The 143,331-nt window shown below is 48.9% G+C and overlaps 2 protein-coding genes across 3 annotated transcripts; one reads left to right on the forward strand and one right to left on the reverse strand.

Annotated features, from left to right (window-relative positions):
- The first annotated feature begins 6,878 nt into the window (after positions 1-6,878).
- Positions 6,879-18,735, forward strand: MAP1LC3B (microtubule associated protein 1 light chain 3 beta). Its single transcript, XM_070612459.1, has 4 exons — positions 6,879-7,186; positions 13,268-13,323; positions 16,259-16,365; positions 16,944-18,735. The coding sequence occupies exons 1-4, from the start codon at positions 7,147-7,149 to the stop codon at positions 17,116-17,118; spliced, it is 378 nt and encodes a 125-aa protein (XP_070468560.1). The 5' UTR covers positions 6,879-7,146; the 3' UTR covers positions 17,119-18,735.
- A 1,290-nt stretch (positions 18,736-20,025) lies between these two features.
- On the reverse strand, positions 20,026-86,264 carry ZCCHC14 (zinc finger CCHC-type containing 14). 2 transcript variants are annotated; one of them, XM_070612456.1, is made up of 13 exons: positions 85,645-86,263; positions 62,092-62,215; positions 51,375-51,448; positions 35,068-35,139; positions 32,123-32,232; positions 31,216-31,310; positions 31,079-31,133; positions 29,802-30,081; positions 28,202-28,293; positions 27,727-27,854; positions 26,609-26,749; positions 25,064-26,524; positions 20,026-23,895 (listed from the first exon to the last, which is right to left on the reverse strand). In XM_070612456.1, the coding sequence occupies exons 1-13, from the start codon at positions 86,200-86,202 to the stop codon at positions 23,840-23,842; spliced, it is 3,246 nt and encodes a 1,081-aa protein (XP_070468557.1). In that variant the 5' UTR covers positions 86,203-86,263; the 3' UTR covers positions 20,026-23,839. The 2 variants fall into 2 exon arrangements, with proteins under 2 accessions (XP_070468557.1, XP_070468559.1); XM_070612458.1 differs by lacking the exon at positions 35,068-35,139 and having other exon boundaries at positions 85,645-86,264.
- Positions 86,265-143,331: the final 57,067 nt, after the last annotated feature.

The following is a 143,331-nucleotide window of genomic DNA, read 5'->3' on the forward strand; positions in this document are numbered from 1 at the left end:
ACCCCCTGGACTCCCCAGGACTCCTCCAAGGACGTTCCCCCTTCAGGACGCCCCCTTGAGGACGGCCCAGAGGACCCTCGCCCCCGGAGAAGCTCGCCTTTTAGGACTCCCCCCAGAGAACCCATCCGTAGGAGGCCCCCCTGACGATGGCCCTAAGGCCCCAAGGCCGGCCCCGAGGACCTCCCCAGAGGACACCCCCAGGACCCTCTCTGAGAACTTCCCCCAGAGGACCTGAGGACGCGCCCCACAATGGCTCCAAGAACCACGCCCCGGAAAACCCCCTTCTGAGGAGGGCCCTCCAGGTCCCCCTCTGGGAACTCCCCGCGGAGGACCCCACTGAGGACACCCCCGGAGAGGGCCCGCTGCGCAGAAGGCGCGATTGGGCGGCCAGCGTAGAGATGCAAACTTCTGCCGCACTCCGTCCGGACTACTTAAGCCAGATGGAACCCAGAATTGTGCCTCTCAGCCCTTTCTTTTATCTAAAAGCTGACATTCAATCGTGTCTACCCTTATTGCAATGCGAAGGGGAAATCACGCCAGCTGTGGCATCCTGTGTCATCTGTGGTGATCGTGTGCCCTAATTACCATGTTTACTGTGCTCCGGGGCACGTGTGCTGTCGGAGGCAGGCCCAGAGCCTCGTGACAGCGGCTTCACCTTAACAGCTCCTGATAACAAGAAATTTGTTATTGCCGTCCTTGTTTCCAGAGAGGAGGGCCAGGGGTGTGCATACGGTTACAGGGGTCTGTCTATAACTGGGTGGGCCCAGCTCTGTCCTGGTCAACACTTCCTTGAATGCCTGAAGTGCTGGAGGAATTGCCCAGAGTCTAAATGGAAGCCACCCCAGTGCTTATGGTGGTGTGTGGGGTCTGATCAAACAGGAAATTAGCGACCCTGCCAGTACCCTGGGCCCAGCCTCCACAAATTCCTGGCTGTTCACTCCCAGCGGCATAAGGAGGTCTCGAAGGAGAAAAGAGGACTGCGGACCCTGCCTGGTCCACAGAATCCCATAAACAGGAAAGCACATCTTCAGACGGCAACGACAATGCCTTAGTTCAAACCTTGCCTCTCTCAGGTCCACACAATTGACAAACATCCCCTCACTGACCCCCCTGCGTCTAGACGGCTTTTCAATCCGTCCTCCAAGCTGCGGTCAGGACGCTTCCTTCAAATAGCAACACGTCAACTGAAGCCGAGTCATCGCATCACTCACCTATTTAAAATATTTAATTGCCCTATTGACTCCCTATCCCATCACATAAAGTGCCTCCCAGTCTGGTCCAAAACTCCCAGTCTGGCCGGTCTCCTGTCCCCACACACGTCCCTCAATTTGAGCCATCCACTTCCTCAGCGGAAGTGCCTTGTCACGTCTCTGCTGCTTTGCTCTGCCAGGAAGACTCCAGGCTGTGCCATTAAACACCCAATCCCCTTCCTCCTTGTCCTCAAATGGCACCTCCTTCTAGGAAGCAGGGTCCCTTTATCACAGCACCATCATATGGTTTTATTACAAACACGTGCTTCCTTTTGTACTGACAAGAGATTTTCACATATTTAGGTATATGGGGTGACTATTTGAGTTCAAAACTGATTCGGCTTCAACTAAAAGGGCTGACTTATGGCCTATCACACATACATTGTATATCAGCTTTAACCATTAAAGAATGCATTTACTTCTCTTAAGATAAAACGCATACTTCCCCTCCTACGCCCTATTGGTAAGGCCCTATCGGTAATACCCTGTTGGTAACACCAGCCCATATTAGTCCCTTTCCCGACCTTAGGGTCATGTTGACCTGATAATTTGCAAATGAATATGGCTGAAACTTTGATGAACATGTATTCTCGGTGAGTTTAATGTATATTCTTTGCTCTAAAAGGTATAAGACTGTACTGAAAACCAAGCTTCTCCAAAAGGCTTTCTTCCTTTCTGGAAAAGGCCCTCCTGGGTTGTAATCCTCACTCTGGCTCAAGTACAACTCACCTCATCTCTCTTATCTATAGAATGGTTATTGGTTATTTTGCATGACGGTACCAACCTTACTAGAGATGTTCCCTGTCTCGAGATAGATATGCTAACACACATTAGGAATCAGTGAATGTTTACTCAATAAATGTTTGCTGAAAGAAAAAACAGAACAAATGAACTAGCTAAAAGGCTAAAAATCAAGGAACAAGAAGCAGATTTTGAGATTACTGGTGGATTACCACCATGATGATCCAAGCTAGCAAGTATCTCAGCTAACAAAAATACATCAACTAAGGTAATAAATATTACGGAATGCCTCACTAGCCTCTGTGCTATGCTCTGCGTGGATCCATAGATTCCAAAGCATGATCCTTGCCACTGTTATAGTTTGATCAGTTTATTATTTTTTTAATCTATCTACTCTCTACTAGGCCCTATTAATAAAATACAATTTTCTCCTAGAGGAGTTGAGAGTATATGAAAATGTACAAACTAATTTGGTTAAATTTCCATTTTCAGAAGAATGGTTAAACTATGTTCGTAATTTGAATCATGCAACTATAAAAGAAAAATCTATATCTATGTATTCTGGACAGCAGTAATACAGAAGGCTGTGTACAATAACCCACAAAGATGCTGAGGGATTGAATTAGTGCTGGCCACAGAACAGAAAGAAAAGATGGCTGTGAGAGCTTCGGTAATCCATATTGGTGGAAAGGAAGCAGCGGGAAAAGACTCGGTGTGTAGCAGAGAACTATTCCACATGGAACCCTGGGAGCTTCGTGTGTCCTTGAGTACTTTTACAATCCCTTATACAGAACTGTAGCCTTTACAAAGAATGATACCAACCTCTTAACCTCAAGTGAGTGTGCCCATGCACAGTAAGCCAATTGCTGAGACATTGGTTCTTGGAGATGGAGAAAGGCTTATTCAAATTGGGCAAAACGATAATGCAGGAGGATAGGTTCTCTCAAATCCACCTTAACAAGAGAAGAAAGCAGAGGGTTTTATAGAGCTAAGGGGCTTGGTAGGAGGAGTTTTGGGGAAACAAATGGGAAATCTATTTCTTTCACTCCAGATAAGCCCCAGGGCAATCTGACTTCTAGGCATCAACCGCAGCTGGGGGCTAGTTATCTGATGATCTTAACTTCCTTGAAGGCATTCTTTTTCTTCTGTAAAACAAGCTCATAAATCCTTGTGACCCTTGAGTCACCCCTCAGGTTAAACAAGAAAACAGCAAATTGACAAGATTAACTTCTTTTCATCCATGTCTGTTAAGAACAAGGTCAAGGAACAAGGTCAAAAGGTAATCGTGTTCTTATTGAATATTTACAGTAACCCGCAGGTACCGGCTTCAAGAACCCTAAGGAGGACGCATTCATGCTAAAATGAGGAAAAACTAGATAGAAGAGATCATTTGTCTGAACGCTGTGAGACTACAGTAATGGACTTCTTGTTAGTGAGAACTGATAACACGTAAGGAAACAAACAGAATACAGGGCAGGGCATTTTTCAATTGGTTGCCTCAAAAGTCAGGAAAGGAGTATTTCCTGGACTTAAGCAAACCATGTTAACTTGACTCATGCTGGTTCTCAGAAGCCAGATGTGAAAAATGGCATCTTACCCACTGCTCAGAAGAAACAGTCAAGGTGAACGGAAAGAAGAGAAAATATTCAAAGGCTAACCGAGAAGTTCACGGTTTAAAATGAGCCTCATCCCTTAACAGCCCCATGTATGATAGAATTCGAAAAACAACCATCCTTTAAAACTTGTTTAGAATTAAAAAATAAGAAAACAAAAAACCTGTGGAACGCCAGCCAGTTCCATCAGCTGTTACGCTCATGTAAGAAACCACAATAGGTAATATGAGTGATTCCTGGTGGCTTTCCTGCCTGCACCAGTTTGCTGATTTCTAAAGTTGTACACCAGAGGCAGATCCTCTCTTGGCCACAGACAATACCTCGCAGGAGCCTAAAGACTGCAATCTACTGAGAGTCAGCTTCAAAATCCGCCTGCTTGCATCCTTTCTGAGAATAGCTCCTGCACCCTTCTTGAGCAATACTTGTTTGTTTACTTGTTCCAAAGAGCAAAGAGATGACACCTGACTGATTGGACTACTGGCCAATAGTCGCCCAGACAACCTCGAGGGTGGAATCTCTCTGCCAATCAGAAAGAGTTGAGGTGGGACCTGCCAGGCTGGTCTGAGGAGCTGAACTAATTCTCGGTGTGACCTGCCCTCCATGTTGAGTGTGGCAAAAACAACCCTAATGTGTTGTGTCCTGCTGGTTAATGTTTCATGCCTCCTTTCACAGACCCTTAGCGACAGCTAGACAGCATGATTTACAGGCACGTTACATCCTAATGCGGGGACGTCATATTCAATTTTTAGCGGTTACATTATTTCCCCCACGACTATGGTCATTTCATGTTATGAAAAAAGGAATGAGGTGAGAAGTATTTAAAACGGACACTGCTTGGCTTTCTAGAATGATTATTTCATAGTTTAAAAGCACCATGAGATAAATGAAACGTGTTCTTTTCTACTTTATATGGATTATTCCAAGGAAGAGTAATATTTATGTTATTCATTTAAAAATAAACACTATACTTACATTAACTCGCTTAAAATAATTCATGAATAATATTAATTTACCACTCAATGCTGTTCACTGCATCAAACTTCTATTAAACTGCGATCTGGGGGCACATGAAATGTTTCACATACACTCAAGCACAGTTGTTTACAAGTTACATGAAGTTGCTTCTTATATTTGTATACGAATATAAATTAATGTTTGACATACAATTTATAGATTATTTATTTGAATATGCTACTCTTACGTGGAGATTATGTTTATGAGACACCTTTCGCGCCAACTGCTTTGGATGATTTTCTGAGAAACACGTAGGGATATGTGGCTTTAGATTCAAGTAGGAATTAAGGTTAGGGGCAGAACTGTAACAGCCACGGCAAACTGGATTTCAGGACTCGAAAATCACAGAGCAATCCTGTCCCATCTCAGGGGACACAAAGCGCTTCAGGCTACTCCCTAGGCAGTGAACCCAAGGCCCGGGGCAACTTGCTGGAGCTTTACAGATGCCTGAGGGACTGGGAGACCTTGAAACTCTCCTTCCCCTCCCCCCACCTCCATATGCCAGATATCGATTTTTTCCCTTCTCCAGCACTGGGAACAGTTGTCCAGCAAGAGAACGAAAAGTCCATTTCTTACAAAGTTGCAATTAAGCCAAGAAAGCACTCACCAGTCAATACTCAATAACATAAAAATCCAGAAAAGAAAGCAACACACAGTCCACACTCTCTTTTAACACTTCACAACTGATCATTTTGTGTTTGGCAGAAGGGAGGTGTATAATAAACACTTACTGGATTTATTTTTCAATCTTCACAGAATTAGTACAAAACAACCAATATAATACATTTGGAGCTTAAAACCTTCCGTGGGAACTTTGGAAACCAGACACTGTTTAAGTGCTCCCCTTTACTATTTACTATCAGATTTTTGCGGCAAAGAACTGTGACAGAAAGAGGAAAAAAACTCTGAGACAAAGTGACACATGCACAAACACACTGTTCTTTTGTAAATAGTAGCAGAATAAAGAGCTACAATTAACATCATTGTTCTGGCAGTGGGGAATAATTATGCAAGGATCTATGACATACTGGCCTCTCTATAAAGACAGACGTCCCAGCTGTATTAAACTCACTTTGAGAAATATGTTAGTATGTTTCGTATGTTTGTATAATAATGTATTTTATTAGCACAATCCAATTACTTTATCAAACAAGCACATAAGAAAGGCTTTTACAAACTCAAAAGGAAAAAAAGCCTGGAAGTATGGGGATCGTTCAAAGTATTAGCTATTAAAGAGCAAAAGCAGCCAAAGACTCCAGTGCTGTTCATACAGATCAATGTTCCCCAGACGTTGAGGCGAGCGACAACTGAACTGGGATCTAGGCGCTGCACGGTGATCTGTACTCTACAGGCCACTTTCACTTGCTCCTTACAAAACACTTGGAGTTCTCAAATATCATTGCCCTTTTACAAATGAGTCTGAGACTCAGAAAAATGGTTACTTAGCCAAGGTTGCTCATCCGGTTAGTGGTTGAAAGACTGAGGGGTATGGATACAAATAAGATTCAGTACTTGAGAGACTGGAAAATCCTCCTTAAATGAAAACAGCAGACTAGTGACGTCGGGCAGGCAACGGGTAATGGCTGACTTTACAACACATAAATCATCATGTCCTAATGGCCGTCCAGAAGTCACCTGCGGCTGCGCATCACAAGAGTCTGCCCAATGTGAAGGCCATAAGATACCAACAATGATTCTTAGACCTTCTCCAAGGTTAGATTTTATTAAACATAAGCTGAAACAACGCAGGTGAGGTTCTTTTCTTTATTCGGACAACATGAGAAATAGTGGACAGCTTCTTAAAAGGAAAATAACCCGAAAAGTACACGGACATGTGCTTGATCTGGAAAGCCCATGAAAAGAGATGAACAGCGAACACCTAAGAAACAACCAGCCGCCCCTAACTAGGGACCCTCACGGGACGGGAGCACAAGACTACTCTATTTTCGGGTAGAGACACATCGGCCATCAGCACCTAGCGCGGGACACCTAAGCGAGGCTAAGTCCAGGCGGCTAGGCCACGCGGGACGGCGCCACGTGGGCCCGCGTCCCCGTCCGCCACGGAGGGACTGGAGGCCGGGACCCAGGGGCGCGCCTGGGCTTCCCCGCCCCCCGCCCGGAGTTGAGCCGGGAGGCGTATCCACGCGTGCCTGGGGCGTGCGGGCAGCGCGAGGCTCCCCAGTCCCGGGACTCTCGCCTCGGGCGGGGGGCGCCCAACAGACTGTCCAGACACGGGCTGTCACCTGTGTCGTCCGACCCCAGCCCGCGCGCATGCGCAGAGCGCGCCCCGCGCCGCGCAAGCGTCCGACCCCGCCCCCCACGCTACGCGCATCCCGCTTCCGCCACGCCCGCCATGGCGGCGACCACGGCCTGCCTTGGCCCCGCCTCCCGGGACGCCGCGCCGGTCACCTGACGCAGCTGCGGGCTGAGGAGACACAAGGGAAGTCGCTGTCGCCACAGTCGGAGCTGCCGCCGCCTGGAGCAGCCGGGACCCCCAGCCTCGCCGCCCCCGCCCAGCCTCTCGCGCCATGCCGTCGGAGAAGACCTTCAAGCAGCGCCGCACCTTCGGTGGGTGCCGGGCGGGCCGGGGGCCGACGAGGGCCAGGAGGGCTGCCGCGGCGGGGGCCGCGGGGCCGGAGAGCTGAGGGGCCCCGGGAGGCCCGGGCCGAGGGGTCTGGGCTGCTGAGGCGGCGGGGGTCGGGGGCCCTGGAGGACTGAGGGGCTGAAGGCGGTGGAGGCTGACGGGGGCCGGCCCGGGAGCGGAGGGGCCGAGGCGGCGGGAGGGCCGCGGGCTGGCGGAGGGCCGGGCCGGCAGGGCCGCGGGGCCGGGCCGGGCCTGGGGCGTTCACCGTGGTCCCGCGGGGCGCGGGCGCGGAGGTGCTGAATCACCTTGGGGCCGGGCGGGGGCTTGCGGGGAGCTCGGCCCCCAGCCCGGACCGCCGTCGGTGTCCCCGAGCGCGGCGGGGCCTGGCGGCGGCGGCGACCCCAGGTGTAGGCGCTCGGCGCCGCCGGGGCCATCCCGCTGCCCGCCGCGAGCCGGGTCTCCGCCGGGCCGGCCTGGAGCCGCCCGGGCCCGTGGCGTCGGTGGGGACGGAGAGAAGCTCCGCTCCGCTCCTGGCGGCCGAGCAGCTCCGCTCGCGGCGGCCCGGGCCCCGCGGACGCCGCCGTCTGAGCGTTCCCGGCGCGTCCGTGCGGGAGAGAGGCCCGTTTGCTCAGGGCTGAAGCTCGAGCTGCTGTCTCTTTGGTTAGAGGATTCTTAGGGTATTGTGGGGAAACCTCTGAAGGAGAGCAGGTGGTGAGAGCAGGAAAAGCGACGTGAATCTGTCCTGGCGGATTAGCAGGCGGTGCCCTGGACCCTGCGGGCGAAGGGGCGTGGGGCCCCTTTCCCCGGTGATGCGTCCTGTGCACGCCGGATGTGGGGGGTCCCCCCTTAGCCTGCCTCCCCCGCCCCTTCTTCTTAAAGATCTCTTAGACTCGTTTTGCAGGGAAGCGTCAGGTATCCCTTCCTGCCTTTGCGCGCTCCTGATGGTGGTGATCGTGAGTGTCGGCGCCGACCGTTTTCACAGGTTCGGGCCGCGTAAATGAGGGGAGTCACTTCTTCGGAGAGAACCTCCCTCTAGAACCCAAGGCAGCCCCCGCTCGCGCGGGCAGCGCTCTCGCTCCGAGTGCGGGAGCCGAGGCCGATTGAACACCGAGCGAGGTCCTGCTGGCGCCTTCCGCCAGGGCGGCGAGGGTCCCGGTGGGTCTTAGCGCTCGCCCTGAACAACCCATCCTTTTGTAGCTGGAGGAACTGGGTGGGGCCCGGAGAGGTGGCGGCCGCGGTCCGCCTAGTGGCGGGGTCTGGACTTGCGCCTCTAACCTTCCGACGGGGATGCTTGTCCTCCAGCGGCTGGCTGTCGCTGCCAGCAGGTGAAGTGGCCCGACGCGGAGCCAAGAGCGCCGTGTGCGTGTCCTCGCAGATGTTTCCAAACAGCTCGTGAACTCCACGCGCTGTATTTGAGCAAAGTTTGGATTCCGCCTCCTCGAATGTAACAGTTTCGCATCATTTTCCTCCGGGGTGGCCCCGGTTTGTGCAGTGACAGATCCGTTTCCCACACACTGTTCACCGGCAGATTAGGTCTTAAGCTTCCCCATAATAAGGAAAGGGGCTGCGTGTCTCAGGAAGCTTATGTGTTGGCCTAGAATTACAGCCCGGGCTCGTCTGATAGTAGACTGCAGAGTGACATTTATGCCAGAACACGTGGAGCACGCCGTGAGCTTAAGCTGTGTCCCTGACTGATGGGTCGGGTCTTAGGTTTATGATTTATAGACAGATTGAGGAAAATATGTATTCTGCTTCCATCTCACTCAGTGAGGTAAAACCTGAAAAATGTGTGTAAGTAAAGTTTTATTTTAAATGCCCTAGGGAATCTAAAAGCAACTGTGCAAATAATATGTTGGTAAAATAAGACACCTTAGACTCCTATCCTCTATTTTTATCTGTTTGTAAGGCTTGTAAGGATTCTTAGAGACAGGAGGAAAAGGAATCTGGGGAAGTGTGTCTTGACAGGCATTTGGAACAGTATTTATTTCCACTTTACAGCTTTCGTTTGTTTGTTAGCCATCTTCTGTGTGCAAGCCTGAGCCCTGGGGAAGACAGAGACGACTAGAACTGGGCCCTGCCTGCCAGGGGCCCTCTGTTGAGGCAGGCAGATGACAGACAGGTCATCACAGCGTGCTGGGAATAACCGAGTACAAGAATCGCTCGCATGTGCCTTTGCTCTAAGTTGTTTGCAATGCTTTTGTTAAATATGCTGTTAGCCTCTGAAAGAGGGAGGGATCAGCATATGCCAAATTTACTGAGTGACTGCTGGCTCACTGCATTTCCACTGCAGCTGGCTGAGACACTAGAGACATTCCTGTGGGACTTTGGTGCTACTCTTTTCACGTTAAGGAAGTCACTTGTCCTCATACCTGAGTCTTCTCACCTTTAATAAAAATAATCACCTTTGTCTTCCTTGGGGGGCCATATTTTGGGAATAAATCAAGACAAAGAAAACTTTCGACGCTATCGTTTGACTTTGAAGCCTCACATTTAGAGCCTGTTTTGTTTTTTCCATCTCCATTTACCAAAATAAACCTGTTTCCTTGTGTTAAAAAAGTGTCTTCCCCTTCTGTCTGAATGTTTCCACTTACCTTTTATTTTTATTTATTTATTTTTTGGGGTGAGGAAGGTTGTTGCTGAGCTAACATGTGTGCCAGCCTTCCTCTCCTTTTTGTAGATGGGATGCCACCACAGCGTGGCTCGATGAGTGCTGCGGAGGTCCACACCTGGGGACTGAACTAAGGAACCCTGAGCTGTGGAAGCAGAGCGCACAAACTTAACTGCTACACCACTGGGCCAGCCCCCACTTACTTTTTAGATTTATTAGGATAAGCTTTTAAGTGTGAAATACATTCCAGGGTCTATTAAAGAGTTATTCATTTGCTAGAGTGGATTAATTAAATTATGGTTTCCCCTAACCTCTGAAATAATCTACCCTGACAAAATGAAGCCTTCTGTTGTGCAGAGGGTTGACAGCTAAGTCTAGACGGTAGAGCACCTTTTCTGCAGTAGGACAGACATAGGGACAGGTCCTAGAGCATCAGGGAGTTCAGCTGTGTGTCCTACAATTTAACTCAATTCTAACACTGTCTACCTGGTGATAACCTCAGATCCTACAGGTTAAGTGCTCAGTCTCACAAGACTGCCTCTCCTCCACCACTTAAAATGCTAATTGTGGGGCTGGCAGGGTGGCATAGAGGTTAAGTACAAGCCCTCTGCTTCACCAACCCAGGTTTCTCGGGTTTGGATCCCAGGTGTGGGACTACACACCACTCATCAAGCCATGCTGTGGCGACGTCCCACATACAAAATAAAGGGGGATTGGCACAGGTGTCAGCTCAGGGCTGCTCTTCCTCACCAAAAAAATAAATAAAATGCTAATTGCAAGTGCAGGTTGTAACCTGTGCTTCTGACAACTGGCTGTAAATCAGGTTCATATGAGCCCCTCATGTTTGATTAAATTGCCAGTGACTCACAGAACTCAGGAATACCTTTTACTTACTAGATTACTGGATTATTATAAAGGCTATTAAAGGATATGAATGAAGAGAGACGTAGGGTGAGGTCCACAAGAGTCCTGAGCGTGCGTGTTTCTGTCCCCATGGAGTTTGGTGTGTACCACTCACCCAGCACCTGGAAACTCTCTGAACCCGCTCTTTTTGGGTGTTTATGGAGACTTCATTACTCAGGTGAGACTGATCAAATCATTGGCCCTTGGTGATTAATTCCATCTCCAGCCTGTCTCCCCTTCCTGGTAGTCGAGGGATAGGACTGAAAGTTACAACCTTCTAATCTTGGTTCGTTCCCCTGGCAACCAGCCCCCATCATTTTCAGCTTTCTGAAAGTCATCACATTAACCTAAACTTTGGTGTGGTTGAACGGGGCTTGTGTCTTTATTGACATCTTCATCACTGTTTTTTGTTTGTTTGTTTTGGGGGGAGATTAGCCCTGAGCTAACATCCGCCACCAACCTGTCTCTTTTTTGCTGAGGAAGACTGGCCCTGAGCTAACATCTGGCCCCGTCTTCCTCTATTTTATATGTGGGACGGCTGCCACAGCATGGCTCGATAAGCGGTGTGTAGGTCTGTGCCTGGGATCCAGACTGGTGAACCCCAGACCCCTGAAGCAGAGCACCACTGCACCACTGGGCTGACCTCTTCATCACTTCTGTCACTTAGGAAATTCCAAGGGTTTGGGGAGCTCTGTGCTGTACCAAATGTATATTTCTTGTTATAAATCACAGTATCACAGATGAGGACCACTAGGTTGAGTTTACTGTTAACAATAGCTAAATTCATTCTTATCCTCATGCATTGAATAGGAATATGCACTGGTGGGAGTCCATGAGCTTCAGCCTTCTTTGTCTAAAGCAAATATGTTTAGTAATTTATCTTAGAAGCTGATTTAGATGTTGGATGGGGGGGCGGCCCCGTGGCCGAGTGGTTAGGTTTGCGCGCTCCGCTGCAGGCGGCCCAATGTTTCATTGGTTGGAATCCTGGGCGCGGACATGGCACTGCTCATCAAACCACGCTGAGGCGGCGTCCCACATGCCACAACTGGAAGGACCCACAACGAAGAATATACAACTATGTACTGGGGGGCTTTGGGGAGAAAAAGGAAAAAAATAAAATCTTAAAAAAAAAATTTTTTTTTAATTAAAAAAAAGAAATGTTGGATGGAAAAATGGAAATAGAACCTATGTATTCATATTTGAACGTGGGAATTATTTCAGTAGTTTTTATGGAGAATGATGCTAAAATGTTTTTAAAAATACAAAATTGGCAATGATGTTGGAATAAATTCACATTTATATAGGTCATAGCATCTTTTTCTGGAGCTACCATTATAAGTATTTTCTCAGGAAATTCATGACATTGATCATTTATTTGCAGACACCATAAGAATGAATTCTACTTTAGTAAATCAAGATGATTTTGTTAATTTTCTGTTGGAAGGTTTTGATTAATGCCATCTTAATCATATGTTCACATACTGCTTTAGATATGACATATCTCTTCAATTCTGTTGTCACCTAGTGAGAACTGGACTTGGCTTGGTTTGTTTCCTGTGTTACCCAGAGAGCCTAGTACAACTGTTGAAAGCTAAATAAGTGATTATATTAAGGAGGAAAATATAGAGATATTTTCACAAAAGGATTCAACAGATTTTGTGCTTTAAACTTTTATTTCTTTTGGGCACTGAGCGTAACTATTTAAAACTCAAATAGGGCACTCTGTTTTTTCCATATTCCTTTCTCTTGCCAGTTTGTTTTCTTTTAAGCACTATATCATTAAAAAGCTGGAAGTTAGGGGCTAGCCCGGTAGTGTTGTGGTTAAGTTCTCATGCTCTGCTTCGGTGGCCCCGGGATTTGTCAGTTTGGATCCCAGGTGTGGACCTACTCACTGCTCGTCAAGCCATGCTGTCGTGGTGTTCCACATATAAAATAGAGGAAGATGGGCACAAATGTTAGCTCCGGGCCAGTCTTCCTCAGCACAAAGAAGAAGATTGGCGGCAGATGTTAGCTCAGGGCTAATCTTCCTCAAAAAATAAATAAGTTCGAAAGGAAGCCAAATTATCAAACGTGATTTTTAAAAAAAGCTGGAAGTAGTAAGAGAAAATTGCATTGAAGAACCTATGGTTTATAATGGATTTCTATATCAACTTAAACTGGAAAATTCACAACACACAGGTGGTAAGAGTCCTTGGAGGAAAGATTGGTAATGCCATGCAGTTAATCTGCTGATTATCTCTCACTAGGAACCTGGGGTTCCAAACCCTTGAGAAGGAGGAATTCTGTGCTCCTGGTCTTATGTCATACCACCTGGTAGAGCCATGTAATTTCATGTTGGTTTCCATGTAAGTTGCCTTTAGCCTCACATACCAGCCTTTGCCAGATATGAAGTGTTGCTAGTGCTGTTTCTTTCAGTTCCAGGCAGGATATCTTTACTGCTTTGCTCTGCCACAGCTAAGAATAGGTGAATTCAGATATGCAAGTGACCAGTAAAAATGCAGGAAAGCAGCTGCATTTTGGCTCTCAATAATGCCTGTCTCTTCTTTTGTTGCAGAACAAAGAGTAGAAGATGTCCGACTTATCCGAGAGCAGCATCCTACCAAAATCCCGGTAGGTCGTCCCAGGCACCTATGTTTCAGTCGTTAACACTCTGCAGAAGAGAGCACTGCTTAGGGAGCAAGCTCAGTGCAGTGCTGCCATGTGCAACTACCTCACACGTTTCTCCAGGACTCCTCAGACACGCAACCCCTGGGTGCCAATTTTGTGCCATAGAATTGAGATAGCTTAATCTACACGTTTTGTTTTGTTTTTTTTTAATCTAATCATGTTTTGTTTCCTCCCAAGTCTGAATTTGCTGCCTTAACGTTACACACTTAACAAATCAAATGTATTTATTTGCCGGGGGAAGGGATAGAGGTGTTAACACTCTTAACGTTTTATCAGTGGAAGGAAGTATCCACCATCTTCTAAAGGAAGCAAAGACTGCTGCTGTGGGAAGACTGTAGCTCTCAGGATTTCAAAGAGACTGCAGCTCCAAGCTGCCCAGCTTTGGATGCCTCAGAGAAGTCTCTTATAACTGGCTTCTTCGCAAGAGCTGGAGGAAAGAGGCTGCTCTTTTTGGTTGTGTGTCGGGGCCTTGGCTGCTTGTTGTGCCTGCAGCGTGCTGTGCCCCAGAGCCTTTGGCGGTGGACCATAAGCAGGGTCCCGCAGAGGCTCTAGGTCTAGAGAGAGATGGCCAAAAGGAACTTTGGGTCTCAGACAGAGGCTGAACCCAGGCCCTAGGTTCAAGGTTACTAAGTGATCTTAGGCTAGTTAATAACATTCTGAGAGGAGCTGCCGGATTCTCCTGTGCAAAGTGGAAAGAGAGTCCCATTCCTTGTTGTTGTGGGAAAGATACACGTAATCCTGGGGACATGGTTTTCACCTCCTACTAATTCTACAGACCACTTAGAAACCCCACTGCTAAATTCCGTAGAAGCTTTCATGTTTTGCTGTCTGACTGGTCATCTCGTACCAAAGTGTGGGGTGAGATGGTGAAAGATGCCATGGGTTGGGCTGTAAGGTGCACAGAAAAGAGAATGAGGTGGGTCTGCTCAGCAGTTGCACAGCTGCAGGATTCTCCAGTAAAACACCTTCTCTGTTTTCCTTAAACTGGTTGGAAATTTCACAATCTCCTTGTCAATGTAAGGCCTGGGGGTGAGCCTTCTGGGGAATTTCCTTAACTTTAAGGTTTTTCTTCACCTTTGAGTACCTACTATGTTTACTAGCAGGTGGTAGCCAGTGGAAAATAACCAGCTCAGCAGTCTGCCAGGGTTTATTCCACAGCCTCTTTTTGAAATGTGATTATCTGTGTACCTTCACAGTAATCCTTTCTGCTGGTAGTTTCAGGCATTTTGCAGAAATCACATATTCATACCTCCATGTCTGTGCTTGTGACACTCTGACAGATTTGAGCAGCAGACCCACAGGCACTCGTTGAGAGTAAGATGGACGGCTGGACAGAGAAAGCACAGGCGGCTTGCGGGCCCCCAGTCTCCACTCCCCAAGGGCGGCCTTTTCCTCTAAGTTCCTGTCCAGAACTATTACCTCAGTGAAACATTTGAGAAGGCACTTTTCTGATCTAGCTAAATTCCTTATCCTGTTACTTATATATCTTCTCTCCTACATGAGAAGAGTAAAGGGAAAATAAAAAGTAAATAAAAAGAAAAAGAAAACTGAGAAATAAACCAGTCATTTATAGGGGAGTGTGTTTTTATGGCAATCACCACCACATAGTGAGTCAGGAGCAGCTAGAACAGCGCCCGTCCAGGCAGACCGGACTCGGCAATGAGAGCGGAAGTGGCCCATGGTCGTCTTATCCAGCATTTCCCAGGCTCCTGTGTGTTCCTTTATTGGAAGCATTCTAAAGTCTTGAATTTTTCTTCTCATTCTCTGACGACTTCTGCCTCCTCTGGAGCCAGCAATCCAAGATTTCTGTATGGCCTCTGATTTCTGCTACCACTTAAACCAAGGCACGTGTACCCACTGACACTCCTTGTGGATATCATGTTCTGAACACACCCTGTAGATAAAGCCCTCGATCTTACCAAGGAAGGTAATAACAGCTTTACAGGGCCTTACACAGAACCTCAGGTAGGTCCCATATAGTGGAACAATGGACAGACGGCATTTTCCCTCTTCTAAAGAAACATTACCTAAAGATGTTCCATTCCTGTCTCTCAGCTTCTCACTGTTGTGACAGGGTAGAGTGTTGCTGTACTTAGAGAGGGATGTCTGCAGTTCTCAGTAAACAGATGATAATGAGGCTCAGGGGCCAGCCCCATGTCCTAGTGGTTAAGTTTGCATGCTCTGCTGCAGTGGCCCAGGGTTTGCGAATTTGGATGCTCAGTGCAGACGTACACGTGGTGGCATCCCACATACAAAATAGAGGAGGAATCGCTCAGATATTAGCTCAGGGCCAATCTTACTCACCAAAAACAAAAAAAGGGACTCCTGCCATGTCACAGGAAGTAGTGGTATTGAATTGACATAGATAGATTAAAATCTTTACATGTTAAGCTGGTACCAGCCTCTCTGTTCTCATAAGGCTTGGGGTCTTTTCTGGCTGGGTAGTATATTGTCATGGTTCCAAATAACAAAAGAATATATAGCAAAGTTTCTGTCCCCATCCTGCAGCCACCCTGCTCACTTCCCTGGAGACAGCCACTTCTTCCGTAGCATGTTCTGTCAGGGATAGAGTCTAAGCTAATAAGTGATCGCTCTTGACAGGAGATCTGTGAGGAAACTAACAAATGTGCTATTTTATTTTATTTTTATTTATTTATTTTTAAATATTTTATTTTTTCCTTTTTCTCCCCAAAGCCCCCCAGTACACAGTTGTATATGCTTCATTGTGGGTCCTTCTAGTTGTGCCATGTGGGACGCTGCCACAAATGTGCTATTTTAAACCCCGTTTTGGCATGTGCGAGTTACAACACAGGAAGTATTTCATCTGCTTTCATTGTTAATGGCTATTTTTAAATCCCTTCTCCGGCTGCTTTTCTAGGTGATAATAGAACGATACAAGGGGGAGAAGCAGCTTCCTGTCCTGGATAAAACCAAGTTCCTTGTGCCTGACCATGTCAACATGAGTGAGCTCATCAAGATAATTAGGTATTTAATCACCTTTCTTGTTTTTTATTTCTTTGGGTAACTTCTATTCTTTATCAGACTTACAGGTAAATCTTTAGTTCTGATTAAAATCTATACAAGCTTAATAAAATTGTGTTTCATTTCTGAGTTTTTATATTTCTTACCTTTTGGATCTCATGTCCCTTCTGATTCTTTCATCATAACATCTAGTATAGCTGTTGTCTCTTAATCAGAAAAGTTACAAGTTTTGTGTAGCAAAATTAGTAACAGAGAATGTCGACTTGGTGCAATGGTAATAAATTGCACGAGCTTAGATCTTAGTTTGTAAATTGTATTTTGAACAGTTTTTCTCACGTTAGATACTAATGGCTGTTCAGACAGTAGAGTTTAACAGTGACCTGGGAATGTAGTAAGAACCATGTGTCAGGGATTATCACTAACACTGAGCGTGAGTATCCATAGAAGATGCCCTGTGCTTTATGAGAAGAAATAGTAGAGATAATCTTTATGCTTTTATATTGATTGGGTGGGGGTATCTTTACACACGCTCCCCAGTTATTGATGTATCAATATTTCTTCACATTGTTTTCTTTCAATAGAAGGCGCTTACAGCTCAACGCTAATCAAGCCTTCTTCCTGTTAGTGAATGGACACAGCATGGTGAGCGTGTCCACACCGATTTCTGAAGTGTATGAAAGTGAGAAGGATGAAGATGGATTCCTGTATATGGTATATGCCTCTCAGGAGACATTTGGGATGAAATTGTCAGTGTAAGACTAGAAAAATGCGTCTGTTCTAGAATTTTTTAAACCCTTACCAAGGAAAAACAAAGGGATGTTACCAACTGAGATCGATCCGTTCATCTAATCACAGATCATCAAAACAGTAGTGTTCCTGCCTAGGAGTTTTAGGAAGTTGTTTTTTTGTACTTAAAGCAGAAAAACTGAGCTGCAAATGAGCACATTCAGCTTTGGAAAACTATTATTTAACCTAGGCTGTCTTGTTTTCAAATTTAGAAGTTTAAAAATAAAATACTTTGCATTCTGAGTTGCCAATAAAATAGACCTTCAAGTTACTTTAATGCTCTTTCTCCAATAGGAATTTGCAATTTGAGCATTCAGAGACATGAGTCTCCTCTCCAGGTTCACAGAGCCTGCCGACTTTTATGCAAGGGTTTCTGCTCAACTAGAGCAATCTTCCCAGGAGGATCTGCGAGCATAAGCTGTCGAGCGTGGCCCCCAAAACGCATTTGCCGTAAGTGGCAAAAAGCAGGGCAAATGGGGGTGTCTGAGAAAACTCTGCACTGCTGTCTGAGGTTCCTGATTCCTGATAAGTCTCCCCCACGTCGACGCGCTTGCAGTGGGAGTTTTTTGATTTGTTCCCTAGATAGTTACACACAGAAAAGCACCGCTGCTCACTAGGAGCCTTGAATAATTTATCATTTTGATTTAGTTTCTCAAAAAGCCCAGAGAAAAAGAGCGACCTTTCTTCTGTTTTGGATGTTCTTTAAGAGCTCATAGCAGAGCCTGCTTGGGTAAATGAGCAAGCGGCTGGATCAGTTTCCTTCTTGAGGACAGTGCTGGGAGCGGTGGGATACTGAAAGGAAAAGCATTACCATTCAGATGCGCTTTCTCCACCCTGTGGCTTAAAGCTGTAGATGATCCATGTTTTATGTTAAGTGTGTGATGAAAATATGTTATTAAAGTTACAGCATTTTTAAGAGTATTTCAGTTATCACTGTTAGGTTGACCCACCATCAGAATTCCCCACCAAGTGCATGTCAATGGTGAAGAAAACACAGCAAGAGGAGACGCGCGCTCTTCCAGATGTCAGCGGCAAGAGTTAAACATTTTCCAAGTCCAAGTAGAATACATGACCAGTGCTTCCTCCTGCCTGCATGGGGTTCATATTTCGTGTGTCTGTGGGAGTCTCACAGACCACTTAGACTACGTGTCGCAGGTCACGATTTACCCTTGTGTATTTAGATGTGTGGAACATGTATCTGTTAGTGGAAGTTATCTTCGGGAACGGAGGGAAAAGCAATATTACTGCGTCTGGGCCCTCAGCCCCCAACCTCCCGTCCGCTGCTCTTCCAGCTGCATGCCGCTGCCCACATGGCTAACTTTGAATATGTATATTTTTACATTATGTAAATCCTTAATCAGCCTGTCTTGTTTAGACTGTATATGCCATTATATCGGACATTCTTGTAACTACTGTGTGATCAATAAGATTCCTGTAAGAAATTCTGCTTTTTAAAAAACAAAAATACCATGCTGAGAGGGGGACTTACATCCCACATTAGTGGGTGATCACTCTATTTATAGGATCTTTAAAACAAGTACATTTTTAACAAACTAAGGTGAATAAAGGCACAACTAAAAACTGTCATCAAAGCTCGCTTTTCTGGGTCTGTGTGGAGACTGTCTGCTGTCTGTACTGTGCAGAGCTTAGTGGGGCCTGTCCTTCCTGACAGCGCGGAGGCTGGTTGCACTGTGCTTGGGGAGGAGCTGGTGGAGGGACACCCGACTCAGGTCTCTGCCTTGTCACGGGCACCTTCCTCACCTGGTCAGGGTCCTGCCACCTGGTCTTGTCTGTACGAAACTAAAACCCTCTGAGAACTTACAGATAATACAAAGTATGAGGATGGATGCGGGACCTAGTTGTTTTGTGGGAATAAACACTTGAAAAGCTACCACTGTAAGTGAACAACAAAGTCAAACAAGTATTGAGAGTGTGTGTGTGGTCAAGAAGGCATGTGGTTTACGGTCCCTCAGTACCGACCTGGCAGCCGCATCGGGTAAAGACGTAGTGCCCAGCGTTACTCATCGGAACATGCTGGAGCCAACTCAGATTGAAGTAGGCACGGAAACGTTAGTGAAGAAAACGGCACGAGCTGAGGGAAAGGCTCTGCTTCCCCGAGTTCGCTGCTCAGCACATGCGCACGTGTCCCCATCTTCAGAGGCCTGGCCTGTGTGGTTCCAAGACAACCCTGAGGCCCTGGAGGTGACCCAACAGCAAGGCTTTCCCTGCCAGAGGGGCCAGCTGTGTCGCCTGCTGTCATTTACCTGGCAGGAGCCCTAACCGTGCCTGGAAGTCTGCGTGTGCGTATGCGCACGCGTTTTTCCTCTGTAACCACAGGCCTGAGAAGACCAAGAGGCTTTGGGGATCTCTGTTGGGGAAAAGGTGCCAGAATCCTCCCTCTGGTGCCTGGCCCTGCTCACGAGAACACCACAGTCCTGGTGGGCACATGCTCGTTAGACTGCCACCATCCCAAATCCAGAGCGAGGTCATCGCTTCAGATGCCAGGGCGCATTCACCACGCTGGGAAACGTTCATCTAAGACCAGGTCTGTCCCATTTGTAAAGCTGGGAAGAGGGCAGAAAGGACAGACGCCCTAGTTTGGAGAGCAAGAAGTGCAATTTATTTGAAAAGATGTGTGCTTCATATTCTATGAGACCAACACCTAATAAAATGAAACAGCTTTTTTTTTAAATTTTTATTTTAAGTACATTAAATTTACTCATAAAAACATTCTAAAAATGTACAATTTTTCTTTTTAACAAAGTATAATAAAACATAAAAACCCCAAAAACAGAATACTTGACATTTACAATTCAAAATCAAATTAGCAGAATATTAAATATTTACAAAACTATATCTTTTAAAAATATTTATAAAGTTACATGCAATTTTGTAGAATTGACATAAAAGAATGGCTCAAAAATGGGAGAATTTTCCTTCATTCCTAAAAAGAAAATATGTCCAATAGAAGCTGTGAAGATTCTTGAGTACACGAGGTCTTCAGTTTCTGTACCAAAGCCTTGTCTTTGTGCATGTAAGAACTGAGCATGTGAGGGGCTGGTACGACATCCGGGACCCACGACCCGTGCTCCCCTCCCTCCATTAACAGTGTAGTAACGTTGACCTTTGGCCTCAACCAGCACAGTAGGAGTTTTGTAAGTGTTGATTAAAGATACTTTCTGAACCTCGGGACTTTTCAATCACTGAGCCTCTTCAGAACCCCATGGCTTTACATGTCCCCTGACTCATTCTTGGCGAGTCACCTGCACTTTGGAAAGGACGGCCCACCCGCTCAGGTGCCACAGGCCCCTCCTCTGGGCTCGGCGGCCCAGCCGAGCCAGGGACACGGTTTCCCTTACGACCTTTAAGACTCTTCAACATGTAACACCATCAGTTAATCAGTGTATGAAACTAGCAAGGCATCCGATAACCCACCATGGAAGCAGGAAGAGTGACAACGTGACAGGGAGTGCAGAGGGTGCAACCCAATGCCCGCTCAGCAAGTGCTTACTAGCAACACTGGAGTGCGTGAGCCTCGGTCGGCCTGTGCCCAGACGGGAAACCAGCTGTGTGACGTCAGGCTAAGTTACTACCACTGCTCCCGCGCCTCCACACACCGTGTGTAGTGTAAACTAACTACGTCGACTTCTTGCGATAAAGGACCTAAATTCTAAATAGTGAATTAAAATACTGAACCTACTAACTACTATATTAACAAGCGACTCCTGTAACCTTTTGGAGATTATAGATGATGCTGGTTTTTTTTTTTTAATACTCAATCACATACCTGCTTTCAAGAAAATAATTTTGTCTTTATTCTAAGTGCTAGCTCCCATTTCCTCAGTGCTTTTTAGCAATTGAGAGTTTTAATGTTTCACAATTCCCAATTTTCAGTATTGCCATGAAATAAAAATTAGAAAATAAGGTAGAAAATTGAGTGTTTTGCTTAAAAAATAAAAGAAGATTAAATAGCTGTTTTATCCCAACATTGTATTCTGCTTCGATCTGTACACTCTACTGTCCCCATTCTTGGAGATTAAAAATGGGGTTAGAAGCTTTAATATATGACAGACTGCACAAAGCAAGTGGCTGATGCCACACCCACCTGGTTGCCACATCATTTGGAAACTGAGTCCACGATTTCAGGAAAATGACTAGCTTTTGAAAGGGTCGTCTGATGTGTTTCCAGCTGCTGAGGACGTCCTCTGAGGAAATGCAAATGCTCTTTAGGCTTACTGACTTCGGTTACTTTTGGAGAGAAATTCACCAGAGACAACACTGCTAGCAAATATCACCAAGTCCAAGGACAGGATTCACTTGGGACAAGATGTCACAGATCAGCAGCCGGATGCTTTGTGTGCCGTGTTTCCCATTGACCTTTTACAATTCTCAGCCTGGAATGGCCTCGCTGGAGGCGTTGCACTGCACGCACACTTTCAGACAACTGGGAATTTTTCTAAGACCTTTGTTGACTGGAACACAGCCACAATGTTTGAACTTACGTACCTCAACTTGAACGTCATACATCAAATCAAGGTTTTTGTTCTAATTTTTTGTTGTATTTAGTGCTAACCTCTAGTATTTATCAAAATAGTTATAAGGGTAACAACAGACACTTTCATTCCGCAATACTGACCACTAAAACAAAAAAACCTAAACAGGATTTTTTTTTGTTATGAGACAGTTTTCAACAATTTCACTGTTGAAACAGGATTTATTTAAAATATTTCTTTGTTTAAAAAACCAAAAAATTTAAAAGTTTGGCTTTCAGCACATACCCAGGCCACTGTGACGGCCCTCAGAAATATTAAAATGGTAAACATCAATGCACACTCCAAGTCTTCCCTTAACATATATGACGAGTTCCAGTCTAGTACTCTTTAAGGCAAAGTTGTGTCAGTTCTCATTGTTTTGACATTTTGTAGTGTTTATAATTTAAGAGATCAATATAACATTCCCCAAAACAGCCGCTGTAAGCATCACCATTGCTTCAAACTGTACGTAATACTGTGTACCAGGGAGAGAGAGCACAGAGGTCTGTCAATTCTGCATTGCATAGAAAGAAAACTCGACTAAAATAAAACTCTAAGAAATTCTACTAAAAGCCTTTCATAAAAAAAGGTAACAACTTTCTGCTTTAGTTTCTGTGCAGCCAGGAACCTGATGGCACAGCGTGAAGCCTCACGTGGCGCCGCCTCCAACTCGAGGGCAGTCTTGATTCACACCAATTTTGCGTGAGGCTGATTGTCCCATTTTAAGAATGGTCTGAATGTTGTGATTTTCTTTTTTTAAATAAACAATCAACTGGAAAAATCCCTGGGCAAGGCCTTACCAATCAATAATTTAATATTGAAGGCTTTAGCATTTAAATTAATATTATTATTTGAGCAGAAAATTCCCTTTAGCCTTGAAGGTCTAAGGCCCTAAATTTCAGACCCAAACGCTCTCTCTGCGGGGGCGGCGCCGGGAGCCGCGTGGTGGTGGAACTAGCCTTCTGCAGATCTGTAGCTCTGTACTGTTGGCGTGGTCTCTTTCAGAGTCTTACCACTTTCTATGGTAGCTTTCCAGGTAATTTTTAATGGAACTAACTATTAATACACAGCCTAATGCAAAAGAAGTTGACAGGAGAAAATTTCAAATCTTTTGCTCACAAATTCTAGGACCGTCTTATTGTTGAAACGTCTGTCTCAAGTGCGGATCCGTCAGCAGGGAGCCTTGGGTCCTTGGGAAGTCCGTGTGAGAGAAAAGAACTCGCGAACTGTGCTAAGGACGTGCAGCACCCGTGAGCCCAGGCACAAAGGCCGTGCTGCCACGTGACTCTGCCAGGTTCCTTCGTGGCGGAAGATGACAGGATGCAAAGCTACTGAAGGGCTGGGAAGGAGGGGATTCTGAAAGCTCTGACAACTCGGGATTCTCTGGGACTTGGACCCTTAGAAATTAAGTTGTTGCGAGTAACTATTTCTATTTAATGATGTAGTTTAAATTTATTTGCAGAAAAAAATTAAAAACCTGAAACTGCTACAAGTGTTTTAAGGAGGGAAAGAAATACTGAAATCTCTGTTGTGTACTAAGTCACGTAGCCTGCTGGTGCCGACGCTCTGAAAACGGCCTCTCTGAGTGTCCTGCACCGGCTGGCCTCAGGAGTTTGTCTCCCAGAGTTGCAGGGACTGACATCGGTTTACATTCTTCGGTAGTGCAATCCTTAAAAAGCCCAGAGATTAGTGCCTACCCACTTCAGGAACGGAACAAAACAAAACACAAAACAAGGGCGACATTTTCCCTCACCCAGGGGTGTCGAGAGTCCGCCTGATGGCGCTCCACCCGGAGAACTCCCACCTTCGGCTCTCGAGTCCACTCTCGTAGCTGCCCTGGAACTGCGTGTGAGCCTAGAAGGACTGACCCCGGCAACGCTCTTCGGGGGACGGGAGCTCTGCACTGCGACCAAGGGTGGAGGTGGCCAATGTCCCCCACCGCGGAGAGACCCTAGGCGAGTCCTGACATCAAGCTCCGGTCTAGGATTTTGGCAATAAAACAGTTGCACTCCTACACTAGGTTCTCTATCCAGCCTAGTAAAGTAAAGCACCTTTGGATTAAAAATATTAAGCTCAACAGCAACTAGACTTCTCGGTTTTGTATTTAATTTTCCTTATGTCTCCATGGCTTAATAGTGTTCTGTTGCCAGAGAAAAATATCAATCTGTGGAGTCCAGACTTTCTGCTGGAGGGGCATATTTCAACCTAAAAGTACCTAGAGAAAGGGGAAAAAAAAGATCAAATTGGAATCACTGTGCAAGTACCACAAATAACCGAGCTGTCCAGAGTCACTGCTCAAGACCCGGGGGCTGGAAATCTAGACCACCCGTTCTAACCATTCCCAACTCCCCGCTCCCACTCCCCGAACTCGACGCTATGTTCCAAGTTTACCAAGTCAGACAAGGGGTGAAAGGGCTGAAGAGTTACTCTTTTCCTGGGGCTCAGATGGCACACAGCTGGTGGGCCGTCCAACATGCACCCTTCCCTGGGACAAGGGCAGGGAGGCCTGACTGTCACCACAGGCTCTGGGCTCACTGCTTCCGGAGATGCAGCACTGTCTCTATCAACAGGGACGGCCAGAGGCCACAGTCACCCTCACCTGCCACCAAACCTACTGAGTCCGAGTTGTTTGTCTTTAAAGCTCTCCGGGTGGCTAAGATGCACAGACAGGTCTAGAGCAACCCTCAGAAGTCTACAGAGATCACATGACTCTCCAAGGTTGCCCAGTGACTAGTCACCGAGCTGGGGCCAATGCTCCCAATCCCATCTAATCTTCTTCCCAAACAAACAGCAAGAGCAAACCTGTTGTGATAAGCACATCAGACACATAGTGAACTTGACAAAGGACACAAAGAGTGAGTGCAAGTAAGAAAGGGGGGAGGAGGAAGATGGGAGCACAGTGAGTGAGGACATCACGCACCCACATGGCCAACAGCCTTGGGCACCCTGGAGGGGGAGAGCACAAGCGAGGACAGTGAGTGCCACCTGTGGCCTCTGAACTCACGCACCACGCCCATGCTTTCAGTTAAACGCTGGGGTGGCATCAAATCACCCACACTGCTCCCCTGTCCCGTGGCAAGAGTTAACAGACCACAGAGCCATCGGGCCAGCCCCTCTCCACAGCCAGCCAGTCACGCTCTAGAACAAGGAATAGACGATCTTAGAACCAAGTAACCCTTGTGGGGGCTTTACAGCCTATGAAGAATTTCACACTTTTTCCAAGAGCATTCAAAAACTTATTCTTTGCTTTAAAAAGAACGTTTACTCAGATTTTCATGAGAAGTAAACCGTGGTCTGCACCTCTCCGTGGGGGCAGCGCCGCACGGCTAGCCAGCGCAGCCCAGGCCGCCCCCGGGGCCCAGCCGGCCGCCGCCTGCCTTTACCTTGCCGATTGAAGTCCATGGACGGCTGCTTGCAGTCCTGAGCGCGGTGACCGGTGGCCCCACAGTTGTAACAGGAGAGATTCCCACTCTTTTTGTGACTGGAACCGTTGCTACTGCCCACCAAGCCCTGGGCCTGGTACACACCCGCCGCCCCGGCCATGAAGTTCTGCATGGGCGGGACGGCGAACGTGGACTGGCCGCCCAGCACGGGCTCGGGCGGCACGCTGCCGCTGTAGGGCGAGTGCACAACTGGGAAGGCGCCGCTGCCGTACTGCTGGGCGCCCACGTAGCCGCTGCCGCACACGGGGCTGAAGGGCAGGAAGGGGAAGGGGAAGACGGACGGCCCCGAGAACGGGTGCTGGAAATAGTTGGCGTAGCTGACGGTCAGGCCGCTCGAGCCGCAGCTCCCGCTGCAGCCGCATGACGTGCACACGACGCAGCCGGGCGGCGGGCCGGGCGCGGGCTGCTGGGGCGCCGGCTGCTGCTGATGGTGGTGGTGGTGGTGGTGGTTCTGAGCGGAGGCAGGAATGTTGCCAGGGGAGCCGCCGCCGCCGCTGCTGCTGTAGAAACTGCTTTCAGGGACCGAGGAGAGCGCAGGGCTGGAGCTGGGGGCCGGGCAGCTGGGCACAGTGGCCATGTTCGCAAAGGAGGTGGAAGGGTGGCTACTGGAGGAGGCAGTGTTGCTGTTTGCACAGAAGCTGCCCTGCAGGGGGCCCACGGGCACACTGCTCATCGCAGAGAAGGCAGCTTTGGTGTTGGCTGTGTACAGAGCAGTCCGGGGGTTTATTATTGCAGGGGGCACACTTATTTGCACGTTATTAGAACAGGAAGTTTGCCCAGAAATGGCAGAATCCGCAGGGACAGATGACGACACCAGAAGTTTGATGGGTGGCCGTGCCACGTGGAAGACGGTGCTCGATGTCCCCGCAGCTGCCGTGCTCGTCTCTACCACCAGGGCCGGCTGTGGGGCCGGCTTCATCACCCTGTCCAGCGCGGATGCGTGGACGACTTTGGCGCGGGGACCAAAGGAGACGGTGGGTGACACAGAGCTGCTCTCGGCAAGTCCAGAGAGGACCTGCATGGGCTGCGGGGCGGCGGCCGCAGGTAGCACGTCCATCATGGCGCTGCCAAAGCTCTTGTCCACTTTGATGCCGCTTCTTGGTCCGGAGACTTTACTCCTTTCTTCCAGAGACAGCAGCGAGTGCATAGAGGACGAGAGGAGCTTCATGTCCGCGCCGCCCCTTTCCGATTTGTGCACAGAATTCAGCATTCGGATGGGTGCGATGTGCGAGGCTGCGGTCATCATCTGCGGAGGCAAGGGGTGGTGGCCTGCCGGGTTGGAGCCTGCCTCGTTCTGCACAGGGAGAACCTGGGCCGTGGGTCTGGCGGAACTTGAAGTGAAATGATTGAGGAGCATCACGGGCTTCTCCTTGTCGGAGCCCTCCAAGTGGATCTCCACACCTAGGGATGGAAACACAGTGGTCACCATGGCTTCACAGGCTGGGGCAGCGGCAGCACAGCGCACGCCACGCCGGGCGTCCTTACGTCTGTCGTTCTCCTCAGCGCTGTCTGAGCTCTCCTCCCGGGCCTGCACCCCCATCGGGCTTGGGGAGGAGCTGGAGCACTCCGAGGAGCTGCCTTCCCGGGCCGGCTGGTGAGAGGGCTGCTCCACTTCCACCCGCAGCGCTGCAGAGAAGGGACAGGTGACAGTCTGAAGGTGGCGCCCAAGCCGACGCACCGCAGGGTGCCGACAGGAGTCGTGCCAGCTAGTGTCTCCTGCGTCCCCCTCACCTAGCTTCGTGCACATCTACCGCACCGGTTTCTTTATTTACATCAAGCCCAAGGAGGCAGGCACTATTATTTCCACATTCAGTCAGGGCTCGGAGACTCTAAGCAGCTCTAAAATGCCCAAGGTTCCACAGCTAGTGACGTAGCAGACGCCCCCACAATGCTCAGCCAGACGCTCTGAGGCCTCTCTAACTCAAACACCGGAGGAGAGGAGAAAGGCGCTCCCGAACCACCGCAGTGCTACACAAGTAATCACCCCCAAACACCGAGGCGCCCCGTTTTACGAGGCCGAGGGGCAGACGACCTTTTTAATCAAATAACCACTTAAAAGCCACACTGGCATTATTCTCTCCCTGGTTTCCTGTGACTCATGATACTTCTGCTGTATAAAGAAAACAACAGAGGAGCTGTTCCAGGTGTCCTCAGCCTTTCTCTGAGCAGAGGGGGAAGGCAGGGAGAGGGAGAGGATGGGAGCTGAACAATCAGATCACGGAGACTTCAGGGCCCCGAGAGCAGGAGGGCTGGCAGTCAGCATGACGGAGAAGTCAAGGTGGACCTGCCGGGCCACGACCTGACCACGACCTCTCTGCCCTGATCTTGGGGAAGAGAGAGATGCTCATCTGTTTTGTGGACTCCTTACTCTTTCCCCAAAGTAGTTTCTAGATCTAATTCTTTTGCCCAAACTACTTCAGGTGAGTCAGCAGTCTCCCGCTTCTAAGCCAAATGTCCCTGCCATTTTCCTATGGAGAGATAATAAAAGCTAAAATACGGAGAAGTAACTGTCAATACTGAAGAATGTAAATGGCAAAGGGCGCGATCTGCGGTCTAATTACCGCCATGAGCTACTCCTCAAGACGGAGCCAGCCCTCACCCACCTGCAGCGTGGCTGCCTCTCACAGCCTGCACGGGCCCCACGTGGCTGGTGGGGGGGACGCGGGCCACTCCACTGCTGGTGACCGGGGCTGGGGCTGAGGGGTTCAGGCACCGTTTCTCTGACTTCTCCCTGTGCAGTAAGAAAGCAGGCGAACAAGTAAGCGTTCCGTTCTTCTGCTGAAGAGCCTTGTAACGGCTGACGGAACCCTGCTTAAGCGCACGGATTCCACCCGAGGGCGATTCCCATCAAAATACCCTCCAGGGTGGAAAAGAACCCCCGACTTGTCAGATGCACTATAAAGGGCCCTTCCTAGCAACCAAAGCCACTTGTGTAGAATTTTAAAAGCATTAATTAAGGTTTGGCAAGCAGCCAGAAGTAACCCAATCACTGAGATTTAACGAAACTCCAAGTCCTAGCATGTGTCCAGCATGTTAGAAACTATAACGACACACGTTTCACAGCTATTTCACACTTACTTCTCCAGCTCCAGTTGAGTCTTCAGTTTTTTCTTTGCTCCCATGGTGAGGGATTCAAATTTATTTAGGTCTTCTTCAGTAAGGCTCAGAAACTTCCATAGGAGAAACAAATTACAAAGTTGTCGAGAATTAATTAGAATTCTGAAAACGAACCTGGAGTTTAATTTAATAAACATTCCACCCCTAGGATATGTCAACAGATAACTAGATAATAAAAGCCTTGAGAACACTAAAACATTTACTTGCTAAATGATTTCGCGGCCATAGTTCAAAATGTGAGACGTTCATTTTGCATCTGAGGGTCCCAGGCTGTGGGTGGGCCTGAGCCTTCGGCCCTGGTGCCTCAGTCACAGCTTGAAGACGGGCCACCTGGAAGGTCCATGCCACTCGTGCAGGTGACTCAAGAAAATGTCTCCCAGTTTCCACTGCTAGAGAGGCGATGTGTGGGAGTGTCCCCGGGCCCCCTCCCATCAAGCCATTTTTCCTCCCAAAGACACCACGACAGTCCTCTGCCGACTTTCCTTTCTCAATAGCTCCATCTCTCTAGGGGCAAGAGCAGCTCTGTCAGGTAGCAAGTGATCCAGGAAAGCAGACGCCGTCCGAGCTGAAAGGCTACCCGCACCCTAGCCCGCCTCACATTAGCCGGCAAACCACAGCCTGGTTCTTACGACGGTCCACACGTGACTGCTGACCTCAGCCATTTCACCTCAGACAGGAGAGTAAAACCTTCCAAACCGATCATGACCAAGGTTAGTCAAATCTGTTGTTTTTAAGATTTATGAATCCTAAACTGAGAGTATTACAAATATACTTAAAATTTGTTTTTTATTATGTAGTAAAAGCTTGATTTCTAGGTTCAATTGCAGATTTTCGGATAAATGAAATTTTTACACAGATAAACGTCATCAAGTCATTTTATCCAGCAGGGGGAGCTCAGAGTTCTAAGGTCTAATTTAGTTTTATCAGTGACACGAGACTTAAGACATTTCAGAACTTTTTTAACAATGAAAAAATGCTCCTCATCAAAACTGTCTATTATAAAAAATAATTTCTAGGTAGAACTGCTCGAATGACATCAAATTCATCTATTCCTTTAGCCATATGACCTTTCATCAAGCCAGATCGTCAGAGAGCCGCCTACTTGGACCAAAGTATTTAGGCCGCTTGTAAAGCCAGCCTTCCTGAACTGAGTGCCAGGAGGCGCACAGGCTGCACTGACGGACATTTAAGAAACAGGGGCCTGGGCACCAGAGGTCACTGTCACTACCTAGTGCAGGGCTGCTGGAGACATAATGTCCTTCACGCTGCAGAGAGGATTTAATTTGCAGAGACCCCACACTATCTAAAAAAGCTGTTTACACGCAATCCTGTCCCAGTTCTCCTGCAGCTGCAGGAAGCCTTCCACGTCAATGCCACTGCCCGCCTCCAGCATTCGTGCAGGGCTCAGGGCATGCCGCAGGAGGCCTTCAATCCCAGGCACTGGGGCTCCCACGTCACATCTAGTTCAGAAACCCAGCTCCGTTCCTCTAGGAGCGAGGTTAGGAGACAGGTTCCTCAGAAAACAAGCCAATTCTTTACACCGGCTCAGGAAGCAACATACCTTCTCCATGGTGAGCTGTTTAAAGACAGGGTAGTACTTGTGCAAACGCAGCTTCCTAAGCCAATCTAAAATTCCATTCTGCTCCTGGGTCTGAGGGGTCTGCAGACTGGAAGGCATTAAGATGGCAGGCGAGGTGTCCATCTGGGTCCGGTAGGCCAGTGCCGAGCCTGTGCCCCCAGTGTGGGAGCAGTGGGGCAAGGCGGCCGCGCTGGCCGCGTGCTGCATGTGATGCTGGGCGCTGCTCTGAGAGGACGGGATGCCAGCCACTCCGCACACAGGCCTGTGGGGACAGACAGCAGACGGGGTTTTCAAAAGACCACAGCCTCTGCAGAAGACCACTGCTGCAGCTCTGCCAGGGCTGGCCTCTACCCCTGCACTGCGGCCAAGGCCACGCCCACTGCCAATCAGAGCCTCTTCTGCCACTGCCCCCCCCGAAGTTAATGTGGACGTGTGCACGGATGTGCCTGGATCTCTTGGTGCTGGAGAGTGTGCGTATCTATCTGTGTGCACATATATATGTGTGTACACATATGTGTGTGTACATGTGTGTGTATCGCCACCAGAACTGTGGCTGAGCTGCCTACTTTCCTTGTTACTTCTATCACAGGATGATACTGCTAATCATAAATTAAAACTGACTCCCAAATCTGTAATATTCAAATTAATCTTTTTTGAAAAGTAAATCCTTGAAGGCTGGAAGGAGCAAAAAAGCATTCTACCTTCTGTCCTTGCCCCCTCCTCCCTAAACTGCAAAACCACATCAGACGTCTACTACGTGCTGACGCGTACCAGAGGGTGCAGAAGAAAGCCCACACTTTCGAAGACCTCATCATCTGACTTGTGTGGGTGTGTACACTCTGTGAGGTCAGCCCTTTTCATGTCTGCTGTCAGTCCAGACAGGTGGCCTGTTTGTCACCTGAGCACCACCATACAATCTCTGCAGGTCCTCACGGTGACAGAGGACCTCAAGAGCAGCAACTCTGGCCCCTTGTGGTGGGAGCTTGTAAAAAGAAAGATTCTCAGAAATTCCAGTGCCCTGGAATGTGCGAGGCCCAGAAACTGGCATTTGCAATAAGGAGATTTAATTGGGTATTTCAATTCCAGTGGCTCAGAGAACCACTTTTCTTTTTTGGAGACACCATAAATTGGATTATCTCTAATTCCTCTCCAGACTGAGATCGAGAATGACTTATCTCTAGAAACAATTATTTACACAATCAAGAGGAGCCTGTGTACATGCCGATTTGAAATGCGCTGCTCACAGGGTAACGTCTCACCTTCCAGACACTCCCATGACGGTACCAACTTTAGAAAGGGCAGGGTTGCCAGGACCTGTAAGTTACAATAAATATCATAAAATTTACAGACAAAAAAAATGTTTTGATTCTTACTTAATCACATTTTACAAACTCACTTGGACTTTGAAGCTGTTGGGTGGGAGATGAAGTGCTGAAAAATTTCTTAACATGGTCATTTTTTAATACGTGAGAAGGTAATGAAGCCAAATACCTAAAAATTAAACAAAGTGGTTTTATCAGCATCAAAATGGTATTACCAAACACTAATTGGTAGAGAAATTTTAATTTTCAATTAAGAGAAATAGATATTAGAGAAAAAAGTAAACAGAAGGACCTTGAGCTGTGTTCTTTCTGCTCTGATTCCATCTAATTCTTGTTATGATCCAGTGTCCCCATGTCCCTTCCCCTTGTTGACACCACATGAATCAAGACTTTCCGGGCCCATCATACAGGCAGTGAGCTGCAATATGAATGCAGTCAGCACCCTCACAATCACCCAGGACTGGCAGCCACTGTGCTGCAACGAGGTCTCAGGTGCCAAGACGGCCGTCCGCTCACAGTCCCAGAGCCCAGGCAGCAGGCCTGCCTCCTGCACCCTACAGACCAGTGTGACAGGACATGGCCAAGGGCGCAGAGACAGTGGCGGAGGAGACTTGCCCTTAGGCCCTAGTTTCATCCTGGAACAGGCTCAGCTTCCAACTACATGACAGAAACAGTAATCAGATTTTATTTCATAAGACTGCCAAAAACGGTGGCATATGCTTTGAAATTCCTTTACTCAGATTCTCAAAATCAAACCTAGGTTATTAAGATTCACCAGATCCTTCGTCAGGAGGAGAAGCCCTAGAAGCAAAGTAGAGGCCCGAACCATCCAGAGCAGCGTGGGAACTCAAGAGCTCCTTGGATGACCAGGCAGCTCACGTCCGGCCCCGCCCGGCCCTGCCCACACTGCAGACGGCCACCAGTCACTGCAGGGCCACCAGTGGGGCTGCCCCCAGGCCCTTGCGGGGTAAAGAACATTACCTCAGGTCCGCTTCCAGATCCATGTGGTTTCGCTCTACGTAAAACGAATCTGGGCCAGCTAAGCAAGGAATGAATTTCTCCAAATTTTCTTCTGGGTACAGCTGAGATAACTAAAAGAGAAGAAGAGGCACCGGGAGCATGTCAAATTCACTCTACATAACCATTCACCATTTAAGAAAATGCTAGGCAGGCACTAGATGGTGACATCTGCTGGTCTGATACAATATACCGTCCTCTTAGCTACGTGGGGTTCTGCATCCACTCAGGATGTAGAAAGTCACAAAAGAACATCGCGCCCCCACCATAACATCAAGAAAAGGCTTGATAATCCACACAATTGTACCTTTTCTTGAGTCCAGCAGAGAGCTGAGTTGCAAGGCCACCATATGAACTGAATTTCAAGAGGGACCTGCCCCTCTGAGGAGAGACAGGACACATGAACTGTCTCAGCTGTGGCAGAGTGCGAGGAACAGGTGGCCGCCATACAAGCAGGTAGAAGAGATGGGCTAAGACGGACAACACCCCACACGCTGGGTGTGGGCCAGACATCAGTCACCCAGGAGCCCCAGACTCAAAGGGAGTGTGCCTCATTCTCCAGCTCTCTTCCACAGGCAGGAGACTGGAGAGAGCCTCCACAGGCGGCACACATGTGGGTCACTGCCCTTAGGGGCAGGCAGGACACCCTGTGCCTTTCCCTGGAGCCTTCTCTCAATCCAAGGCAACAAACCCTTTAAGCTGCTGGGAAAGGGACAAGATTGCTCCTGCTCCCAGAGCCCAAGCACAGACTGCAAGTGTCTGGGATGAGGCAGAAGCAATACTTTCCAGCCTCTGGGCGGGGTAGGAAGTCCTCCTGGTAGCAGGCCACAGACAAAGCTGCCCTGCTTCTAGGGGAGGCAAAAGCAAAACCCCTCTGGCCCTGGAGAAGGGGCAAGAAGCCATTCTGGGCTGAGGATCCTGCTGCTGGGGAAGGGAGGGGCAGGGATGCTGAGAAAGCCCCTCCCAAAGGCCCTGTGCCTGAGACTGAGGCTGGACCAGGAGGGCAGAGGACCCCCCCCCCCATCCCCACTACAAGTCTATCCACAGGCAACAAGTAACAGCAGTCTACCCCGGGGGGTGAGGGGTCAACAGAGTAGGGAGACCCCTCCATGCCAGAGGCACACAAGGACTGCTGAAAGCTGCGAGTGAAGCAAGACCACTGAGAAGAACCTTCTGACACTCCAGGCCCCACTCGAGGCTCTAGCTCCCAGCAGCCCTCCACGGGAGGCATCTGAAGCCTGTGCAAAGGTAACCCCGGCAACAGCAAACCCAAACCCTGCGCAACTCCTGACCACATCAACTCAAGGACCCCCTTGTGGTCCGACAGGAGGAGCAGCATGCCCAGTTCCAGGCACACATCCTGTTCCCTCAGTCTCTCTATTTCCTAAACATGATGTCTAATATTCAATCAAAATTGCAAGACATACAAAAAAAGTAGAGGGAATAAAAAACTGTTGTGAAGATAATCAACAGAACCAGACTCAGAAATAACTCAGATGTTGGAACTCTCAGAAAAGGACTTTAAAATAACCCAGACTAACATACTAAAGGACTTGGTTAAAAAAAGGGGGGGGGGGGGACAACATGCATAAACAAATGGGAAATTCCAGAAGAGAGATGGAAATTTTTTTAAAAGACATGTTAAATGGAAAAGCTAAGAAAAACAAAAAACCATGGTACCAGAGAAGAAGAATTCAGCAAATTCAACAGGCTCATCAGCAGCCCAAGCAGAGCTGAGGAGAAACATCAGGAAACGTGAAAACAGAAATTATCCAAACTGAAACGCAGAGTGAAGGAGCAAGAAAACAAAATGAGCATCCAAGAGCTGTGGACAATGCCACAGGTCCAAGGACACATACCTGACGCCCCAGGAGGAGAGAGAGTCAGTTGGGGCAGAAGAAGTATTTGAAGAGAAAATGGACAAGAATTTTCCAAAATTAATGAAAGACAGCAAACCAGATATCCAGGAAGGTCAGAGAACCCAAAGCCAGGTTAGTATCAGCCACTGTAAACACGCAGAGAAAAGACCAACACAAGGTCAGAGTTCCCGCCAGCAACAGTGGAGTCCAGAGAAACTGCTTCCTTACAAAACGCGAGGCCAGGCACAAAGGAGAGGGAATTGACTGTGAGTGTTGCAGGGGATGCTGTGCATCCCACACAGCATGGCACAGTGGTGCTCTTCAACGCCTGAGGGGCCAAGGACAGACACAATCAAACTCCTGCCCAAGCCTCGGAACAGGACCGTCACCCGGAGTTCTTCCTACAGGATCACGTCCTCGATTTTATAATGAAAAAGGGAGACACTTCAGACATGCTGTTCCATAAACAGAGGGGAGGATCAGGAGGCAGCGCTTTGCTTGGACAGTGGGTCACTGCCGTGGCCCAGGCCAGTGGACTTAAGCATGGATTAAACATGCTGGCATGTACATATGTATGGATGGACAGGTGTATATGTAGGTAAAGAGGTATTTACTTAGTGCAACCTTTTGTTCAAATGATATTTGTTGAATCAATTTAAGAATGAACCAGAAAATCTAATACGTAAAACAGATAAAGGTGGAACTGGTGAAGTTTCCGCCCACTGCGCCTCCTGTGTGCCCCTCTCCCTCAGCCTCTGGAACCAAACCAAACCAAATGCCCTCAGCCATCTGGGCAGCTGGATCTTTCTGCCTCATCTCCTTCTCAACAACCGGAAGCAGCACAGACCGTGGCGTGGAGGACCGTGTGTTTGTGGCCACACGCCCCGCGAGGAGCAGCCCTTGGGGCTCGCTGCAGAAAGGCACGAGTTCCTGGCACCGCGCTCACTCTGCCAACTGAAGGTAGCGAGCCACTGAAGTCACTCTGCAGTGTCACCAACCACTGGGGAAGGAGGTCCTTTTGATTTTTGTAAGAGCCCTTAATCACCTTACCTTTGAAATAAATTCAGTCACTTCAGAGGAAGATTTGGTTACTGATGTTATTGAAGAATCAGACCACAAGACCTTAAAAACAAATAAACAAACAAACCTTAAAAACAGACACCACCACATACTTAATTCACAACACACTTGTCCAGGTGTTCTTCGCTGGAACAACGAGCCCTAGTGTACTGTGCACCTTGTGAATGGAGCATTTACACATCCCTTGACCTGTTAGAGAAAGAACATTCACATAACTCAAGTCTATTAAAGCTTAACTTTCTGATTTGTGCAATTATTCCAATATCACTAAATTACTCCAGCATGGAGTCTAAGGCTTGCTCCTCAAAGTTCTAGAAAGCCACTGACAATTATGACTGCTTGTGTCTGGCAGTGTACACCCTCCTCGAGTGGACCTCCTCCTCGGGGGTCATCCACGTGACTGTGGAGGCAGAATCTAGAAGTTACGAGAAGTCAGCCCCTTCACCCAAACAGGAAGTGCTCCTTATGTGCTGGGTGCTGTGAATACACTGTCAAAATGAGACAAGGTCCCTGGCCTCAGGAAGCTGACAGAACTGGGGGTGGCACAGGAGGAGCCCCCTGCCACAGGGCCAGGGCCGTCAGCACCAGAACAGCAGAGAAAGTCTTTATGGGAGCAAGCAGGAAGAAGCCGGGGACAACACCGGAAAGGGCTTCTGGAGAAGTTCTATGAGGCCTGCAGGCCAAGACCTGACCACACACCTGTTCTTCCCTGCCTGCACGCACGGAAGTGGATAGTTTTATTTCATTCCTTCCACCCTGTCAGTCTCCTGGGACGGACCGTCTGCTCTCTGGGGGCGCCGTTCTTCCTCACAACGTTTGCTGTCTAAGGTGCCGGGCGAACATGAGGGGAGGAAGGGACACGCTCATGCATATCAGACGGCTCTTCTGCACTGAGACAAGCCAGAGCAGAATCGGGAAGGCGGGTGAGCGGTCCGCTAAAGGAGGGACACGGGCAGAGGGGACAGTTTGAGAGGAGGGGGAGGCAGGGGCCAGAGCAAGAAGGGTTAAATCACCAAACAGGCACTCCCCCTAAAACCCAGAAGACATGGCTGGAGGGTTTCCAGTCAGAGAATAAAACGACCCAACGTATTTTATTACCAAAAAGAAAGCATTGCATTTATACCGATTTTGAGCAAATAGAGCTTGGAAATATCAAAACTCCTGCTCCCCACCCACCCTATCTTCTGGGAAATGGCCCACTGGGCCTGGAAGGGCTGGCCGTCTCTGTCGAAATTCACACAAGTCCCTTCCTGTTTCAGGAGTCGTCACAGCACATAACAATTAGTGAGGTGTTGGTTTCACCATAGACCCATAAATACAAGCTTACGAGGAAAAGGACCCCTCTGCTTTCTGAATTCCCACCGCCTACCAGAAAGCACTGACAAGGCAAGCATTGGCACTCTCTGAATGAACGTGCCTGGCCATCCAAAATCTACCAACACAAAATGAAAATACCAAAACTGTCTTTCTGTTTGAAGTAATCAAATCTTTTAACGCTGAAAAGAAGTTTCGGGAGGAGCAAGCTGCTACCCACATAAAACAGGAGTAACACCTAGGATTCAAGGTGGAAACTTCCCAGTCATTGCATGCTTGACCCAAAGCACTGTTGACATCTTGCATCTTTCAAAGTAAACATGCACGGGAAATTTCTGTTTTCCAATTCCTACACCATGATAAAAACCTGCCTCTCGTCTGAATCCTTTCTCTCTGTGCTTCCACATGCACGTCGCGTGCGTGCATCCTAACCCGACTGAGATGAAACCCAAGGCCCAGGCGGTGGTGCAGCATAGTCAGACCACCTTATGCTGAAGGGGACAGTCTGCTTCCCCAGCGAGCACATCCTGTAAACAGGCGCCACTCCTCCAGGCCGTCTGCTCCCAATACAATTCTCTCTCACTTCCAGAGGGAGACATCAGTTCAACCTGCGCCGACAGAAGGCTGGCTGACAGGCCACACAGCCGCCCCAGGCTCTGCACGTGACGTGGGTCTGTCTCACGCTCACGCTCCGTCTTGCCTGCCCACCTGGCCCCTGCACCAGAGGAGGGGACAGGCCCCAGGAGGGGCGTGGACACCAGAGAACAGCCCACATCATGCCACATGCTAGAGAGACACGGATCCTGTCAAATCTAAGACAGCATCAATTTGGTAAGCTATCCTGTTATTTTACATACCACCAAGAAAAAACGTTGCCAATCAAACTACACAGAGTATTTCCTATCACTTATACTTACTCAAGAGCTACTTAGCCTTATGGAGACAGATTTTAACATATCTTAAGCAAACACGAAAAGCAAAACATAACAAAACAGATATATACTTAGGATTTCTTCACACTCAGAGTCTAATCCCTCTGACTCGCTTTTCAACTCAGTTCTCAACACTTGGTCTGTCCACACAGCATCATCCTCTGGAGCATGTGGAGCAGGCTTTTCTTCACTCTGCACAGGATCAGCCCAGCCAGAGGCCCCTGCTCACTGCTCCTGCCACAGCCCCCAGGGAGCAGGCAGCCAGGGCTGCCAGATCTCTCACTGGACCTCTGAGGAGCGCTGAAGACAAAGGAGTCAGAGAACAAAGCACAGACCATGCATGAAGAAGAAAACTGTTTTACCAACTGAAAAACTATCACTAATATTCCAGTGAACTAACAGAGGAAAGCAGGGCCAAGAAGAGGATGCTACGAAAAAAGAATTGTCAGTGAACAAGAGTTCTTTGAAATTAAAAATAGGACAGCAGAAGGGAAAAACCCAACTGAAGAGATGGAAGATGAGGTAATCTTCCATAAAGTAGATCAAAAAAACCAAAGGGAAAGAATACAGACGAAGAAAATAAAACAAAGGACCAGTCTTGAGGTCCAACATGCAGACAGCAGAGTTCCAAAACAAGAAAACAGAGAAAAACAGAGCAGAGAAAATCAAAAGGATGATTCAAGGAAAGGTCCCCAAATTAATGGATCTGAGTCTTCTCTTCAGACTCAAAGGGTAAACTGCGTCTCAGCACGATGGCTGAAAACAGGCCCACACGCAAGTATGTCTCTGAGAATGTGCAAACATTTGGGGCACTAAGAGAATATCCTACAAACTTCTACAGATCATAAAACCGGTAACAGCACAGGATCAGAATCAAAACAGATCCATGCCTCTCAAAAGCAACACTGCAAGACGGTGCACAGCAGTGCTTTCAAATCCCTAAGGAACAACGACGCCTAATCTAGGGTTGGAGGCTCAGTCACACGTCAGGGGAGACAGCTAAAGACAGTTCAAGACATGGAAAGGCTCAAAAATTGTCCTTCCCAAGTACCCTTTCTAAGAAGCTACTAGAGCAATCACTAAAAACCAGGACTAAACCAAGACAAAAGATGACACCACTTGAGAACAGGGGATCACAGCCAGGAGGGAGGAGGAAACCCCCAGGTGAGGATGAAAGGGGACCCCACGGTGAGACCTGGGTACTGGGCTGAAGACCACCAAGTCCAGGTTGGAGGAGAGCCACAGCTCCAAAGATGAAAGGGATGGGACGCCGGACGGATCTGAACTCAACGAGGGGAGTGTTAGACACCCAGGGAAAACTTGAGGGGGAAGGCGTTCTCTAAGTACTTGTCCCGAAGCAAAAAGCAAACAAACAAAAAGAGATGATCAACTCCAGGGAGAACGAAACCCTGGGAAGGAGAAGCAGTGAGCATATTCCATGCGGCCCCAGGGCCGCAGCCCCACAGGCCATGCTCATGGGCACACAGCCCCCAAGGGGCACATGGAAGGATGGGTGCCCTGCTCCTCTTGGCCAGCGTGCAGAATTATACATTATCCCTTCCAGCGCTGCACACAGAGAGCTGATGAAAACAAAACCAAATCAAAATAGCAGAAAAGACTCATCCTTTGCTAATAGCGATAAAATATCAAGCAGTTAAGACTGTTTGGAGATGAAAAAATAAACTTTTAAAGAAAAGATGTATCATTAAAATAAATGGAATGTCTGGGTTCTTAAGGCAGAGTGACTTAAAAAGAATGCTTTTTCACGTGTGAGGAAGATTGGCCCTGAGCTAACATCTGTGCTAATCTTCCTCTCCACCACAGCGTGCCTTCACAAGTGGTGCTAGGTCTGTGCCTGGGATCCGAACCTGTGAACCCTGGGCGGCTGAAGCAGAGTGTGCGAACTTAGCCACTGTGCCATCAGGCAGGCCCCAAGAAGGCTTTTTTATTAGTATTATTCTAAAATTATTTTTAAGTCAATAAAACTCTACAGTCTAACAGGTGTTTCAAGGGCTTGGGTTACCTTTTGATGTTTTTGTCCTCCCTGTCCTTCATGTCCTTGATGTACAATAAGTAAGTTATTAATAACTTTAATTAGCAAGTAATACTTTGTTATTCCAGTTTCTCAACAGCAAATCTGGAAAAGCTGGTGAAGTCTGGACACCTCACATGTACAAAGTTACACACTACTTTTATACTTAAAAAGATTCTGGGGCCAGCCCAGCGGGGCAGCAGTTAAGTTCACACATTCTGCTTCTCGGCGGCCCGGGGTTCGCCGGTTCGGATCCTGGGTGTGGACATGGCACCGCTTGGCACACCGTGCTGTGGTAGGCGTCCCACATATAAAGTAGAGGAAGATGGGCATGGATGTTGGCTCAGGGCCAGTCTTCCTCAGCCAAAAGAGGAGGATTGCCCTTAGTTAGCTCAGGGCTAATCTTCCTAAAAAAAAAAGATTCTGTCATTCACTTCCTGTATACTGATTTGATCTCCTTAATAACTAATAACTAGCAATCACAACTTCAGCAAAAACAAAACCAACTCCACAGAAAAGAACAGCAGACTCAACTCCTATTCGCAGGACACTTGTATACTCTGACGTCACCTTACTCCGGTTACTTACGTCTTCCTATAAAAGAGTAACCTTTCATTTGTATCCTGGAAAACAATGATACATAAAAAATTCAAACTAGAGATGCACAAGGCTGAGAAAGCTGGTGGGGCGGAGTCATGCTTTCTCCCTGAAGAAGTGAAGGCTTTCAGAAAGAAAAGGCTCCTTGAAGTCTCCTGGTCCTGTGCCGGCAGACGTCGCCCCTTAGCCAGGTGCGGCGGAGGCTCCTAAGAAAGGCTTCACTGTTCCGCTCATAGTGTAACGGCTACTTACGCCAGGTACAAAGGACAACTTACTAAAGGACAACTGATTTAACCTGCATCAGTTAGGAGCCTGTGGACAGCAGGAAAGGTTTAATCCTCAGGTAATTAAAAAAAGAAGTTTTATTGAGTTTCAACTGACAATGAGCTGCACATATTTAAAGGGTCAATTTGGTAAGTTTTGCCACATGTACACACCCACGAAACCACCACGCCAATCAATATAATCAACACATCCATCACCCCCAAAAGTCTCCTCCTGGCCCCCTCCCCAGGGAGCCATTGATCTGCTTTCTGTCACCGCAGATGAGTGTGCATTTTCTACAATTTCACGGAAGTGGACTCATACAGGACACTCTTTTTTGGCCGGGGGAGGGCGCTGGTTTCTCACACAGCATGGTTATGTGTGTTTCCTCTACACTGCTGAGTCCTCTGAGTGTGTGCACTGCACGAATGTGACACCACTCTCCCGCGGACGGAGACCCGGGCTGTTACAAACACGGCTGGGAGGGACGTTCACGCACAGATCTCTGTAGGAGAGTGTGCTTTCGTCTCCTTGGGGTAAATACCTAGGAGCAGAACTGATGGGGTGTATTTTAGAGACATGTTTAATTTTTTAAAAAAACCGCCAACCTGCTTTCCAAGGCAGCTGTACCATTTTACAGCCCCAGCCCCACGCAGCAGCGCAGGAGAGGCCCAGTTCGGCCACATCCCTGCCAACAGCTGGCATGGCCAGTCTTTACTTTCAGCCGTTCGAAGAGGCATGCAGTATTATGTCAGTGTGATCTTAACTGGTATGTTCCTGCTGATTAACGATGCTGACCATCTGTTCACACGCGCTTTCGCCACCATACTCTTCCCTGGTGAAGCGTCTGTTCAAATCTTTGGCTCATTTTTTATTGGGGTATTTTCTTATTATTGAGTTCTGAGAGTTCTTTATATATTCTGAATACAAATCCTTTATCAAATATGTAATTTACAAATATTTCCTCCTAGTATGTGCCCTGTCTTACCATTTTTTTTTTTTAGTTTTATTGAGGTCGTATGGGGTTATAACTGTGAAATTTCAGGTGTACCTTTTTATATTTCAGTTTCTGTATAGACTGCATGGCGCTCACCACCAACAGTCTAGTTTTTATCTGTCACCACACATATGTGCTCCTTTACCCCTTTCGCCGAACCCCTCAACCCCCTTCCCCTCTGGTAGCTACTAATCTGTTTTTGTTATCCATGTGCTTGTTTATCTTCCACATATGAGTGAAGTCATATATTCTTTGTCTTTCTCTGTCTGGCTTATTTCACTTAATATAATACCTTCAAGGTCCATCCACGTTGTTGTAAATAGGACGATTTTGTCTTTTCTATAGCTGAGTAGTATTCCATTGTGTGTGTATACATATATACACCACATCTTCTTTATCCATTCACCAGTGCATGGGCACTTGGGTTGCTTCCAAGTCTTGGCTATTGTGAATAATGCTGCAGTGAACATAGGGGTGCATAAGTTTCTTTGAATTGTTGATTTCATGTTCTTTGCATAAGGGTCATATGTATTTCTATTTTTAACTTTTTGAGAAATCTCATACTGTTTTCCACAGTGGCTGCACCAGTTTGCATTCCCACCAGCAGTGGATGAGGGTTCCCTTTTCTCTACATCCTGTCCAACATACGTGTTATTTCTTCTCTTGTTAATTATAGCCACTGTGATGGGTGTGAGGTGATATCTCATTGTAGTTTTGATTTCCAATTCCCTAATAATTAGTGATGTTGAACATCTTCTCATGGACATCTGTATATCAAATGCCTGTTCGTACCCTCTGCCCATTTGTTTTTCTTTTTCTTTTCTGTGTGTGAGGAAGATCGTCCCTGAGCTAACATCTGTATTGTGTAGGTGGGGCGCTGCCACAGCATGGCCTGGTGAGCGGTGAGGAGGTCTGCAGCAGGGTCTGGACCTGCAGACCATGTGCTGCCGGAGCCGAGCTCGAGAAGCTAACCACTGTGCCACCAGGCTGGCCCTCCTCTGCCCCTTTTCTCATCAGGCTGTTTGTTTTCTGTTGTTGAGTTGTATGAATTCTTTATATATTTTGGAGATTAACCCCTTGTTGGGTATATGATTTGAAAATACTTTTTCCCAGTTGGTGGGTTGTCTGTTTATTTTGTTCCTGGTCTCCTTTGCCTTGCAGGAGCTCCTTAGTCTGATGAAGTCCTGTTTGTTTATTTTTTTTTTGTTTCCCTTGCCTAAGTAGATGTGGTATTTGAAAAGATCCTTCTAAGACTGATGTCAAAGAGTGTACTGCCCATATTTTCTTCTAGGAGTTTTATGGTTTCATGTCTTACTTTCAAGTCTTTGATCCATTTTGAGCTAATTTTTTTGTATGGTGTAAGATAATGGTTTAATTTCATTCTTTTGCATATGGCTGTCCAATTTTCCCAACAACATTTATTGAAGAGACTTTCCTTTCTCCATTGTGTTTTCTTGGCTCCTTATTGAAGATTAGCTGTCCACAGTTGTGTGGTTTTATTTCAGAGCTCTCAGTTCTGTTCCATTGATCTGTGTGTGTGTTTTTGTGCCAGTACCATGCTGTTTTGATTACTATAGCTTTGTAACACAGCTTGAAGTTAGGAATTCTTTTTTTTTAATTGGCACCTGAGCTAACATCTGTTGCCAATCTTTTTTTTTCTCTTCTTCTCCCCAAAGCCCCGCGGTACATAGTTGTATATTCTGCTTGCAGGTCTTTCTAGCTGTGCTATGTGGGAAGCCACCTCAGCACGGCCTGATGAACAGGTCATCACCCTGTTCATCACCTGATGAATAGGTCCACACCCAGGATCCAAACTGGCAAAACTCTGGGCTGCCAAAGTGGAGCACGCAAACTTAACCACTCAGCCACAGGGCCGGCCCCTGAGGTTAAGAATTCTGATGCCTCCAGCTTCGTTCTTTCTTCTCAGGATTGCTTTAGCTATTTGGGGACTTTTGTTGTTCCATGTAAATTTTGGGGTTTTGTTCTATTTCTGCGAAGAATGTCATTGGGATTCTGATTGAGATTGCATTGAATCTGTAGATTGCTTTAGGTAGTAGGGACATTTTAACTATGTTTATTCTTCCAAGACATACACATGGAATATCTTCCTGGTTCTTTACATCTTCTTCAATTTCTTTCAATAATGTCTTACGGTTTTCAGTGCATAGGTCTTTCACCTCCTTGGTTAAATTTATTCCTAGATATTTTATTCTTTTTGTTGTGATTGTAAATGGGATCATTTCCTTAACTTCTCTTCTGCTAGCTCGTTATTAGTGTATAGAAATACGACTGTTTTTTCTAAGTTGATTTTGCAACTCTGCTGTAGTTGTTGATTATTTCTAATAGCTTTCTGGTGGATTCTTTATGATTTTCTATATAAAGAATAATGTTGTCCACAAACAGTGACAGTTTGATCTCTTCCTTTCTAATCTGAATACTTTTTATTTCTTTTTCTTGCCTAATTGCTCTGGCCCAAACCTCCAGTACCATGCTGAATAGAAGTGGTGCGAGTGGGCACCCTTGTCTTGTTCCTGTTCACAGAGGGATGGCTTTCAGTTTTTCACTGTTGAGTATGATGTTGGTGTGGGTTTGTCATATATGGCCTTTATTATGTTGAGGTTACTTTCCTTCTATACTCATTTTATTCAGAGTTTTTATCATAAGAGGATGCTGGATCTTGTCAGATGCTTCCTCTGTGTCTACTGAGATGATCATGTGGTTTTTATTCTTCATTTTGTTAATGTGGTGTATCACACTGATCAATTTGCGGATGTTGAACCATCACTATGTCCCTGGTATAAATGCCACTTGATCATAGTGTGTGATCCTTTTAATGTATTGCTGTATTCAATTTGCCAATATTTTGTTGAGGATTTTTGCATCTATGTTCATCAGCGATATTGGCCTGTAATTTTCCTTCTTTGTGTTGTCCTTGTCTGGCTTTGGATCTGGGTGATGTTGGCCTCATAGAATGAGTTAGGAAGTGCTCCATTTTCTTCAATTTTTTAGAATAGTTTGAGAATGATCAGTATTAAATCTTTGAATGTTTGGTAGAATTCTCCAGAGAAGCTGTCTGGTCCTGGACTTTTATTTTTTGGGAGGTTTTTGAGGACTATTTCAATCTCTTTACTTCTGATTGGTCTATTCAGATTCTCTATTTCTTCTTGATTCAGTTTTGGGAGGCTGTATGAGTCTAAGAATTTATCTATTTCTTCTAGGTTGTCCAATTTGTTGGCATATAGTTTTTCATAGTATTCTCTTATAATTCTTCTATTTCTGCGGTATACGTTGTAATTTCTCCTGTTTCATTTCTAATTTCATTTATTTGAGCCTTCTTTCTTTTTTTCTTGGTGAGTCTGGATAAGAGTCTGTCAATTTTATTTTTCTTCTCAAAGAACAAGCTCTTAGTTTCATTGATTCCTTCTGTTGTTTTTTCAGTCTCTATTTCATTTATTTCTGCTCTGATTTTCATTTACCTCCTCCTGCCGACTTTGAGCTTCATGTGTTCTTTCTCTAGCTCTCTTAGGTGTAGTTTAAGCTTACTTATTTGAGATTTTTCTTCTTGGTTGAGATGGGCCTGTATTGCTATAAACTTCTCCCTTACTATTGCTTTTGCTGCATGCCAGTTGGTATGATGTGTTTTCATTTTCATTTGTCTCCAGGCATTTTTTAATTTCTCCTTTGATTTATTCATTGATCCAATGGTTGTTCAGTAGCATGTTGCCCACACATATTTGTGACTTTCCTAGCCTTTTTCTTGTAGTCAGTTTCTAATTTCATAGCACTGTGCTCAGACAAGATGCTTGATATGATTTTAATCTTCTTAAATTTATCGAGGCTTGCTTTGTTTCCCAACGTATGGTCTATCTTTGAGAATGCTCCATGTGCACTTGAAAAGAAAGCGTATTCTGCCGTTTTTGGATGAAGTGTTCTATATATACATATTAAGTCCATCTGGTCTAATAGTTCATTTAGGGACACTGTTTACTTGTTGACTTTCTGTCTGGATGAACTGTCCATTAATGTAAGTGGGGTGTTGAGGTCCCCTACTGTTAGTGCGTTGCTGTTAATTTCTCCCTTTAGGTCTGTTAATAGTTGCTTTATATCCTTTGGTGCTCCTATGTTAGGTGCCTATACAGTCATAAGTGTTACATCCTCTTGGTGGAATGTCCTTTTTATCATTATATACTGCCCTTTGTCTCTCACTGTCTTTTTTATCTTGACGTCTGCTTGTCTAAGTATGGCAACACCTGCTTTCTTTGTTTGCCTTTTGCTTGGAGTATCGTCTTCCATCCCTTCACCCTGATCCTGTTTGTCTTTAGAACTGGGATGTGTTTCCTGGAAGCAGCATCTTGTTGGGTCTTGTTTTTTAATCCATCCAGCCACTCTGTGTCTTTTGATTGGAGAATTCAATCCATTGTTACATTCAGAGTGATGATTGATATATGAGGGCTTAGTCATGCCATTTTATCTCTTGTTTTCTGGTTGTTCTATATTTCCAATGTTTCTTTTTTTTTTTTTTTTTTTAATCTAAATGAGGAAGATTAGCCCTGAGCTAACATCTGCTGCCAATCCTCTTTTTTGCTGAGGAAGACTGGGCCTGAGCTAACATCCATGCCCATCTTCCTCTACTTTGTATGTGGGATGCCTGCCACAGCATGGCTTGGCAAGCGGTGTGTAGGTCCACACCCAGGATCCAAAGGAGTGAACCCCAGGCCACCGGAGTGGAACATGCAAACTTAACTGCTGTGCCACCAGGCTGGCCCTCCATTGTTTCTTTTCCCTTGTATTTCTGACTGCCATTTCAGTTTGATAGTTTTCTGTGATGGTTTTCTCAGTTTTTTCTTTATTTATGAATTGTGGCTCTGCTCTGACTTGTTTAGTGGTTACCATGAGGTTTGTATAAAAGATCTCATAAATGAGATAGTCCATTTTCTGACAGCATCTTATCTCCATTGGCCTAAGCAGGTTCCATCCCTTTCCTCTTCCCCTTCTGATTTATTGTTGTGACAAACTGTTATTTTCTGTGTTGTGAGTTTGTGACTAAACTGAAGTGTTTATAGTTATTTTTGATGTATTCCTTCCCTTTGTCTTTTATAATTGTTTACTGAATTATTCTGACATAGAGCTGAAATTTTCTGATTCTGCCTGTCTATTTATTCTCCCTGCTCAAGGTTTTGTAAAGCTTTGCTTTTTTGCTACAGGTAGAAGGGCTTCCTTCATCATCTCTTGTCAGGCAGTTCTAGTGGCAATGAACTCCCTCAGCTTTTGTTTATCTGGGAAAGCGTTTATTTCTCCATCATATCTGAAGGATAGTTTCACTGGATAGAGTACTCTTGGCTGAAAGTTTCTGTCTTTCAGTATTTTGAATATATCATTCCACCTTCTCCTAGCCTGCAAGGTTTCTGCTGAGAAATCTGCTGCAAGCCTGATGGGGGTTCCCCTGTAGGTTATTATCTTCTGCCTTGCTGCCTTTAATATCTGTCATTGACTTTTGGCAGTTTTAATGGTATACGCCTTGGAGAAGGTCTTTTTGCATTGATGTAATTAGGGGTTCTACTGGCTCATGTACTTGTCAGTCCAGTTCCTTCCCCAGGTTTGGGAAGGTCTCAGCTATTATTTGTTTGAACCAGCTCTCTGCTCCTTTCTCCCTTTCTTCTCCCTCTGGAATACCTATACTCCTTATGTTGCTTTTCCTAAGTTGGATATTTATTGAAGAATTTCTTCATTTTTAAAAACATCTTAGTTCTCTCTCCTCCTCCACCTGAAGCATTTCATATATTTCTATCCTCTAAATCACTAATTCTGTCCTTGAAGATGTCAGCTCTATTTTTCATGGATTCTAGATTATTTTTTATCTCATTAATTGTGTTCTTCATATCCAGAATTTGTTTGCTTTTTTTTAAGAGTTTCAATCTCTTTGGTGAACTGTTCCTTCTGCTCATTAATTTTATTCCTGACCTCATCAAACTGTCTTTTTGAGTTTTCTTGTAACTCGAGTTTCTGACACTACTTTGAATCTCTGTCCCTTAGATTGTAAATTTCTGTGGCTTCAGGACTGGTTTCTGGAGACTTGTCACTTTCCTTCTGCTCTGAAGTGTTAACGCAGTTCTTCATGGCGTTGGATGCAGCGATCTTCTGCAGCACGTCTGTGGTAGTATCAGACCCCACCTGCCACCGCTGGGGGGGAGCAGGAGCTGTGTGTTCTGATCCAGCCCGCCTGCTGGAAGCTGGGTGGGTGGGCTACTCTGCATTCACCTGGGCTGGCTGCAACCACTGTGCTGGTTGCACTCACCTCAGAATGGCCGCTGTGCTGGGAAGGCCGGTTGCGCACCACAGGCAGGACCCCTGTGCTTGGCAGGGGACAGGCTGAGCTGCTGTATGCTAAGAAGGAGGGGCACCTAAGCAGGGGATGAGCTGCCACTGGTGGGTCCCGTGGGCTGCTGTGCTCTACAGGCAGGGGCTCCTTCTGAGCAGGCAGGTTATCTTCTCAACCAAGCTGTAGTAGGGGATACGGGCACTCACTTGGTGGCTGAGCCACCACTTGGTGTAGAGTGTTCCCATGGGCAGGGCTGCCACAGCACGTTGGGCGCTCCCGGGGGCCAAGCTGCAACTTTGAATGTATTCAGGCAGACCAGGCTGTCCCTGCCTCCTCTTACAGTCGCACACGGCTGCTGTGTGAGGATCTGTAAACTGGCTTGCTGCCAGGGGTAGGGGTAGGGGAGAGGGTGCACTTACTTAGATCCACTGTCTCCCAGGGATCCAGTCCACCTGCCTTCAGATGTATAGTTGCTTGGATCTCTCGGCAGTCCTGTCGTGCTGGGAAGGGAGTCCTCTGCTGGTTAATGAATGTCCATTTTGTTGTAATTTAAAGGGGAGAGACTGAGGGAACAACTCACTCCACCATGATGCTGACATCACTCTCTCCCTGTTTGATCATTTTCTTAACAGTGCCTTTTGAAGAGCAAGATTGAAATTCTGATGAAGTGTAATTTATTTTGTCTTTAATAAATGTTTTCAGTATTGTATCTAAGAAATTTTTGCCTAGTTTAAGTCACAAAGTTTCCTCCTATGCTTTCTCCTAGAAGTTTTATAGTTTTACATTTTACATTTATGTCTATGATCAACTTTTAAGTTAATTTCTATAGAAGAGGTGAGGTTTGGTCAAGATTCATTTTTCTGCATATAGACGTCTGTTCCAGAACCATTTGTTGAAAAGACCATCCGTTCTTCATTGAACTGCTTTTGTACCTTTGTCAAAAATCAACTGACCGTTGACATGTGAGTCTAATTCTGGATTCTGTTCCATGCCACTGACGGGTGCCTCTACCCTTTCAGCAATGCCAGAGTCTGTGTTCCTGTCGTTTCATAGTAAGTCTTGTTACGAGGTAGTGTGAGTCTTCCAACTTTTTTCTTCTTTTCAAAATTGTTTGACTACTCTATAGGTCTTTCTGTATACATTTTAGAATCAACCTGTTGATTTTTAAAAGAGAAAAATCCTACTGGGACTTATTTTTGAGGAGGGAGCCATTTAAGATGATGAAAAGTTCCTAAGTTTAAAGACCTTTAGATGTGAAGTCATCCTCTCCTCATGCTGCCCGTCAGCTCTCCCTCTTTACAGAACTGGAGTATGTGAGACAGCGAGCCAGAGTGAGTGAGATGAAACGCCGGAAGCTACGTAACCAGAAGGTGGTGTCACTTGTCTTCCGTGATAGCAGTCTCGATTCTGAGCACATGAGTAACACAGATCAGTATCCTCCAAGCACACACTTACACAGACGGAGAAGAGGACAGCTCGCCAGCCCACAACAAGCACACACTTACACAGACGGAGAAGAGGACAGCTCGCCAGCCCACAACAAGCACACACTTACACAGACGGAGAAGAGGATGGCTCGCCAGCCCACAACAAGCACACGGTTTACGCCACACAAATCAACAGTGTGTGTTGTAAATAATAAGACTGACGTTTAAAATTGCTGATTGTATCATTCCTTTGCGCCTTGACTTAGCATCCAATGTACTTTGGGTGTAAACTCTTAGGGCCTATCAAGTCGGTAACCCAAAAGAAAAACTAGTTGGACTGCTGGGTAGTGAAGGATTATCACTTTCCTAAATAAAATACTTACATCAGTTCTCATAGCAGGAAAAGTAAGCTTTTCAGATAGCTGAAGCTTCTTCTCTAAGTACTAGCACACTTCAGCTTAACCATGTGGGGCAGCAACATCTCAAACTCAACCCCTAACCCGCGGGGACAGCTGTCAGTGCCGACCTCAAGCTGCAGCCCCTAGTGGAGTGCAGCGACCTCAGAGATGTGGCCAGCCTGCAGGCCGACAGCTCCAGGCTGCTGCTGGAGTTGTCCAGCTTGCTTTCGGAGGACTCAGGGCACCATGTCCCTGTCCCCGTCAGCCTGCTGCCTCTCCCGTCCTGATCACAACTCCCTCCTCCAGGGAGAGGCCGTGAGAGGCCAGGTGTCTGTTCTGCCAAAGCTCATTTCTTTAGAGAGAAGCTGCAGACAGCCATGTTGCATACAGTTGCCACATCTCACGCAACACAAGCCCGATTCCCTCGCCACAAGGAACGGGACTTAAGACCGGGGCTGAATCAAAGCCCAGTGTGATCAGACAGGCTGTGAGAGGGGCCAACCACCCTAGAATGGCTCGACGCTCAGCTGTTTCCCAACAGGCAGTCCCCATGGAGGCGGAAAACGACCACCATCTGCCCCTCAGGGCAGACCTGACAGCTGGGCACGCACGTGCGGGCAGAGTGGTGGAGAGGACACAACAGGCCTGCCGTTCCAGGGACTTGCTGGGCTCTCCAACCCCTACTAGGCCTTGAAGATGGTGGGATTCCCAGATCCTCTGGCTGCTGAGACTTGGGTGCTGGTCACAAGCTTAACAACCTCCAAAACCTAATGTAAGTCTTTCTCATACATCTTGAAAAAACCCATCCATAGCGTAATAGTTGATTCTCACGACGCAGCACCTCCCGTATCAAAGGAAGATGTTATCCTTTTGGTAGTCAAAGTATTCTGATGCAGCTACATGCTTTGAAAAGTTAATAAACCTGCACATACTATACACACTAGATAATAACCAGAAGCTTTTATTCCTGAGAACTTTCCTTATCAATCAGTATTCAACAATGCATGTGGTCAAGGGAGAATCTCACACAACATGACAGGCAAGTAACAGAACCTTGGGGACACAGCCAGCCAAAACACATTCCCAGCCTCTTTTGCAGCTAAGTGGAACCAGGAAACTAAGTTCTGGTCAATAAAACATAAGCGGAAATGTTTAGTGGCTGCTTTCAGGAATGTTCCTTAAAAGAAAGATAAAAGTAACCTTTTCCCCTCCTCTTCATCCTGTGTCTTGCTGGGTGGAATAAAATGTGAGGACTGGAGCCCTAGCTACCATTTTGGACCATGACCACCTCCTAGGGATGTCAAAGCAGTCAACTGGAGAGAGCCTGGACTTCTAAGTATTTTATGGAGCACAGATGCCATACCAGCCCCATCCCTGTATACTCTGAAATTGTTGTTTAAGCCACTGTTACAGTAGGTATATCTCAATTTTCACGATTCTCTACTTTAGCCAACTTTGGTGACCAACTAGGAGCGGCTGAGCATGTCAACCTAGGGGACGTTCACCATACAGACCAAGGCGCTTTTGTCATCTAGCGGGTACAGAGGAAAGCTCGTGTCTGCAGGCACCCATTACACCCAGATCCTACGCTGCGTCCTGTGGATCGGCTATCTCATTTAATTCTATTTAACCCATCCTCCTTTACTGGATGAAGGTTTGGGGCACTGAGAAGTTCCGCATTGTCCTTGGTCACACGGTTGACAGGGCTGGAACTGGACTGTTAACCGCAGGCTGTCCCAGAGCCCAGGACCCTCCCCGTCCTGGAGGCTGCTGAGGTGAGGGGTGAGCAGTCCCACAGGAGGAAGCCCAGCTGGCCCCGAGCTGGAGACGGCCCACCCCCGAGGCCTGGTCCCAGCTTTCCAGCTCTCAGAGCACTGGCACAGGGCTTTGCAAAAATGCCCACATTTTATTCAGAGAAATAAAAGTATCTATTCATGGTAAATGTTTCCTTCCTATCCCTCAGGGGAGAAAAGGGGAAAAAAACTTTAGCATCTTACCTCAAAGGAACATTCAACATTTCTTTCATTTTTTTTGTGTGATAATCCCTTCAGGTCTATCTTTTCAACACTCACTGTAAAGTAAAAAAAAAAAATTACAAAAATGAAATAAAACCTTGAGGTACACATGATTAGTCAGCATCTGACGTTTCAGCAATTTTCAAAACAAGGCCTTCAGTGCCCAGCGCCGCTCGGTCTCCTCTGCGGTGTGCTTGCCCGGAATGGGAACTGAAGGGGAAGGCAAGAAGCCACGAAGCTCCAGAACGGAGGTGAAGTTAAAAGTAAAACAGAAAAATGGGCACAGAGTAAAAAGAAATCACAGAAAAGAGAACAGTGCTGGAAAAGAGAACACAAGTGTATCCGAATGCCTAAGAGTGGAGACAATGACAACACACTGGCTATGCTGTGCTCCGGCTTCCGCACAGCTACACCCAGCGCCTGCACTGGGACTGTCGGACACCCGGGCCCAGTCTCGCATCTGGATCTCCTTCTCAACAGGCGCGGTTTTGTCTTTCTGTGACAGGGCCAGGCTGGGGGTGACCCGGGCGGCAGTCACAGAACAAACTATGAAATTCCTAACGCTGCCTCGAAAGACCACGACTAGGACCGTCAGAGACGGCAGCCGCACAGACGGACAAAGACATAACGGACACCTGTCACCAGAGAGCTCTCCAGCCCTCTCTCTGCATACCTCCCTTTGCACATACATGGGCACATCTTTTTTTCTCTTCAAAAATAAAATGATACAATTAAGTTTTTAAGTGCTTAAACTTAAGTTCTAAGATACACATTAGGTATGTAAGATGCAAATATTTGAGCACAAATATTTGTTGAAGATAAAATCATCACTTCTCAAAGGAAGGAAGAGGGTGAAAGGGGTGACTGGACACGTGTGTGGTGATGGATGGTAATTAGTCTTTGGGTGGTGAACATGACGTAATCTACACAGAAATTGAAATATAATGATGTATGCCTGAAATTGAGCAAAAAACCCACCAACCAACAGCAACAGCCACTTATCAAACATGACGTAGTGTCCCAAATCTCAAACCACAGTAAGGTATGTATGTCCTATTTCTGATTCAAACACAAATGTTCCTCAAGTACTAATATAACCGATTGTTCAAGCTTATATATTTTTGCAGGCATGAACAATCAAATGATCCATCTTTTACAGGTAACTAGGAAAGACCATAACAAATGAGGAAGGCTTCAGTATGTGAACATTATGTACACCTCCCTCTATTATTTTTCACTATTTCTAGAGGTCATGTGGCAGTGTACTATGGGATTTCCACAGATCTTTAAAACCTAACTGTCTTACAAAACACTCAACATAACTTATCAAAACTATGATGTTACACTTCTCACAGACACCCAATCTCCCGGTCTGCTACACCAATGTTTTCCAAAGTTTTCTCCAAAGAACACCAGTACTGCAAGATGTCCAGGGCCATCCTCAAAAAGTTTCATGGTCAAAAAATTTACAGGAAAAATCTGAGAAACTCCTTCTTATAAACTGTCCATGCACATGAGCATATTAAAGGCTCTGAGAAGTCCTGCAATGTTATTAGCAACAATTTCATAATTTTTTTAGCCACAGAGCTCTTTCTTCCCCTAACGTGTATGCACACCCCAGACAACAATGAACTGCTCCGTCAGCATGCTCTGGGGAAGGTACTAACACTGTGCCACCCAATACTGTAGCCTCGAACCACATATGACCCTTTACATTTGTATTAATTACGACTGAACAAAACTGAGAAGCTAATTCCTCAGTTGCACTAACCTCATTCTAAGTGCTCAAAGGCCACATGTGGCTAGTGGCTACCACACTATACAGCACAGACACAGAACATTCAGTCATCACCAAGGGTTCTACTGTTCTAAGCCAGGGGCTACCAACCTACAGGCTGCCCTCTGCCTGTCTGTGTAAATGGTTTTACTGGCAGACGGCCACGCCATTTGTTTACATATCATCATGGCTGCTTCCCACCCACAACAGCAGAGCTGAGCAGCTGCGCCAGACACTGCTTGCCTCCCAAAGCCAGAGAGATTCCCTCTCTGGATCTTTGCAGAAACATTTGAGGAGCCCTGCTCTAAACCAACAATCGTTCATTCACCAACGTGTCTCATCAAGTTCCTGCTGGGGACCAGGCCACGTTCTTGGGCCGGGGATCTTGGGGGAACAGGAAGGATGGGTCTTCGCCCCCACTGAGATTATGGTGTGTCGGGGAAAGGCCCTTTACCCGCTAAGGGAGCCTCTCATGAGCCCCTCGAATCTGGTAAAGATGCACCAGGGTCAAGGGGCATCTTGGGAGATACAAGAGCCCACTCGGCTTAGGGTATTTTAAGCTTAAAATAACACCTCACAGGAAGGAATTAATCTAAAAAAATGTTTGCTTCCTTCCTGGCAAAACAAAGCAGAACACTACATTTAGAGGCTGCAAACCTCCCTATTTTCACTCGGAAACTACTCACTATTCCCGTCTGACTTCCTCAGTCAGATTGTCAGCAAATAAACAGTGTCTATGTTTTCCCAACTAGTATTTCTTAAAACTTACCCACGATAACGTCACTCTAATCCAGATCTTCTACTTCTGCATTTTCCCTGGCCACAGAACACTAACGTGGACCTAAATGTTCCAGGACTGAATAATATTATGATTTACGAAAAAAAGCAAAAAGAAAAACACCCAATCTGGACTGACAGTGGGAAGTGACTCATATCTGGACAGGAAAATGTGAAAAGCAGATGAAGTTACTCGACTGTTTTCAAATAGAAGAGGCATTTTGAACTGACATGTTGTGGGACCTCTTCAAACTCGTCAGACGGACCAGCATGGTGCTTTGTGTCAGCTCCTGAGACGGTGCTGTCACCAATCTGCAGGCAGCTCGGCACCAAGGACGCAGTGTGGCAGTTCCGCTGCTTCACTCAGTGGAGCTCTCTCCACGCAACCCGCCCCGCAAACACCCATGGTCACATGGGGCTCTGAAGGTAGGCACAGGCACGAGGGCACCAGTGGAGTGACTGTCTGTAGCAGATGTGGGTAGCGACAGGGACCAATGTGGGGCCAGGGCTATGAGATGTTAATCAGGCTTAGAAGATGCTTAAGCATGCTCTCAATTTTACAGCTGTTACAGACCATGATTATAAAAACAAGGACAGAAAAAACCACGATATTAACTGAAAAATTATACATTCTAAGTGTAACATGATTACAGTTGTTTAAAATGTAAAAGAAAAACAGGCTAAAAGTAAATTATCAAAAATGATAGGGGCGATTGTGTTTGGCGGTGGAATTATGGGCAGTCTCTCCCCCAAACTTCCGTAATGTGGTTTCGTAATTTTACAGTGTATCCCTACACACATACAGATACCCAATCACCATTCACTCCAAGTCTACTGGAGGACAAAGCGACCCCCCCTCCCCCTCTCACTTCCCTGCTCAGTCCTGCAAACTGTCATCTGTTACCCAGGAAGGCCCACTACTTTCTGAAGGGTACAAGGGAGCATGTGTGAATCTGAGGGGCTAGACACAGTCCAACCCCCGAAGGGCGAGAGCAGTGCAAAGGTGACTGCGAAGAAAGGGCTGGCATCAACGGCAAAGGCTCTCAGCCTGACGGCCTGGCTCCCATGTGGCCTGAGCACGAGCCAGCCACCCCGGGAAAGTGCTCTCCAAGGCCACCTGGGAAGGAAGGAGCTGCGACCTGGGGAGAAACCTGCAGTCTGAGGGGACTGCGTAGGCACGTCTGTGTAGGACAGACGGGGCTGGGACAAAGGAACACAGGCCAGACCAGTCTGCTCTCTCATGTCGAGATGAGAAAGAAAAGGGTGATGTGCTTTTTCCTTTTAACTTTCGCTTGTTTAAACTTTTCTTTTCTCATTCAAGATGCACACTAGGAATTCTCCTCAAATCTTACAAGTTAGATCACACAGGCTTCAATAAAATGTATAACTGCATTAAACTGTCATTTTTATAACTGGATCAATACCTAATTTTAAGAAACAACACACTAACGTCAGTGAAGACAGAGGGAGGGAGCTCTGCCGAGGAGAAACAGTATGAAGGCGGTCTCACAGCCCGGGGCAGGGGGCAGGACGGGCAGCTCTGCGGGTGGGGCTGGCCCACAGTCACAGATGGCTCAGGACAGGACCAACTTAGAGGCCACACAGCCCGCGGGCGCCAAGCCAGGACCAGGAGCACATTCTCTTGATTTCAGTTCCAAGAATGAGTCATTCTTTTGAAACATTTCCCCCTTCTACCCTAAAATCTTTGGGGAAATAATAGGTGGTTGGTAGTTTTCTGCCAAATACATCTTTTACTTCATTTTGATGTATCTTTGTTAGATAGTTTAATTTTATATGCTCAATAACAAAAAACCACTTCAAAAAGTGCCAAAATTATGCCAAAAGGAAACTACAGTGAAGAGAATGTTATTTATGACTGGGAGAAAAGATGAAAAAAAGATTATTTTCTAACACAAACACCTCCTTCTTCTAAGTTCTAGACATTTAACTCATGTCTTTGTATTTGAAATAAAGAAACTGAACCAGAATAACATTTAAGATGCTTCCTGCCTTAAAATTTTATTACTGAAATCGAGTTTCATTTAAAAATTGAAAACTGTATTCTTAAAAGTTTCAGCTAAATAATAATGTTCTTAAAATATCAACTTCCTTTCTCACTTGCACTCAGCTGTCGGTGCTAACAGGGATAACCGTCAGCAGCACGGTTTCTTCAGCTGTCACTGAAACGTGAACACCCACTACCCTGATTAAACTGACCCTCCTTCCCACATCTTTTTAGGATAGACCACAGGATAGTTAAGAACGCTATCATTTACTTTTCTTTGATTTTTCATCATCTAGCTACCTTGCATTAATTTGATTTGTTAGTTCTCCAAAAACAGAAACAATAGTGCACGATCTAGAAAACATAAGGCTGATATAAGATGTTTCTAAAGTAGTAAAAATAGGAAATGAACACATACATATTCCATGTGAATGGTTAGTGATATGGCACTTGAATTTAGGGGCCTGAGGAATTTCACTTATTTATGTACTTAAGGCAAAGATTGTTTTTTTTTTTTTTTTAAAGATTTTATTTTTTCGGAAAAAATTAAATCTTTAAAAAAAAAAAAAAAAAAAAAGATTTTATTTTTTCCTTTTTCTCCCCAAAACCCCCTGGTACATAGTTGTATATTCTTCGTTGTGGGTCCTTCTAGTTGTGGCATGTGGGACGCTGCCTCAGCGTGGTTTGATGAGCAGTGCCATGTCCACGCCCAGGATTCAAACCAACGAAACACTGGGCCGCCTGCAGCGGAGAGCGCGAACTTAACCACTCGGCCACAGGGCCAGCCCCAAGGCAAAGATTTTATTCAGCATTAGTATGTACCAGGCACAGTACTAGCCAGAAGTGATATAAAAACTACAAAGTTCAAAGTAGTCATGTTTGAGCGAGACTTCAAAGGGAAGGGCCTATCTGGGCAGAAGAACACGATGATCAAGGCCTGGGAAGATGACAGCACATGGTGAGTGAGGAAGTTCTGTCGCGGCTGGAGCAATGAACTCGAAGAGAGGAGGGACAGGAGCCCAGAGCAGAGAGCACACAAGGGCACAGAACAGGCCGGCCCAGAAACCCCACACGGGCACATCTAGAAACTCAGCCCCTACTCAGGTCACAGCAAACCCATAGGCCCCGCAGGCAGACGGCTCAGCATGAAACGTGTCCGTTCCAGCTCAGTGACCCTGGGCAGTTATTTAATCCCTGAACAAGAAAAAGAACGGCTCCCACTTGACAGGACAGTGGATTAACTAGGTGGACACACAATGAGGGTGGCACCTGGCAGTGGTCGGGGCTGTTGGATACCAGCTGAGGCCGTTCGTGCTGCTGACCAGCATCCTAAGTAGGGTACTGTGATCCACCACGCTGGACGGTCCCTGCCTAGAGGACAGACCAGACAGGAGAACCCAGAGGTGGCAGAGAAGAGGGAGGCATGAACCAGGATGATGGCCGTGGTGAAAAGAAGAAACCATGACAGCCTGACAGGGCGAGACCTGCTAGGGCTGAGGGCTGAGACCCTCTCATGGGACAGGGAGCTGTCATGGACTTCCAGGTTTGCACTAAGTGCCTGAATGTTGGTATCAATCATGAATATTGGAAACCCACTTTAGGGGTGGCAAAGAAAAGTACTGACTGAGGTATCAGTGGGCCGCCTAGTGGAAATATTCAATAACCAGCAGCTGCCCAGGGATCTGGGGTCCAGGAGGAAGGTCTCGGCTGCACTTGCAAATCTGAGAGCCATCACCAGATCCAGGATGCCTATGGCACGGGCTCAGAGAAGACTTCTCGGGATGTCAGGCGGGGGACCAGAAAAGAGCCTAGAGAGCAGTAACGCTGACGGGCAGACAGAAGACGGACTCTCAAAGGAAACAGAGGCAGACAGGAAGGCAAGAGGAAACCAGGCAAGCGTGTTACCAGGACACCAATGCAGCACGCCACACCAATGCTGCTATGGGTGTGACGGTCCACAGTTCACAAACCAAGGGAGGACAGAGCTTGGGGTGGGGTGACCACAAATGCCAAGCGAAGATAATAGGAGCCCATGTGCCACCCAAGGAGTCACTCGTGCCCTTCAGTGGAAGCAGTTTCAGAGAGAAGGGGTGCTGAAGCCAGGGCGCAGGGGCTAAGGGTCACAGAGAACCGCCTCCTCTTCCTAGTGCTGGGCTGTGGGCGGGTACATATGTCCACGTGGTTGTACAGCAACTAGAGCATAAAGGGCACATGGGGGAGAACTACACCAGTGGTGCCCTGGGACATGTTTAACAACTGGCTGCCGGGGTAGCCCCTAATTTGTAGCATTAACTGACTTCCAAGATGTAAATACTTCTACCACAGCTGATTTCGAGCTATCAGTGTGACATTCCTGAACTTTAACAACTGCTCTCATGGGCCAGCATGAGCTGGATTCAGCACACCACTGACCAACGTAGTTGCAGGTTTCTTATATTTTACATGAAGAGGTTCAATATCAACTCGAAGTAAAGCCTGAAAAGTTAACGATGTACACTGTAATCGAGGCAGCCTTCCTCAACAGGGGTCCACAGGGAGAATTAAGCCCTACGGTGCTCAAGAAGCCAGCGTGGATCAATCAGCTCCTCTCCTATGTCTCTACTCACACTTTCTTCAGGAGAAGTGAGAAAACGGTCACTTGAATATCTGTGTTCTGCGGTTCAAACGAGAATCCCTAGGTGAGGAAGGCTGCAAGCAACCAGTTTCTAACAAGCACTAACAATGCATGAAAGTACAGTAGAAAAGCCAAACCCAGTAAAAAATGCAATGCCTTGACGGGTGGAGAGACGGGCAGATAAGGGAAGAAGCGAGTGAAGTGGAATGCAACGTGGGCTCTAGGTGGCATAATCACCGTGAAATTCTTTCAACTTCACTGTATCTTTGAAAGTCTTCATAATAAAATGTTGAGTAAAGAGCCAATACAGAAATTACAATTATCAAGGCTTCTCAATTCCAAATGCAAATTAGAATCCCCAGTGCAACCCAAGAAAGGTAATGTATCACTGGTATTTGAGAATTTAGGTTTTATTAGAATTCTTGTCTTATTAGAATTCATGTTCTAATTCTTTGGGTTTTGTTATACCAGGAGTACAAGATTTTGGGGGTTCAATGTTTAATTTATCTTTCATCTTAATAATGCTGCATGACAAACACAAAACCTCCGTGGCACACACCAAAAAGCATTTATTTAAGTTAAAAAACGCTGTTTTGATTTATAACATGGTAAATATCTATAGATACAACCCACATAAACACAGTTCTTTGAAATTCTTAATTTTTAAGAATGCAAAGAGGTCTTGAGACTGAGAAGTTTTAAAACTGCTAGTAAATGATCTGCAATTCAATTAAGTTTAATGAAACTCTCTTTCACTGTCTCACAAAAGGGTAATTTAAAAAAATAATCACTCAGAGTCCAGAGAACCAAGTTATAGAACTTCTCTCTGGGGCTGGCTCCGTGGCCAAGTGGTTAAGTTCTCGCGCTCCGCTGCAGGCGGCCCAGTGTTTCGTTGGTTCGAATCCTGGGCGCGGACATGGCACTGCTCATCAAACCACGCTGAGGCAGCGTCCCACATGCCACAACTAGAAGGACCCACAACGAAGAATATACAACTATGTACTGGGGGGCTTTGGGGAGAAAAAGGAAAAAAATAAAATCTTTAAAAAAATTAAAAAAACAAAAAAACAGAACCTCTCTTGTTGAGAGTCTTAGGAAAAGGCCTGCAGCCTCATCCCACACAGTGCAACCATCCCCTGCGTTTCAGTGCTAACAAGCAGGAGGGGCCAGGCCTGGGGAAACTGAGCTCTCCCAGAGCATCATGACATTCCTGCGTGATTCAAGGCCCCAAGAGGAACACACGGGCCATACCCTGTTGCTGAAGCCGATGCCGGGAGCTTCCGCACGGCTCTCTCGACTCCCACACTTGGAACTCTCACAAGAGCAAATGCAGAAGAAAAGGAGCCGCTGCGCCCCTTAGTGTGCATGGCCAGCACCCCACCTGACCCCTCTTCTGTTCTCTTCAGTCCAGCACAGTGGTGAAGAGCACCAGCCCTGGGCTGGAATCCCAGCTCACCCTGGGAATGTCACTTATCTATGACTCAGTTCCCCATCTGTGAAATGGGCTAACAGTCTCTTCATGGGATCGTTGCTGGAATTAAGTAGGTATAACTGAGCCTTTCAGGGCTCTCATGAAGGTGATGAGGGTTAGTCTACGCCGTGAGCTTGGAACACTGCCGGACCAGAGCAGGCAGGGCTCAGACATCCTTACTGCGGCTCCCCGAGCTTTCGTCCAAAAGATACATAAAAGTCTGACCTCTTTATGAGTTAAACTGTTATCACTGAAGACTTCCAGAGAAAAACCAGGACACATGACACACAGAAAAGACAGCTTACAGTGACTTGAGGCTTTCTGAAGAGCCATTACCGAGGCCCAACAGGATGTCACAGGAAGGGTGACTAATAAACCACGTTAACTTGCTTGCCAGTTTCTGGACGGAAGAAACTGTTAGCACCTATGACTGCTGAATGGAGAACACTGCGGATAATGAATGGCGTCTGGTTTACGATGTTGTTCAGCATTATGGCGTTTGGGAATAGACAACAGTGGTCCTAGTACAGACGGGCCTGCCTGGTAGGTCTGCCATGGCTGATGCTGAAGCTAGCTCTCCCACTGGCTCTCAGGGCACCAAAGCACACAGACGACAGAATGACAGAGAGAAGAGCCATATGTTCTGCAATTATATTAGAAAAGTAGGAATGAGGGGTGTTGGTCATTGTGTCTTGAGGAAAAAGTGCTATGGTAAAGAAAAGGCAGTCCTCCAGACCAGGAGGTGTAGGGCACAGGTCCCAAGCCGGACAGTCTGGGGACAAAGGAAGCAACAATTCATTGAGAGGCACTTTTTCCGGGATGACATGTAGGAGGAAAAAGGACAAGAGCAGTTCTAGGGTCCAGAAAGTCCCTATGACTGAGTGACAACTATCCATGCTGGGAGTTGAGGTCCTGCTGCATCTTCCCAATGACAGTCCCTCCAGCAGAGCACATACAACAAGCTGGCCGTGTGCTCCCGGCTGCTCTGAGGCTCCCTCTCTAATACCATAACCTGCTCAGGTACACAGACACATGGGTGCAGCCGTCAGGACGTGGCTATTTCCAGCTCATGGCCTAAGTCAGGGACGGCTGGCTCAGTACGATTTTGTCAGAATGGGGCTTTATTTTAAACATGAAGTATTTAATAAGCAGCTGTGAGGTACAAAGCACTATGCCTGAGACACAAGGGAGACAGAGGAGGGAAAACACATAAGACAAGCAGGGCGTGGCTCCCAACCTTAGTGCAGCTGAGTTTCAGAAGAGACACAGACACAAAGAGGAAAAAGGCCAGCTGCGTGAGGGAGCAGCCCGCCTGGAGTGTCCCAGGGCCTCACAGCCAGCAGTCCAAGTCGGGGTCACCCCGGCCCCCGTGACCACTCTGAGACTTGGGGTTCACTGTCAACCTCGCCTAGTCCTTCACATCACTTCCCTCTCCTCCGGGAAAGCCTCCCACCTCCACACAGCTCACCAACTACCTGGTCAGCAGCACTCTGGACTGCCCAGCATGGCTGCATGACATCGGACACACAAGAACCAAGCAGACCCATGGCTTCGTCTCAAACGCGTGCTCTGCAGTCTCCAGAGCTGCACTGGCCACTACGGCAGCCACTCTCCGCCACTCTCCACACTGAGCTCTCGCAATTGCAATTAAAATGAAATAAAAATAAAATTTCAGGTCCTTAGTCGCGTGAGCCACATTTCAAGCGCTCAAAAGGCACATGGGTCTGCTGGAGACCAGGTGCGGATGGAGAACATTCCGTTCTCACAGAAAGTTCTACAGGGGGCGCTAGCCCAGAATATGGGACTTATTTTGGTGGGGGGCAGGGAGGAGGGTGTAACTACTTTCATTTTTTTCCCCCTTAATAAACACCGATATTTGATTTTTACAGCCAAGATACATTCATGCATTACTTTCAGAACTCATAAAAAGAACACAGCTCACTGAGATGAGTGTTTATGAAAGGCCTGAAGGTGTGCCACTAAGCCTCGCTGCGAAGACCTCCCTTCCACACTCTAGCATCTTCTTCCCTTTGGCCTGTGGACGGACAGACTCACCTTTGGAGTGTTTTCCTACAGGCCTCTTGGGCAGCGACTCCTCAGTGGAATGTGCTGATGTATGCAGTGCATTCTCCAAACTATTACTGACACTGTTGACAGGGGTCTCGGTTCTTGGAGTGACCTGAGGGGACAAAAACATAATCATCTTATTTTCTTCCATTTAGTTCATATGGAATGACTTTTATTGTTATTTAAAAGTCATTTATGTTTACTGTCGTTTCCAATTTTTATATAAAACATGTATTACTAGTGTAATACTAAGTGCTTCCTGCAAAAGACAGAAATTTCACCATCTACTTTAAAAATAGGCCAGATAACTTTAAGCAAACAGGGGCGTTTATGTCTTGTGTCAGTGTTCACTCAACTGGATAGAAACTATGTCAGCAAAGTTGGCATGAACTATATACCTATATCTGAGGCAAAATCTTATTTTTTATTTCTTCAAATCATATAGTTCCCTATAAAATTAATTACACAGCAGGACTTAAACGCTGCCCTTCTATAAATCTTGAGTAAGATTTATAAATCTTAAAAAGCTCTAAAAACAACAAAGAACAAAATATAACTGGATCTATTTGGGGGTACATTTTACAAAAGCATATTCTAAGATTCCATCACACTTCATTTCTAGGAAGCCATCATACAAAACACTTACACAGAGAAAAGGCGGAGGAGCGACACTCACTGCAGTGGCATTTGTAAACGTGAAAACTGAAATATCTGAACAGCTATTGACAGAGGCCTGACAACAAACGCCAGGACATCACAGACCGACCACGATACAGTCATGAAAGGAAGGGGCGGGGGGGGTCTCTGTACTGACAAGGAAAGCTCTTCAACACAGACAAAGTTTAAAAAACAAGTCACAAAGCACGGTTCTTTGGCTTCAAGTCAACGTGTTTGTGTGTAAATAACTACATAGGGCCCAGAAGGACGCAGCAAACTTCATTCACTGCAGTGACCTCTGAGAGAAGCGATTTCCTTGGGCAGGGTGGGGAGGGGGCAATAACTTTCTTTTTTTCCCCCTTAATAATGATCAGTATTTGAAAATTTTACAGCCAAAATATATTTATCACTTGTAGGATTTAGAAGAATAAGAATGATCAATGCTTTAACTTCTTTAAAGTCACAATTTAATGTATGTCAAAATTTCAAAGGATAGTAGAGAAAAGTTAAGATTTTAAAGTTTATCAAAAGAGGTGTGTATTTTCAAAGGTGGAGAAACACGATGCTGTATACACAATAAAGGGGAAAAGTTGGAGAAAAGAGGAGAGCAGGAGTTTTGGTCCCAAGTCTGATCCAGAGTTGACCTGAGACACGTGTATCATTAGGCTCCCTGGCCTTCCTTTTCAGGAGTTCACCTCATGACCTGGAGAGCAGGTGGGAGTTGATAAAGGAACCTGTGCATCCACTGCGAGCACAGATCCCGCAGCCACTGTAGAAAGGTCTGGCCCGGGGCATTAAGGCAGAGAGCGCTTCAGAAGAGGATGGAGAGGGCTGCCACGCCTGCAGGGCTGAACCAGTATTTCCGTGTTACAGAGCCAGCGACACCCAATCATTTACAGACAGGGAACGTAGGACAACCACAGGCCGCACACGCAACAAGCTCTACTCCAACTCTGTCAAAGCCACGGGAGCAGAAAGGCCTTCAGGCTCTGTGCAGAGAAGCCTCGCCGTGAACACACAGCACGGGACTGACCAGTCCTACACCACACAAGACACACGGCCCAAGAAAAGTAGCTCACCACAAGTCTAGTCAACTCAGAAGTTCACGTAACTCGAGGAAGTCAACCCTACCCATCCAGTACTCCTCCAACAAGTCAATTCTGTTGATAGCATTACCAAGATGTTATCATGACAGTTAAAACTTTTAATTACTTGTATTTGTAATTTAATTAAATTGGATTATTTCTTTCATCATTCACTGGTCAGAGTATTCCAGAAATGAACTTCTTGCCCATTAAATCAGAGAATCGAACCACAGGTACAAGTAATTACTCAAAGAGTAAGACTTTCCCAAATAGTAAATATTACTTTGTGAAACAAGTCAAGAGGTTAACATTTTGAACTATATAATAAACATAAATCACAGCAGATTCCATCCTATTTGGCCTGACTCATATGAACCTCTATGTTCTTTTAGCTACCCTGCTAAGTAATTCTATGTCCTGGTCCTAAAAAGAGAGGCTGAGTTGTCTGGACAACAAAAGAAGTACCAACCTTGCTGGCTAGTGACAACCCACCCCTGCCCCAAGCAGAGACACACACACAGCACTTGCCCACCATAAAACACCGCAAAGTCACAAACAGAAAACCAGCCTCCCAACTTAGCCTTTGGTGGCAGGGTGGCGTTTGGAGGAGAAAGCACTACAGGCACGACTTCAGTGCTGTGGCCAGAAGAACACAGACCGTAACATATACGGAGGGTCGGACTGCAATGGTGTTTCTCAACATTGATAGCACATGGAAGTCCCGAGGCACTGAAAGGACACAGGCCAATGCCATGTCCCACGTACCCAACGACATCAGGATTTCCAGAGTGGCACTGGGACACTGGCTGTGGTTTTCTTTTGTTTTGTGTATTAAGCTCCCCAGGTGATTCTAAATGCAGCCAGGCTGAGAACCACTGATGGCCCCCTGTCCAGGTTTTTGGCTGCACCCATCATCTTGTCAATTTCCACAAGGAGGAAACCAAGAGGAAACCCAGAGAGAACAGGGAGCTCCTTCTGTGGGTCACCCGGAAAAGCTAAAGGGCACAGGTCCGTTTGCCACAGCTACGAAGAGAAAGAGGAAACCTACGAGTCAACCTATCAAAATACATGAAAGAAAACTCTTTAACATTATAACTAAGGGGAAAGAAATATTTGTTTTCCTTGGTATTTTTCCCAAAAGCATTTCTTTTTAGTTTTCCAAATGTTCACTTTTTCCAACCAAGTCTTTATCTTTACTTTGCTCCTTTGTTTACATTGAAAGCTGTCTTCACTTGCATTTCCCAGAAATGCTGCTTTTGGGGTTATTTTTGGTTAAGTTAATTTGCCCCATGTGACCTACGTAGTTCAACTCAAATGCTCTCTGACTCACACTCACAAGCAGAGGCCCTCGTCAGCTTGATGTACACAAGAGTACAGACTTGATCAGTTCCAAATGTGGCCTTCCGCCGCCCTCGGAGGGCAACGAGAAGATGCTCTCCAACGGCGGAGCCCGACTCAGCCCCGACAGATGCTTTCCCTTAAGTTCAAAGTCGTTTTTTGCAAGCACCTCGCTTTACTTCTAAATGCACACTCAATATACTCCCCGTACAGCTCATCACTCCCTTCATCTGCCCCGTCAGCCTCTCCCATGACCTACAACGGCCTCCACCGCCTGCCCCGTCGTCTCTCCGACATCTCTCACTTCTCCCCTCAGCTCAATCCACGGCAGCCACCGGGTGTGGACTCGGCAGCCCAGACCTGCCCGCAGAGGCCTTCACCCAGCTGTGCCCTCTGCCTGGAATGTCGCCCCAACTCCACATCTGCATGGCCACCTCGCTTCTGCCACATCTACACTCGAGTGTCACCTTAGAGAAGACTTCTTGAAAGTTCCAGAGGCAGGGACTTCTGTTGGCTTTGCTCACTGCTGTGCCTTCTGCACGTCAAGCAGTGCCTGGCAGAAAAGGCACCTAAGAAGTATCTGTAAAATGGATGACTGCACCACCAACTTGCATGAAATTCCCATTTATTAACAAGGAAACGGTTCTCAGCGGTGAGGCCCTGTCAGAATCACTTGCGGAACTCCTACAACAAGACAATGGCCTGCCTGTCCCCTCACGTGTGAAGTTAGAGTTCCAAATCCTACCCTCAGAGACACCCAAACACATTCAAAATGACATCTATGCCAGGTTTTCCACTGTAGTGATATATGTAATAGCGAAGGACTGGAAATAATCACATGCCATTAAAACGGGACTGGTTAATAAAACGATACATCTACATGTTGGAAGACTAGGCAGCTGTCAACAAAAGAAGGGTAAGAAAGCTAGGTTTTGACATGAAAAGACTGCAAGATATGAGTTGAGTTTAAAAAGCAAGGTGCACAATGAATGCCTAAGATGTGAACATTTTGTGAGAAGCCGTGGAGAATACAAAACAGTGAAAAATTACCCAGTATTATAAGCACACTTTGTATAGCTCTTCTCATTCATCCAGTATGCTTGTACACACATTAATCCGTATGATCCTCGCAGTAACCGCCACCTCCACACGAACAGTAAGAACGACAGACACTCATCAATCATCCCTCCAAGGTCAGCTGGCCAGCAGGGAGCACCTGCAGCTGCAGAGGTTTATGACGGTGCAGGTGAACCCGGGGGCAGAGCAGAGCCGCCTGCAGAGGCGGCAGCTCTGGTTCCAGCAGCAGCACAGCCTCTGGGCTGCACAACCTCATCTGGCAAGACTGGGTTTCCGTGAGAGTTACACAGAACGCATTTAAAGTAGTTAGTGTGCTGGAAAACAGTCAGTAGTCACTAAAACGTGAGCTACCATTATTCCCATGGCACTCGCTCCCAGTCTAGCTGGGAAGGAATTAAACAGGCTCCAACACCGTCACAGGGACAAGCTCCGTGAGACCTGGAGGGCACCTCTTCTGTGAGGCTGAGCCTCCCAGGGCAGGTCCATGGCTGACCCATGGTCTCTGCCTTGCAGCAGAGCACACATGCAAAGGTGCACTGGTGACACACGCCTCGGGACGAGCTCCGACAGCCACCACAACTCCCGTGTCACCTTCCCTGGAACGTGGGGGGCTATGTTCTCCTCTAAATAGACACTCCACACAGAAATGGACAAGCATCTCCCATGACGAGTGATCAGCTGTCTAAAACTAGCATGTAACAGCTTGAAAGATCATTTAACTATCTGAACTACAGTCAGACAAAATGCTCTTAAGGGTCAATGCTCATAACGTCACGAGTGGAGCAATCTCGTCTCCAACTAGCAAGTGCAAATCAGTGCAACTGTGTCGACGGCAATGAGGCATACGTAACCAACTTCTCTTAAATCTGTACCTATGGATCCACTAACCCCGCCGGGAGGAACCTATCCTAAGAATATAGTCAGTGACACAGTCAAAGGTTTGGTGCAAGGAGCTTCATCTCAGCTTTAAAAGAGCAAAAGTATACATAACACAAATATCCAGCAAGACTAATATTTATATCTGTAAATAAATTTACATCCATATGATTAAATATTATGCAGTCTTTTAAAAATAATTTCAGAAAACCAAAGGCATAGAGAATACTCACACTTAGATAAGTAAAACAAGGTAGAATTACAATACACCAACTGTGTGTACACACAAAGAGGCAGTGAAAAAGGAAGAAAATGCACCATAATAGTATTTACCATCTCTGGGAAATTTAAAAAATATTTTTCTGTATTCCAATTTTTCTACAAAGAATAGTCACTATTAGAATTTTTTAAAAAAAGTTAAAAGTGTTAACTCTAAATGTATTTCCTACAAGATACAAACAAAATAAGAAAGTAAAAGAGGAGCAACGTGTAAAACTGGAACTGCTCACCCTCCCCCACGAACATCCACCTCTCCCCACCACGCTGGGCGCTGTGAGGAGCCCCCCCCGACTGTCCGCCTCTCCCCACCACGCTGGGCGCTGTGAGGAGCTCCTGGAGGTGCTGAGCATCACCAATAAGACATGAAAGATGTTGGCCCGGCTGGGGGGTGGGGGAAGCAAACAAAGAAATAAATAAGACAACTTCAAAGAAGTGGGGGCACAAAACCCGGTGGTCCAGAAATGACAGCAGGGCTGCGACCCGACTGGAGAAGGGACCACCCAGTGAAGACTAGCAGGAAGAGCCTTCCAGGTGTAGGAACAGAAAGGTGGGGCCTGAGACAAGAGGAGCTGGGCAGAAAGGCCTTCCTGGCTGCAGCTTAGGACGCCAAGGGGCAGCAGGGGCAGGTGCCCTCCAGGACAAATGAGAACTCCAGAGAAGCCACTTATTTTCTGTTTGTTTTCCAAGTAACCCACCTCTACACAGGAAAGAATAACATCTGTTAAATACTTTCAAGTCAACGGAAAAAACCATAAAATCAAAAAGAAAAGTGATTTGTAAGCATTTTACTAAAATAGTAATTATGTGTCTCTAAAAACCAGAACAAGAAAATAGATAGTTTAACAGTGAAAACCAATGCTAACCAAAACTGTTCTCTACGCAAAACACTCCTTTTAACATTTCTTACCCTAGAGCTCTACTCATTAAAAAAGATTACCACTCAAAATTCTCAGCAAAAGGTGCCACAGACTTAACTAGATGAGTCCCTGCAAAGCGCCGACACAGCAGAGCTCTTGCCCAAGCAGCCCTCAGGGCAGCCCGCCTCTGCCGGGCAGCGCAGCTCCACTCGGCGGCCCAGCAGCTTTTGAAATTCAGGTTGCAGGATGCCCCACAACAGGCCAATTAAACCAGAACCTGGGGGGGCGGGTAACGACACTCAGGTACACACACACTTGGGTACAAGCACCCAGAATCACGGCTCCGGAGACCGCAGTGCAGAATCGGCACGGGTTCAAAGTCAAAGTCACTGGGTGGCTAAAGGTGATCTTTCCCAGCTCTGCAAACCCACCAAATGGGGTTAGAGAGCATCTTAGCTTCCCAGGGTTGTCACGGGATTAAAGGAGCTGGTCTCCGCAAAGCGGCTCTTCCAGAGCCTGCCACACAGCAGGTGAGCCACAGCGGCCTAGATGGGTGACACACCTGAGGAGCAGGGTGCCGCAAAAAAAGGCCTCTGCCTGAATAGCTACACCACCAGGTTCTCACTCAGAGCAGTACTGTAAACACAGTTTCAACAGGCTCTCGTGTATTCTCCTAGAACCGTGCAGACAACAGGCAGCAAATTTAAGGCGGGGGGAGGGGGGGATGAGACTCGGTTGCTGGAGAAAAGGACAATGTTAGCAGCAATGAGCAACCAGTGACAGGGGAGAACACGCAGAAGCAGAAGTTTAAGAGGCACAGCCATGTGGGAACAAACTTCCCAGTTTTAATAAACTCTGAAGGCAACACTATATTTGAATATACAACAATACATCCAGGAAGATGGTCCCTCCTCCTTCAAGAAAAACTTCATCAAAAATGGTTCGTGGCGAAAACCACGCTGGACGCAGAGCCGCATCTGTCCTCCTCCACACTGCCTCCCGGGGGAATCTCGCGGATGCACCACCAAAAGGACAGCAGATGAGGCAGCGCTGTCGCTTATTTACGTTCAGGACTTTTGACATGAAGTGCACACTATACACAATACTGTTATCGTGCACATTTTGGCCGGGCGTATGTTTAAATATTGGAGTCTTCTTCGAGAAACTGGCTCAACATCTAATCATAATAAGTAAACTGCTATGACGACCATTTTGGTTCCTGATATAACATTCAGCTGCCTGAGACGAACCACTCCGAGCAGTCAGCACATTAAAACGGTCGCTTTATGATCCCCACGGGATACAAGTCACGGTATAAGTTCAATTACAGAACATTCAGGCATTCGGGATGGGGAAGAGGAGGCAGTGAAAGAAGCTAGAAACGAGAGGAAGCATCTGGCTGAAAGAGAGAGTGTATCAGAAGTCCAGAAAGCAGTCAACAGGCCGCTGGGTTTTATTTCTATAAGAGCCACAAATTCCATTCGATGAGCCTTGAATGGACACCTAGTACGAGCAAGACAAAGCTGCTCTCAGAGGCAGAGACCAAATCTCCTACCGTCAGCCATGCAGGGGAAGGTGAGGCCAGGAAGGGCTCAACTGGACCGAACAGAAAAGACATTCAGGTCAAGAACTCCAGAATCACCTCCTCAGCAGATAAAGCCAGATCCCGGATCCAACCATTTGCCCAAAGGAATTCCACGACTATGGCTACAACAGAGCCCCAGCCTGCCCTTTCATCATCCACACACCGGAATCTCCTTTCAGTTATTCAGCACCTACTACGTGCCAGAACATTCAAATGATCATCTCACATTCTTCAAACAACCCTCTGATTTCATTTCTTCTCCTCTGCACAGAACCTTATCTTTATAATGACGAACGTCCCAGTTAGTGTGAAACCATCCTTCACAGACACACTGCCTCAGACAGAAACAACCCTTCCTAGAGCACATGGGCCATATTTACCACCACACCTGGATTAAAAAGCAGATGGTTCTACTTTCAGTAATGGCTGAGTAGTCAGACCAATCTTCTTGCAGACAACCATAAACTCTGGACAAAGTATTAAACATAATACACTGAACATGACCAAAGGCAGGCAGAAGGTCTACACTAGGAAAAAGAGATTCATGCTGGGTGAGCTTCGTGTCCTGCAGGCCCAGTCCTCGTCAGAGAAAGGGCAGCTGAGGCTCAGATGGAACCCCACAGTCTTACTGACTTGAAAAACCAGGGACCAGAATTCTGGCAGACTACAGTGGCTGGAAAATGAGAGGGGAAATCCCCAAAAGGAGAGCGCCTCAGAAAGGGAACACCAACTTCTGCATATAAATTCTGCCGGCATCTCCAAGGGAGCCTGAAATAGACACACGTGGGGCAGGCTCCAAGTTAAAAGCAAACAACTGAACAGAGACTGCAGCTGCTGATCAGCACAGGGAAGAGAGTTCTGGAGTTTGAGTCCAGCCAAATTTACTGCCTGCTAAAACAAACAAAACAACGTCAATATTCTCGAGGAGGAGAGAACAAAATCCAGAGTTTCTACAATGTCTCATTCACAAAATCCAGGAAGCAATCCATAATTACTACACGCACAGAAACAACAACATGCCCTACACAAGGAGAAAGAGGGGCCCAACACAAGGGAGCTGTGGGCTGGAATGAGAGGTGAGGAGCATCGACTGACTGTTCTAACAAGGCTGAGGAACATAACGGAAAACAGGCTCGCAACATATGAACCAAAAGGATATCTTAGGAGAGACACAGAAACTATTTTCAAAAAATGGAGATTCAGGAAGAAACCAAGACGTCCTTGAGTAGGTGAGTGGATAAGCAAACTGTTTACCTCCAGACAACAGAACATTATTCAGCGACAAAAAGAAATGAGCTGTCAAGCCATGAAAAGACGGAGAACCTGAAATGCGTATCACTGAGTGAAAGCCGCCAGTCAGAAAGGCTACAGAGCGTACGATTCCAACTCTGTGACTCTCTGGAAAAGGGAAAACTATGGCGACTGTCAAAAGACCAGTGGCTGCTGGGTGTTGGGAGTGAGGGAAAAGAATGAACAGGTGGAGCACAGAGGATTTTCAGGGCAGTGAGAATATTCTGTATGATACTATAACGATGGATACATATCACTGTACATTTGTCCAAATCCACAGACTATGCAACACCGAGTGAACCCTAATGTAAACTACGGACTTTGGGTGTTCACATTAGCGTTATGATGTTCAATATTTCTGTAAATAAAACTGCTATGGGGCCAGCACCGTGGCCCAGTGGTTAAGCTCGGCGTGATCCACTGGGAGGCTCAGGGTCAGTTCTTGGGCACAGACTTACACCACTCGTCAGTGGCCATGCTGTGATGGTGACCTACACACAAGATAGAGGAAGACTGGCACAGATGTTAGCTCAGGGTGAATCTTCCTCAGGAAAAAAAAACTGCTATAAAATAAATAAATAAATTTTTAGGGGCCGGCCCCGTGGCCGAGCGGTTAAGTTCACGCACTGAGCGGTGGAGGCCCAGGGTTTCGCCGGTTCGGATCCTGGGCTCGGACATGGCACCACTCATCAGGCCACGTTGAGGAGGCGTCCCACGTGCCACAACTAGAAGGACCCACAACTAAAATACACAACTATGTACCGGGGGGATTTGGGGAGAAAAAGCAGAAAGAAAAAAAAGTAGACTGGCAACAGTTGTTAGTTCAGGTGCCAATTTAAAAAAAAAAAATTTTTTTTAAATGAAAAAATGCTACTTCTGAATTTAAAAATCCACTGGATGAGCTTAACAGCAGTTTAGAATTAACAGATGACTCAGTGAATTTGAAGACAGATCAACTTAGAAAGCGTCCAATCAGAAAAACAGAGAAAAAGATTTGAAGAAAAATAAACAAAGATTCCAAGACCTATGGAATAATATCAAAAGATTTAACATACCTGCAGCTGGAGTCCCAGACAGAAATACTGAGATAGGAAAAATTATGAAGAAATGATGGCTGAAAACCCCCCAAATTTAGTAAAAGACAAATTTACTGATCCAGTAAGTTCAGAGAACACCAACAAGATAAATTAAAGAAAACAACACGACACATCATGGTCAAGCTGCTCCAGCACGAAAGACACAGAGATGATCTTGGAACCCCCCAGAGAAAAATAGCACACTGGATACAGTGGAACAACAAAACGGATGATGGTCAGAAGACAGTGTCCTGACTTCTTTAAATGCTGGGGAAAAAACCCATCAACAAAAAACCCTACATCAGTTGAAAATACCCTTTAACAATACAAGCAAAAGCAAAATATTTTTGGATAAAACAAACTAAGAGAATTTCTTGCCAGCAGACCTGCACTCCAAAAAATGCTGAAGAATAGTCTTCCAGACTAAAAGGATATAGTAACAAACTGGGTCTTCAGTAAGGGATGAAAAGCATCAAAAATGGTAAATATGTGGGCAAATATAAAAGACTATGTTTTCTTCTTAATTTTTAAAAAATACATTCATATTAAAGCAAAAAACAGTATTCTTTTGTGGAGGTGACAGCACATGCAGAATACACATGGCCACTGTAGCTGAAGGGCAGACAAGGTAAGCGGCTGCAACACAAGTGCAGACGCTGACATCTCACGTGAGGCGCGAAGGGCATAGCAGCACTGCCTGCACCGAGGGGGACGGGAAAGCCAAGAACACCTACTGCAAGCCCCAGACCAACCAGTGAATGAGGCAACGAGGCAAGGCAACAGCAAAAACGGAATTCTATGATTCCATTTAAAAGAAGTGCCAGAAGAGGCAAAACTAACCAATGGTGGGGAAAAAAGTAGAACAGAAAAAAGGAGGATCATGGGAGAGGGTTTGGGGGTGAAGGTGGGGACCGACCAGAGAAGGCATGAGGCAACTTTCTGGGGTCAGAGTAATGTTGTGTATTTTGATAGGGGTTTGGTTACACAGGTTTATGCATCTATGAAAACTCAAATGGTAAAAAAAAACCCACTCAAGTGATACACTTAAAATGCGTGCATTTCACTAAATGTAAGTTTCACCTTTAAATTTAAAAAATATATATTTATTGAACTGTGGAGATTATCAACTAAAGGTTATTGAATGAATAAAAATGAGTAACTGGGGGTGGGGGTGGTTGGGAGAGGAATTATGTTATAAAGACGACAGATTCAGGACGAGAAACCAGCAGCAGGCCCGGCAGCTGGTGCTGGAGTGTGAGCAAAAGTACGGGTGACGTCACACTTCCTACTTCCACAAGTCACCCGGAGACAGGCCTCCCTTTTTCGTCTCATTTCATATTCTTCAGGTTTTTCCTCTCACTTTTAATGATGAAGTAAAAAAAGTATTTCAAACATAATTTTGGCGTCACATAATAAAAATAGCCACTTACTAACATCACCTTTGGAAAACTACTGATACTTAACCTCTCTGTGTCTGTTTTCTCACGGCTAAAATGGGGACATAAATAGAACCTAACTCGCTGAGTTGTGATGAGGATTAAATAAATACACTGGAAGCACTTAGAACGGTGCCTTGCACATAGTAAATATCTGAAATGCTATCACTGGCATCATTCCCTCTGACTACCTGTTCTTTACTTCACCTCTTTATCAATAATTCTGAAAGGGAAAAAAATCACGCTGATTGGTAAATGAGCCTCTGCAGCACAAATATTAAAAGCACACTCGTTCATGAGCTTCATACCTAGTCTTTAAAATAAAAAAAAACGCTACACAAATAGGTGTTTTCAGAAATACCACACCTTGCAGAAGTGCCCATTCAAGATAGACACTCTATCAGGAAGCCAGAGCCAGAAGAAGGCTCCGCCCTCCCACAGGTCGTGGGCAAGTTCCAGCAGATTGTCAACATTTAACTGAGTCCACGTGGAGGACACACACCACACAGTGCTTCCCACGTAACTTCAATACTCGGTACTTTCAAAATAGCTTGCTCATTTCATTAACTTTATTATACTAGGTTGGTAGCATTATTCCCAAGCTTTTAAATTTTATTAAAACACCCAAAAGAGATGGGAGAAGGAAGTCTTTCTCTTTCCCATAAATTAATTCTCTTCCTTTTTCAAACAGTAATTTTTTCTAGTCTAGACTATAAAATTTCTAGTAGTTCCTACATACACACGTTTTAATTAGATTCGCTGTGAATCAGTAAGAAACCTAAGGATATATTAATTTCTTTCTAGTAATTCTTTTTAAGTTTTTATATAAAAGTCCCAAATAATTAGGGAATGACTCTATCATGCTCCTTTTCTACAATTAATCTGATGTCACTGTTTAAAGTATAAAAGAAATATAAACTAAACTTTAATTGGGATGATTAGTAGTCGTTTCACAGCAAAGTGAAATATCCAGGCTTATCACGATTTACAATTTTGTAAACATTAAAGGAATATAATGAAAACAGTGTTACTTTTAGGACCACAAACACTACTCCGAGGAGATGAACTAATCCACACGCACAGCTCCACAGGAGACAGGCCCACCAGAGCATCCAAAGGCCGCACGCCCTTTCCCCAGCTCTCTGTGTACTCAGGCACAAACTTGGTTTTGTCACAGAAGCTTCTCCATGCCAGCTTTTGAAAAAGAAGTAGAATACAGATGTTATAATTCACTAAAATCTACAGCTATGTAATGCGCCAGACAAGCCATCAGATCAAAGCACTTAAGCAAGAGTATGAGTTGGTAGCAGGTGTTGCTAATAGGGCCAGAGAAAAGAAAAGCACTAAGGAAAAAAAAAGTTGTCACTAGGGTGGCCTTTCATGAGCCCCAGCACCACCTCCTCCCACGAAGTTTTCACAGAAGCTCAGGACACAGGCCCCTCTGGGTCGCGGGGACCGCAAGGCTCTGGGATAGAGAGAGAAAGATACGGTCTCTGCCCGCCAGTAAGTCAAAGTCTGGTGATGGAAATGTAAAGAAACCTCCCATAATACAGTATGGGAAGGCCTAGGACAGGAGGAGGCAACAGAAGGCTTGGTATGCATGAGCCAAGAAGAGGGGGCTGGGGGGCCAGGTACCAGGTGTCTCCCCTGAGAGAACAGCATTGGCAAAAGGCTCTGGGGAAAGCCGAACAGACTGAACATGAGGAACTGCAAGTACAGACAGAGGTGAGCACAGACAGGCGACGGACAGATCCCAGAGGCCACAGCACACCATGCTAAGAAGTGCATGCCACAGAGAAGGAATCCTACAGGCATCTTACCAAGACCATTCTAGGCACAATCTGGGCACTGCTGTGAGAGACTAAGAGGAGGGCCAAAAAGACTCCAAGGGGTTACAGTAGACCAGACCCATGTCAAGGTCAGAAGTTGGGCTGTTACTGTTGTTTCTAAAAAGAGCTAAGGTACTAAAGTTTCTGAATGATTTAATTAAAAATGAAGCAGAGCAGTATAAAGTTGTCTCTTGCAGACTTAAACAATGACAACAGCTTATCTAAAAGGAACTCATCACTCACCTGCATCCCAGCATGCATTCCTGACTCAGGGGAAGGAGTGGAGTTAAGCGAGGCTAGGGCCATGCCTGTTCCCTGAAGACCATTTCAATCTGTGCCCTGTCTCCGGGCAAAGAGTCCAACATCTAAGTCTGCCTACACAGAAGTGTGCCATATATGTGACCATCTTGCCAAGTGTGGAGGGGAGAGGGCAAGACAGACAGACAAAGAGAACACCAACCTGGGCTGTGGCTGTGTCAAAGGAGACCAAATCTATGAGAGATTGAGGACTTGGTGTGGCTGGGTCAATAGAGAACAAATTCATACAAGATTGAGGATTTGGTGTGGCCATGCTGGTAGAGAACTAATCTATTAGATTTAGGACTTGGTAATAGGCTGGTTAGAGGGATGAGAAAGAAGGTAGACTAGGGGCCGGCCTGGTGGCCCAGTGGTTAAGTTCACATGCTCTGCTTCAGCAGCCTGGGGTTCGCGGGTTCAGATCCTGGGTGCGGACCTATACACCATTTATCAAGCCACACTATAGTAAGCATCCCACATATAAAAGAGAGGAATATAGGCACAGATGTTAGCTCAGGGCCAATCTTCCTTGGAAAATAAAATAAATAAAAATTTTAAAAAAGAAGGTAGACTATATGAAAGGTGTGACTTCTGCCGGGGGCAACCTGGGACAAGGGCAGAAGAGTCAAGGATGGGAAGAAAGAAACCTGCCTTGGGACATACTGAGCTACATGGAACCTCCAGCTGGAGCTCGGGTCTAGTTGAACGTACAGACTGTGGATTCATCAGTGAGAGTGACAAAATCACAGCTGAAAATGTCACAAATTATAAAGTAAGAAGAGAAGGGAAGGAGGAGAGAAGACTGAGGAATACCATCATCAACAGGGCAGGAAGCAGAAGAGAAGCCATGAACAAACACCAAGCAGGAGGACACGGGAGGAAGCTGAGCGCAGGATGCTGGGCGGGCTGCCCAGCCACGCCCAGACCCCTCTAAGTGAGCAGCTGGGGAGGCACCTCAGCAGCTGTACTTGTTTTTTTAAAAAAAAAACCCTCTCTCCTCTGGGGATTCCACTCTGCGGGAACCCACAGAACAAATAAGAGATAAGAAAGATAGGGAGTGAAAAGTATCCAATGAATCTGGCAAATAAAGAGGTCATCCAGATAAAGACATCAATGAAACCAAACAGTCTACAAGTAAACCCAAATATATATGGGAAATGCAGCATATGATAAAAGATATCATTTCCAATCTGAGAGGGAAAAGATGGATATTCAACAAATGGCATTGGGACAACTGGGTTGTCATCTGGAAAATATAAAACTAGCTTTGTACCTTACACCAAATAAATTCCAGATGGATCTGTTAAATGTAAAATGAGAAACCACACAAGTTCTGTACCAGAAGACACCACAGGGAATGTTTTATGAGCATAATAGATGCATATGTATAACAATACGTACAACGCATAGTGTAAAATACGTTATCACACAACACCCAGAAACCATACAAGACTGATAAGTATGACATTAAAAAAGAAAACTTCATGCCAAAGTCAAAAGGAAAAAAACTTGTGAAACCAATACTTGCAACTTCTATTAAAGACAAAAGGATGATTTCCTTGAAACTTCAAGAGCTCCTAAAAAACAATAACGAAAAGATCAAAAACCCAACTGAGATGGGCAAAGGATATGGGGAGATGGCCACAAATAAATAAAATGGTTCACTTGGAAAACATTCCACCTCACTCATGAGAGGTCTGCAAAATAAAACTACACCACGCTGAGATGTATTTCTCACCCAACAGAACGGTAGCGGCGGGTGTCATAACTCTTCACGTGTGTTGAAGATAAAAAACCAGCCCTCACACACTGCCGCGGGCATCCCAAAACGTGCATCTCAGCAATATCTAAACTAATCACAGAAGCACACACCATGTGACCCACTGTCGGTCCCACTTTCAGGTTCCTATTCTTCAAATACACTTACCAAAATGTGAAAAGCCACACAAGGTATTTGTCACATGGAGGTGATACGTATCTAATACGTAAATGACACTGACCTGTCTCTAACAGTAAGATGGGAACAAAAGGTGCATCAGTAGGGACCGATCAAACAGTAAACTCATGCAGGGCAGCCATAAACCAGAATGCAGACGCTCTCTGGACTGTGTGGAGCACTCAGCAAGGACGGCCAAGAGAAGAAAGCAAGGAACAGACCTGTGTGTGGAGTCAGACACCAGTTATCTATTTCTAAATAGACAGAGTCTCTCTGGAAGGCTCTACAAGGAACAAAGAGGGAAAGGAACTAGATGGCTGGGCAAAGGGTAAGAAACATTGTTTTTTAAATGTGAAATAAAAGGTATCAACACCCAGATAAAGGAACAGAACGTTGCCCACACCTTGGATGTCCTGTGTGTCCTCCCCCATTGCATCAGGGGAGGGGGACGTTTCATGGAATACACTTTTGCATATTCTCCAATGTTTACCGCTGATTATATTACCTATTTAAAAAATTTCTTTTTAATTTACAAGAATATTGAGTTCCCTTTAATAAAAATTGTTATAGTTGAAGAGGTAGGGGGAAAAAGCCAGGTTCCAGGCGGCTGAGGGATAAACTGAAGGTGAGGATCAGAGACAGCAGTATTGATTTCTTAGAAGCGTGGCTGTATTCTATATCATTGAGGGGGGGGGGGGTGCAGAACATGCTGTATGGGAGATTTTATTTGTATTTAAATATGTATAAAGACTGTTTTAAAAGAATGTATACATATATATTTATATATGCAATAAAATGTCAGAAGGATACACACCAAACTGTTAAAAACGGACTATAGCTGGAAAGTGGGAATGGCCTTTCTCTTGGCTGCTTATGGGGAGGACTTGGCAACCAAGCGACAAAGACAAGAGCAGTTAATGCAGACAATGGTAAAGAAAGGGTTTTGTTGTTTAAAGGACAATTAAGAGACCATGACTGTGTTTACCCACCAAGTGGAAAAACAGTGGAGGTCAAAGATTGGTGTGCAGGAAGGAGAGAAGGACAGGAAATAGCAAAGTTCAGGCATCTGACCTAACAATGTCCCTGAGGAAACAAGAAAGATGTGACCAAAACAGAGACAGAGGGACTAGCCTGTGACAGAAAGGAAACCTCTGCCTCTGAAACAGGAGAAGAGAAATTAAGGATGGGTACCAGTACAAATAAGGTATTTCAAGGGCCAGTGATTTTTCTATGCACATGCAAAACATCCACCTAAAATCTCAAATGTGCTTACAGGCCAGTCCACTAGTGAAAAGCGGGTCCCAATGCCCAACATGCTCCCCTCTGCTTTAGCGACACCATCACAGTTCTGCTGAAGTCCTCTGTGGACTGCATCAGAAGCCTGGTCCTACTTAGTAAGCCCTGATCATGCTTTACAAACAGCTGTCAGAATATCAATTATTTGAAAGATATTCTGTCTTGCCTTCATCTTTTCTTCACTCTAAATAACTTCAGGCCTTTTAACCCAGAACAAAACAAACTACTTAAGAATTAACATGTTTTGGGGCCGGCCCTGTGGTGCAGTGGTTAAGTTCGTGCACTCTGCTTCGGCGACCCGGGTTCGCCGGTTCGAATCCTAGGCGTGGACATGGCACGGCTCATCAGGCCACGCTGAGGTGGCATCCCACACGCCACAACTAGAAGGACCCACAACTAAAAATACACAACTATGTACCGGGTAGCTTTGGGAGAAAAAGGAAAAATAAAATCTTAAAAAAAAAAAAGGAATTAACCTGCTTCACTAGTTCCCCATCATGACTTTTTACCTTTGACAGTAAACGTTTCTATAACACGTTAGGTCTCTCCACATTCAAGACATCTATGGAGACTGCAGAAAACCGACCTTATTAAAATTAATTTCTAAACTGTATATGCCAAGGCTGAAGTCCAAAATTAGAAACCCTTCAATCATCTGTAAACTAACTAGTGAACTTGTGGCAACAGTTCTTAAACTAATGAAATAACTAGTCTCCTGGGGGGGGGGAGGGAGAGGGAGTTTCTCAAAAAAAAAGACATGCAAAGGATCTTTTTCTAAAATCTAATCCATCTAAGGCAGGGGGGGAATACTTAAGTAGAAACTACTTTTCCTAGACATAACAAAAATTTCCTTTTGATTTACTAACAGTCTCTAAGGAGATCAGCAGTCACCAATTTAACAAACAAACAAAAACGCACTAGCACAGGTACTCTCCACTAGCTTGCCTTTGAAGTTGTAAGACATATGTTAATCTGTTGGGCAAATATATAAACTAATCCAAAATATACTCAATCCAAAAAGAAGGTAAATGAACTACACAGGACTGAGGAGACAATGGGTAAAATGAAGCCTAAGTAAATAATGAACTCCAAAAACTGCAGAAACAAGGCTAACGTTGATGTTTACCTATAATTATGTTCTAACTTGCATAAATAATACTACCACATTACTCATTACACCCTAACATAACACAAAACTTCCAGTTTCTACAACTATAATCCAGAACACAATAGAGAACAGAACTCAGACGTTGGCTGAGCTGAATAAAGCAAAGATAAACTAGCCCATGTGAAAGGAGACAGCCTTAATTTAACGTGAGGGCACGAGACAGTATCTGAAGTGCCACATAACCCAGGCACTCCACAGCGGAACAGGGGGACAACGCAACTCCAAGACGAGGTGGTTAGTTTTCATTTTCAATGAATACCCCACCACCAAGAAAGCACTGAAAACGGCATCCCAGGATGTCTCAATCCCCGTATCACGTATTTGACCATAAAAAGAGGACAAGCTATATGAAATTCAAATTTCAGCGTCCAAAAATAAAGTTTTATTGGAACTGAAAGAAAAAAAAGGGCCAGCCCCGTGGCCGAGTGGTTAAGTTTGTGCTCCGCTGCAAACATGGCACTGCTCATCAAGCCATGCTGAGGTGGCGTCCCACATGCCACAACTAGAAGGACCCACAACGAAGAATATACAACTATGTACCGGGGGGCTTTGGGGAGAAAAAGGAAAAAAATAAAATCTTAAAAAACAAAAAAAAGAGGACAGCTTTTGGACCTATAAAACCTGCCCCCTGACCCCCCACAAAGATCCAGTACATTTTAGGACATTATCTCCTATAGCGTCAAAAAGGAAGCATTGTAACTACGACAGCCAGACTCAGGTCAGAGGCTTCGTGGACTCAGTTCATGGGCTGGGCAGTTCTCAGTTGCCCAGAAGAACACGTGCTAAAGGTGGAGATGAACACGCCTTTAGATCGCAGCTATTCCTTTTCTTTTTTTAAGATTGCCACGTGAGCTAACAACTATTGCCAATCTTCTATTTTTTTAATTCTTCGCCCCAAAGTCCCCCAGCACATAGTTGTACATTCTAGATGTGAGTGCCTCTGGCTGTGCTATGTCGGACGCCACCCCAGCGTGGCCTGCCGGAGCAGTGTCACGTCCGCACCCAGGATCCGAACTGGCGAAACCCTGGGCCGCTGAAGCGGAGCGGACGAACCTAACCCCTCCGCCACGGGGCCAGCCCAACACAGCTATTCCTTTAACCACTAGCAACAGCAACAGCTGCTCTGGACAAAGTCCCTTCTTTGGGAAGAATGCTAGATTGCTTTCAGCTGCAACAGGCAAAGAGTTTAGGGGTAAAGGAGAAACCAGAAGAAGCCATTTATACGTCACATGATAACCACAGGACAAACTACCCAGTGTTTCACCTTTGAACTGCAATGATTTTCAACACCTAAGGAAAAGCAATGAAATAAAGCAAGCTGTTGCTTGCCTTGGACAAGACATTATTAGCAGGCTTCTTCACGGTATCTGTGTAGACTCAATGTTTCTACAGTGCTTCACGGTGGAAACCACAGTGGATAGTTCCAGAACTGTACCGCAAAACACACACAGCCAAAGGAAGACCACCACCCACCACACTCCTGCACTGAGCACTTCAAAAAAACACTGTTTCAGCACCCCCTTAAAAAAACCAACCTCATGAAGTAGTTCCGTTATGATCTCTAGCACTATCACGAGGGCTCTGAAATGCAGGTGGGAGGGCACTCGCAGCTTCCCTGCTCGGGACAGAGGCTTCCACCCAGCTCTTGACCACTTAACTGACCCAAGAGTACCAGACCTGAAGTCTCGAGGGCACCGTGTGTTCTCGGCCACCTTCAACTGCAGTTCCTAAGAGAAGCCAAGGACAGACCCACACGGCGCTGCGCCACGATGCCCAGCAGCCCACCAGGTGGACTCTGCTCACGAGAAGGAGATCCCTCAGGACAGCCATGTGTTCACAATGCTCCAAAGACGGTTTCTTAAGTGTAAGGTATAAGAGATTAAGAGCCTATTAACCATGAAGGGAAAAAGTCTAAAAATAAGCACATGAAACAACCCAAATGTCCAGCACCGGATGAATGGATAAACAAAACAGAGCCTATCCACACAATGGAATATTATTCAACCGTAAAAAGCAGCGAAGCACTGACACATGCTAGAACATGAATGAATCTTGAGAACACTGTGCTAAATGCAAGAAGCCAACCACAAGAGGCCACATATTGCAGGACTCCATTTATACGAAATGTCCCTAACAGGCAAATCCACAGACAGAAAGTAGAGTAGCGGCTGTCAGGGGCTGGGGGGGATGAATGGGAAGTGACTGCAAATGGGTACCAAGTTTCTTTTAGGGGTGATGAGAACGTTCCGGAATTAGATAGTAGTGATGGTTGCACAACTCTGTGAATACACTAAACACCAGTGAATTGTACACTTTAAAGAGGAGAGTTATATAACATATGAATTAAATCTCAATAATATTGTTATTTAAAAAAAAAAGCATATACCTTAGCATATTATCACTTACACAGAGAAAAGACCACAAAGGATAAATCTAAATTTTTTTTAAAGCTATGGCTTTATACTTAAATAAAGCAAAAGGACAGAGGTAGTGTGAGTGCAAACCGACCATTATCACCAGCTGACACTGGACTTCAGGAGCAGCACAGCCACAGCAGCTACTGCAGGCGACCACCAGCTTTACTGCTGCGAATCCATGTCTACTGAGCACGCTCACACTACCTAACTTCTACACGCCCTCCAAGCAACAGGAATGTTAAAGTAACACGGTGAGGGTCTGGAGAAGCATTGCAAATAATGACAATATCAGTTAGAAGTATCACTTTAAATAGGATAAAGGACAAAAATCAACATCTTTATCTCTAAAAGATAAACATAAAGTCTCTAAGCTCAAAGAGTTCAAAACAAAATACAATAGCTTACAAAAGAACTGCAAACAAAGCTTTAAGGGTGCTGCTTTTTCAGAATACATTAACTGTCAGATTCAGAGATACTAAGAAGGCAAAATGTTTAAATGCTAGATTTCATGAATTGCCGACTGCAAGCAGCAAAGCGTTTATCAATGTCAGGCCTTAACTTTAAAGGCGGCAAAGGAAGAGAAAGTTAAATGAAAGTGACTGAAAGGAGCTTAGCAGAGACCCGGGGGGTGCAGGGAAAACTAGACACCACGGTTGTTCTGAAATACGAAAACAATGGCTCCAGAGTTACTCATTATAACCTCATGATTAAGGGTTAGGCAGAATTCTCCAATTTCCCACGGATGAACAAAAAAAATGGTCAGTTCCAAGTAACTATTCAAAAATCAAATTAGAAAACACAAACACTTGGAGACATAAACATTGCCTCTGCAACAACGTGCCTTAAGTTAGCACCCCTCTCTAGCCAGGGAGGACACTGGCAGAGAATGCAGCGCTCACGGCACATCTGCTGGGCCCTTCCCATGAGACCTCAGGGAACCCTCCAACACCCCTGAGGCAGGGAGCCTGCCCTCTTCTCCAACAGGGAAACACCAGGAGGAGGCCAAGGCCACACTGGTCAGTTCGGCACCCATGCAGGTAGGGGTGAGGAGAGGGGTAGATTAGCCCCTTCATCTCATCAAAGGGATTTGTGGCTTACAGAAAGGCTCTCTTATAAAAGACATTTTTGTTCTACCTTTAGTACGCTGCCCTGCCAAAATAAAAATTGCCGTCTTCTGCTTTGCTAAAGTGATACAGCTGCACACACAAAAGACTCCCCTTCAAGAGCTGAACAGGACTGGAGTAACAGCCCTAGACATCACCGGTGCACAGCCTCCAAACAGAAGACGAACAGCAGTGAAACCGACCAGAAGGAACCAACAGCCCATGAAAAGGTGACATTCTGCTGGCACCCCAAGGTTTGCTGAGCTCCCTAAGACAACCGCATTTCCTAGGACCCCGCTTTCTCTTTGTTGTAGCTGGAAGGACATTTTTCTGCCCAGTGCACAACGGGATTCAGAGTGGGATTTGAACGCACACTTAAAAAGAAAACCAGTCTCAGAGATCAACGTCACCAAAAAAGATGCGATGTAGATTTAAACCAATGTAGGTACCACAACCACATCTTAGGGGAAGACATTAAAGAACAAAAGCCGCAATCCACGGTTGAAAGACAGTTAGAAACCACCGCAGGCAAACCAGAGAAAATCAAAGCTTTAACTCCGAGCTCAGACACTGTCAGAAGGCGTGAGCACCGCTGGTCCTGACTGCAATCTCTTCCTTCCAAAGAAAGTCAGCTTGCCATCTAAAGACACACACCACACTGGGTCAACTAGAAACCCTTCTTCGCGGAGCACAGTTTTGGCACTGGGTCCCAGGGGGCTGTTAAAAATAAGCCTAAGCCCCAAACACGTTGTGTTTACATAGTTTTGAAACATTCAGACAAAAGTTCACATTTTTAAGTGGATGACCACGATGCCCTTCCTGTTTAATGTGGAGACAGGAGATCATAACTTAACATTCCTTATAAGACCGACACCCTCCGACTCCAAGTCAGCCTGGGATTTGTTTCTACTGAGGGAGGGGGGTCACCAAGAAATAACTGTTTCACATACATGGAAGGCTCTCAACGCGTTTTTCTTTTACAGTAACCTGGCTCTTAAGCACACACACACACACACAATATAAACAGATATACAAACACACGTATCTACACACACACTCAATACGTGCATTCACAAGCACATACATGCACGGGTGCACGCACATCACAGGCAGCGCACACACCGTGGTGTGCGGCCCACCGCCACCCTAACCTCCCAGCGGCCACACCGCCCACTCAGGGACAATCGACACCTAGGCCTTGGGGGCATGAGCACCGCATCCCGCTAACGTCTTCTAAGGTTCTAGCGCCTTCTAATCTCCACCTCACTAGCGGCTTCCTTTTCTGGTAATAAACACCAGATTTGGAGAAATCAAGGCGACACAACGTGCAACACTCATCTGTTGCCCAAGAGCCCGATTAAAGGGACAAAGGCTTTAGAGGACTTCCAGCCGACGATGGGAAAGAAAGGCACAAAGGGGCCGCGAACTCTGCCCCGGGGCGTTCTTCCCCGGGAACCGAACGGAACCGCGGGCCCCCCACCTCCTGGAGCCCGGGCGCCCCGGCGAGGAGATCCCCGGGGCCCTTCCGCGGCCCGAGGCGAGTGCGACCGCCCCCAAGGGCGCAGGGTGCCGGGCGGGGTCTTGGGGTGCGGGTTTGGGGCTTGTGGTGAGGATGGTGGTTTGGGTGCAGGGTGGAGGCTTGGGACACGGAGCGAAAGCTTAGGGAGCGAGTGGGGGTTTGCAGTGGGACGTTTGCCTTGCGAGGAGGTGGCTGGGGTCGCGGGTAGCGCGTTCTTGTGTCTTGGGGTGCCGGTGGGGGTTTGGGACCCGGAGTGAAAGCTTGGGGAGCCGGTGGGGTTTTGGAGCGGCAGCATGAGATGCAGGTGGGGGTCTGGGGTGGAGGCCTGACGCGCAAGTGGAGGTGTGGGGTGCGGGCGGGGGTTTGGGGGTGTGCGGCGTAAGCCTGGGGTCGGGCCGGCCGCCCCGCGCGGGCACGCACCTTGTGGCAGGCCGGGCAGGTGGGCAGCGCGCTCTTGCCCGCGGGGCCCCCGCCGCCGCCGCCGCTCAGGCTGCTCTGGATCTGCGTGAGCTCCTGGCGCAGCACCTGCTTCTGGTGGAAGCTGAAGGCCGGGTGGTTGGAGGCCATGGTGAAGAGCAGCAGGAACTCATCGCCCGTGCGGCCCTCGTTGAGCTGCAGCCCGTAGTTGTGGATGATGGAGTCGATGTGCGTGAGCGTGCGGTAAAGCACGCCCGCCGCCTCGCGCTGCTCCGAGCCCAGCAGCGCCAGCGACACGAGCAGCTTGCTGCGCACCACCTCGTCCGTCAGGTTGGTGAGGCTGCCCAGGTCGGCCGGGTTGTTGGCCTTGATCTCCGAGTCGCGCAGCGAATGGTAGTCCTTGCGGGCCAGGTCCTCGAGGCACGAGCCGAGGAAGCGCAGCTCGAGCGGGATGCACAGGTCCAGCAGGCCGCACAGGAACTCCACGCGCTGCGGCGACGGCAGCTCCGAGAACCAGCGGTACACGCCGTCCCTCTGCAGCGGGCAGCGCTTCTCCACCATGCTGCCGCCCGCGCCGCGCCGGGGCCCGGGGCCGGGGGCCGCCGCCCGGGGCCGGGGGCGCGGGCGGGCGCGGGCGCGGGCGGGCGGCGCGGCGGGGCCGGGCGAGGGCGGGCGGGCGCCGCGGGCCGGGCCGGGGCCGGGGGCGCGCGGCGCGGGCGAGACCCCCGCCAGGGGCCGGCGGGCGGGCGCGCGCGGGGCGCCGGGGGGGCCCGGGGCGGCCGGGGCGGCCGGGGGCGGCGAGCGGCCTCGGGCCCCCCGCTCACGGCCGGGCTCCTGGCCCGCGCCCGTCCCCAGCGGCGGCCGGTGCGCGGCGGCGGCGGCGGCTGCTCCTCGTCGTCGTCGTCGTCGTCGCCCGGGAGGCGGCCGCCCCCATCTCCCCCCGCGCCGCAGGGTCTGTCACTGCGGGCCGCCCCCCGACGGAGCCGCCCGGGCCATGCCGCCGCCGCCGCGCCTGGGCCGGCCGTTACCCGGGACGAGGCCGCGGGCGGGCGCCTCGCGAGGGCGCCTCCGGAGCGGGCCGCGACGGGCGGGCGGGCGGGCGCTGGGGGACGCGCGGGCGGGCGGGCGGGCGGGCGGGCGGCGGAGGGATCTGCCGGCACTCGCCGCGGCCTCGCGTGCAGGCTCCCCGCGCCGCGGACGGATCCGGGCCGCGCCGCCGCGTCCGCTGCTGACGGGCGCCGGGACGAGGCGCAAGTGGGCGGGGTGGCCGCCTCTCGCGACAGCCGGGCCGGCCGGGCCCGCCCCCCCCGCTGATTGGCTCGGGCTGCCCCCTCTCGGCCCGTGATTTTTCCGGGTCCCCAATCCGATTCGCCCGGGCTGCGGCCACGCCTCTCAGGAGCTGTCGATCATCTTGGAGCCGCCCCGTCCCGCCCCTCGGCGGCCGGCGGAGTCGATTGGCCGGCGGGGCCGGAGGGTCGGAAAACCCGGGGCGGATTTCTGGTTGCTTTTGTTCCTGCAGATTTGCGTGGAGCATTGTTTGGGGTGAAAGCCGGGCGTCCGGCCTTCCTGTTTTATTCCCAAGCGTCACAATAGGGAGGTGGCGGGGGCCTTCGAAAAGCCGCTGGAGTGGGGCTCCGGAGACCCGAGTCTCCATCCTGGCTCTGCCTGCCAAGCTGTGTGACCTTGGGCCAGTCGCTTGGCCTCTCTGAGCCCTGGGCGCCATCCCCGAAAAGGAGGATACTAACAACCGCCCTGGAGGCCTGTGAGAAGGCCGTGAGCTCACAGAGGGCTGGGATCCGCATTTCTGAGGTGGCAGGCCTGCCTAGGGATGGGACGGGAACAAGCTCTCTCTGAAAACCTCGCCCACTGGAGCCCTTAGTCAGCGGGTTACTTCCTCGGCTTGGCTCCAAAGGAGAGGATGCAAGTACACGGGCCAGGGGTCAGGGAGCAGAAGGGACGCCCCCTCCCCTGGCATTTGCGTGGGCACCGGCTTGCAGGCTGCACAAAGGCAGGGGAGCAGCCGGTGCGTCTGACCACCTTTAAATCCTACAGCCGCAAGCAGCGGGTCATCCATTAGCAGATGAGGAAACTGAGACCCAGAGCAAGACATTCGTTCCTCCCTGTTCTGGCTCAAGAACCCTCCTTCGACGTCTTGTGGTCTCGGCCGGGGTCAGTTCATTCATTGGTCCAGCAGCTGTCTGGAGGCCAGGTGCGCGCCAGGTTCTGAGCCCAGGGGGAGGGCCGTGTGCACAGCGTGCCCTCCTCGCCCTGTGGAGCTTACAGCCTGGCTCTAGGCAGTACACACCGTTGAGTTATTGAATAAAGGGATGCATTTCTTCGGGACATGGTCCAAGGTCCTGGAAACTTCCTAACAAAGCGTTCGCCAGCCTTGGGACTTCACAGTTGAACAGATGCCGCAGAGCCATAGTTGGGGGAAAAAGACAATTTGCTTCCTACCCACCCCCCACCCCTCTCCACACCCTGGACAAGTTTTCCTGGAGCCACCCCGGTGCTCTTGGCCAGCGTAGGAAAGAGCAGGAATCCAGGTGAAGGTCAGTGTGGCTTCCCAAGGGTCTTAAATCCACCTAGGCATCAGGGACAAGGCTCGATCCAGCTGGTCTCCTCGCCTTATTTCCCAATACAGACTAATATCTGCGAATAATTGAGTGAATCCTGTTCCCTTTGACCTCACTTTTTCAAGTGATTCCAACGTAGTAGCCATGATCCAAAATTACAATACGAAGAAGTGAGGGAACATGGAGATCAAGATAGTTCAACGCCCTTGCCATCTGTTGATGAATGCAGCTCCCTGGAGCAGAAAGATCTTAGGACCTATGGCACCGAGGGGTTCCCCAAATCCAGCCTGACCTGGCTGTGAAACCCCCAAGCCCTGGTGCTAAGCTGACCTGGATTGCGGTCCCAACTCTAGCCGGCTGTGTGACGTTGGCCGTTCATTCAGCCCCTCTGAGCCTCAGTTTCCTTATCTATAAAAGGGAGCCAGGAACCCTGCCTCCCAGCTGGCAGTGGAGGTCGGAGATGCTAAGGGGAGCCCGCACTAGCTGGAATAACTGAGCCACAGAAGTCCCTGGATCAAGGTGCCCCAGCTCCCGACTGCCTTTTGGCCACTTCTGGCCATGCTGTTTGCTGTTTAACGTCTGCGCTGGGTTAAACAGTGTCCCCCAAAAGGTCGTGTCCACCCAGAACCTCTGAAGATGACTGTATTGGGAAATAGAGTCTTTGCAGATATAATTCAGGTAAGAAGCAAGGTGAGATCATGGATTAGGGTGGGCCCAAAATCCAGTGACAGTGTCCTCAGGAGAGACAGAAAAGAACAAGCAAAGACTCAGGGGAAAAGCTCCAGTGAAGACACTGGCAGAGGTTTGGAGCCAACGAGCCCCCAGGAGCTGGAAGAGGCGGGAAGGACCCTCCCCTAGCGCATCCAGAGCGGGCGCGGCCCTGCCCACACCTTGACTTTGGACTTCTGGCCTCCCAACTGGGAGAGGTGGATTCCCGCTGTGTCAGGCCACCAAGTTTGTGTTTATGTGTTTCAGCAGCCCCAGGACACTCACGCAGGGTCATTTCCCCCTCAATTTCAGTAGCGCTCAATTGAAAGCAGTTCAACAGATGTTAAATGCCTACCCTGCGGGACAGACCCAACTGAGGGTTTGGAGACCTCTAAGGAGAATGAGACCCATTCTCTCAATTCAAAGGAACTGGCGGCCCGAATGCCTTGCCCTGAAGCGGCCGGGCAGCCCATCCACAGGAGTTTTTCCTTCTGTGTCCTGCTGCCTTCCCGGAAGCCGCCAGGGGCCCCCAGGGGAGAGGGTGGCTGCTGACCGTCAGCCCCTCCACACACTGTCTCTCAGGCCTGGCCTGAGACTTTGGTTTTCTCAGCTTCTTATCTGCTCCACCCGCCACCGCCCCACCCCCAGGCTCCTTCCCTAAGGCGACTCCAGCTCTGCAGAAAGTGACCCCTGGCTTCCAGCCGGACGTGAGCCCGTCTCCACCTCTGCTTTGACATCGGCTGCCCCATCGACAGAGTGGAGGGGCTGGGGATCTGTGGGGGGAAGCTGGGGAGGGTCTCGGGGTAGGTCAGAGGGTGGGGCGCTCCTCCACGGGAGAGGAATGGTGCCACAGGTGAGAGGGAGGTGGGGCCGTGTGTGCAGACCAGGAGAGGTTCCCGAAGGATGCCGAGTGGACGGCAGGTGCACTGGCTCCTTCAGCCATGCCCGCCACGTGCCTCAGTCGGGGCTGATGGTGCAGTGGGCCCCACCCTCAGGGAGTCATGGTATAGGGCAGGACGTTATGTCCATCTGCGTTTCCCACAGGGCTGGAACCGACCCGAAATTACTTTAATATTATTTTTGAGAAAGGGAAAGAGACTTGGAGCTTACCACAAATTCCCCAAAGGATTTTGCAATGAAGATGTGATATGCCCGGGGTTAGTTCTTGCGTCTGAATTCATGATCTGACTGAATTACTGCGGGAGGGGGTGACAGGGCTGAGATGAGAGATGGGCCACCTGGACTCCATGTCCAGTGCTCAGCCCCCACCCTGTTGCCTTGCTGCTCCTTCCTCCTTTGGAACCCAGCCCGAGAGGAGGAGGCAGGGTTGTGATTCGGAAAAGGAAAACCGAGAATCAAGACAGACTCCCGCTAACACGAGAGTTCCTTTATCAGCCCGAGCGGGAGGTGCCCACACAGACTCCGGGCCTGGCCCCTCCACTCGTTCTTCCTTGAAGGAATGACGTCAGGGTGTGCGTGGTCTCCAGCTGGATGCAGATACTGAGTTCTGGGCCCTGCTTTCCTGCGATTGAGAAAGCGAAGGGGACCCAAGCCCCCAGGGTGCAGACCTTAAGAAGGGGGTCCCTGCTCTGACTGACAGGATCCTCACTCAGTGCCTGGCTCCTGGTAGCCTCGTGTGATTGCCACTGCCCCATGCGGCTGATCCGGATCTTGCTGTCACTGTTCCCGTTTCACAGATTCGAAAGGCTGAGTCGTGGGCCCGGAGCCATGCCGTTCATCTGTGTTGGAACCGGATTCTGACCTAAGTCAGTTGCCCAGGTTCTGTTCCTCCAGGAGGAAAGCACAAAAGCGATGTGCCGGGGCCAGCCCGGTGGTGTGGCCAGCCTGGTGGTGCAGCGGTTAAGTTCGCACATTCTGGTTCGGTGGCCGTGGCCGGGGGTTCTCTGGTTCAGATCCAGGGTGCAGATGTGGCACCACTTGCCAAGCCATGCTGTGTCAGGCATCCCACATGTAAAGTAGAGGAAGATGGGTACAGATGTTAGCTCAGGGCCAGTCTTCCTCAGCAAAAAGAGGAGGATTGGCAGCAGATGTTAGTTCAGGGCTAATCTTCCGGGGGGGAAAGAAAGTGACATGTCGTTTATTTACTATTTCTGCAAACTAAAGATTCCAAAGGTGTCTGTGGCATGCCAGCTTTCCCTAGCCGGGACTGCTGACAAAGTCCACCTAGAGTCATAAGTGGGCAGTTGTCCGGAACGACGCCCAGCCCTGTGTCTGCACAGCCACACGCTCTCCTTCAGGGCAGACCTGCTTCCTAGGGTATCTCTGGCCTTGGGGTGGATGTGGTGTTTTCCCCGTGAGAATTAGCTGGGCTCTTATTTAAGATGCAGAGTCCTGGGCCTGACCCCAGAGATCAAGTCAGACACCCCCCCCCCAGAATGGAGCCTTGGAATCTTCATTTTTCTAGTTCCCTGGTGATCCCTGGGGGGGCACTCACGTCTGAAAACCGCTGTTGCGGGAGGGGGGTCTTGCTTTCAGGCTTCTAGCATGTTTCTCCGGATTGGACAACAGCAAGCACGGTAATAATCAGAGTGAAGCGGGTATCACGGGCCGGCCATTCGGCAAGGACTCTCCCTGTTTTGCAGGTGTGGGAACCGAGGCTTAAAGAGGTCGCAACACCGATGGCTGGTGGATTCTCCTCGTCGAGTTCCGCAGCCTGTTTCTGCTGTATGTTTGTTTCTCACGTTTCTATGTTTCTTGCACCACAATGATGATGTCCTCTGAAAGCCAACAGTGAATTCGCCGTGGCTCTCCGTTTTGTGTGTTTTGTTTGTTTGTTGAACTTTTGGCTATGGCAGTTTTCAAACGTACCCGAAAGTCAAGAGGATAGTGTAGTCATTCCTGCGTTCCTGGTGCTCAGCTTCAGCAGCGCCGGGGTTTGGCCGTTCCTGTTTCATCAGTTTCTCTCTGGAGTGGGGGAAACACACACTTTGTCTTTCTGGAGTATTTTTTTTTTTTCGATGCTTATTTTCATTTATCAGTTTTCAGAGTACCGATGCAGTAGCAACCTCCAAAGGTGACCAAAAAGTACATTTTAGTATCATTATGAAAAAATAGATTTTTCTATATTTAATTTGGTTCAACTCATTGCAGTCATTATTCTTTTTGATTTTCAAATTATCCCATCCTTGGCTAGTGGCGATCTCTTTCTAGTTGGCTTCTGTAGTGTTTTGACACACCACCAGTAGTCTTTGATAACTTCCTTGCTTTCAGGCACAAGATATTTTAGGCTCATCTTGACATTTCTTGTCCCAGGCCTGGAATCAGCCATTTCTCCAAGGAGTTTTAGATTATTATTATTTTTTTATTATTAAGATTATGATAGTTAACAACCTTGTGAAATTACAGTTGTACATCATTATTAGTCATGTTGTAGGTACACCTCTTCACCCCTAGTGCCCTCTCCCCACTCCCCCTTTCCCCTGGTAACCACTGATCAGTTCTCTTTGTCTATATGTTAACTGCCACCTATGAGTGGAGTCATACAGAGTTCGTCTTTCTCTGTCTGGCTTATTTCACTCAACATAATACCCTCAAGGTCTTGTTGTTGTGAATGGGACGACTTTGTCCTTTTTTTATGGCTGAGTAGTATTCCATTGTGTATATATACCATATCTTCTTTATCCAATCATCAGTTGCTGGGCACTTAGGTTGGGTCCATGACTTGGCTATTGTGAATAATGCTGCGATGAACATAGGGGTGCATGGGACTTTTGGAATTGCTGATTTCAGGTTCTTAGGATAGATACCCAGTAATGGGATGGCTGGGTCATAAGGTATTTCTATTTTTAACTTTTTGAGGAATCTCCATACTGTTTTCCATAGTGGCTGCACCAGTTTGCATTCCCACCAACAGTGTATGAGGGTTCCTTTTTCTCCACAGCCTCTCCAACATTTGTCGCTCTTGGTTTTGGATATTTTTGCCATTCTAACAGGTGTAAGGTGATATCTTAGTGTAGTTTTGCTTTGCATTTCCCTGATGATTAGTAATGACGAGCATCTTTTCATGTGTCTGTTGGCCATCTGTATGTCTTCTTTAGAGAAATGTCTGTTCATGTCCCCTGCCCATTTTCTGATTGGGTTGTTTAATTTTTTGTTGTTGAGCTGTGTGAGTTCTTTATATATTATGGAGATCAACCCTTTGTCGGATAAATAACTTGTAAATATTTTTTCCCAATTAGTGGGCTGGGTTTTTTTTTGAATCCTGTTTTCCCTTGCCTTGAAGAAGCTCTTTAGTCTGATGAAGTCCCATTTGTTTATTCTTTCTATTGTTTCCCTCATCTGAGGGGTCATGGTGTCCGAAAAGATGCTTTTGAAGCTGATGTCAGACTGTACTGCCGATATTCTCTTCTAGAAGACTTATTGTTTCAGGCCTAATCTTTAGGTTTTTGATCCATTTTGAGTTTATTTTAGTGAATGGTGAAAAAGAATGGTCGATTTTCATTCTTTTACATGTGGCTGTCCTTTTCTGGAGTATTTTAAAGCAAATAAATTGGGTATTTTATGTAGATATATATCACTGTGTCGTCTTGTCTGCTTGTGAGATAATACATGCTTCTTGTAAAGAGATTATATCTCACTGAAGAACAATATACAAGTCACAAATAATCTTAGTTCTCAGTCATAACCAGTGTTAACATTTTAAAATACATCTTTCTAGACACTTTTGTTCATGTATATTTATGCACACCGATTTTTACAAAAATGCTATATTCCACAAAAATAGGATTGTACTCCCCATTTTGCAATCTGTTTTTTCTCCTTAACAACATATCCAGGTGTCTATCCACGTCATGGACTCTCATCTAAACCGTGGTTTTCAAGGATGGCCCAGAACCTTGTTGTTTGCATGCACCACGATTTATTGAACTAATCCTCCAGTGTTGGGCATTCCGGTTGTTTCTGCGCTCTTGCTGATCGAGTTTCAAAAGGCAGTTCTGCTTACCCTGGACTTTGCACCAGGCTGAAACCTGACCCTTCTCCTCTAGATCCTGTGTGGATCCGAGAAGTATTGAGTAGGGACAGAGATGGAGGGAGTGGACCGCGTGCGTCCCAATGCCATCCCAGCAAGCCTTCACTGCTTGGTTTGAAGTCGCATGACACAAGACATACCCAGACCCAAGTGTGGGTGAAAACATATTCCAAAGGCGGATAACGTGTTTTTTGGGTGACAGGGTGTAACTCTAAAACACAGAAGGTTTCTTTTGATCAGACATACCAGAGCTCACCCAACCCAGTACCTCTCCCTCCTTCAAAGTAGTCACCCCAGAAGGCAGTGGTCTTATTGCCATAAAACTGTGATTGCTTGAAAATCCAGCCGTGAAGTCCTCTTTCAAAACCATCTCCAGAGTCTGGTGTAGATCATTTTCGGATGTACTCCGGGCTGGAAAGTCTTCATGCTTCAAGGGGGCTTGGTATCTGGAAATAGCCTTTGCTCACCAAATAAATTGCAAACAGCAGAATCTACTATGTCTACTTGGAGCAGAAACAGATTTAGTAAATGATAACAGGGAACTCAGAGTCAGGCAGGGGTAGAGAACCAGATGTGGACACCATTTTTGTATCTTTTTTTTTTTTTTGATGAATTGCCTGTTCATGTCTTTTGCCCATTTTTCTATCAGGTTTTGGATCTTTGTTTTGTCAGTTTTTGAGTTCTCTCTGTTAGAGACTTTAGCCCTTTGTCTGTGATTTACGTTGGAAATATTCTCTCTCGGTTTGCCAATTGCCTTTGACTGCATTTATTGTGTTTTTACCTTGACCAAGTTTCGTTTCTTTTTATGTAGGTCAATTTATTGATCTCTTCTTTTATTGCATCTGGATTCTGAACCGTGGTTAGAAAACCTTTCCCTACACCCAGGTGATAAAGAAATTAATGCATGTTTTCTTCTATTATGTATATGGTGTCATTTTTTCATATTTAGATCCCTGATCCGTTTGGGATTTACTTTTATGTGTGATGTGAGGTATTCGATTTTGAAACTCGGTTTTATTAAATGTATTAATTAAAACAGGGCTTGCAAATTAAAATGCTTCAAAGAGCTAGGCAGAAGGTAAATGAGTGAAGCTAGATGGTGTAATAAAATGGGGAGCGGTGAGGTCTGCGGCCAACCAGAGGTTAAATTTAAAAAACACACCCACGTAGTAGGTATATTAGTTTCATAGGGCTGCCATAAAGAAATTAGCACAAACTGGGTGGCTCAAAACAGTATAAATTTATTGTCTCAGAGTTCTGGAAGCTAGAAGTTTGAAAGCGAGGCGTCAGCAGGGTGGGTTCCTTCGGAGGCTCTGATGGAGAAGCTGTCCCAGGCCTCTCTCCCAGCTCCTGGGGATTGCCAGCAATCCTCAGCATTCCTAGGCTTGTAGCCACATCAGTCCAGTGTCTGCCTCTGCCTTTACCGTCCCTTCTCCCTGTGTCTGTGTCTGTGTATACTATTCTATGTCCAGATGTCCCTCTTCTCATAAGACCCCCAGTCCTTGCATTTGGGGCCACCGTAATCCAGTCTAATCCAGCAATCCAGTATGACCTCATTTAACTTGGTTACGTCTGCAAAGACCCTATTTGCAGATAAGGTCACATCCGTAGGTTCCAGGTAGACATGCATTTTGAGGGGATGCTATGCAACTCAGTCTAGTGGGGAGAAAGCAGAACTGTCTGGAGGCCCTGTAACTGGTGTGCTGAGAGTTTGGGCACCCTCCATAGATATCTCGTGTTGCTGTTGAAATCATCTATGCCTAGTGATGAAGAATCCACCGTATTGGGAAACCCATTGAACTTCACACTGAGAAATCGGTTTTGAAAAGCATTGACAGATTGTCACTTTAAAAAGTCCTGAAAAGAAGAAAAAAATCCAATGGCCAGTTCTTCCAGGTCTGAACTAAGAGATGGCCTTTCCCACCGCCTTACAGAAGACAGGTTTGTTCCATATGAATATTTAGGTTTCCGCTTGGAGGCCAGGACTCCATTATATTTTTTCCTTCAGTCTTAAGAGTGAATTCCTACAAACTCCTCTTTGCCAAAAGAGGGCCCATTTTATACCAGAGATGTTGGAAGGGTCAGAAGGACATGACACACTGTTGCAGCTTCAAAGATGGATGGGGCCACGTGGGAAGGAATGTGGGTGGCTTCCAGGAGCAGAGGGTGACCCCAGCCTACAGCCAGCAAGGACACGGGGACCTCAGGCCTGCAGCCTCAAGGAAGTGGATTCTACCCCAACCCGAATGCAGCTGGAAGCAGATTGTCCCACATACAAGAAGCCAGCCGGCTGACACCTTGATTTCTGCCTATGAGACCCTGAGCAGAGAATCCAGTCGAGCAGATTTCTGGCCAGTGGAACTGTCACATAATCAACGGGTGGTGTTATAAACCACTAAATTGGTGGTAACTTGTTATGCAGCCGTAGAAATTAATACACCTCTGCTCTTGGTGAAGGTCTGGTGGGGGCCACTAAAAATGGCGGAGGGGAAACAGAGATTTGGGCTTGAGGCAATTCCATTCCGCGCCCCCCCCCCCCCCACTGCACCTCCATTCATGTGTCCATTCGATCTGCGAGAAGTCCCTGCACGAGGCATTAAAGAGACTAAAATGAGTTGGGCACGAGGTGTCCTCCGTGGCTTCACAGGTTGGCAGAAACCAGACCATGCCCCTCGTGTGGTTCAGCAGTTACTGAAGACCAGGGAACGAGGCAGGTCTAACCACAGTTTACCCTGCTGTTTTATAGGTTCCTGAGACTAGAAGGAATCTTGGTAAGTCCCTTAATACAATTAATTCTCCGTTTGGGGTGATGTCCCAGAAAATTGGGTCCCCCTCCCCGATCCTCCCCACCCCCCAAAAAAGGAAGTAGAGAGCAATGTTTTGCATGTTGCAGCTCTGGGCACACGTAGCCTTGGGCAGGGACCTCCCACCTGCCAGGAGCTCCCTCCTCTTAGTCCGAGAGGGCAGGTGTGAGATGCTTGGCTTGTAGCCGGTGCTCCATCAACGTTAGCAGTTGGGGTTATGATGCTCAGGTGTGACGTGTATCGCACCCTCCTCCCTCATGCCATGGTAGTTAAGCTGCGTGACCCAGGGCAGGTCCCCTGAGCACAAGTTCTTCATCCCAACACGTAGGTGAGGACTGGAGAAAGGACTTGCAACTCTGGCTGCACGTGGGTGTCACCTGGGGGCGGGTTATCCACTGCCAGTGCTGAGCCAGGGCAGGCGTGAGCCTCTGCTGGGAGGATGACCCCCGGGAGCCCTGAGCATGGAGGGAGGACGGGAAGACAGCAAGGGCCGGGTGTCAGGTGGGGAGGGGTTGGCGTTGAGCGGGGCAGTTTAGGGGTTTGTAAACCATTTTGTCGCTGGTAGGTTTTGGGACTCGTGTCTGGGAAAACCCTCATGCCAGAGGAGAAGCATCTGCCCCCACAGCAGAGGGCGTTGGAGGGCTTCCTGAGGAGGGGGTGTGAGGAAAGAAGGGGAATGGGAAAACCCCCCTCAGGTGGGGGTGACCCAAGACCACGGGAGCCAGGCAGCGGGATCTGATCCTGGAGGAAGATGTCTGCTTCTCTCTAAAGGGGACAAGTGTGGCCCTTTACCTTCCCTGGGTCTGACACGGTCTCTGTTGTGGGCCAAATGGTGTCCCCCAAAAAGATGTGTTGAGGTCCTAACCCCCAGTACCTGTGAATGTGACCTTATTTGGAAAGAGGGTCTTTGCAGATGTATTCTGGTTAAGATGAGGTCATTAGGCTGGGTCCTAATCTGAGAGGACTGGCATCCTTTGGAGAGGAGACACAGGGAGAAGGCATGTGAACACAGAGGCAGAGACTGGAGTGATGTGGCCACAAGTAAAGGCACGCCAGGAGCCCCCAGGAGCTGGAAGAAGCAGGAAGGACCCTCCTCTCGAGCCTTCAGAGGGAGCGCGGCCCTGAGACACCTGGATTTCAAACTCCTGACCTCTAGAACTGGGAGAGAACAATTTTCTGTTGTGTGAAGTCCCCAGTTTGTGGTCCTTTGTTACGGTGGCCCCAGAACAGTGCTCTGGTCTCCAGGGCAAACGTGGGACAGCCATTCAGTGAGTGTGTGGCGCTGCACTGCCGTGAACGACCCGAAGGCTGTCCCCAGCCTGTTCTCTCTCTCTGTCTCCTACTACAAAGGTTGGAAAACAACGTCGTTACATGTCCAGCTTCTCTCTCATCCAGGAGTAACTGTGTGATCCAGTTCTGGCCAATAAGTCAAAGCCTGCCAAGGGGTCTCTGGAAAACTTCTGCTTCTCTAACAGGAGGGGAAAAGTGTCAGGCACACCTTTTCACCCTCCTGATCGGAGCTTCCCTGAACACAGCGCAGTCACGGGGGGCCGTGGCATTGGGGGCCGTGGCATTGGGGGCCACGGCATTGGGGGCCACGGCATTGGGGGCCACGGCTGCCATCTTGTTAACTTGCCATGACAAGCGCAAGGGAGACTTGCCCAGACCCCATGCCTGGCATCACCCAGCTGCTCAACCAAGCTTCTTGCATGAGAAAAATAACCCCATATTTGTTCACATTGCTTGGGCTTTCTGCTGCCTACTGCCGAGCTCAGTCCCAGCCAATGCTGCAGGCTGCCCACAGGAGCCTTCGCAAACCTGTCTTCCCTCAGGTGGACCAGAGAGGTTTAGGGCAGGAGCTCCAGGAGTCAGCCCAGTATGCAATTCGCCCTGTCTCCCGGCATGCCCCTTTCCCCTGCAAAATGGAGATAAAGATGTCTGCTTCCAAAGATGGCTGGAGAGGTCGGTGAGATAATGCCTAGCAAGTGCTTAGCAGATGCTTAAGAAATAGTGGCTGTCATCATTTCTAGGAGCTCTCGTCCCCTTGTTCTGATGTAGGCAGGGGTCCCACAAAAGGCTCAGTTCTGTCCACAATGCCAACAGTCAGGGCCCCGTCAGGGCCAGGGTGAGAACTGTCCGCTCTGGACTTTGAACAAGCTCTTGACGCCAAATGGGGACCCCTTGTCTTCACGTGTGTGTGCCTCTTACGTCACAGACGCCGCCCCCCCCCCCAAGTTTGGCCCAGGCCGTTCCCGCATCAGAGAACAATAATGGCCATATATCATCACAGCTGCTGCCATTTATCTGGTGGTTCTGTCCACGGGGCGCAGAGCGGTAAGTCACTTGCCAGAGGACAGACAGCTAGCAAGTGACAGAGCCAGGCCCCGAGGCTGGCAGCTCACTGCACCTCCCGCCCAGCCGGGCCAAGCTGAGGGTTTTGGCGCTGAGAGCAGGAAGGGCAGAAGTGCCAGGGACAAAGCGCTGTCACGCCTCATTAACCCTCGTGACACGCTTTGAAATCAATAGATCGTTATCCTCGCCTGGCAGAGGATCAGGCCTCAGGGAAGGAGAGCACATCCTGGCAGAGCCCTGGCCGGAGCAAAGGTTTCCTGATCCCCAATCCTGCTGCCCAGTCCCCTGCAGAACAGCGAAGATGGAGGCCGGGTCAGGGTGGCAGCGACCCCCCGTGGGCGAGGAGGGTCCCTGTTGCGTGAGTCTCTTCAACGTGGCTCAGGTGACCCTGGTGTCAAGGAGCTGACGACACTCATGAAGACCCACTGGAGGCGGGGCCCTTTGTATCATCCTTTCCCTCAGTTCTCCTTACCCAGATGAAGAGACTGAGGCTCAGAGAGGCCCCTTGCCCCATGTAGACAGTCAGCAGGAACAGACCTGTGACCCTCATCATGTTAGAGGTTTCCAGACCTTTGCCCTCACATTTTAACTACAGCAGCACTAACGTATATCTGTATTTGTATGCTTGTGTATGTAATGTGTATTTGGCTTCAGCTTAAGGTTTTGCTTGAAGAGTGGCTAACATGTTTTTAAAGCACTGGTCCCTATGTCACACATCTAATTCTTGGTGCTGAGACTTATTTTCCTTTTCACGGCGGTAGCATTGCATGAGACCATCAGTACAGAACCACCAGCCTCGTCCCTGGCTGTCCAATACGGTGAGGCCCTGGCAGCGTGGCCCCGTGGAAGGTCAGTCCCGGCGACACACTGATACCAGCTCCCTGAGAGCAGGGATGATGGTCAAATTCAACTCCCCAAGTAACTTTTTGCAATGCTTCTCTGAAACAGAAACATTTCTCCCATGAAGATTACGGTACTGTGCTGAGGTCTCCAATTAGTGGGAAATCTTGTCTATCAATTATGCTTTGTTATGTATAATTATGGTTCCACCCAAGTGCTTGTAAAGGGGAGTTTTTTCCAAAATATCGTTACTATCTCCTTATAGCGTTAATCCCAGGTGGGACAGTCTTGAACCGGAGGAGGATTTAGCAGTCAGGTGGGCTAACTTCTTAATTATCAGGTGAAGAAAAGACATAAATGGCTGCCAGGGGTCACCCAGCTAATCCACCTGTCGCCCCACCTTGGGAGCTGAAGACAATTGATTTGATTCACATCTTCAGGTTTTTAAGCACCTATATGCTTGACCAAATTTTTCTGTATTGCATATGCGATACCATTTTGCAGTGACGTGCTCTACTCTCTATCCATCCGTGCTTCTGTCATTAAACATGACTTCATCCATGTCACCTGCTAGCTAGCAGCTCTCCCTGGAGGGCAGGGGCCAGGCCTGTCTGCTCGCAGTGACGAGTATATGTAGGGGAATCAACACGTATTTGTTGGATGAGCGACCGAGGAACCTTGGATTGCAATGCGGCGTATGCCTTCCTCGTCAACCCTGATGGTCCACTTGGCATGCACACCGATGACAGAGTGGATTCGTATATCAGGACCCACGGAATGGAGGCCGCCCCAGTGGCCCAGCCCACGTCACAAATCTAAACCTAAGTCAGCCTGCACCTGCGGGAAACACCTGTCCGGGAAACCCAATATGCAGCACCCACAGTCCTCCCACTTGGCTGTAGCCAGCTCACCTTAGAAAGCAGGACCACTGGCCTCTCCAGGAAGTCCCGACCTCCTAGCCAATCGTGCCATTTCTCAGATGCCTCATGTTATGCCCTACAGAACTCGCTCTCGTCCAAAATCTCTCGGGGAGGGTGAGCCGCTGCTTGTGAGGCCCTGGACTCCCCCAGTCCATGGGTTATTTTCCCTTAAATAAAGGACATCAAACTTGTTACTAAATTGTTTTAGTTTTGTCATTTGACACTAGACTATTCTGTTTGGTTGCTGCAGGGTTTTAGTGAGAAATGTCTTTGGCTGCAATGAACAGTGACATTAAGCCTATGGGGGTTTATTTTTCTCACACGACAAGAAATCCAGAGATGCACAATTGCCAGCACTCCTCCAGCACTGATGCTCAGTGATGTCAGCGACAGCATCCGTGATTCTTTCGGCCTTTCCGTATGGTAGCAGGGTGGCTGCCACAGGTCCAGACATCACATCCTTTGGTCAATGCAGGGGAAAAAGGGAGGAAGGGATGAAACCAGCAGAAGCTCCTTATGTGAAGAAAAGCAAACGCTCTCTGAGAAACCCTCTCATAGATTTCCGCTAAGGTGTCATTTGCCAACATTGTATCAGTGGCCACCTATGCTGCAAAGATGGGGAAAGAAAGTGGCCGGGATCTGAGCACAGGCTTGGTGATTGGGCTTGCTCTCTTGCACCTCTGCAATTGCCGTGAGAGGAGCATGCCCAGACCAGCCTGCTGGTCCTGAGAGGAGAACGAGAGACCTGTGGAGCAGAGCCATCCCAGCTGAGCCCAGCCTGGATCAGCCAAGCTCCAGCCAACCCCAAGCCAACCCCCAGCTGTGTGAGTCGATCCGCTGCCCCTTGGCCTACCTGCAGATGTGGGAGAATTAATGATTACTGTTGTTGATTTAACGCACACATTTTTATGACAGCTTTATTGAGATATAATTCACATACCATACAAGTTACCCATTTGAAGTGTACAATTCAATAGTTTTTAGTGAATTAAGAGTTGTACCACCATTACCACAATCAGTTTTAGGGCATTTTCCTGAAAACCTGTGCCCATGACCATCACTCCTCATTTCTCCCCAACAAGTCCAGCCCTAGGCAGCCACTTCTCTGTTTTCCAACCCTATAGGTATGCCCTATAGGCAAATGGATTTGCCTATCCTGGACACTTCCTAAAGATGGAACTGTACACTGTACAGTCACTTGTCACTGACTTCTTTAACTTAGCATAATGTTGGAAGGCTCATCATGGTGTAGCTCATGTCAGCACTTCATTTATTTTTTTAAAATTTTTCCCCAGCTTCATTGAAGCATAGTTGGCAAATAAAACTGGATATGTTTACAGTGTACAGCCTGATGACTCGATATGCATATACACTGTGGAACGCTGGCCACGGTCCAGCTGGTGAGCACCTCCATCAGCTCACATGGTTACCTTTGTTTGTGTGGTGAGAACACTCGAGATCTACTCTTGGCAAATTTCGAGTGTACAACACAGGATTGTCCCCGTGTCACCATGCTGTGCATAGACCCCGGAACTTGCTCAGCTTCTCACTGAAAGTTGTGCCCTTTGACCTGCATTAAAGATGGTTGTTTGCGATGGTTTCTTGCCCGGTGTTATTGCGGCCGTGGTTACCTCATGCACTAGGGGAACCTCATTGTTCACCCCTGGGTCAGAAGCAGGACACTCATTGAGCAGACCCTGGGGCAGAGCAAAGAGGCCCAGGACCCTGCATCTCCCTCAGGGGGTTTGTATCTCTAGCTGGGGTCGTAATGTATACACGCCAAGGAAGAAAGCCCTCAGAATCACGGGGGTTTGCTATTCTTGCTGCTCGTATATCACCTCACACAGCAATGAAAGCTACTGTGTGCCAGGCATCTAGTAGGTACTTTATATATTTAATCCTCAACACATTCCTGCACCAGGTAGCATGCTTTTGGCTACATGTACCAGAAAATGCAATTCAAAGGGGCTTAAACAAAAAGGAAGTTGTCAAGAAGTCCTGGGGTGTGAAGGCTCCAGAGTTGGTTAATGCGTTGGCTCAAGGACACTGTTGAGGACCCAAGCTTTTTCTGTCTATACCTCTGCCCTCCTAAAGTATGTCAGCCTTGACTTTAGTCTGATTCTCCTCATGCTCACAAGTGGCTGCAGCTGTTCCAGGCATCACATCCAGCTCTCAGCAGAAGAAGGAAGATTATCTTTCTTTGTGTATCTATTTTAAGGACAGAAAAACAAAAACAAAACAAAACAAATCTTTCCCTGAAGCCCCTCAGCTCATTGGTCAGATTGTGTCACATGTCCATGCTTAAACTAACCACAGACAAGGGGAATAGAATCATCATGATCCCCCTTGACCATTCAGGGTATACCTTTTGGGGCTGGAGCCAGGCTCTCCTGAAGCTCAAGGCTGTGCAAAATGTATGGAAGCCAGAACAAAATCAGGGTTCTGTTTGCAAATGAGGACACTGAGGCTCCAAGAGGTTACGTAACTTGCAGGAGGTCACACCTGGGACCCTGTCGTGTCAGATTTCTAACCCATATCTATCTGACCCTGATTCTGTCTCCACTAGACCACCCTGTTGCTTCACCCGAGGTGGTAAAGCTGGGCGGGAAAGGGCTCCCTCCTTACAGCGTTGTCACTGCCCTTTGCCGTAGTCACAGTGCCGTCCCACTCCACTAGAGCCAACTTTTGATCAGGGAAGTGCTCTGTAATCATTAGTTTTATGACTGGGCAGATATAATCTAGCCCAGGGCAACCACACGGGGTCATTCCAACGCTGTCTGGAGGCCAAGTCGGCCAGGTTAATCACGTCCCTCATCAGGGATGGACGCTGCAGCCTCCCCGCTTGCTGGCTTCCTTCCTGGCCGCCCCATGGCTGGTTCTCCCAGAGCGAGCTGTGCGCTGGGCCGAGGGAAGGATGTTATTGGCTCTGGGTCACTCCTGAGCAACTGAGGGAGGAGGTCTGAGGGGCTGTCTGGGATGAGATGGGAGCATCCCCGTCCCCCACTGCCAAGGATAGCGGAGGATCAGTTGCCTCCACAGCAACCTTCTCACCCTCATTGTGCGCTCTGCGCTCACGCATCCCTGTGCGTCCCTGAGCCACGCCTTGGTCTGGAGATGACTGTGCGGAACCTTCTTCATTCTGTCTGGGTTCATCAACCCTGGGTTACCGACATCAGAAAGCGAGAGAGCCGGGAAACCCTAGAACTTTGGAAACCGGGGCTCCGTATTTCCCACCCTGCGGCCTAGGGCGTCCCACCCTCTCTGCACCTCGGTTTCTTACCTGTGTAACGAGGTGCTGCCTTTCTGGGCTGCTGACCACGAACACCGACACCTGACGTGTGGCTGGCACCAAGAGCAGTGGCCACAAAGGTCACTACCGCTGGGCTTGGGCCAATAAACTCGGGATGAAGTCGAGGCTCCCAGAGGAAACTGTTCAGTTTTACCGACTCTGGTCGCGACTTCTCACAGCGCGTGGAGTGTGGCCGAGGTGGGTCTGAATGCAGCCGCCTGACATCTCGGCAGACTCTGAAATGAGAGTTTGAATTTTCCTACGAGGGCAGGCGTCGGAGTCTCGTGAGCGCCTCGCTCTGTCGGGGGAAAGTCGGGCAGAAACGTTTGGTGACCTCGTGTTTTCCTCTCGGTGGGTGTGTTAGCTCCCACGGCTGCCATAACAGATCGCCATGACCTTAGGAACTAAGACAGCACGGATTTCGCATCTTACAGTTTTGGAGGTCAGAAGCCCAAAATTCCGAAATGAATCTTACAGGTTTAAAAACCGAGGTGTCGCAGCACTGGTTCCTGCTGGAGGCTCCAGGGGGAGAATCTGTCCCCTGACCTTCTCCAGCTTCGAGAAGCCACTTGCACCCCTGGGCTCGTGGCCCCTCCCTCCATCTTCAAAGTGTGTCACTCCAATCTCTGCTTCCGCGGTCCCATCTCCTTCCTCTGCCTTTGACCTTCTTACCTCCCTCTTCGAATGACCTTGTGATGACATCGGGCCCACTGTGTGATCTAGACAATCTTCCCATCTCACAGTCCATAACTTAATCCCATCTGAAAAGCCCCTTTGCCGTGTAAGGTGGGGGGTTAGGACGTGGGTGTCTTTGGGGGCCTTTAGTCAGCACGTGTAAAGCAAGCCTATGGTGAGCGGACGAAATGTGCATTAAGAGTCCGACGTGCTTGATGCTGCAGGCAGTGACCACACTGCTGGAGTGAGATGATGCGCTGGGGACCGAGAGGGGATTCTAGATTGTTTCTTGACTAAGAGAGAGACCTGGCTTTCCCGACACTGGCTCTGGATCAGCCCTGGCTCTCTGTATCCGTGAGAGTCTAGACAGGAGAGCAGACCACACCAGCCTTTCTGTTCATACCGGGCATCGATTGAACAGGTGTTGGAGAACCGAAAGGCAAAAAGGAACCTGAGATAGCATAGACGGGGACTAGTGTGGCCCCTCGGGCTTGGTTATGCCGCATATGGTCACTCCTCAGCGTCTCCCAGCGTGTATCCTGCGGGAAGAGCAAGACTTTCCCAACCGAGTCCTGTTGGCTGGTTTGTTAGCTCTTAGAATACCATGACAGAGTGTTGTGAAGGAGCGGCTTAGTAAAGGGGATTTTCGGGTTGTACACCCATCTCATCTAGTCCTGACTACATTAGACATGTGCCTTAAAAAGATTCCTGCAAAGAAACTGGGATTCAAGACAATACTAATCCATCAAGGATGAGTATAGAGCAAGAAAATATCCGAGGCAACTGTCTCATTCCTGGCCCGAGCTCTTTCTCAGATCCGTCCCAAGTGGGAACAGAGATGCTCATCCAATGAGACCTGACAGGAAGACAGGCGAAAAAATTCCAGGTTATCAGGAAGTCTATTTGCAACATATATGCAAAACCCGTAACTGTTAAGACAATCCTCTGGCCAAATGCATCTTTCTGCCCAGAGGTGTCAGTCGTGATGACGAAAGCTGTCACGATTAGCAAGACATTAAAAGACGTTGTCTAATCTTTTCCTCAGCACTCTAAAATTTCCGTTTTGACAGGGTTTTATGCTTGTGCATAAAATCTGAGAACAGGGATGCGTGTGTATAATTCATAAATTTAAAAATGCACATATTTTGTGTGCACGTGCTGGAAAGTTTTTGCCTGATGGGATCCGTGATCAAAAAACTCTGGAAACTGCTGCCCTAAAGAATTCGTGTCTACTAGCTGTCAAGACAAAAAAACAAAAACAAAACCCAAATCAAGCAATGATCATGTAAAGCGTTTTAGCTCGACGTTTTGAGTAATCGAGAATTACGTAAGGGAATGACTACAAGCAAATAATAAAGCTCTCGACTTTTTTTTATTGGTGGGGAGAGGCTGTTTATAGTGAAGCCGTTTGATAGGGCTTTATTTTCTTACAGATTTATTAGAGCTGCACCAAGGAGGCCCTTCCCTTCTCCAATTCGTCCCCACTTCTCAGCAGAGTGAGGGCTGGGTGGGTGGAGGAGAGACCAGAGCTGCCAATAGCCAGAAATGTGGGACGGCTCCGGCTCCTCTAGCCATACCTAGAATTCTGGTCTTAAGTGCACAGCACAGCTACAGAGAAAATGCTGTTCTGGGACCTTCTCTCCTTCAACGCTGGGGCGGGAGGTGGAGACCGACATAAGCTCCCTCCCCTTCATCTTGAGCCCGTGTCTGGCCGCAGAGATGGAGGCTGGAGGGGAATGTGTTTGGACAGTTGGTGAGGATTCTCATGGAAGGCTTCAAGGAGAGCTTGCCCTCCCTGAATTTACACACAATGTTTGCATGTAAAGGCTTGTGCCCATTTTTTAAAGCAGAGGGCCCATAATTTTCATCTTATACCCAAAGGAGTCTGAGCCCCGAGGGAGGCTGAAGAGAGTTGGGAAGGCATCATTCTGAGCTCAGGCTGGGTTCTGGGCGTGAGACTGTCACTTCACCTCTCTGACCCTCAGCTCTCCTCATCTGGACCCCAGGACCATGGGACAACCCTCTCTCAGGTTGTTGCCATGGATGTGCAGAGTCTGGCATGCTTGGTCACTGGCAGTGATGCCAGGTACCAGTGACACCAGCCTTTGCTGACTCCATCCTTCTCCCCAGGGCTGCACCAGCCTCCCTGGGTTCCATGCCACCTGCTTTCGCAGCAGCCTTTGTGGTTCTTCTTGGGGTCTCCTAAAGAAAAGATTCTCAGCCCAGTTCCAGGAAATGAATACACTCCCCTTACGTGGAGGGCTCCCAGCTGCTCCTTTGGCTGCCCAGCTGGGAAGCAATGATGTTAGGAATGTTTATCTCTTGAGGAAACTGAAGAGCTCCTTTCTGCAGAACAAGAAGAAACCACAAGAAGGGGTGCAGGGGGCTTGCCAAAGCATCCTAGCGTGGCTCTGTGGGAATGTCCATTTCCTTCGTCCTTCCCTGGCCAACAACGCCTTGGAGAGAATCAACCGAGCTGGTGGTATCTGCGTTCTCACCCAGTCTTGGTTGGTTCATGTCACATTGGTGGTTCAGGACCAAAGAGACTGGAGGTCCTCAACTCTGGCTCTCGGCCTTTAGGTAGCAACATGAGGGGCTTTGTCTGTGGTCAACATCTCAGCATCCCTTCCCGGCCAGCAAAGAGGTGGCACTGTCCTCAGGCGCCCTCTTGCGTAAAGGGTAAGATCCCTCTCTATATCACAATGGTTGACGGCCTCCATTCTGGAATCACGTTGACCAGGGTTTGAATCCTGGCCCACCACCTAATAGCTGTGTGGTCTTGGGAAAAATGACTCAATCTGTCTGAGCCTCAGTTTTCGAACCTGCAAAATGACGATAACAAGCATCCCTACTCAGTGGGTGGCCGTGAGATCCGAATGGGGTCGTGGTTATAAACATTCCATAGAAATGCACCGTTCCACCTGTGCTGACACCCGGGAAGGAGATTGTAAGTGGCAGCTATTGTCATTTTAGTTGTCTGATTATAAATTCAGAAAATTGGAAAATACAGAAAAATTCAAAGAAGAAAGCCAAAAACACTCGTAACCCCATGCCCTGGAGACACGTATTGCTGGCCATTTGCTGGGTTTCCTTTCAGTCTTTTGTCTATGCACGCATATTTCACAGACTCAGTTCATTGTTGAATGAGTACAGCTTACATATGTATACACATGCTGGTTTTTCTAAATATTAGACGTGATGTTTCTTAACCCACTTTTTTAAACCCTAAAAACATATCAAGAACATTTTCTCCAAATCTTCGTATTTTACTATACTGCATATTTTCCCAAACTTTGATGTTTCTGAAATAGGGATGTGTTTTAGATTGTCAAAAGAAACATGCCAGCTATTTCTTCTCTCCTTCGCTCTTTCTCCCCTGAAAAGGGGGTTATGAAATGGGTGATACATGTAACAAATGGCAGCGTCTCAGACTCCAAGAAACGTGGCACTCTGAAGGATGTTCTTAAAGACCGCAGAGTATTCTTCGGTGCCTTCGCCATAATTAAGTTAATCGGCCTCTATTTTTTGGACAGTTCAGCTTCTTCCGGTTTTTCACTATTATTAACAATGCTGCAAAAGAAAACATGTGGCAGGAAGTGCAATCACGTGGGTCACTGACCCAGCAGGATGGAGGCTGGGTGGAGAAGTCAAGGTCACAGGCAGCATGCGGTGACCTTGCGGGGAGGAAGGTAGGAGACAAGTGCCTGGTCTCCCTTTCCTTCCTCCCCCAGTCTCATGCCAGGGCTTCCCAGCGGTGAGGAAGAGGGGGTACGGCTCTTCAGGGCAGCCCCGGCCAGGGTGCAGAGTGGCCCTGCATGGCAGAAGCGATGCCCAGCGCACCAGCCCTGTCGAATGGTGACACCGGCTTTAGGTGGGAGCTTTCCACGCGGGCTTTCCCTTCCTCACACGGAACAGAAGGCGCTGGAGGGAGAGAGGCCCCTTGTCAGCACCAGGCACAGATCACTGGAGAGTCCACGTGCTCCGAGGCAAGAGAGGAGATGCTTTCTCCTTTTCTAGAGTTCCGTCTCATGCCTCCGTTTTGGGTAGGATGCTATTTTAAGCGCCTGGCACTGTGGATTTGTACACGCGAAGGGAGGAGAGGGGACTCGACACAGAGCAGGGCTGGGCGGGCGGCGAGCAGGGGTGGGGGCAGGGGGCTGTGTTTGTGCCGCCCTAACAATGAGGCCTCGGGCTGGCAGGCTGGCGGCTGTCACACCCACGGCCACATTAATCACATCCTGCCTTGCCTTCCCCAGCTGCTCTGACAAATGAGGCCACACCCTACTTCTGGAAAACTCCCCGCTCAGACTGTAAGGGTGCTTCTCAGCCATATTCCCTTGTTGGGTCCATCCCCTGACCTGGGTCCCTCCTGCCCAGCTCTGGAGACTGGGTGGGCTCTGCGCCACCTCTGGAAGCAGATAAAGCAGTTTGTACAGCAGGCTCTTTGCAGCAGCCAGGACGCTCATCCCCTTTGGAATGTCGGCAGCCTCTGGGGCCGGTGCATGGCACAGGCGCGATGCCCAGCTCCCTCACTCTTTCAGCTAGGGTTTTGGGGTTGCAAGCAACAGAAATTGACTCTGGCTAACCATGTTGGGGTGGGAGGATAGGGTTGCTGGAAGGAGAGGGGCCAGTTTACGGGATAGGAGGGAAAGACGGATAACAGATTACAGGACAGACTGGAGCAGCACGGCTCCCAGGATCTGGGAGGCAGGGTTAACAAGCAGCCTGGGGTGTGGGGGAGGGGTGGTGGGGCTGGGATCAATTTGCTCCATCTTACACTCAAGCAACTGAAAGTCAGAGGGGAGGGGACTTGCCCAGGGTCACGTGGCTCACCAGGGGCACAGCCAGCCCCGCATCTCAGACCTCTGAAGTGGCGCAGTGGGACCAGTCCAGGTTCCAAAGAAATTCAAAGCCGCCAAGGGGACGAGGTCCTCACAGCGGGGAGCATCCAATCTGGGGCTCTTTCCCCTCCCAGATCCTGACCCCTCGGGCCACACATTGCTTATTTTGGATTGGCGGGCAGCCTGTGGCCCAGGCAGAGGGAGGGGGGCTTAGGCAGGACTGGGGTGTGACTCATTTCTGTCTCCCCAGCCAAGCGCCAAATGGAGAGGCTGGCAAGGAGGAGCCACTCCTCAGCCACTAACCAGCAGCCGAAACCCTGCTCAGAGCGGCTAGGCCTTGACTTACACAGAGGCCACTGAAGAGCGGCCTTGGCGGAACGCCAGGCCTTGCCTCTCAGACCACCAGCGAGCCCACCTCCTCAGCATCTGCTCCCATGACGAGCCCCTCCCCGCTCCTTGCTGCAGCCACACCAGACAACTCGTCAGTCCCTCCCTCCTCACGCATTGTCACCTTGCCCGGAATGCCCTTCCTCTGTGTTCCTCCCAGCCCCACCAGCTTGGCATGAAAGAATTTAGGCTCTGCAGTCAGAAAACCACATGTCTGGCTTCACAACTTTCTGGCTGTGGATCTTGGGCAAGTTGCATAGCTTCTCTCTGCCTTAGTTTCCTGCTTTGTAACATGGAGATAAGACCTCCCTTGCAAGGTTGCTGTAAAGATCAGGGGTATGGTGTGCAAATGCCAACGTTTGGCACACAACAGATGGCGGTTATGACGTCTGCTGTTCTCCCAAGGCCAGCATCTCCCTCTGCAACCCAGCCTGGAGGAACATTCCAGGCCCCAGGGTTGCTCTTTCCTGGGCAGCCTCTCACCTTGATCTGGGTCATCTAGCCAGATGCACCTGTATGCACTCGTGGCAGAAAGGAACATTTTGGCTGCTTAAAACCAAGCCAAACAAAAAACTGACTGTCATCAATTCTTGCCTTCTGAAGGGAGTGGCAGATTCATGCTGGGGCTGCTGGCCTAGGGAGTCTGGTTGGCCGAGAGCGAGGAAACGTGTCATTTCAAAGCTCCAGCTAGTGCTTCGTGCTGCTGACCGCTGGAGTCCTGGCTTGGTTGAACGTCTTAGCGAGCTTGTGGTCTGTATGTTGCTCAGGACTCTTTTGCTGCAAATGACAGAAATTCAACCCAAATCTCTAAAGTAAAGAAAGTATTTGTTGGGTCACTAACTGGAAAAGAAAATCTATAAGCGAGTCGAACTTCAGGGACAACTGGATCCAGGGGTTCAAATGATGTCTCTCCTGCACTTTGCTCTGCTCTTCTCTGTGTCTTGGCCTCATTTTGTAGATATCCCATCTATTTGACTAAGGATGGTGGTAGCTGTAGGCTTCTGTGACAGGATGTGTATTCCAAATTTGGTCCCATCCCACATGCTCTTCAAAATGTAATACTGACATTCTTCCATCATGAGGGAGGGTTTATGTTTCCTTCTCTTGACCTTGAATGCCCTTTGTCACCACCTCAACCAATAAAAAATGGTGGAAGTGACATCATGTAACTTTGAAGGCTAGGTCTTAAAAGGCATACAGCTTCCTCCTGGCTCACTCTCTTTCAGGGCACTAGCCCATGGAAACCAACAACCATGCTGTAAGGAAGCCAAAGCTAGCCTTTGCAGAGAGACCACGGGGAGAGGCCCACATGGACGGGAACTGAGGCCCCCAGCTGACAGCCAGCATTAACCATCAGATATGCAAGACTGAACCTCCAGAGAAGTCCAGCCTCCAGCTTTCAAGTCTTTCAGCGGAGGCCCGGGACACTCTGGAGCAGAAAGGTCCTGTGTGCCTTGTCTTGACCACAGAATCTGTAAGCATAGGAAATGGTTGTTTTCTGTCACTAGGCTTTGGGGTAATTTGTTATGCAGCTGTAGCAACTGCAATAGATTTCATGATGTGTACAGCTCAAAATCTTAGTTAAGGAGCTATATCTTTCCTCTCCCAATGTCCACATATCAATTCTTAGGCAAGATGCAGATTAACTCAGCTTGGGCCAGAGTCTTATCCCTGAACCCATCATTGTGGCCAGAGGGATGGAGAACCCTGGCTGGTTAGGCAGGGTCGTGAGCCATGCTCTGGCCTGGTGAAGGGCGGGTACAAAGATAGTCAGCCTGGTTAGGACCACAGGGAATCAGCCAGAGGTGGTCAGCAAGGAAAAGTGGGGTGTATCTATTAGATGAAGGGGGAACCCTTCTAGGGTATAAAGGCAGGCCCACAGCTTGCTTATGAATTGCTCTGCCTACCAAGAAAACTTTGTATTTGTTAAGGTGTAGGTGATGGGGAGGTGGGAAAAGGAACCCAGAAGAATAAGAGTCATGCTGTTTTTCCCGCCGTACGTGAGTAGAATTTGGAAAAAGAAGGAGAACATCAAGATAGGCAAGCGATGACTGCCTGAGTTACTCGTGTTTGTGTGAGGAACTAACGTGGATCCCGGGCCTGCTCTGTGCCTCTCCTTGCATTGGGTGCTTTATGTGCATTCTCATTTAATGAGCCTGCCACTCTCAGAGGGCAGACCCTGAGCCTCCAGGGCAGTGTCTGGCACTTAATGGTGTATATTAATTAGGGTTACATCTTGGCTGCTATAACAAAGGCCAAAGTAACAGCAGCTTAAACAAAATAGAAGTTTATTTCTTTCTCTCACAATTGCCTAAGATGAAGCAATGCAGGCCAGCACGGCAACTCTGGGTACTGTCATATTTATCCTGTTGCTCTGCCAACCCCAATATATGCTTTCCATCTTAAGACCTAAGATGGCTGCTCCAGCTCCTGCCAGCATGTCTACATTCCAGCCAGGGAAAAGAGGGAAGAAGAAATGATGGGCACCCCCTCTTCCTTATAAGAGAGAGGCCCAGAACTTTTACTGATCTCTTCTGCCTACATCCCATTGGCTGGAACTTAGTCACATGGCTACATCTAGCTTCAAGGGAGGCTGGGCAATGTAGTTTTTAGCCAGCGACCACGTGCCCACTGAAACTCAAGGGTCGTAATGCTAAAGAAAAAAGGGAGAATGGATACTGGGTGACAGCCAGCCTCACCTACAACACTCAAGGCTGTAGAGTTGGTGGTATTCCCTCATGAAGGAGGCAGTGTGTATGCTGACTAGGACCACAGGCCCCAGAATCAAACTTCCAGGGGGGTTAATAGCTATGTGACCTTAGCCTCAGTTTTCTTACCCATAAAACAGGGGTGACGGTAATACCATAGTTCATTGATTCTAAGATTTACATGCTAACATCTCTAAAACTGGGATCTGTTTAAGCAATGACATGTTGACAGTTTTTTCATTCTTAGTGGTACATAACGTAATGCTGTACCTTACAACTCATGGTGTCCAATATTCGATGAAGTACAATTGTTTTCAGGATAAAATATGGAATATACATATTCTATTTATTAATAGAATTATCTAGAGAATATAGAATGTGTATATTCATATTTTTCCCTTGAATAGTTCTGGGATTATAGTAAGAACTTAATGAATGCCGGCCATTATTGCTATCAAGTATCCGCAGGGCGGAATAGGAAGTGGCTTGGTCACCTGGGGCTAAAATAATACCCAGGGCTCAGCAAGTCTCCACACCACCCACCTGTCGGCGAGGCGAGAGACAGGCAGGTCCTTCCTCCATCGCACACAGCACTCAAGATTTTAAGCTCAATTTTGCAATTAATGGCTGGATGGAGGGGATGGAGGTTGGGTGGGAAGGAATGGGGACCAGTTCGCTTGCCTCCTTAGTCAGCTTGGGCTGCTGTAACAAAATACCATCAACGGGGGGGCTTATAAACAACAGAAATTTATTTCTCAGGTTCTGGAGTCCGGGAGTCGGAATCTGTAGCTTGGTTGAGTTCTGGGGAGAGCCCTCTTCCGGGTTGTGGACTTCTGATTGTACCTCATGTGGTGGAGAGCAGAGCCGAAGAGGCCAGCGCCCTCCTGACTCTGGGCGCTGATCCCGTTCATGGGGGCTCCACCCTTACGGCCTCGTCTAATCCCGAGCACCTCCCGAAGGCCCCACCTCCTAATACCATCACGTTAGGGGTAGGATGTCAACATGTGAATTCTGGAGCATGCAAACATTCAGAGCATAACACTTACCTTCTTGGTTTTCCGTCATAAGCCCTGGGTGAGTGTCCTGTGGCCACCATAACAAATGACCACAAACTGGAGGGGTTAAAACAGTAGAAACCTATTCTCTCCCAGTTGTGGAGGCTAGAAGTTTGAAATCAACGTGTTGCAGGGCCCTGCTCCTTCTTGAGGCGCTAGGCGAGGGTCCTTCCTGCCTCTTCCAGCTCCTGGGCACTCCAGGCAATCCTTGGCTTTCCTCGGCTTGCAGATGCATCGCTCCAACTTCTGCCTCCGTTGTCACCTGGTCTGTCTCTCTGTGTCCTCTCCTCTTTTAACAAGAAGAGGGCCCACCCTAATCCAGTGTGACTTCCTCATACCCTAACTATACATCTGCAAAGACCCTCTTTCTGCATAAGGTCACATTCTGAGCTTTTGGGCGGACGTGAACATTAGGGGGGCACAGTTCAACGCAGAACGCCCCTCACTGCAGTGTGTTCCCTGCTGGGTTTGGCCGATTCTGCTCTTCAGCTCCTTGTTTTTGCTTCTTTTCCCTCCCTGGCACATCTGCCAGCTCTGCACGGCATCCCTGACACCAACCGTTTTGAACATTCTGTTCCACGCAGATGGGGAAGGCGGCGCGCAAGCCGTTCCGCGAGCTGCCGTTAAAATATAACAAGTTAGAGAAGAGATGAGGGGAAGATAAGCCTGGGAGAAATAATTAATAGGAAGGAATGTTGCATGGCGTGAACTCACTCAGGCACATCAAAATTTGTCACCAAAGACTTCCTGGGGGCTCTCCCTGCTCTCGTTTTATTTTCTTCCTTTCAGTAAAACATTCTAGTGAAGCGCTGGACTTGCCAAAGCACAAAGACAGCATGAGAAAGATTCTGGGTTTGGGGTTTCTGCTTTTCTCTCTTTTGAGGTGAAAAGGAAATACACAAAGAGTGTGTGTTGTGAGTTACCGAGGGCGTGCCGTTCTACTCGGGGACAGAAGGCAGCCTCTTCAGCGTCCACGGGCTCCGTTAGTGGAAAGTGGCCCTGGATGCGCTCGGGCCCCGGGGTGCTGTGGGGCTCTTGGGGTTGTTGAAAAGGCCCCGTGCACTCGGTTCTATTAGAATGGTGGGGAAGGTTTTCTGTGGTCAGGGTGAATCATTTAAAAGCTGGATGGGATCTCAAGAAGTCGTGTAGCTCAGTGGTTCCCAGACCCATATCAGCTGTAACTAACACCCTTTTTTAAAAATAACAAATACTTTGTAAAGCTGCTTTTCTTATTCTGAAATGAAGTTCATAGAAAACATAACCTACATACACACCAATAGCAAAAAACAAGTAATATAATGTTCTAACTGTAACATAAAGAAAAAATAAAAAAGGAAAGGCATTTATAATAAAACAATACAGATTTCAAAAGGTGAGCGTGTGGGCCTGCCCTTGCTGGACGACACAACGAAGTGGTTGGATGCTCGCACCCAGAGGGAGAACTTTGGAGATGCTGGTGTGTCACACGGAGGCTCAAACACCGTGAAGACATTGCTGCTGGTGATGTGATTTCCAAAATGCTGAAGAACTCTTAGTAAGTTCCAGACAGAAGGAGTGCAAGCTTTCCCTGACACGTGGCAGTTCCGATCCTAGAATATCCAATGTATGTTACAGCTGTGCAGAAGGCAGACAAACGGAAAATGGAGCTGGGTTCTAGACTCACAAACAACAAGAGACTTTTTCCTTTACACGAAGGTCTGGTGGGAGTTGGGAAAGTGGAGAGATTGGGCGAATTTTTCATTTGGGGGATTGTCTCTCTCGTGGAACCTCTGCAAATGTCCAGGACACTCCCTAGGGGACAGCACCACTCCTGTTGAGGACCACCGATCTTTGGGGTCCCTGCTTTTTTAAGGTAAGCCAAATGAGGCTGAGAGACGGGAAGAGGCATGTGTGCGTCCCACAGCTGTGTAGCAGCAGAGCTGAGCGTTGGAGTGGTGACGGGCGATGTGAGAACACCCGGGGATCTGTCACCTTAGGGTAGGGCTTCTTTCCAGTGGTAGAGGGCCCTCTCAGCACTTGGTCTTTCCTGCTGAGGGACTGTGGGGGTTGGAAGACAGAAGCTTCTAGGCTAAGTAGCCTTACCAGCTGTGGAGTCACCTGAACCAGCATCCTGGGAGGAGGAAAGAGGAAGCTCCAGCACCTGCATGTCACTTTATGACAGAGTGTTGAGAACACGGACTTGCGAGTCAGATGGACCTGGGTCCAAGTTCGGAGCCTGCTGCCTGCTGGCTGTGTGTTCTCAGGCTGGCTGCTGAATTTCTCTCTGAGCCTCAGTTCTCTTAACTGTGAAATGGGGTTAATGTCACCCCATTGTAGGGTGGTTGAGAGCACTTGGTGAGAAAGATGCTTGGGAAATGCTTCCTTAGCACAGTCCCTGAGTCACTGGGGAGGCTCTGCTGGGTATTGATGAGACGTTTACAGGAAGGCCTCAGCCTGGCGGGCGGGCGGGGCAGAGATAATCCCTTTGCAATTAATCCCCCACTTTTTTTGCTGGTTTGTCTTACGATTCGGTGGTTTTTAGCAATTTCACACAGTTGGGCAACCATCCTCACTATTGAATTCCAGAACATTCTCATCACTGCAAAAGAAACCCACGCCCATCAGCAGTCACTCCCGGTTGCCTCCTCCCTGAGCCCCTGTGACCACTGATCTGCCTTCTGTCTCTAGATGTGCCCGGGCTCGATGTTTCCTGTAAATAGCATCACGTGATCCCTGGTCATTTGTGACTGACGTCTTTCTCGCAGCTTAATGATTTCAAGGGTCACCCACATTGTAGCATGTATCAGGACTTCATTCGTTTGTTTTTTTGTTTTTAAAGATTTTATTTTTTCCTTTTTCTCCCCAAAGCCCCCCAGTACATAGTTGTATATTCTTCGTTGTGGGTCCTTCTAGTTGTGGCATGCGGGATGCCGCCTCAGCATGGTCTGATGAGCAGTGCCATGTCCGCGCCCAGGATTCGAACCAACGAAACACTGGGCCGCCTGCAGCGGAGTGCTCGAACTTAACCACTCGGCCACAGGGCCAGCCCCAGGACTTCATTCCTTTTTATAGCTGAATAATATTCCGTTGTTTGGATAGACCATGGTTTGTTATCCATTTATCAGTTTTTGGATTTTTTTTTCCCCACTTTTCGGTTGTAATCCTCCCCTTTAAGAGTACGATCCCCTGGCACATCATAGGTGCTGACTGAGAGCTAGCTGAATTTATTCTGAAGCTGGGCCTTTGTTCCGGGGGAAAGGACATGAATGAGACAGGCCTGGGTTTGCATCCGATTCCACCGTGCTAAGTCACCATGTGCCTTCGCCTCTGAATCTCAGTTTCCTCGTCAAGCAAAGGGACAGTTATGGGGAATCAAGAGAGTGTCTGTGCACGACTAGCACACTGTAGGTCTTCCACAGACAGGCTCTCGTTTGTCTCAAGCCAGCCCCTTTAATGCCCTAATCATTATTTCCCCTTTCCCCAGCTCACATTCACAGAATCTCGTTGGGTTTTAGTGAGGGGCTTGTGCTGGCTCACGAGAGCTGGCTGTGCACATCGCTTCCCAACTCTGCATTCGGTGACATCGTGTTGGTAGCTTGAATTCAATGGAAGTGGGAGCATTTACCCCCTGGAAATCAGTAAACCTTCAAGTCAGGGCTTCCTCCTCAGCCCAAGAGCCAGTTACTACACATTAACCAGCACACCACAGGTTCCAGTACTTTCTGTCAAGCTGTCCTGGATGGCAACAGGCCAGATAAATCAGGAGGGGGTCCGACAGGACCGTGTCGGGGTCAAGCCTGAAGGTGCCAGAGCAGATGTGGTCTTCTGCCCACCAGCCCTGATCCCACTCCTGGCTGCTGTGTCTGCCACCCACTCTGCAGGTTGAAGGCTCCACATCCTTGCTGTGCCCCAGTGTCCCTTGGAGCCCGGCCACAGCCCACAGGACCTGGGAGGAAAGCTGCTGGGGGTGGGGGAACTTCTGGGGAAAGCTTCCCCCCCAATAAAAAGTCATGCAGAGCGTGAGGGGCCTGGAGCTGCGCAGCCATCATGTAGCCGTGTGGAGACAGACCTGAGAAGCAGGCCACCAAGCTAAGGAGGGGGGAGCAGGAGGAAAGAGTTTGGGTCCTTCGTGGCATCCTTATGCCCCTGAGCCAGCCCTGGAACTGCCTGCCTCTGGACTGCTCACATGAAATAGCAAAAATACTCTGTTCTTTAAGCCATTTTTAGTCACATGTTCTATTACTTGCAGCCCAAACCATCCTGATATAGATTCCAACATAGGAAGAGAGGAGCAGGCGGAGACCAGGGCTCCAAAGAGATTGGAGGGTAAATTCAGAGAGCTCAGCTTAAGGTTTAGAAGGCAAGGGTTCTTCCAATTCAAGGAGTGGTAGGAAAATGGAAAAATTATTAGAAAAGACATGATTGACCAAAACTGACTCAAAAAGAAATAGAAAGTCTAAATAGTCCTATAACCAATAGTGAAGTTGAACCGTAGTTTAAAATCTTCCAGGGGCTGGCCCGTGGCGTAGTGAAGTTTGAGCACTCCGTTTCGGCAGCCCGGGGTTTGCCATTTCAGATCCCAGGCACGGACCTATGCACTGCTCATCAAGCCATGCTGTGGTGGCATCCCACGTAGAAGACGTAGAAGGACTTACAACTAGGATATACAACTATGTACTGGGGCTTTGGGGAGAAAAAAAACAAAAAAGAGGAAGACTGGCAACAGATGTTAGCTCAGGGCCAATCTTCCTCACCAAAAAAAAAAAAAAAAAAACCAATAATAAGAAGAAAAAGCCTGCAAATAAAGGCCCTGAGAGGACAAGAGGTAGATAGGGCTTAACTGGAAGAAACCCTAGGTGTCTATGATGGTAGTAGTTGGGAGAGTGAAGAGGTCAGCAAAACCAGGCTCCTAGCAACCTTAGAAAAGAATATGGGATTTAGAAAAAAAAAATTCTTCTCACAAAGAAAACATGAGACTCTGTGAGTTTTACAGATGAGTCCTACCAAGCATTTAAAATCCATCATTCCAGTCTTATACAAACTTGTCCAAGGAAGACAAAGAGAAGGAATCTTTCCAAGCTCATTCTACGAGGCCAGTCTAATCTTGAAAACCTGACAGGGACTGTGAGAATGGAAAATTAGAAGCCAAAGTTACCCGTGAAAATAGACACAAAAATCTTACAATATCAGCAAACCCAATCTCTGATATATAAAAAAGTAACACGTCATGACAAATGTAAATTTATGCCAGGAATGCAAGGGTGATTGAACATTAGAGAATCTATAAATGTCATTCGTGACATTAACAGGTTAAAGGAGAAAAACCATGTGGTCACCCACACAGGTGCAGAAAGAGCAATGGCTAAAACTCAACGTCCTTTTATCGTAAGAACTCTTGGCAAACTAAGGACAAAATCAAACTTTCTCAGTACGATAAAGCACGCTCACCAAAACGCTGCGGTAAACCTCCTTCTTAGCAGCGCACATCTGAAGCAGTGTCTTTAAAATCAGGAACAAGGCAAAGATGGCTCTGTCTTTGCTTCCGTTCAACATTACCCTGGAGGAGCTACCAGCACAGGAAAATAAGGAGAAAAAGAAAAGATATCAAAGTTGGAAAGGAAGAAACAAGACTATCGTTACTCTCAGATGATGCGACTACATTAAAAACTTGAATCTACAGAAAAAAATCATTGGAAATGATAAAAGAGTTTAGCAAGGTAATGTCCAGTAATTAAAAACTCAAATGTAAGAGCCAGGGGACCAAGGGCAGCAGCAGGGGGCCTGACTTAGACAAGAGACACAGCGTGCCGTCGGCAAGGACAGAGCGGGCATGGAGCCACTGTCCCAGATAAGGTCCTTCCCAAGGCCGGAGCTGGTTCAAGAATGCAGGTGGGGCTGAGCCCGGACATGACTCTGGTTCCAGCCGGGTGGAGAGGAGGCGCCGGCAGTGGGGGGGTGGGGGTGGGGGTAGTCTAGGGGTGGGGGTGGGGGTGGGGGGGGCGAGGCTGTTCTGGCCTCAGCCTCATGAATCTCTTGCTTCGCTCGCCTTGGGTCCTGCAGTCCTCTGTCTGGGTCTTTTCCAGCCCAGCTGGCCTGCCATCTGAGGTTGGGTTGGATTTTTTTCATGTTTGCAAGAAGGAGACGCACTCAGAGCCGATGTCCTCACTCTGGTGCTGGCAAGTCAGGTGTCTCTGTACCTTTCTCCTTCCGTCTCCACGTGTCTCCTGCTCTCTCACCTCTCACCTTCCCTGAAGAAAGGATCCGATTGCATAGTGCCTATTCTCATCGCCCATCCCCATTGCCTCCTGTTCTAGCTTATCCGTTGCTCTCTAACAAACTACCCCAAACCCTACCAGCTAAGAGGAAAAAAATCACGTATTATGGTGACAAATCTGCAGTTTGAGCCGGGCTTGGCAGCGGCAGCTCGTCTCTGCTCCAGGTGGACTCAGCTCAAAGCCTGAGGGTGATTCAACGGCTGGGCGCTGGGGTCGGCTGAGTTCTCACTCGTGGTTCTCGTGGGACCTCAGCTCAAACCTCTACTTGCGGCTTCTCCACGGTGGCTGGTTTCCAAGAGCAAGCATCGCAGGAGAACCAGGGGGAGGTACATAACCTTTGTGACCTAGTCTCAGGTGCCACATAGAGTGACTTTGACCCCTGTCACAAGTCCATGCTGGTGCCAGGGAAGGAGACATAGACACCACATCTTTTGGGAGGAGCGGTAAAAATCCCTCTGTAAGAACAGTGTGTTAGGACGGGAGAATTGTTGCAACCACTTTGGGAAATGCAGTCCCCCTTGTCTTCTCGACTCCCAGCTGCCCCCTTCGCATGGAGGAAGCCCTTGCTCCGGGCTGGGCCACCCACAACGCACCATCCCTCTAGCCACAGGGATTGGACCAGGCATGGACATGGGCCCCACACCAGCCCACTGAAGCCAAGCCCCTTCTTGCCCTGAGGTCCTAAACCCCACAGCAGGCGGAGAGCTGCTTACAAAGGAGGCACAGCAGAGCTACACGGGGAGGGGCCTGGTAGCTGCAGCATCACCCCGGACACCTGTCTTCAGACGTCTCATGTGAGAATTAAACCCTTAGCTGGGGACGCCATGGGAGTGGGTCTTCTGTTGCTGGCAGCTGAACATAATCCTAATTTATACTTGGAGCAAATGGCCACTTTCACGTTCATCCCACGTTTATCCCTGAAGCAAACACCAAGCCCCCGCATCGTCCAGGCTGGAGATCCTTTATTTGGGTCGCGGCTCACAGAAGACCCTGTGTCATCCTTCATCATTCTGGGCTCGTCCATTCCAAGCCCGGGCCATGAGAGACTCTCAACAAACTCACCTTGAACGAGGGATGGCACAGGCTCGCAAAAGCCACAGTGACAGGGGCTCTGGCGTCAGATAGATCTGGGTTCGCATGCTGCTCCCTGCACTCACCTGCTGAGCCATCCTGAGCAGCTCTCTGAATCTCTCTCGGCCTCAGTCTCCTCCTCTGTAAAGTGGGGGAAAATGATGAGCTACCCTAGAGGGTGGTTGTGAGAATTGACAGGCTGAATGGGTGTTCACGCTGTTGTGGTTATGGAAACTGGTATGAAGTGAGGACAGGAATGAGGGGAGAGGGGTGGGGAGGACCCCTGTGGGCTGTTATCCCCCCCCACTCCTGAAAGAGTGGCCTGGTTCTAGCACTGATGCCTTATCCTCAGCGGGGCAGTTTGGGGGAGCTCAGCTGGCTGTTCCTCCGTGGTTTCATGGGGGCTCACTCCTGTGGCTGCGGTGACCTGGTGGCACACTGGGGCCGCAGGTCGAAGCCGCCTTTTCTCACATGCCTGGTGATTGGTGCCGGCTGTTGGCATGGCTTGCATGGCTCTTCTCCGCTCCACGTGTCCTCATCCTCTGTAGACAGATTGGGCATCTTCACGGCGTTCCTAGAGGATGAGAGTGGGAACCTCAAGGCCTCTAGAGACTGAGGTCGGACGCGGCACACCGTCACTTCAGCCACACAGCGTTGGCCAGAGCCCTTTGCAGATTTGCAAAGTCATGCTGCGAAGGAGCAGGTTTACAAGTCAGCTTATTTCAGCTCCAAACTGAGAATCCCTTTCTCCCCAACCATACCATCCCCTCGATAATTTCCTCCCGGAATCTGCAGTTTTTTTCCTCTGTCTCGTTTCCAATTGCTGTGATCGCAAATTACCACACACTCAGTGACTGAAAACAACGCCGCTTATTATCTCGAAGGTCTGGAGGTCAGAAGTCTAAGATGGTCTGCAGGACTGTGCTACTTCTGGAGGCTCTAGGAGAAAATTCACTTTCTTGTTTTTTCCAGCTCCCAGAGGTACTGAATTCCTTGGCTCGGGGCCCCTTCCTCCATCTTCAAAGCCAGGCAAGCATCTTCTCTCCCCCCCTGACCTCCTGCCTCCCTCTTATAAAGACACGTGGGCCTAAGTAATCCAGGGTCATCTCCTCACCTCAACATCCTTCGCTTAATCGCATCTGCAAAATGTCTTTTGCCAAGTAAGGTCAATTACTGAGTAGGGCAAATATTCACAGGTTCAGAGATTAGGACATGGATGTCCCTGGGGGCTGTTATTCTGTCTCCTGCAGACTCTTGTACCCTTCCTTTCTAAGAAGTCTGGTAATTTCCAGACTTTTTCAAACATATTCCAATATGAGTTTAAAGAAAAACAAACAAACAAAAGAGCCCCCCCCCCCAACTAGATGTCATTGAAGGCCAGGGCTCTGCAGCCACATCGCCTGGGTTCACGCCCCAGCCCCCCGCCCCTTCCACTGGCTGTGCTGCCTTGGCCGGACCCCTCGACCTCTCCACACCTCCGTTTCCTCGCCTGCACGATGTGGGGGTGCTTCCTGTGGCTGCCGTAACAAACTGGCACAGCCTGGGCGGTCTACACAGCAGACATGGGTTGTCCCACAGTTCTGGAGGCCAAAAGTCCAAGATCAAGGCTCTGGCTGATTCGGTGACTGGGGAGGCTGTCTTTCCGGCTTGTAGAACACCGCCTTCTCGCTGTGTCCTCACGTGGCTGAGAGAAAGCGAGCCCGCCGGTGTCTCCTCTTACAAGGACACTAATCCTGTGGGACCTCACCTCGTCTTTATTACTTCATTACTGCAGATTCAGACATATGGGGTTAGGACTTCAACCTATGAATTTGGGGGAGGGGGAGGGGACACGATTCAGTCCATAGCGTCGCACGGATTTGTGAAGAGTGAATGAATGAGCACCCGTGAAGGGCTTGGAGAGGGCTGTGGCGTGTAGGCGGTAGAAGGACTAGCTATTATTATTATTATCGTTCATAAAGCTCGTCTCTGTACTCTGCTGCTGCTGTTTGATGCACATTATCAAACATAAAAGAGAAACTTGAAAAGCATGGGACGAACTGAAGCTGAAATTCTGCGTTTCTTCCTGCTCCTCCAGTAGATCATGTTGTTTATGTCTTGGGGTGCGTGTGCCCCACTGTCCTAGCCTGGGGGCTCGGTCACTTGTGGCACTCTTACATGCAGCTTCCCGAGCCCCGTCCCGGGGCCCCTGAATCAGCCTGTCTGGTGGTGGAGCCCAAGACGTGTGTTTGCAAAACACACTCTCGGTGTTTGAGAAACTGTTCTAGTGAACTGAGGGAAAACATCCGCGACCCGCTCACATGCCTCGTATGGCACAGGCTCCAAGTCAAGGGGGTCCCCGCCCATCTGAGGGAGACTGCAGCTGAAGAGCATGGAGTTCTGAGATTCATGAGGCTGGAGTCCCCAGGCCAACATCCACCCCGACCAGGACCCCAAACTCTGCTCTGTAGGCCCGTCTTCTTTCCCTGAGATGTGAAACCATTCTGGATGTCTGAGATCCGAGCATCACACGCAGGCCACACGTCTGTGTAGACAGTGATGCTTCCCAGGTGCTCGGTTTCCAGCAACGCTGGCCCTTGACCTTCACCGCTGGCGCCAGGTCTCCGCCATGGCGGTTGGCACAGCCACGGTCGGCAGATACACCCATTCTTGAGGCCCAGCTGCGAGAGATCTGTATTCATTTCAGCAATGCGAAAAAAACACTTCCCAATTCCTTTTCATTCATTTTTTTCCCTCCCTTTTCTCAATTTGCCAGCGAGGTGGACTGCAGCTGGGCTGAGGATAAACACAGCTGGCCTCTGAGAGCTGCCTCCTGGTCACTCGGCTTCTAGGGGACTCGGAACCAGCCACATCCTCTCAGTTGGCAAGCAAATTCACAGGTTGCCCTTTGTCCCCAGGAGGCATTTTCAAACAGTCAGAGCAAAGGATTTCCATACCTGGTTTCCATTTTCATGGCCTTTGCTGGGTCCCAGGATTGAAACCTCACTGGCTAGTGTCCCCTGAGAGCCAGTGCTGGCAGCCTCAGGAGTGAGGAAACTCCCACCTCCCTTCCTGTTTCGTCCCTTCCTCCCGCCCCCGTCCTCTCTCTCCTTTCCTTCTTCACTATGCTTCCATTCATCTATTTTTCATTGAAAAATTAATGTATGCAAATGATATAACAAAACCCAAACCCTACGGAAAAGTATGCAGTAAAAAAATCTCCTTCCATCCCAAATCTTCAGGCACCGACCTGCCTTTCCAGAGCTAAACAAAGCCGTCGGTTTCTTGCGTCTGTTTTCAGAGATAGTCTCTATCCACATATGCGTGTATACGCGCATAGAGATGGTGTCTGCAAGCATATCCCACGTACATGTGTGCACATGTATACGTGCATGTTGGCGATACATTGTTCAGTTCTTCTCCCAGAAACGGGAGTGTCCGTGCACCTTGCGCTTTTTTCTTAATTTATCTTGGAGACTGTGGCCCATGAGCTCGGACAGACCCACCCCTTCTTTTGTTTGACTGTGTGCTACATGTTGGTACATGGGCGCCAGGCTGCGTTTATCCACGCTTCCCTCCCCATAGACACCAGGCTCTTCTCAGTCTTCAACACAGTAAACAGAGCACGTGGGACATTGCTCCTTGCATGTCCATGGAATGTGCTTTTGCACGCGTATGCTGGTGCCTCGGTGAGAAAGAACCCTTAGAGGTGGAACTGCTGCCCGTAGGGGTGCGCCGTTGCCCATGCCGAGAGAGCTATCGTTTCCTTTCCTTCCAGGGGGGCTGCCCCACTCACACTCCTGCCCACCACGTGTCGGAGCAACGCCCTGCTCCTAACGCCACGCAGCATGCCACGTGCCAGGAGCCCTGCGGCATCCCAGCAGGGAACTCACTCTCATCAGAGAGTGAGGTGTTCAATTGGCTTGATTTTCAAATGACTTAACCAGAAAATCAACCTCCTTAGCCCTTGGTTTGGGAATGTGAGCCCTTCCCTGGAAACACTGTTAGTGAAAAAAAAAGACCATTTGGAAAAAGCATCCTTAGAACGTCAACAGAATTCCTGCCCGGACTGAGGGAGCCAAGTAGACCAGAATCGAGATCCTCAGACCCCAGTCCCTCTGTCTTGCCAGAGCTCATCCAGCAAAACCGAGACATTAGTAGGCGCTGTCTTTCCTGGCACAGAGACGGCAGAGCTCCATACCCGCCCCTCTAAGCGTTCCTCAGTCCCCAAGTCACCAGAAGGGATTTTTAGCGCTCTCCGCCCGCCTCCCCGGCCCAGGGTAGCCAGCTCAAATCTACACATCGCTGAGAGTCGCGGATGAGATGGAACAGTCCCAGATATGTTCTCTGAAGCAGAAACTGCTGCGGAATGGGCGAGGCCATCTTTGCCCGGCTGGATGGAGCAGACCTTTAGACAGACCCATGGACTGCGACCTCGCTTGCCTGAGTGTGGCCATTTCCTGTGGATGGTGGCCCTGCCCGCTGGCCACCAGGAACTGCCGTGCCCAACCCACCCCGTTCACACCACAACGACTGATCTAGAAATTATTTATAGACCTGAACTGCACAGAAACCATTGTGTCTGCCGTTGCTGTGGCAACGGGGACGTGGAGAGAGCTCCGGGCTTGAAGGGGCCGTGGAGGCAGGCGGTCAGTTTCCACCTTGGGAGCCCTCCTGTCACACGCGCCCTCAGGGGTCACCCGGGAATAAAAGGAGGCTTCTCTTGTGCTTCCAGTGCGGGCTGGCCCACGTCCCGGAAAACAGAATCACCTGGGTGTTTAGCTGCTGGCTGGTTGTCGGGTTTTGTTCAAACTTTTGATGAAATCATCTAGAACGATTTCCCCGAGCCTGGCGGCGCATTGATCAGCCAAGGAGGCTTTCAAGATTCTGGTTCCTCACCCCAGACCCCCACACCCAGCTCCTCAGAGGGCAGGGCCCGGGAATCTGTATTTTATTTTCCAGATTGGTGAAAATCCACATGACTCAATAAACTAAACATATGGAGAGGTCGTGAACTCTCGCTGGCGTGTGTGCCCCCTCTGTGCCCACTTTCATCCGTTTCTTAATTTCCTGCTGGTTTTCTTTATGGAAATGCAAGCACATACATTATCCATTCTTAGTCTTCCCCTTTCAGAAAATAAGGATGCTATGTCCACGCTTAGGGACTTTGCTTTTTCCACTTAAGAGTGTATTCTAAAAGTATCCCCAGGTTTGCAGCTGCTGCTTCTGTTTTTTACAGCCGCGTAGCGCTGTTCCCAGTGTGCGGATGTGCTAGGAGTCTGCATGCCTCCCTGGGTCTTTTTCCTAGGATAAGTTGCCCAGGAACAGACCCTCACGTGAAGATTTGTTTTCAAGTGATTAGTAAGGAAGTGTTCCCTGAGGAAACAGGACTGGGAGCGAGGAACGAAAGACAGGAGGGCAGGAGGCCCCCCAAGGATGCTGTTCAGGCAGAGCCCAAGCCTCACTCTGACCCCACCGAGGAGCTCGGGAGTATAGGCTGTGCCCAGGGATGCCCCGACCAGAACCTGGGAGCAGGTGTTCACACGCCCACCCCAAGCCTCTCTGTCTTGGTGCAGGGCTGCCTGGAGCCACACTAATTCCCAGGCATTCCCACTGGTGAGGGCAACGTGGCATGCAAGAGCCACAGACAGTCCTCCAGACAAGGGCTGCAGGGCTGGCTGTGGGAGGCGTAAACACACCAACACTACTGGGGCACAAGGATGGTGAAAAGGAATCTAGGGCAGCCCTGACATTAGCTTCTGCACTGTTGAAATCGACGCAGTTAAACCTGGTTCAGAAGGCAGCCTCTCAGCAGCTGGGAATCCAGGTGCAAAGGCACTCCCCAAGCTTAGGGACCGTCAGTGAACTGGTCATCATCTGTTTGCAGACTGCCTCCCTAAGCAATACGAGGGGGTCCAAGAGAGACAGAATGATGCTGATTTCCTCCAGAGGCCGGGTGCCCAGTGGGAGCCGTCAGACACATCTGCACAGTTCCGGACAGTGGGCGGCCCTGCATTCTCATTGTCCGCGGTAGATACTCAGAAATGTTTCTCCCCGACACCTCCCAGCCTGCTGTGCACGGAGCACCGCCGCAGAAATCTCTCTAGCCATCCACACACAGTCTTATTTACCTGTTTATGTATTCTGTGTAAAATATGTTTATGGGTAATAACTTTGTAATTGATTCCTGACATTTGATACTAAAGTTTAAGGTGTTTCAGATAAGCAGAATCCTTGCAAGAGCGGGCATAGATCGCGTTATTTGAGGCCTCTTAATGGCTTCTGTAATTGCTTTCCACTGCTTCCCACTTAGGCCTGCCATGAGTGGTCCATAAAGCATCCTACAAATGGAGCTTGCGCTCAGGCAGGGGCTGCGTGGGCCTGCGTGAACCTTGTGTTTCCCAGTCGAGATGCTTGTCTGTAAGAAGGTCCTTGCGAGGATTTCCCACTCTAGGTCGGCCACTTGTTTATACCATGACCAGCCTCATCTGTGTTCCTAATTTTTGTGCTGATCCTGTTGTTGGCAGGAAGCGGTCCTCGTGTCTTTTCCTGCATGAGTCTTCAAGCTCACGAGGCAGGTGGGGCCGAGCTGGTCTGTGGGTGTGTCGGTGCAAATTACAAAAGGCACCACCTCTTTGGGTGGACTAAGTTGAGAAAGGCACGGCCTTCTGAGTGGAGGAATTTTCAAAGGCGCCTGTGATGACAAGGGACTAAGGCTATCTGGGCACCCGTGCATCCACTGCAGCTGGTACATTAATTAGGATGTCCATTTGGGTGCTCTAACAGAGACAACTAAAATAGCAGAGATGGAAGTTTCTCTCTTGCTCTGTGTCTCATATGAAGGTCCAGCTGGCACAGCCCAGGCGCCTTCTCGCTCTTCGCTCCCCTGGGTGTCTCATGCTGCCTCCCTCCTGGGCTGCAGGGCCCCCAGGTGGAGATCTGCATTCAGGAAGGGTCTTGGGGTGCTGCCAGGAGGAGGCAGGACTGGGCAGAGGAGACCCCACACTGTGATGCAGGCTCCACAGACTTCAGCCGCCCCCATCGGGAGCTCCGAGGCTGGGATGGCCCTTCAGAGGTGGCCCAAGCAGAGGCAAAGGACTGGGCCTTTGTGTCCCCACATAGACCTGAGTCCTTAGGTCCTGAGGGTAGTCTGGGTGGCAGACCATGGCATTCACTACGGCCCATAGTGCATAACCAAGCTGGGCCCCCGGAGCCTGCGTTCTAGCCAGCAGGAAGGGCAGGGCAGTGGGGGTGGCGCATGTCCTGGTTTTAAGGACACACTTCAAAGGTTGCATGTATCACCTCTGCTCAGATTCCCTGGCCGAACTCAGTCAAGTGCTGCATCTACCCACAAGGAGGCTGGAGGCGCAGTGTTTACTGCAGGCAGCTGTGTGCCTGTCAGAAGGCAGGCTCTCCTATTACGTGAGTCACGGGAAGATTGTGACCACCTGCCATCGACACAGGCCAGCCCACAGCCCCGGAGCTCGGCCAACGGTGACAGAGCAAGGAGTGACCAGGGGCTGACTCTCTGCCGTATGCGGGAGAAGTTGGATGTTTTCCCACGGTTTAGGAAGACTCAGAAGGATCACGTGTCTGTTAGTTTTCTATGCTACATAATAAATTATCACAAACTTAGTGGCTTAAAAACAGCACCCAGTTATTGTCTCCCAGTTTCTGTGGCTCAGGGTCCAGGCTCGGCTGAGCTGGGCGTCTGCTCGGGTCTCACGGGCTGCAGTCCGGGTGTTGGCCAGGCTGTGCTCTCCTCTGGAGGCCCGACTGCAGACGGATCTGCCTCCAAGCTCGCGGCATCGTTGGCAGGACTTACTTCCTTGTGGTTGGAGGACTGAGGGCCTCACTTTATCACTGGATGTCAGCTGGAGGTGAGTCTCGGGTCCCGGGGGCACCCACAGCTCCCTGCCTCGTGGCCCTCTCCATGGGCCTTTCACAGCATGGCTACTCACTGCTTCAAGGCCCCAGGGGTATCTCTCTCACTCCCTCTGTGAAGACAGAATCTTCTATGATGAGACGTCACCGTGGGAGTGACATTTCATATTCCGTGGAATAGCCCCTCCACTCAGGGGGAGGAGACACAGAGGGCGTGACCCACTGTGGGTCACCCAGGATGTGTCTGCCACAGCATGAGATTGTGAAAATAGATTCAGAAGGCCTAGGTTCCAGACCCGTTTCTGCTGCTGCGGTGTGGCTTGGGGCAAGCCACTTGCTCACCTTCTCTGGGCCTCAGGTCCTCATCTGTACAACAAAGCAGTGGAGGTCAATGGTTATTAGCTTCAACATTGAAATAGATGCACGTTTTTCTTATGTTCAAAGAACATGCTTAGCAATTATGCTTTTCGTGTTAATCATAAGAAAGCTGCGGGGCTGGCCCCGGGGCCTAGTGGTTAAGTTCGCGTGCTCCACTGCAGGCGGCCTGGTGTTTCGTTGGTTTGAATCCTGGGCGCGGACATGGCACTGCTCATCAAACCACGCTGAGGCAGCGTCCCACATGACACAACTAGAAGGACCCACAACGAAGAATATACAACTATGTACCAGGGGGCTTTGGAGAGAAAAAAGGAAAAAATAAAATCTTAAAAAAAAAAAAAAAAAAAGCTGCTAACTGTGGTTCCAGCGTCTGAGACCTTGAGGTAGGACGAGTGTTTCATGTGTGCTCTGTAATCCTCATCAACTGAGAAAAAGACTCGCAGCCTGACTTCAAAGCTGGTGCCCTTCACTCCGCCCCGCCCTGTCTCTTATTGGCAGCGTCTCTGCTCTCTAATGGAATTTCACTTCCCAGCAGGCAGGGTGGGGCGGGAGGAGCTTACCGCCTTTGACCTTGAAAGGGCTTGGGAGAACCTGGCCCCGCCCTGCGCCGTGCCCTCCTGCCAACGGCCCTCCGTCCACCTGCTGTTGTCATCAGAGCTCCGGACAGAATGAGGGGAGGTGAAGGGACACTTTGACTTTCTGGTGGAAAGGTTGGCCCTATTGTGTGCTGATTACCATCGTAAATCTCTGTGACGTCCCAACAATGATCCAACCAATGATGATGCAGTCGTCACCAGTGAAATTGATTGTCACTGGAACCTGCCAATGTGTGTGCCTGCCGGAGCCTTTCTGACCCACTGGGGCTTTCTATCTTGGCTGAGAGGGTCTTAGGGGTTTCTAAAATGGGAAGGGTGGCCCTTGGTCTGTCAGTCGGGAAGGTCACACGCACAGCACGCTCACATTAGGATGACCCAAGGAGGGCATCTATGGGGCCTGATTTACAGCGGTGTGGACAGGCAGGGGCCCCGAGGCATAATGCAGCAAGCCCAAGTGGACGGCTACAGGGCTGCCACGGCTGCTGCACCTGCAGGCAGAGGTGTGTGGAGCCCACATCCTTGCGAGGGCGTGACCTCCAGCTGAGGGACATGTTGGCCTGAGGCTGCCCTGCGGGGCAGGATCCAGAGGAATGAATACTTGAGCCTCACTCTGCACCTTCAGGCTGGTTTACACAGGGTGCTCTGGGGCCACCCGAAGCCAGAGGGCAAGGGTGTCCATCTCTGCAGCAAGCCGGGGTCAGCTCCACAGGCAGAGAACAGGGTGGGCAGGGGGCGTGTGGATGTGCAGGGCGGATGTGGTCACACTGCACGGTGGCTGCTGTTTGAGTAGGCGTTCATGGCAGGGTGTTCGGGCAGGAGGTGTGTAGTGGGCAGTTGTGTCAAGTTTTGTGGCAGGCTAAGAAATGTGACCACAGTCCCACAGTGAGCAAGCCACAGAGCTGCTGTGTTCGTCGGGGCTCTCCCACCACAGGCTGGAGCTGGGGCGGGTCGAGGGCCCGGGGAGAGCAGAATTGCTCTGCACCATAGATGGAGGAGAATTTGGAGTTGGGGACGGGACCAGAGGGAGGCAGTGAGGAGAGATGGGGGTGGAGAGAGGAGGATGGGGCCAGTGAGAGGGCGGGAGGCTGGGGGCAGGAACCACGCAGGAGGAGCAGTCACAACAATGCTTTGATGGGGGCTGACTTTTAACAGCAAAGAGGTCTGTGACTGAAAAAACCCAAATGTATAAAACTCTTGGGAACAAACCCTCTAACATCTTTATGACTTTGGGGTAGAGAAGGATTTCTTGAACAAGATCCCCAAAGCACAAATTGTAGAAGAAATTTGACATTAAAAATTTAAAAACTTCTGGGGCCAGCCTGGTGGGATAGTGGTTAAGTTTGTGCACTCTGCTTCAGTGGCCCAGGGTTCATAGGTTCGGATCCCGTGCACAGACCTAGCACCACTCGTCAAGCCATGCTGTGGTAGATCCCACATAAAATAGAGGAAGATTGGCACAGATGTTAGCTCAGTGACAATCTTCCTCAAGCAAAAAGAGCAGATTGGCAACAGATGCTAGCTCGGGGCCAATTTTCCTCACAACAAAAAAAGAAAACAATTAAAAACTTCTATTCAAAAATCATTTCTATAAATAAAATGAAGACACAAGTCACAGATTAGAAGTTGTTTGCAATATAAGTAACCGATGAAGGATCCAGACTATATAAAGAGCTTCTGAGAATCTATAGGTAAATAAAAGATAAGTAACCACATGGAAAGGAGGGCAAAGGATGACGTGAACGGGCCAGCTGAAGACAAGAGAATGTGCCTGGCCGACACACGTGTGCACAATGCGGGGCGTTGCTGGGCAGCAGGAATACACGAATCAAAATCAGTGTGGTCCCTTTTCATGCCCAGCAGTTTAGTAAAACTTAGCAAACCTGACCACACCAGGTGACAGTAAAGATCTGAGCCTGTGCTGCAGAGAAAGCGCCAGCATGCAGCATCCAGGAGGGCAGCAGTCACACATGGCCTGTGACCCGGCGGCCCCTCTTTTAAATATGGGCCACAGGAAAATACTCACAAATGTGCAAAGACACGTGCACGAACGTGCACAGTAGTATTGTTTATAATAGCAAGCAACCTGGAAGCGTCCATCAGCAGGAGAGTGAATTGATGAACGACGGAGAGTTCCCGCAGTGGAAACCTGGAGCCACTACCACGGTGCACGAAGGCTGCGCTGGGAAATCTCCAAAACACGGCATTGAACCAAGACAGCTGAATGGTGAGTGCAGCAGGACCTGACTTCGGGAACGTTTGAAAAGATGCCCAGGAAAGGGGGTCAAGGGCCCCCAGGAGCTGAGACGTCAACCCTCCTCCCACCCCCCCAACTCCTCAGTGAGAACCATGGCGCAAGTGAGCGTGGGAGACTGGTGTGCGTGAGTGTGTCAGTGTGTAAGAATGTGTGTGCGAGAGCATAGGTGAATAGAAGTATGTGTGAGTGTGCAGATGGGCCTGAGTGTCAGTGTGGAACAGTGTGTGTGAGCGTGTGAGGGGTCGTGTGTATGTGCGAATATAAGCACGTGCATATGTGTGGGTGAGTGTGAGAGAGGGTATGTTTATATAAGTATATGTGTGTTTGTGTCTGTGAACGAGCGTGTGTGTGAATGTGTGAGAGAAAGTGTGTGTGAATATGCATTTGTATAAGTGTGAGCAGTGTGTGAAAATGGATGTGAGTGTGAGCCATGAATGGCAATGAATGTGAGTGTGAGCAGTGTGTGACAGTGGGTGTGAATGTGAACAGTGTGAGACAGTGGGTGTGAGTGTGAGCAGTGTGTGCATCCTGGGGACAGGGCTGAGTCTTGGGGTTCCAGGTGTGAAACCCTGACCAGCTCTCCAGTGCAGGTGACTTCCAGGCCACCACCAGGGTCCCTGCTCCCCTTTGAGGCCTCTGGTCACTGGCACGGGGCCTCCTCTGCTAACTGGGCCAGGCATGGCGGGAGAAAACACGAGGAACCAGGACCCTGGCCCCTTTAGGGGTCGCCTTTGAAGGAAGAGCCCAGTAACAGTGGCCGCCCAGTGACCTTGCGCGCCTACCGGCCTTTTCAAGATAGTTCCCACCAGGTGCTCTACCCAAGCCGTCCAGCAGGTGGCGCCACTGGACACTTTGCATCAGGATGTGGGGGGCCAGCCCCAACCCCCCGGTGCCAGCACGGGAAACTGAGGCTGGAGTTCTCCTCCCTCGATGGTGCAGGATTTCCTGGCCCACCCCCACCCCAGGCTTTCCTTCCAACACTAGGGGATTGATTCCTGCGTGCCACATGTTCCTGGGGCTTTGCTCAGCGCTGGGGGCTGCGAACAGTGGTGAGCAGAGCAGATGCAGGCTCCCTCCGGAGCTCATGTCCCTGGGAGGGGACAGATGTAGGCCCAGCAGGAAGTGACGGACCCTGAAACATTGCCCTCATCCCACAGCCGGCACAGTCTGCATATAAGACCCTCAATGTCTGCTGACCCCAAGCCCCTTCTGGGAGCTACCCAGTCATTGCTATGCACCTTCGTCTGTTCTGTTAGCCCCCAAATTCCCCATATGGGTCCAACCTCTGCCATCTCCGTGTGTTTGGAGACAGGAGCCTGTCCTAATGGACAAAGCGTGGGGATGTGAATGGGGAAGAACGCCCTGCAAAGGAGCGGGGCCCTTCCACGCAGGCACCTCGGGCAAGCCCTCACCTGGCTTGTTGTGGGGTGTGGGGGTTGAATTGCGTCCCCCAAAAGATGTGTACAAGGCCCAACCCCCATCACCTGTGGATGCAGCCTTATTTGGAAACAGAATCTTGGCAGATGTCGTCAAGTTAAGATAAGGTCATGCTGGATCATGGTGGCCCTAAATCCAATGTCAAAAGAAGAGACACAGAGACAGACACACAGCAGAGAAGACCATGTGACTGCTGAGGCAGAGACAGAGGGACGTGTCTACAAACTGAGGAACCCCAAGGATGGTGGGAGCCCCCAGGAGCTGGAGGAGGCAGGAAGGACCCTCCCCTGGAGCCTTCAGAGGGAGTGGGGCCTGCAATATGGGGGTTTCAGACTCCGGCCTCCAGGACCCGGAGAAAATGGATGTCTGTTGTTTTCAGCCTGTGGTCTGTGGTCCTTTGTCATGGCAGCCCCAGGAAGCTCACACAGAGAGAGGGCACACATGGGAAGCAGGCCTGGCCCGGGTGTGCTGGCTCATAGCACCCCCGAGGGGCGGGCGGGCTCCCAGCTCCCTTTTTCTCTGAGCCTTGGCTTGGCAGTGGCTGCACACCGGCCAGGTGGGTGCCTCTGGGGCTGGGCGAGCATCTGCTTCCTACCCAGACCAGCACCGCTCTGCTCAGCCGCTGTGTGCACATTTCTTGCCTGGCGCTTTTATGTACATGTGTCCCTGTGTGTCCCTCTCCCTCCCTGGCCCCTGTGTGCCCCAAGTGCACACCTGAGTGGCGCTCCAGGCCGAGGCAGGTGACGAGAGGGCCCATGTTGAAGCGGATGGGTCAGTGCTGGAATCCTGGCTCTGCCACCCACAAGTGTGAGTCTAAGACTTTACTCTGAGCCTCAGTTTCCTCATCTGTCAGGGGGCGAGGAATACCTGGCTCCCAGGGCCGTTGCAAGGATGGAGTCAGACATTGCCTGTCCATCACACACAAAGCAGGTGCTCCATAAATGCTTGAGAGCCATCGTAAGTATTAAATGCTTCTCGGAACAGCGGGTGAACAGAAGAGAGAGTACCCACTCCTCCATTTCCACCTGGAAGCGGCCGGGCCTGGAGGCGGGAAGCCGGCCGGGCGTCAGGCCGGGCAGCAGAGCCCGGGGGAGCACTCGCTCCAGCTGGTGGCTGAGAGAGAAGGGCCACCCACGTGGAAGAGTCACTCTCATGAGGCTCAGAGCTCCCAGGGGCTAAGACCCGGGTGTTTAAGAGAAAACAGGGGAGAGTTAAAGATTGTGTGAGCATAGGTATATATATGGATACGTGTTTATATGGGATGAAAAATACACACATAACAGCAAGCACGCATGTGGGGATGACTTTAAGTTTGCAAATAAGTAAACAAATAAATTTATATAGAGAGTAAAAAAAAACCCACAGTCTGGCCAGCTGAGCCAGGGTGTTAGCGGGACCACCCTGGGTCTGGGGATCAAGGGCAATCTTTTTTCTCCTCTTCCCTTCCTCCGATTATACTTTCTATTTTCTGAATATTTTGCAAGGAGTATGTGCTGCCCTTATAACAAGAAAAATAGCTATTTTGCAATAAATACACAAATAAACGTGGAAGGGAAAAGTAGTGTTTACCAGGATTACGAAATAACGTGGACGACGCTTCCTGACAGGCCGTGAAGGGGACAAGGAGTCGGGCTGCCCACGTGCATGCTCGGCTGGCCCGCGGAGGGTCAGGGCGGCCCGGGAGGGCTGCCTCGGCTCTTTCTCTAGTTCAGGTTTTCTTTAAGATCCATGCACAAAAATTAACCAAACGGGCTTTTCAAAGAGGGCAGGGAAGCTCAGTGGCAAGGAGGGGAGCTGGACTCCGTTTCCAGCTAGAGGAAGGGGTCAGGTCAGATCCGGAGGGTCGTGTAAGATGGACAGAGTCCACTCTCCCAGTTTCCAGATGGGGAAAGTGAGGCCCAGAGGGGGCTCACACTCCTTCCTCACTCATTGTGCCCTCTGCGTTGTCACATTTGCTTCCTGCAAGAGCTCTTGAGACTCAATGCCCTTATAATTCCAATCTCATCAAAAAGGACAGAGAGGTTATGCAACTTGCCCAAGGCCACACAGCCGGAAGCAGGCTTTGAACTCCCAAGGCCATGTGCTCAGCTCTGCGGCTTCTCCCAGATGGGCTTCTCCTCCCTGGTCAACTGATCTCCCCACTGGCCGAAGGTACAGTCCTTGCTGCTGGACGGCACTGCCCTGTCTTTGCCCAGGCTCTTCCTCTTGCTTGAAAAGCCTTCATTTTTCCATTCTGCCATGAGAGGGGTGTGTGTGTGCCTGTGTGTGTGTCTGTGTGTGGCTGGGCTGCTGTGTGGGCAGCGTCCCTTCCCACCCAGGTGACTTGCCAACCAGCTTTAGGCCATGCCACACACACCCAGCTCCTCAGCCATGGCAGCCACAGTTACTCACAGCTGGGTAACATCTCCATGTCCTGACTGGCCAGTGTTTTCCCAACTGCCAAGACTTTCAGGAAAACAGCTGGGGTAGCTGGTAACTGAAGGGTGCTGGCCCTGAGTGGCCTTCCTGGTCAGCTGGGCTTCAGGGACATGGCAGGCACAGAAACAGCCTCGCTTCTCTCCAGCTGCTGAGAGAAAGCCCAGCTGCTGGATCAAGCTGCTGAGTGACCCTGACAGGCCTGTGCCCGGCTCAGGGCTGGCCCTGTTTCCCTTCCATGCAGAACAGAAAGCAAAAGCTGAACCTGCTGACCTCAGGGCTTCCAGGCAGGGGCTGGGGGTGGGGGGAGGTGCAGAGGTCACTGCCCTCCAATGGCCTGGGCATTCTCGCTGCCGGTTGGGCTCAAGAGGTTAAAAAATTCCCACTGCCTCAGGGAGGACGGGATGGGTCAAGAGTTCCCGCCAGCCCGGCAGCCAAGTCTGATTCCTGTTGGAACAGGGGTCCTGCGGGTTCACGGAGGGACTTTGGGAGCTGGTGAACTTAGACAGGAAGAAAAAATTACACCCTTGTTCTCGCCAACCTGTAACCAATGCACACAGGCCCCAGACTCAGTGGGATTAGCCGGGTGGAGACCTCCCATGGGGCCGTATCAGCTGCAGTTGGGGCCGGCTTCCTCACCTCCAACCTTCCAGGCAGGGGCTGTGATCATCCCCACTTCACAGATGAGAAAACCGGGGGTCGGCAGGACGACGTCTTTACTCAAGGTCCCACAGCTCTCGTGAGTAGTGGATCTGAGATTTGAACCCAGGTCCGTCCGACCACAAGCAGTGAACTAGTGCAGCAGAACGCATCGTCCCACGGCTGCCGCGCCTCGCACAGGTCCACCCCAAAGGGAGAGATAGTAGGATGGTGGCTTGCTGTTTAATGTGCTAATAAAGAAACAGGTATCACTGGATCTCCATCTAAAACGGTATTTTTACATTTGTATAAGTGGTCTTGTTTATACCTTATGCACTTTATTTGTGCACTTAAGACATTATTCTAGAAGGGATGCAAAGGCTTCACCGGAGGCCATAAGGGTCCATGACACCAGAAGGACTGAGAACCCAGCTTCAGAGCAAGCCAGGTCCACGGAGCAGGGAGCGCTTCTCTAGCTCACGGCTCTATTTCAGCATCTAAATGAGCTCCCCATCAGGGCCAGCGGCCAAGCGCCTTAGGGAAACTTACACCTTTGAACCAGCCCCGCCCCATTATCCCTGTGGGTCCAATTGAGGATGTTATGCAGAGCATTCTGCAAAGGTAGTCTTCAGACAAACCGTCTGGGACCCTTCTTTCTGGTGAGCTTGCTGCCAGAGAGCCTCCCCTATATAAACCCTGGGGCAGCCATGGCCCCCCATGACCTCTCATGGAAGGGATGAGTCCTATAGCCATGTGCAGAGCGAGGTTCTGGGTCAGGCTAAACTGGGTTCAAATCTTCCTCCCCACTGTTTACCAGCTGGGTGACCTTGAGCAATTTCTCCAACCTTTCAAACCCTTGGTTTCCTCATCTGTAACATGAGTTTAATCATAGAACTTTAATAAAAATGTTTACACTTGCTTAATCACATAACTGTGCATCCATCCAACCACCCACCCACTCATCCATCCATCCACTCATCCATCACCCATCCATCCACTCACCTACTCACCCATCTGTTCATCCATCCATCAATCCATCCGCCACCCCTCCATCCACCTGTGCTCCATCCATCCATCCATGCCTCCACCAACCCAACCACTCACCCATCCTTCCATCCATCTGTCCATCCATCCATCCATTCATCCATCCATCCATCTATCCCTCACCCATCCATCTGTCTCTCCATCCATCCTCTACCCACCCACCCACCTACCTATCCATCCATCTTATTTTTTGATATATTTCAGTGTTTGTTCATTTACAACATTGTACTAAATACTTCAACATGCATATCATTATCAAGACTACTATTTCAGAAACTTAATTTTACTTCTGGAAAGGCAGATGGCCAAGTCTTGCCTCCTTCTTGCCTGTCCCCCCTCCTAGACTGATAGATCCCAGGCCAAGAACCAGCAGGACCATCTGAATTCCCCCCGGGCCCCTGGTTCCTGGAGGACTCTCTTGCTCAGAAACTCTGAGAATAGGCAGAAGGTGGCATCTTAGCTCACTTGGGGCTCGTTTCTCTCAAAGCCTTCTGTGAGCTGAGTGTGGCTCTTCTGCTGTGGAGACATACGTGTTGCTTCTTCCCCGGATGTCCTGTCAGCTCTGGCATCAGCGCTGAGCCCATCACCTTGGGCCAGCTGCTCCCAGAAGTAGTGAGCCCCCTGTCACAGGAGGAGGTTAAGCAAACACTGAAACAATCGCTCTGGAGGGTCTGGAAGGATGTCATAGAGAGGCTTCAAACGCAGAACAGGGACTGAACCACATCAGGGTTTCTCACCTCAGCACTATTGACATCTGGGCTGGATGACTCTGCCACGGGGGCACCCTGTGCACCGCAGGATGTTTGCAGCATCCCTGGTCTCTGTCCACTAGATGCCAGTAGCACCTCCCACCCAACCAAAATGACAACCAAAAATGCCTCAGTCATTGCTGGACGTCCTCTGGGGAGGAACCCGCCCCCAGCTGAGAACTCCTGAACTGGAGGGAATTGAAGGTCCCCTCTGTCTTGACACTCCAGGGTTTATCCTGCTCCCGGGACACCCCCCTCCTTTCTGTTCATAGTGCTGCATCCTTTCAGTTGCTATGGAAACTGGGGATTTTCTTGCCTCTTTCATCTCCTTGCCCGCCTCATTTATGCCCACTTTCAGTCAACAAAACCCATGCGCCGAGCCCAGGGAACACCACCACAGATACCCATCGGTTTCCTCTTCTGTCAGATGGAAGCAACAGTGGTCTGACCTTCCCAGAGGATTCGGGATTAGATTAAGAACTAAGCGAGAGGGTGCCGGCACGCACAGCGCACGTCAGCTCTTAGAATGGGGATGAGAGTCTGCAGGGGAGGGGCACAACAAAGAGAGTCCAGTCTAGCCAGCGGGGCGGGTGGGCTCGGGGGAGCTGACACCTGATCTGAAATAGAAGGAAGGGTGTTCGCGCCGGGCAGGTGGAGAGGCAGTGGTCCCCAGGAGCAGGGGTAGGGCGGGGCTGGACACAGTGCGCTTCTCACTGCCCCTGAAGGCAACAAGCCCCCTGGCGGGTTTTAAGGCATGGTGTGAGTGACACGTATCGGGATTGAGAAGGGGGCAGAGTGGGGCCTGGGAGACGAGCGGGAGGCAGTTAGAGCAGTCCAGGAACTAGACCGCGGGGAGCTGGACTCAGTGGTGATGGCAGAGGAGGCGCTGGGCGGGAGGAAAGCTCACAGAGCGGGAAGCAGGTTCTCCAGGAGGAGGACAGAGCCAGGGGCGGGGCCAGGTCTCCTGGGGGCGGGGCCAGGCCTAGAGAGGGTCTAAGTTCGGGGCAGGGCCAGGCCTGGGGGCGGGACCAGGCCATTGAGCGGCCGGAGAAGTAAAACAGAGAAGGCGTCCTTTTTGCCTTTTCCCTGTCTCCTGGCCTGGTTTTCACGCGGCTCCTTTTAGTCTTAACCATCAGTCCAATTAGTACCTTTAGAAGTCATTGCCAAAGCATGTGGCTGGAGGGACCGGGGACAGCCTAGTGTCCGTCAGGGAGGACTGGTTAGGTCACTTCAGGAGAACTGACACAATGAGGGATGCCTGGGCCCCTCTGGGGGGAAGTCGGAGCCCGGTTGTAGGGTGGATACCGACGGAACAGGGTGCTCCGCGCTACCATTTGGGTGGAAAAGAAAAACGACCTATAATCATACATGCTTGTATGTGCATCCAGTATTTCTGGAAAGACCCCTAGACGCTGGTGGTATTGGAAGCCTCCAGGGAAGCTGGGCGCTGGGGCATGGTCGATAAGACCCTCACTGTTCCCGAGCCAGTTGGGAACTGCCCACGGCTGCGGGGAGCAGAACCGGACTGGAGCATAGTGGAATAAGGAGCGTGTGTCCTCCTGGAACCTGGAAGCATCCAGACGTAGGCATCCAGGCTGGGCAGCAGCTTATGTTGCCAACAGTGACCTCACCCAACTCCTGTCCTCGTGGCTGCAAGATGGCAGCTCCACAGCCAATGTGCATGGCCTCCAGCCAGGGGGAGGGCAGTGCAAGGTGCAGACGCCAACTTTTCCAGAAGCCCCTCCCTGACGTGCGCGTGTCATTGGTGAGCTGGGTCACACGCAACCCAGCCCAGCTACAGGGAAGGCTGAGAGATGAGGGTTTCCAGCCAGGGTTTGATGCCCAGGGCAAAGCTGGAACTCTGTGGGGAGGAAGAAAGGAAATAGGGCCAGCACCCCGTGTGCCTTTTGAATTTTGTGCTGGGAAACTGTTACCTGTCTAGAGCAAACAGACCTCTCGAGCACTTCTGGAGGCTGTGCTCAGGGGAGCCGGCTGCTTGTCCTGCCCCCACGGCCCCCAGGCTTGCATCTGTCCCACGGCATTGGCCTTAGGCAGAGGCCCCATGGGAGCAGGATGAGGGCACAGTTCGGAGGGAGAAGCCTTGAGAAGGCTCAAGGCAGCTTGGGCTCTCCACTTCCTGCCGGCAGGAGGATGGGGACATGCCAGGTGACAGGTGAGATGGCAGATGGTGGCCGAGGGGGGTGGCAGTCTGCGAGGTAATGAGGTAGCTCGTTATCAGGCAATTTTTGTTGGTGGCCAAGAGCCCAGCCCCAGTCCAACTCACTTGGCCCAGGGAGTGAGTGAGGTCTGGGCTGCCACTGCCTGTCTGGCGAAGGCACAGCCCTGTCCACAGGCAAAGGGTCCTGGGGCAGCCCTCTGTGAGGAGCCGGGGTTCCCAGATCTGCCGCCTGGGATTAGGTGTACCTCAAGTGCAGATCCTGGGCTCTTCCACCCAGAGAGAAAGATTCAGTGGGTCAGAGGCGCCCAGCAGCCTACCTTTATAGACAAGCTCCTGAGTGATTCTGGCACGGTCCGATCCTTGGCTCGATGACAGAGCCATATCCAGGCGTGGTTTGTTGAGCACCTACTACGAGCTGGGCACAATTCCCTTTATACACATTAGGTTCGTTTAATCCTCCCGGGGGGCAGGGGTCACCACCCACGAGGTCAAACTGTCATAGCCCATTTCACAGACAAGGAAATGGAAGCCTAGGACATGAAGTCCCCTGGTGAAGGTCACACAGCTGTCCAGGAGGAGCCTCTATCCTGAGAGACAGCCTTCTCTCAGGAGCTGACAGAGCGTTGCCCTGCGGCGTCCTGTGTGGTCTCACAGTGTCCTTGAAGGCCTGGCATAGCTCCTCCCCTCTTGCAGATGGGCAGACTGAGCCTTTAGGAGCTGTCACCCCTGGCGTTCCAGCCCTACTGGACAGTAGGTGCCGGTATTTGTCAGAGAAACAGAACCAATAGGATGTATCTCCCTGTCTCTCTCCATTTATTTTAAGGAATTGGCTTACGTGATTATGGAGGCTGGCAATCCACAATCTGCAGGGTGGGCCGGTGTGCGGGAAATCCAGCAAGAGTCGACGCTGTCGTCTGGAGTCTGCAGGCTGGACGCTCAGGCAGAACTTCCAGGGTTCAGTCTGAAGGAAGAAGTCCTTCCTCTTCAGGGACCCTCAGCCTTTTCTCATAAGGCCTTCAAGTGATTATATGAGACCCACCTACATTATGGAAAGCAAGCTGCTTTACTCAAAGTCCACCAATTTAAATGCAAATCTCGTCCCAAAACATCCTCACAGCAACAGCCAGCATAATGTTTGACCAAATGTCTGGGTATCATGGCTCAGCCAAGTTGACATTAAAATCAACCTTCACAGTGCCTAAGAGATATTTGTTGAATGAATCCATGAACCCTCTTGGGGCGAGGTAAGGCCTGATTTTGTTAGGGCAGATTCCTCATCAATGAGCATCGGCCTGGACATAGAAAAGCCGTCTGTGACCCAGGCTGCCTGTCTTGATGACCGCCTCTCGCTGTGGCCTCAGCTCTGGCTTCCTATTTGTTCCCTTGCTGGAGAAGACAAGTCTAGTCCGGGGCCAGCTTGGCACATACCTGCTGCTCCCCACAAGCAGACGTGTCCAGCTCTGCAGGGTGCGTCTTTGCTTCCTGCGTGGATGGGGTGGCCTCCCCAGGGCAGCTGCCAGCTTGGTGCACGACTGGAAGCGTCTTTGCTTCTGAGCACTTACCACCCCTCTGGGGGAATCTGGGGAGTCGTGTTTGTAGACATTGACCTTGAGGCTGCAGCTTGGCCTCCTTCTCTTGCTGTGTAACCTGCCACTCCGGAGAGGGTTCCAAATGTTTACCATGACAAATCGACTTTGCCATCACTGGGGGAACTTCAGGACCCCGGCTAGCTGTCAGCAGGTGGTGTCAGACAGGGGGTTCTGGAGGCCAACTTGCTGGGCTAAACTCCCACTCTGCCGCTTGGAGCTCTGCGATTGACTTAGCTTCAGTTTCCTCCACTGACAAATGGAGAAAACACTGGGACCCACTTCGAGGGTGGTGGTGAGAATCGTGGAATGTTGCATGAAGTGTCTGCTAAGGCCTGGCATGTAAAAAGATGTCGCCGGACCGAGTTCTGTCATCATTATCAGTGGATCACTTATAGAGCACAGCTCTTCAGAGGCCGTGCGGTACTGGAACCCCAGCCTCCCTCCCCACCCTGCCGGGCTTCAGAAAATGGAGCCTTGGGGAAGGAGGCGGTGCCACCCACCCTCTCACATGCCGCCGGCTCTCCACCACAAGCATCTTCCCTGCCGGTCACCTTGGGCCAGCTGTGAAGGAGGAATCTCTGCCACCTTCCCATGGATCACAGGAAGGGGGCACCTGCTCAGAGCAGGAGAGGCAGCTGCCCCCCTGCCAACAAATATGGGCTTTGACAGAAGCCCTCGGGCCTCGCGCTGCCACGTTCTAGCTGCAGAGGAAGCTCGGCCTCTCGGGGCGTCTAATTCCTCATCTGCAGAATGGGGGTGAGGAAAGAACTTGCTCCCGAGGATGGTTTAGAAAAGGAAGTGAGATACTGTAGGAAGAGGCTCCTCCAGATCTCGGCACAAGGTAAGTCCCCCAAGTACACATAGCCTCTGAGGTGTGAGTTAGAGGGGCGTGGGCATGGGAGATCCCAGCTCTTTTCATGTTGGGGTAGCCCCTCAATCCTTCCATGAACTTTTTTAAACATCAAAGTCACCAGTGAACTATTTTAAAGTGTACAATTCAGTGGCATTCAGTGCATTTGCTGAATTGTTACAACCATCACCACCACCTAATTCCAGAACTTTTAATCACCCCGAAAA

The sequence above is a fragment of the Equus przewalskii genome, chromosome 3, assembly GCF_037783145.1.
Source record: "Equus przewalskii isolate Varuska chromosome 3, EquPr2, whole genome shotgun sequence".
Taxonomy (NCBI): domain Eukaryota; kingdom Metazoa; phylum Chordata; class Mammalia; order Perissodactyla; family Equidae; genus Equus; species Equus przewalskii.

What these genes read in the sequence shown, in the direction of transcription:
- ZCCHC14 (XM_070612456.1), bottom strand. Translation starts at nt 86,202, where the DNA reads ATGGTGGAGAAGCGCTGCCCGCTGCAGAGGGACGGCGTGTACCGCTGG. An exon ending in TGACTGAATTTATTTCAAAG is followed by an intron (nt 32,233 to 35,067) that starts GTAAGGTGATTA and finishes CTTCTCTTTTAG; the next exon opens with TTATCTCAGCTGTACCCAGA. An exon ending in CGCTGAGGAGAACGACAGAC is followed by an intron (nt 26,525 to 26,608) that starts GTAAGGACGCCC and finishes TTCCATCCCTAG; the next exon opens with GTGTGGAGATCCACTTGGAG.
- MAP1LC3B (XM_070612459.1), top strand. Translation starts at nt 7,147, where the DNA reads ATGCCGTCGGAGAAGACCTTCAAGCAGCGCCGCACCTTCG. An exon ending in CAAGCAGCGCCGCACCTTCG is followed by an intron (nt 7,187 to 13,267) that starts GTGGGTGCCGGG and finishes CTTTTGTTGCAG; the next exon opens with AACAAAGAGTAGAAGATGTC. An exon ending in AGCATCCTACCAAAATCCCG is followed by an intron (nt 13,324 to 16,258) that starts GTAGGTCGTCCC and finishes CTGCTTTTCTAG; the next exon opens with GTGATAATAGAACGATACAA.